General features: G+C 48.9%; 6 protein-coding genes and 1 long non-coding RNA gene across 16 annotated transcripts; 3 read left to right on the plus strand and 4 right to left on the minus strand.

The window, feature by feature from the left end:
• Window positions 1-2,214: 2,214 nt before the first annotated feature.
• On the minus strand, window positions 2,215-28,063 carry LOC142067477 (beta-galactosidase-1-like protein 2). Its single transcript, XM_075116109.1, has 19 exons — window positions 27,891-28,063; window positions 23,560-23,757; window positions 23,014-23,082; window positions 22,600-22,695; window positions 20,928-21,036; window positions 20,521-20,613; window positions 17,614-17,695; window positions 14,396-14,460; window positions 12,012-12,096; window positions 10,855-10,992; window positions 10,103-10,183; window positions 9,753-9,859; window positions 9,199-9,345; window positions 8,706-8,777; window positions 7,691-7,769; window positions 6,340-6,427; window positions 4,400-4,514; window positions 3,348-3,464; window positions 2,215-2,880 (listed from the first exon to the last, which is right to left on the minus strand). The coding sequence occupies exons 1-19, from the start codon at window positions 27,986-27,988 to the stop codon at window positions 2,794-2,796; spliced, it is 1,926 nt and encodes a 641-aa protein (XP_074972210.1). The 5' UTR covers window positions 27,989-28,063; the 3' UTR covers window positions 2,215-2,793.
• Window positions 28,064-28,621: 558 nt separating this feature from the next.
• ACAD8 (acyl-CoA dehydrogenase family member 8) lies at window positions 28,622-35,733 on the minus strand. The gene is made up of 11 exons (XM_075116110.1): window positions 35,569-35,733; window positions 34,552-34,652; window positions 33,990-34,159; window positions 33,236-33,345; window positions 32,898-32,974; window positions 32,511-32,648; window positions 31,937-32,072; window positions 31,737-31,834; window positions 31,355-31,507; window positions 30,316-30,418; window positions 28,622-29,503 (listed from the first exon to the last, which is right to left on the minus strand). The coding sequence occupies exons 1-11, from the start codon at window positions 35,654-35,656 to the stop codon at window positions 29,451-29,453; spliced, it is 1,227 nt and encodes a 408-aa protein (XP_074972211.1). The 5' UTR covers window positions 35,657-35,733; the 3' UTR covers window positions 28,622-29,450.
• THYN1 (thymocyte nuclear protein 1) lies at window positions 30,398-41,044 on the plus strand. Of its 7 annotated transcripts, none has more exons than XM_075116118.1 (8): window positions 30,398-30,488; window positions 36,562-36,648; window positions 37,644-37,873; window positions 38,347-38,415; window positions 39,092-39,184; window positions 39,856-39,951; window positions 40,571-40,721; window positions 40,812-41,044. In XM_075116118.1, the coding sequence occupies exons 2-8, from the start codon at window positions 36,606-36,608 to the stop codon at window positions 40,856-40,858; spliced, it is 729 nt and encodes a 242-aa protein (XP_074972219.1). In that variant the 5' UTR covers window positions 30,398-30,488; window positions 36,562-36,605; the 3' UTR covers window positions 40,859-41,044. The 7 variants fall into 7 exon arrangements, with proteins under 7 accessions (XP_074972219.1, XP_074972225.1, XP_074972222.1 ...); XM_075116124.1 differs by having other exon boundaries at window positions 30,400-30,488; window positions 36,565-36,648; XM_075116121.1 differs by lacking the exon at window positions 30,398-30,488 and adding an exon at window positions 34,934-35,252.
• Window positions 41,045-41,546: 502 nt separating this feature from the next.
• On the minus strand, window positions 41,547-52,156 carry VPS26B (VPS26 retromer complex component B). Its single transcript, XM_075116116.1, has 6 exons — window positions 51,614-52,156; window positions 48,080-48,236; window positions 47,068-47,232; window positions 46,093-46,268; window positions 45,275-45,417; window positions 41,547-44,679 (listed from the first exon to the last, which is right to left on the minus strand). The coding sequence occupies exons 1-6, from the start codon at window positions 51,834-51,836 to the stop codon at window positions 44,533-44,535; spliced, it is 1,011 nt and encodes a 336-aa protein (XP_074972217.1). The 5' UTR covers window positions 51,837-52,156; the 3' UTR covers window positions 41,547-44,532.
• A 42-nt stretch (window positions 52,157-52,198) lies between these two features.
• NCAPD3 (non-SMC condensin II complex subunit D3) lies at window positions 52,199-82,533 on the plus strand. 2 transcript variants are annotated; one of them, XM_075116125.1, is made up of 35 exons: window positions 52,199-52,394; window positions 52,653-52,807; window positions 53,983-54,145; window positions 54,960-55,138; window positions 56,585-56,755; window positions 56,997-57,058; window positions 57,326-57,413; window positions 58,774-58,907; window positions 59,627-59,699; window positions 60,307-60,432; window positions 60,619-60,871; window positions 61,393-61,455; window positions 61,630-61,713; window positions 64,478-64,551; window positions 65,492-65,626; window positions 66,405-66,625; window positions 68,102-68,293; window positions 68,627-68,724; window positions 68,854-68,969; window positions 70,465-70,572; window positions 71,112-71,223; window positions 71,319-71,426; window positions 72,458-72,696; window positions 73,441-73,520; window positions 74,819-74,956; window positions 75,267-75,400; window positions 75,538-75,737; window positions 76,346-76,456; window positions 76,872-77,030; window positions 77,821-77,981; window positions 78,220-78,359; window positions 78,486-78,563; window positions 81,476-81,550; window positions 81,653-81,713; window positions 81,806-82,533. In XM_075116125.1, the coding sequence occupies exons 1-35, from the start codon at window positions 52,337-52,339 to the stop codon at window positions 81,915-81,917; spliced, it is 4,461 nt and encodes a 1,486-aa protein (XP_074972226.1). In that variant the 5' UTR covers window positions 52,199-52,336; the 3' UTR covers window positions 81,918-82,533. The 2 variants fall into 2 exon arrangements, with proteins under 2 accessions (XP_074972226.1, XP_074972227.1); XM_075116126.1 differs by having other exon boundaries at window positions 76,872-77,027.
• A 1,022-nt stretch (window positions 82,534-83,555) lies between these two features.
• JAM3 (junctional adhesion molecule 3) lies at window positions 83,556-116,430 on the minus strand. The gene is made up of 9 exons (XM_075116127.1): window positions 116,314-116,430; window positions 91,433-91,498; window positions 90,433-90,546; window positions 89,403-89,555; window positions 88,965-89,167; window positions 88,524-88,623; window positions 88,050-88,179; window positions 86,786-86,840; window positions 83,556-86,138 (listed from the first exon to the last, which is right to left on the minus strand). The coding sequence occupies exons 1-9, from the start codon at window positions 116,372-116,374 to the stop codon at window positions 86,103-86,105; spliced, it is 918 nt and encodes a 305-aa protein (XP_074972228.1). The 5' UTR covers window positions 116,375-116,430; the 3' UTR covers window positions 83,556-86,102.
• Window positions 98,183-114,968, plus strand: LOC142067484 (uncharacterized). 3 transcript variants are annotated; one of them, XR_012664066.1, is made up of 9 exons: window positions 98,184-98,314; window positions 101,239-101,530; window positions 102,495-102,620; window positions 109,028-109,174; window positions 109,400-109,457; window positions 109,585-109,740; window positions 112,705-112,827; window positions 113,523-113,637; window positions 114,633-114,968. It is a non-coding gene; the product is annotated as an uncharacterized LOC142067484 (long non-coding RNA). The 3 variants fall into 3 exon arrangements; XR_012664068.1 differs by having other exon boundaries at window positions 109,028-109,077; XR_012664067.1 differs by lacking the exon at window positions 109,028-109,174 and having other exon boundaries at window positions 98,183-98,314.
• Window positions 116,431-138,624: the final 22,194 nt, after the last annotated feature.

The raw sequence follows: 138,624 nt of genomic DNA on the forward strand, positions 1-138,624 counted from the left end.
TGGAGTTACATTTACAGCGTGTGGTTCTCTATTCATCCATGCTAAAATAACTGGAAGTGGGTTTTAATGAGATTGCTGTGGCCATACACCATAATATTTCATCCAGGCTCAGATCTTGGTTCTGCTTATCTCTAATTTGGTTCACATGAGCATTAGGTATGGGATTCTCTGAAGGGTGCTCTTACACAAAGCCAAATTTCCACTCTTAAAAAATAAAGTTAGCCGCTTAAAACTAGGGACAAAAGCTGTTTTTAGTGCATTTACCGTTCTACTGGAATGAATCCATCAGCCCCAGCGCCTTCTTCAGGGCCACATGATACTGCTGCAGCGCTACCAGCGTGAAAAGCCACGCTGAAGCAGTTCAGGAGTTAACTTCTGATGGATAGAGCAGCACCCTTGTAAAGCGTATCCTGTGCTTAGTGCTCTGTTTCTTCAGCACCCAGCTTGAGGTAGGTTGAAAAACTATCTATGTAGAACATAAGTCACCTCTCCCCTGGTCTGTAACATCAAAGGACCTGAGCTAGCATTGATGAAAGGGTGTTCTCTGATGACACTGTATTTTGCTTCTCAGTGAGAGACACAGGACTGAGCAGTGCAGAAGAGGAACCTGGGTGCTACTACCTTGGTTGACTCTGTATTTGAGATTGACAAACTTGCTGAGGAAGAAATTGAGGTACAACATACCCCTGCTCCCCACCTCCAGCCCCTCTAAAGAAAACCAAAACTCACCTCCCCCTTCATAGTTGTTGTCAAACCTTTGATCAACCCCCACTGTTCCAATTCTTTCAAAAAGGTCTGAAGCACAATTTTACCTTTGAATTGAGGGAAAATGTAATCCTGGAAATAGACTTGGTTATTTTTAGCCCTAACACATAGAACTATTAAAAATGCTATAGATTTGATTGTTAGCTTCACAGTGCAGAAGTCTCCCCTTGGACGAATGATATTGTATATTTCCTAATATTTTAAAAAAAAATATTTTTTGTAAGTTATTTTCTGCCACTGTATACCAAAACCATTGGGGAAAAGTTGCATTCTTTCGCTCCCAGCCACAGAAGCCTTGCTACGTAGCCTTTACAAAAATGTTCCTTTAGATGCATTGGCTGAAGCGCTACTTGGATAGAAAGCATTTGACGCTACTGGCTGCTCTATGGGAACGGGTCTTGTTATCTTGAATTAAAACAGTAGCTCTCTGCACTCAAGCAGACTTATTCTGTTATTGTACTAGCCTTCCAAGTTCACTTCAGTCTGCAAACCCTAGAGTGGAAAGAGACATTTTTCAAGGACTACAAAGTTTTCATACCATTTAAATAGTTTCCAATTGATGTCCTCTCCTAGCTGCATGTTTTGTTTCACTAATCGTAATCCCAATCCCTGCTGGGTTGCAACCTTCCCTCCTTGGAAGGAAATAACTTTCAGAAAAATGGAAAGGCTCGAGTCCTGCACACAACCCTGCACATACACTCCACTCTCCTCAAGGTTGGTTGCGCGAGCCTGGGCCCTTCCAACTTGCACAGAGGCTACTGTGGTCCTCGGGAGCAGAGATACGTATGTTCAGTAAGACCAGCTCTGGCCAGGATGGAGTGTATTACAGCTGCACTGTCTGTTCTCAGTTTTAAACAAACTGTATTTAAATTTGTTAAATAAAATTATGGTTTCTAAGAGCCAGAATACCCCGCAACTCCATTATCAGAGACAGTGCACATGTTTGGTATTTCTTTCATAGCCTGAATCCTCTGGCTACTGGAACAGAAAGCAGGGGCTGAGCAACTTCTCGGAGATTCTGAACAGATTTGCAGCTTGAATTTGCCCTCTTCCTCTCCCTAAAGAGATGGCAGCTCCTCAGTGACTGCGGAGCTGGTGAGTTAAAAAAAAAATGTCATGTTTTCCTAAATCCTGTGTTTCTGTTTTGAGGGACAAAAAGACAAAAAGAAAACAGGACCCACGATTTCACAGCAGGTTTAACTAGAAAGGAAAAGCTCTCCCATTTGCTGCTGTGTATGCAACCCCTTTACCTCTGTCCCAATCAAACTCTGATCCCTGCTCATTTTACAAGGGGGATTTTCATCTTTAGATGCTTCACAGTGAGAGCGGGGGTGGAGGGATGACTGGAAGACTAACTTGCCCTTTTCTCCTCCTGCACCTCCTCCTTGGAAGTTCTCATTCCTGCCTGGCCTGAAACATAATGATATATTTGATAGAGGACAAAACACATTTCACTTTTTAAAGTTTTTTTTTTTCCTTTTTGAGAGAGAGACAACCTCCACAGTAAGACTTAGTGGGGAAAAAGCTCGAATTAAAGTCATTTGACAACCAAGTTGGCTTCCAACATCTGAACAAGTAATGGCCTCTTTGCAGACTGAGCTGCCAAATTCTGCCTGGAAGCACAACAAAATGGTTTTCCACTCCTGGTTACTCCCATGTCCACCAACTATTTTCTCCCTATCTAATTATAAAAACGAGGAGGCCAGTAGTAAAGTCGAGCTCAGCTTTCAGTTCTGATGGCTTCAATTCTTTCGTATTATCTCTCTCCCTCCTGCCTTCAGCACCTTTTTACTCCCCCACATTCACCAGACGGTCCATAACCTCATGCGTGGCCATCCAAGCTGTGGGTCCTCAGTAGTGCAGGGAGATGAGCTTCCTTCGGGGCCCATTCTTGTCTTCTGAACTTACTGCCAGAGAGCAAATCCTTTACCTGGGTCTAGTGGAAATTAACTGGGCCTGGGCCATCGTGTCCCCAGACATGCAACCAGAAATATTCAAGATGAACCACACATGGGAAAGGAGCTCTCATCAGTCCACGTACTGGGTCCTTCCTAAATAAGGTATGTCGACAGACTGTATTATCCGTCCGGCAGTGCGTTCTTCAAATATGACAATCTGCAGAGGAGAGGGATATATAAAGTTCCTTCAAACAAAGGCTGAGTTACTTTAAATATTTTTAGGAGGAAAAGGCATACGATCACAGCAGGGGAAGGAAGCATCATTTAAAGAGATCAATCAATATGAGCCTGAACAGTAACTGTGATTCTTCTTCAGCACCACACGATGCAGAAAATGAACGATCATCAAATCAGGTTTGTCTTGATTTTGAACTTGATGCAGTGCTTTGAAGTTTAGCTGCCATCCTCGTCATGTCTTAATGGTTGTCAGAGCTTTAGAGCAGCACCTTCCCTAATTTTCACAGATCTTAGGAGGCAACAGTCTCCTTCCTCTCTGCTGCACTGGTTTTCAGCTAGAGATAGGTAATTAATATACTGTGCATATCTAGGTCTTTGGGGTGTGACGCAGATCAGGATCTTTAAGAACACAAGCAAGCAAAGCGAAATCCCACTGAAGCCTCTCACCTCATTGCTCCCTTTCCATAACCAGGGGCCAGGAAGGTAGAGTGTTTCCTGAGGTCCAATTTTCCAGTAGCGGCCCAGGTTCTGACCATTGACAAACACAACTCCTTTTTCCCAGCCCTAGAATCAAGACAGTAGGCAGAATTACTGCTGCAGCTGTATTGCCTAGACAGTGTCCCCACAGAAAACTAAGTCTGCTCTCACACTTGCATTCTTTCAGGCCACTTTCTGCAGGTTTTCTGCTTGCTTTGTCTGTGCAACTCCCTGAAGCCATGAACATTTAAGTAAGCCCTCTTGAACAGGCGTTATACTTAATGTACTAATTAAAAGGATAAAGCTTTCAAAAATGTGCAATTCATGCTTGTACAGGAAACTTCATCCTTTTGAACAGGCATATCTTTATTTCTTCCCAAGCATAGACTATCTCCCCTCACCTATTTCCCAGGCGACAGAAATACTGTATTCCTACTGAACAGCATAATTTACAACAAAGCATAAATGGAAAAGTGAGCAGTACAATAATGATTGGCATGAACCTTGGCTCTAAGGGAGTGAAATCGCAGGAGGAAGTTTAATAACACTTAATGTCTCGCCTTAAGTTCTATGCAAGGGGAGCAATCTTCCACAGAAGGAAGATGCGAACGCTAACTCTCGTGCCATGTCTACAAAGAAGTGACTCTTTCCATGTCACATTGAGGAGGTAGGGGTAAAACTAGTGCCTCCTTTGTCTTTTGTGCCCGTTATTCCTCTGCAACTAGAAAAGAAATAGCATTTTTATGTCATCAGAAAAGACTTACTGTTCATTAGCAGCTCTGCAGGGTCAGTATTGCACGTTTCCTCATCAGGACCACTACAGACTGAACAGAATTACCTGCAGCTTGAGAAGACTTCTACACCCTCAAAATAATTCCCTTTCTCCAAGATTAGAGGAAGACTACACAACTACAGGCTACAAGACAGAGCTCAGTCAGAGCTGTTACATAAGTGTCTCTCTAACCAGCTTTTTAAAAATCTTGATCAAGAGAAAACAGGGGAGAAGGAAGGATAGGACTTGCCTGTAGCTTCAAGAAGGTATCCTGTGGCTGATGCTCTATCCACAGCCTTCCGCGAAAAAAAGCCGGACCGACAAAGTAATCCGGGACTGCACTCCATCCAGCAGTATGTTGCAAGCTGTAAGAGAACGACCAAACACAGCAGGGAAGCACGAGGCAGAACCGAGAGACACAACACTGGTCTCAAAACCATTTCACACCGCTGCTTCCATGCGTGCTTACAACGGCGGATGGGCGCTGTTACAACAAGGTTGCTGTTCCCTTGCGTGCCTGAAATGTCAAGCAGTCGCTTTCTAGTGGTAGGGCCTAAAGGTAGTATTCTTCACCTTGCATAGGGATGAAGTGTTTATCTCCTGTAAACATTCAAGGCAAGCACGTAGCTGATCTCTCCCCTCCACTTAAGATAAGTGTACTGGTGGTGCATGCCTCAGCACCTCGTTATCCTACGCTTGCCACATCACTGATAGGCCGATTTCTGGTCCAAGAAAAGGATATATGGAGCTATCGGCATCTCTGATACTTTACAGCAATGTAAAAATCTCTGCTTCATGTCGGCTGCTGAAGTGCCTATCCTCCTTCAGATATGACAGTGCCATGGTGCAAGCTTTAAGTGCACGTGGCTTGCACAGGCTAAAGGAAAACTTGCAAAATTGATAGGATTCAAAACAGACGTTCCTGCCCATGTTCCTGTTGAGGAACGTGAACGCATCCTTGCAGGTCTGCAGTAATTAGGGGCAATCTGGCATTACTTCCTACCTGTGGCAACAATGTGGGAGCAGGGGACAAACAGAAGAGAAAATAAGAAGTGTAGAAGTCCCACAGAAGCCTTGAGCTTCCATCAGAACATGTTCCTTCCGACCCTTACGAACTGCATCCCTTGGATTCAGGGAAGTTATTGATCCAGTGCAGCTTGACTGCTACTGAATTATTCAACTGAAAGCCTACGACAATTCCTTTCACAATACCATGCGCTCCATCCTCCTCCGCAGTGACTGTAAGCTGATTGTGTTTCATTGCTACTGGTCGATTGCCAGTAACTGACTGTAGTGTTGACTAATCTTGCTTTTGTTTGGGCATGGCAGTTCACTTGCTTTCATGTTCCTCACTGGAAATATTCTTCTAAAACCCTGCAGTCAAAGGTGATGCGAGTTACCCCATCAATAAGGATCCTTCAAGTAGCCCCCCAGCACCCATCAGGATTGTCCTTAGAAATTTCAAAATGTAGACTTTTATTCTTTTAAAAGCCGTTTCAGTTTAACATGGCCTCTCTCTCCTTCCTCCACAAAATGCCGGAGCTGTGATATCTTGGGAGTTGCACACACGTTACCTTCCAGTATTAACAACATAACTGAAAACAGTCGCTCTGGATTGCGGCCAGAGTCCTTAGGGCATCTGTTGCCTTAAATGTTTGCTAAGGTTTTCTATATCTACTAACACAGGCTCCTTGACTCACCCCTGCTAGATTTCTTTTTCAGTCTTTCTTGAATTAAAGCAAAATAACTTAAAAGGGAGAAAGCCATCTGGACTTGTTCATGTACTATTAGTAGCTTCCTAGAATTAATCCGTCCCTCGTGAGTTTGAATTACTAAATATATCAGCCATATTGCTAATTTCGAGAAAGAAATAAACTTCTCCAACATGTGGGTGTGTCGAGACCCACCCCTTGGCGTAAGCCACACTTTTACCTACCCGACCTAGCCCTGCTAGATCTTTAAATCCTCCACAGAGCGAATACATTTCACCCCTAAATAATGGTATGGATAAAGTGGCTGCACTATTCTGGGCAAAGGTATCAGCAAGAAGCTTAGTGCAAAAATTTACCTACCTACTTTGACCTTGTGTTCCCCTTCTGATACATTTAACTGCTACCTGTTAGATTTTGTACTGCTGGTAAACAGTTGGTTTCAAATGAGGAAGAAAAAACATTTTTAAATCCCACAAACCTTTTCATGAAGCTAGGTTTCATCTCCAAACTGTAAATCTTGAAGTTCCTCAAGGGGGTTTTATTCAAGTAGACGTCACCAATTAAGCCTGCAAGAGCAATGGGGGTAATGATGAGTTGAAAAACAGCTAAAGCTGATAGATTTTCCTACTTGCATGCGAGGAACAGCAGGAGATGGAAAGCAGCCACATTCTGCAATGGAATTAGAGTCCATATGGTCCCATTGCTCATCCAGATTGAGTGGGGAACATTACTATACTTTGGCCTCTCCACTTTCTTCTTCGCTTCAACTCACCAAGCCGTTAAACACCCTCCAAGCAGAAAACATTGCTGGCATGCACAGCAGATGGGATTTTGTTGTTACTGTTGTTTTTCAGTTAGCTGTCCATGTATAGGTTTCTTTTTAAAAGCGGTAGATCAGTTACTTCTCCACCAATGCCCAGTGCTGATCCAGTGCTTTTCATCCAAGGATCTTAAGACACCTTATTAAGTAATTTACCTTTAGCACTCTCTTGCTAGATGAAGTTATTCTCCATGTAGTGGGCAAAGTCTGGGTCCTAATCCAGCCTCCTAATTACAGGACTGCAGCTGAGACTGCCTACGCAGCCCAGAGGCTTTATACACATCTTCTGCAGTAAAATAAAATTAGTACAGCCGCGTGCCTAACTCCATTAGTTTATTTTGTATAGCCTTTGCATAGAGTTCCCCACTAAAATAGAATGCTGGGGTTACGACCTCTTCCAGCTCCACAATTGTGCGCGACAGTCTTGAACATTTTAGTAAATCCTGCTCAACAGGATGCAATTCATTTCTCCTGATATTGTGTGACTTTTTAAGTGTTGTGATCCTTCAATATCAAACCCCCAGGGGAAAACACAGATTAAAAAAAAAGTGTTTTCCTCCTCTCCCTATGAAGTAACATGCTCACAGAGCAAGAGAAAGGGTACCCTAGCATCATCTAGTAAATCTAGAGGAGAATAAGATTCACAGATGGCCTGGGGTTTAGTTGTACCCCTGTAAAATAAGAAGCCCTAATGCAAGCCAACAGGCAGCTGCTACTTTTCATCTATGATCACTCCAGACAGGGGCTGATGAACTGGGTTTTTTTAAACACGTTCCCTCCGTCATACTGTTTCCCACCGACTCCCAGATGGTAGTCCTGGCTAGCACTACGATAGCTGTACTGGGGTTCAGTTTGGTTCTGTGTAAAGCACACAAGAGAGGCAGTCTTCCTAGAAAGGTTGGACTAGATGATCCCTGAGGTCCCTTCCAGCCTGGGATTCTGGGATTCTACAGTGTTTAAACTCAGAGAACAGTTTGAGGAAATTTTGAGAACGAAGAACTTAACCTACCTTTCCTCTGTTCATTCAATGCCAGGCCATAATTGACACGACCGCGGTTCTCTACCAAGAGCCTTAGCTGCCTGAATCCCTGATTAAAAAAAAAAAACCAAAAGGAAGAGCATCAGCTGGACCGGTGTGCAGCATGTGCCGTGTCAGCCATAATGCTTGGTTAACAGAGGTCAGTAGAGGTGTTTAAGAGGGGAGGTGGCACCAATACCTTTGGCAGTCACAATTTATCTGTTTGAAGTTCTGGATTATGTTCTGTCACATGAGAGAACAGTGTCCCCGTATCTGTCAGCTACCACAGCTATGCCACTGAGGAACTCTCAGCCTTTTCATAAAAGTTTTCCGTTTCTTCTGTTGAATATTTAAGTACCATTTTGATATCACCCACAGAGCCAGAAATGGAGTTTGACATAGTGCAGGCTTATGTCATACAGCTCTCCCACAAGCCGTGAGAACAACCAGTATATACACCCCCTCACCTACTCCTAGGAGCCATGCACAGCTCCGCTGACATGTGTTCAATCCATATATTAGTTTTATCGCCAACTTCTGCCAGGGTAAGACTACTCTCAGAGCTAAAAAAAGATATTCCCCCTCATTTCATTTGCGACCCAATGGGTGCAGAAGTCCCCAAACTCCCTTAAAACCTGCTTTGTGCTAAGGAAGATGGAGCCTACAGAGAGTTAATCTGCACAAACAGGGTACCAGGGTACCGGTACTCGATGTCTATGGCTGTGGGTGCGGCAGGAAGGCTGGCAAATTTTGTGAAGCAAGGACTTGAATTTTCTCCACAGAAAAGTATTCAAAACCCACTTCTCAATCACAAATAATAACTTGGCAGTGAAATCACACTGTATTTCACTACTGAAACAGTGTCTCACGAGGGTATAACAACAGCTACCGTACCAGCTAGTTAAATGGATTAGGTGCGAGGTGCCATCTTGAGAGCTATGCCTCTTTAGCGGTCTTGGTTCTGTTATCCACACACTACTGCTGTAAGCAATCTCCAGTCAGTTACCTGTCCTTCAGGAAGGGAGAGCTCCACCGTTTTGTAGTCCAGCTCACCAACGTACATGGTGTTAACAAACACCTGCAGAACAGAGCACAAGAGACGAGAGCCACATCTCATCAATTATACTAGAATCACGTGTTGCCTAAGTTACTGAAGTTGTATTTGGGGAGGAAATTGTCTCTACTTGAAACTAGAACTCGACATCCGTAACCGTGTCACTGATCCAGTCTAGGTGAGGGAAATAAAACCCTCACAATATTTCTCAGGACATTCGATATTCTGATGTTTAAAGATACTCTAAGTTTTAGTAGATTGGAACGTCAAGCTGATCTACGAATGATAATGGTTAGGGCTTAGGTAGGAACTGAAAAGAGCAAATCATACTTCTGATCTCAAACTTCACATTTTCCTTCATGGTTGACCCATTTCCTGCCTAGAAGCCAAGACCAAAGCATTTACATCTGACTGAAATTAGTTGCAGTTGCCCTCTGCTCCTTACCTGTGCTCGGTCACGGACATGGTCCCTTGAATGCAGATGTCCACCACCAAATATGACAGTCTCGTAGAGCACATATCCATACGACTGCCCGCTGCTATCATTTCGGTGCAGATTCTCCATGTTAATAGGAAACTCTGACTTAACGGGCTGCAAAGGAGACACAAATTTAACAGCAGAAGTGGCCTCTCAGCACTGACAGGCCACATGGAGGCAATTTATTTAAGATAGGTGTTCCACTCTGCCACAGGCTACATTTACCCCGTAAGCCTCCAGAGGTCTGTTCCAACCTGAATTGCCTTATGACTCTACGAAAGCTACAGCAATGAAGACAAGGTACCAGAAAAGCGAGCCAAGGATTTGCAAAACTGGAATTCCAAGAGAACAGAAGCAGCGGTAAAAAAGGTGAGATAAAAGATTTGCCTCCTCTGCATATCCTTGACAAAACATTCCCCAACCTCATCCTCATGGGATAACACGCCAGTGCACTAATTGCCTTTTCCACCTAAGAGGTGATGCCTTTTAGTACTGCGATGCATTAAAATTGGTAGTACTACCTGTAAAAGAGAGGGTAACACATCCCAGAGGGAGATATATTGATGCAGCAGGATTGCACCATATGATGCCTTGCTTTCAATCATGGGAGGGAGAGGAAGAGGCTGGCCTGTGATGCAAAAAGAAAGAAGAAAGATGGAGCAACTATTTGAGACGCAAAAAGCCAACACAGATTTAAGGCCCCTCCAGCCCTCCTTTAGTCCTCCCTAGCATCTTTTGGGAAAAGCACCCAGCCAGGCAACCAGCCGGACCAACCAGTGTCACAGGGCTCCAGCAGAAGGGCCGGTTTGAACAAGTCTCTGATTTAACACTGTAGGTAGAGCAGTATTTTGGTTCTTGGATTTATAATTACCAATGATCATGCTGAAGAGTTGTCGGAGCTTGAAAAATTTGGATGTGTAGTCTCCAGCCTCTGTCAGCACAGCGTCGTAATCTGAAAAAGAAGCACATATGTTTTAAAAAACATACAGCAGCTCTGGGACAGCCTTCATGTACACTGCTATCAAAGACGTAAAAGCCCAAGACACAATTTTCTTGGCACTGTCTATGTTACGGAAACCTGTACACTTTTATCTGTGTGACTATAGCTAGACAAGCACAGAGTTGCTTAATTTGGAGAAGAGCCACTCACTGAGGAGCAATGTGCTTTTAGAGTTCTAATTTCCACATATCCAGTATTTCACACAGGATAAAGTCAACAATTAACAATTTTAACTGAGGGTTGTTGGGATGAAGAGAGCTCTACAGAACAATTTGGCTTGGTAAAATTAAAAGCCAGAACTGTATCCTGGGTCACCATCCTTCCCTAGAAAGAAGAGCCAGCATGGAGATAACGTGAAGCAACGTCATCATCTGCGGCTCCTATTCCCAGTTCAAAATGAGGAGATCCTCCACATCCTGGAATGGGTCTAGAAATACGAGACACTAGTGTAAGCCCCGGCTTAGACAGGCATTTGCTTCTGAGCTATGTTTCAACTCGTTTCTCTGTGCAACGTGGTTGTACTGATCATTTCTCAATGCTTCTGTCAACTGTAACTAGCCCAAAGGGGAGTCTGAGCTGCGCTCACAATAGGTGCAGGGGTTAGGCAGTGAAAGAAAACTCACCATAACTGGTGACATCTGACTTGTATCCATCAGCCTCCAAAGCACCGTTCATGAAGCCAAAGTTGGTGCCTCCGTGAAACATGTAGAGATTGATGGATGCTCCTGATTTGAGGATGCTTGCTACAGTATTCACCATTTCTGTAAAGAAAGGGCCAGGAAGGCCACAGATCAGGAAGCTAGGCTAACACTCTTCAAAGTAGTAATTCAAAGTAGACACAAGCATTCTGGTCCGTGTCAGCCAGTCATGCCTGTGTAATTACAGTGATTCGTGTTTGGCCCTCAGTAAGGGCAGCACGTCTACTGACGTATCGGGAGATAATACATTCAAATATACCTCTCCTATAGGAGAAAAGGGGTAAAGCTCATGTCCCTGAGCAGGAATTTTGCTTTTGAGCAGAAGAGCTGTAAGGACTACTCAGTCAGATGCCTAAACTCAACACACCAATGACCCAATTACAAAGACAATTGCAGGAGGATGAGAGAGTCATTAAAATACTCTGATATAGCTCTGTTTTCGCTGTACTTTAGATGCCCTGGAGCTTCTGGAGTTGTTGATTTATTTTTTTTTAGTACTTGCCTTCCTTCCTAATGAGCTTTTAAACTAGGAAAAAACCTGATACTTTTCAGAAGTATACTTGCAAGAGGCTTAAGATCACCATACTCCCACAAAAGGTAAAATAATCCTCTCCTGCTGGCGACTGTTTATTCACTAGACAAGCAATGTCACCACGATGGAGGTTTTGTAAAACTTGTGACATTCTCACAAAATACAAATAAAATCTTCACAGGATTTAGACCACCTCAGGAGGTGAAAGAGATGGTTTAAATCGCTGGGCTGCATTTTTAAAAATCAACACAGAGTAGCACAAGGCCTTAGGAGACATTGACACTAATATCTTCAGATGTTTGGCTCTCTGCGTGCCCCCTCCCAGCCCCTCTTTGAGGAACAAAAAAAAAAACAACATATTTTTTAAAAGAGCCGCTGTTAACTAACACCACTAAAGAAAACCGCAGGCACGGCAATGCGACCCGCTCACTCACAGAGACTTACACAAAGCAAAGGTTACAGCAGAAAAAGTATGGGAGTTGTATGTCTTTTCCCTGTGACTGCCGAGTAACAAACCCCCCTGTCTACAAGAAGAGTACATGGTGCTCACCATCTGCATCAAAGACATAGTGAGGGCCGCCCCAGTTATCAAACCACCCAGTCCAATACTCCATGACCATCTTTGGCTGATCTTTCTGTACCAAAACAAAAAAGAAAGAGTTAAAATGGAGGCAGAGCAGCCTTGCACTCATCCCTATTTTCTAGAGAAGCATTGTTCCAATACAGGTCGGCAACATGGTTTACAAGAGCGTTTTCTTCTCAAGATGGCATTAAAAAAACCCCACATAGCTAAGGAGCTCTGAACAAGGGAGGAACAAGATGCTGTGGGCCAGAAATGCCCGGAACAGGCAGGCACAGCAGGGAAGCACTCTGCTAGGCACAAAGCAACAACCACGGCACACAATCAGGTGATACCAAACACTTCTGGATATTGTTGTTGGGTAGAGCTGTAGCAAAAAGACAAACCAACCGTCACTGTTTAGCTTCTGCTAGAAATACGCATTTGTAAATGTCTGCTTATCAGCTACGCCACTGCCAGCTGAGAGTTTACAGGTGCGATGCAGCCAGTGCTTGCCAAGGTAGGAACAGCAGACCTTAGCGGCTTAATGCCTTTTTAATGCCGCATATGGTGTTGGCAGGAAAGAATTAGCCTTTGCAGGAATTAGGTCTTCATTAAAAAGGCTCTGCACACAGAGCAATTGCTTCCCATTCGTCACCGCGTGCCAGCTCCCTTAGCTCCTGCGGAACTCCACCCGGCCCCATCACACCGGCCGGACATGTGCTCAGCCTGGCTGGCACTCCCTGACTATGGTATTTATTTCTCGCCACGGCAATTTTGCCCTTTATTTGACAGGGCCTTTATCTGATACCATGTGAAATGGGTAAGCGGCATTAAAGAAACCCGTGTTTCATTAGGAGAAAACAACCGCAGGTGCCTGCAACAATCTAATGGTTCCAGGTTCAGTCCAGCTCTTGGAAATATGTTTAATCAGTCTGTCCCCAGTAAACTAGTCAAAGAAGGAGTTTTACCACCCTCTGGAATAAGAGACCACAACAAGGAAGACCATAACAGAGCTTTATAATCCTTAAAATATGGATGACTTGTAATTATTAAGTGTGGTAAAGAAGGAGCTGCTTTTATTGGGCCATGTTGCATTTGCGTATTCAGTTGGTGGGGAAGGTGCCGCCTTCTACTCATTTGCAGGGTTTGGGGAATTTTGTAAGACCTAAAGAAGGCAAAAGTACACGCAGCAGAGCCTCTTTTGCCTGTACAGGAAAAGAAAACAAATTAAAGTGGTAGGATTCAACATTCTGCACGCCAGCAGCAAGGTTTCCTTTCACAGCCCAGGCAGAAGCCAAGGGAAGAGATCAGAAGAGAATCGATCACGGCCAGGGGCAGATGTCAGTTGTTCACATCTTTCCAGGCTGACATTTGGAGCAAGCAGAGCAACAGAGAAAGAAGAGGATGGAGGATGCGAAGAGAGAGACAACCTGTCACTAAAAAGCAAAACTGGTTATTCCCTCACTACTCCCTCATCACACAATGAAGACACTCTTCGCATCAAGAGTTCGTTAGGCAATTCCCTACCCCAGATTCACATCTCCGACAGCAGAGGAGGCCACAGGCGCTGAAGCAACACACTAGATTTGAATGCTTTTCTGCAGTGAGCCCTGTAAATGCCAGGTAGGCTGGGCTGCTGAGAAGGCAGGAGGAGCTGGGGACTGCGCTGTGTGGAAGGTGTTTGGGGATGTTACTGTGGAAGTGTGTCTGAAATCAAAGTTCTGCTTCCTGAAAAGCTGAAATCTAGGTTCTGCTGCAGGTCCTAGCAGAAACAGGACCGAATGCCTCAATGGAGCCAATGCTCCCCTCTGCACAGCATGCCATTAATACAACTTTACATATCCACACTAGACATGAGATATTGGAGGTGACTGAAACACCCGTCACAGTGTGCCCTGAAAGAACTGCAGCAGATCAGCACCCAGCATTTGAAGACTACGCTTTTCAAACATGCTCTTGATGGCATCCACAGCATCAGGGCAAAAGAGTTTGGGAAAAAGATGACTGAACTTCAAGAGAGAGGTCTTACAAGTGCAAAGTAGAATGCATCTGGGTATCAGCACTTGAAAGCGTGAAGAAATCTAACCCCTAACAGCTGAACACAGGTCACAGCTGAATGGAAAGCCTTTAAGAAGGTGCTGGATAAGAGCTTACTTAAAACCTTCACTTTCCAGAGGAAGCATCATAAATATTTTCACTGATTCCAGAAGGATTTGGCCTAATGAGAAGGAAGCCCAAACATTTGTTCAAAAAAAAAAACCAAAACAAAACCAAAAACCAAAGCAACACACAAAGCCAGAACAGACGATCAGTGCTTCATTTCTAGCGCTGTCCTGGAAAATCTAGGTGAACAAAGTTTTTCTGCATCTTACCTGAACTGTGTCCAGATATTTCAGTAGCCCACTTTCCATTTTCTGGAAGTTAACAGTGGCCAGTGCTATTGGGGAAAGAAAAAGTGTTTATTAATTTAGACACGTACACTATGCCTAGGGGACCATTTCCTTAGGCATCAGCCCAGCACAAGCTCAGGGGGAACTGGAACATCATCTGAACCACCAATACAGCCTCCTCTGGAATTTCCCATCAAAGCCTTCACTTAGCATGCAGAATCCTACTGGACTGCAGCACACAGTGGAGTACTTGCTGGCCATCTTTTTAGCACTAACATTCAGAGATACTAGAAAGAGAGAGCATCAGAGCAGCTCACGGGGTGTCACAAGCTTTAATTAGAGGCTCTAAAGCACTTGGAGATCCTCAGATAAAAGGCACCACATAAAGGCAAACGTATTATTAGAAAGTCATATCTGGATGCCACGCTGATCTCCCAGGCTTTAGCTGCAGGAATCGCTACCCAGGCAATATCTTACAGCTTGTCATGTCTGTGGGGGCGGGTGAGAGAAGCCACAGCACAAGTGAACCACACAGAAATTGTAATTGGAAGATTTATCTGTGCTTCTGCCCCGTGCAGCATGGGGGAACCGGCAACTAGTTTGTGTGTGCTGCATGTACAGCGAAAGTCGCTGCATGATCTTCAAGCACTGGAGAGGGAAATCCTGTCTGCAGGAGCTGATGCATTAAAAGACAGTCATCTGGTATCAGTGTCCCAGCCCCTGGTACATGCTTGAAGCATCTTCATACTCTTCTAGCCCTCGATCACACTGATATTTCTCCCAAGGAACTTTGAAAATGCAGGAGCAGTGATACGATTCTATATTAAAAACTGACTTCATACAAGAGAGTGGGTATCAAATCCAGTCCCAGATGTGTCAGAGCACTTCAAACAGAATACTTACAGAAGCAGAAGCTCCCTTCTCACTATTTATACCTTGATTTTAATAGGCTGACCTATGTAGTGTGCTGAGCTGAAGAATTGGGCACGGGCAAACATGGTGGGAGAAGAAAATCAAACACGGATTTAGCGTTGATGTAATATATTAGCTGGCAATCCTGAAGGTGAACATGCCCAGTTCTGTTCTTCATGCACATAAACAGCACACCATTGCAAATGGCGTAAAGGTGTGGAGAACCAGTCCCCAAAGCCTTATTCGTCCTTTCCACAGCAGGTAGTTTTCACATACACACAGCTTTCCACCGTGGCGCTTTAGCCATGGCCTGGAGGGAAACCAAAGTTTTTAATTTGTCACCCATCAGCCCCCAGAAGGGCTGTACCAGGTCTGAATTGAGCCACCTGGTTTGGGATTCTCGCCACTGACTGTGCCCGTGAAGGGAGGAGGATTGCAGGAGCTGCACAGGTACTCGGAGTCTGACCGAGACCTTTTTCCCCAACAGCACGGGTCACCCCACTATACCCATGAGCACGAAGGGCACCCACAACAACAAAAGCTTTCCTCCTCATCCCCTGAAACAGTGATACAGCCTCTGAACAAGGGTTACAATGCTGTAGTCTCAGGTCATCTACAACAGTTTTCTCCGCAGAGCACCAGACTCGCTACTCCTGGCATTAAGAGGAACCTACAAATGCTTCTTGGAAAGAAATCAGTACACCACTGATGAGCAGAACAAACAAAATGACAGAATCACTACATTAGTTTTTGACTCCAGTATGGAGTCTTCGATTTTCTTAAAGCATTTCTGCAGTGGATTTTGTTCCCTCTCCTTTGGCACTCATAACCACCTTGCTGCTATACTGCTTTGAGCCCTAGTTATTCCATGCATCTGATTACTTGACATGCTGACTCTAATGAGCAGATTGTTATGACATCTAAGAGGCAAATTGGTATCAAAGAGCTCTCAGCATGCAACACACTGGAAAAGACAACCCCAAACAAGAACGAGCTCTGAGGCAGTAAACATTCCCTCAGAAGATGGCGAGGGCTAGACAGGGATTTCCACACCAGCCCTTCCGTATCTCAGCTCGCTGGCAGGGAGAGAGTGACTCTATGTGGTCAAGGCTGGAAACTGCTGCGCTCCAAAAAATACAACTGACAAGACCATCGTACTGGTGAAGGCCCACGGACTTCAGACTTATTGAATTTGTCCCTCTCGTACTTTCAAATAAAAATAAGAGGAAGGGAAAAAAAAAGAAGGGAAAAGTCTCGTCTTTTAATCTGCTTCATGCCTGAGATTAGAAAATTGGCAGTATTTATGTCTGAGTGATGGCAGGAGCAGTCAGAGACCACCCTGCAAACACTTCATTCATTCAGGGAAGCAATTACTACTCAGGCAGAAACGCAGGAGAGATCACAGGCCAATCTCAGCTGAACTGGGCCTGGAAATCTGAAAGTCAGTATCGCACTATGCCCCAAAGAGTCAGAATTAGGGCCCAGTGAAACTCAAACAGCTGTACCTCCATTTCTTCACAGTGAAAAGCAGGAGGGCTGCTAGGCAGCATTTTTAACCACTTAGTAGAATTACACTTTTTAAAAGGGAAAATGGACATCCTTTTGCATTATGCACATCTGATACCCTCCTTTACCCACCTACCAAAGGCTGCACACCCCAGGGCAAGCTCGCTGGGAAGACAGGGCTGCCCCGCAAACTAAACTTACAGCATGTTAGATTTCCGAATCTAGGTTTTGATGGACTTTTTTCTTCTCCTTTTAACTGCAAAGCAGGTATCTTAAGAGTAAGTTATTACTACTAGTAATTGCTGAGGTACTTGTTTAATATATATTCAAATGAAGCAATAAGAAGTACTATTTTCAACCTTGTAATCTGGTGGAAACAACATCAAGAAATGCTAGGTGCTGCCATCTCTTGACTAACCTCACTGGGAAGTACAGATGCCCAATGCTAGACAGAGGGCAGCAAGCTATTTAGTCTGCACACGCTTAATGTCCTTGAAAGCAGAGAGGCTGCCTCCCCACAGAGCAACCCTGCTATCGCTGTGTTACACTTCATGCTGAAGGAACCCACTCTGAACCTTTCTGGGAAGGGATTGGCTTTGCTCTGTGTGTATGCCATCCAGCTAAGGGGGTCCCTCTGTGGCTGAAGCTCCTACCACAAACAGAATACAGTTAATGGGTGCAGCTCAGTGAATGAAGCCTGCTGCTCTCATTCAAAGGCTACATTTCACCAGCTGTCCCAGAGAAAGTGCACAGACTTACCTTGCTCTCCATCAAGCACATACCTCCTTCCACTAAGCCAAATGAGAGCCCGTTCTTATTGTCTGAGGTCATTAACAGTTCCACGATCCCTCTGTTTAACAGGGCCTAAATTAAAAAGAGGAAAAGCCATTGTGTTAACAGCCTGAGTTCAGTATTTGTCAGGATATTAAAGCATTAAAGCACATTATCACTTTCTCTCGGAATAGCTTGAACTTGGTAGTGGCTTGGTAAGAAATACTATTGCTGTGACATCGCCCATTCCTCCTGAAGCTTCCCTGCCTACTTCTTGCAGCTTAAAGACAACTAAAAAATCTTGTTTTGTTTTAGAAAGCTGGATCGCTTTCTCACTGATGCATCCAACTTCAGGATCTTATCTTCTTCTTCTGAGATCAGTTTAATAAATAGCTTCACTGCTTTCCATCAAAAGAGGGCTTCAGGTGGAAGAAGGAAAAGAAAAGCAGCTCACCCTTCCTGACTAACAATGGAAGCTGAAAGGAGGAAATAGCTGGTTTGCCGGTGAATGCCATCACAGGACAGCTCAGGTACCTATGGTCTTGAATAGTCAAGTCTGAATGAATTTACTGGTTCTTCACTATCACAGCACTGTATGACAGAGCTTTTTAAAATGCATATGCACACACAGGTTCTTCCCATTAGTAGTTTTCTCTTACAGATTTTTTTTTACAGAACAGTGGCTGATGTTGGAAGGAGAGGTTAGGAAACCCTAGTGGCAAATTAACCCCTCTTTTTCACTATACCGATATTGGAAGTGATTCCTTGAGCTTCAAGGAGCTTTGAAAACAAGCCTTCAGTCTCTTAGTTCTAAATTACTAACTGTAAAATGGTGATAAAGACACATCAGCTCACACAGAAGTTACCCATGTCATGTGCATCAACTAGTTAATGTCTGCTGTGCGTTTAAAGAAACCCTTGTGTATTGCACATGCCTACACACCCTGTGCACACAGGGTCGACTTGAGCATCACACACGGTCTGCATTAGAGAAGCATTACAACACTGAGTTTAAAGACAAACCCAATTCAGAGTTAAGACAACTTGGTTAGTTTATCAAGCTATCATCACTAAATGATGCCTGAACAGACACTGGTATCTGACAAAATTCAGCTACTGAGGGAAACGGTGTTTCTAACAAATTTTATTAAGATAATTCTTTGAGCATTGCATGAATACTAAGTTTCTTCCCCTCCTTTTGAATATAAGTGCAAAATGGAGAAATGGCAGAGAGCTGCCACACATTGAAATGCATTACAGGATTTCAGGGCACAGCAGAGAAACCAGGAATAGAAACAGCGTCTGAGGCAGACACAGGTGTGCGTTCAGCTAATCCCAGCTCATGTACTGTGTGGGGAGGGAGGTGTCAACACACGCTTTCATGGCCTAGACGTTTTGGAAGGGAAAGGCACCCAAAAGAGTGAGGTAAGGACAAGATTTCAGGTTTTGTGTGAGTTGTGGGGTTTTTCAAGGGGTATATTAATTCCAGGAAGATGGCAACGCTGTCTTATATGCTAGATGTGGATGTGAATTAATCAACTTGCCACACTGAATGCTCAAGGCCCAAACCAGACTGAGACTAGGAGCTCCACCTCACATTACATCCCACTCCAAACAAAAAAGAAGCCCTGCAAAACCTGCTTTCCCACATTTTCACCTTTAACCACTATAACATACTTCCTCAGATGTAGATTGCACAAAATAACAGAATATGAGGAAACAGCACCCACAGGCCTGGCAAGGAAACATTATCTGTTCCAACATGTCTGTGAAACATCACAAATTCCTTAATCTGTGAGATATGGAAAAGCAAGCACTGAGTCGGCACGCTGCTCAGACACAACAGAGTCTCTATGCCCCATTGGTTTAGGGCTCTGAAAGCTTACATGCTTGCCACTGGTAGGACACAGGGAGGGAAACTGTGGGTATAACAGGCAATTTTGACACTGTCAGTTCAGATTGGCAATTGACTCTTTAACTTGTTTGTATGTACGCTTCATATTTAACCTTCTAAGCAATGTTAAATCACTCCACGAGAGGGAGTTAGTGCAGGAGCAGGCACCACTCTAAGTAGATTAGGACTCCTGCCACACCATTTATTTGGTTGAAGAGCCTCTGCATACCTTGAGCAACAGGACAGCTCAAGCCAGAGCTAACCTCAGAGCGCTCAGGGCAAAGCTGGGGTACCCAAAGCGTTTCAGAAAGATCTGATAATGCTGTAGCAGAAGAGCAAGGAACATACAATTTACAGCATATACACACCACTGGGTGGGTAACCTTTCTCACGTGCAGCAATGCTTTTAAGCACTCAGTGAGAAGAAATTAAACAACGAACCTTGTAAGACATACTGCAGATCTCGTTAACTGTCTGCCTTGCAATTGTGCTGGGGACAAATGAACAGGTCACACTCATGTTAGATCCAGCAGGATAACCTGGCCTCCTTGGGCACTGGCCAACTCTCTATCATTCAGTTCAGAAGCAGGAGCCAGGGCACAGCCTAGTCTCTGTTTGGCAAGGGCATTACGCAAATTAACCTGCCTGATGTTGAACACCGGATTACACAAGTTTAGCAGTGTGCTGGTGCCTTGTTCACATAAAACTTCCTCCCAGGAAAGTCAACAAAGAGAAACCTTTGTCTAATGTCATCTAAGAGAAGCAAAACAAGACCAGCAGAAAACAGCTTCTTCATGGCCAGCTATGTGTTACAGATATTCCCCCATTTCCCTACCACCCTCTTCTCTGGAAGACATAAGAACACAGGCTTAGCGGTACTGAATGTGTCATATGCCATCTCTTCCACTCCAGGAAGAACCATGAAGGAAAATGCAGCTGGATTATGCACTGAGACTTTCAAGGGTCTCTAAAGCCATGCTCAAAAGTTATTCACCGCAGAAGTAAGTAAATGTGCCAACATTACCATTTTAACATAGGTCATGTAGTCTGGGTCTTTGGCGTAGGAGCCATATTCATTCTCCACTTGCACTGCAATGATGGGGCCTCCTTTCTTGTACTGTTGGGAAGACAAGGGAGAAGTTGTTCACCGTGATTTCTAATCAGAGGGGCTGAAATCACAGTGGCACTGGCTTGCAGGAAAGATGCACGAGTCTCAGACAGACTCAGCTCCACCCTCTCGTCCTCCCAAAGCCTATGCATAACCAAACGGCTAGATCTGGAGAGCTGACACAGACAACTACAGTCCACACTGGTTCCTAAAGCGAAGCTGGTAGATTTGTGATTGCTTCAGCTTGCTGCCATTACACGCTCACGCTCATCCGTGCAGACAGTCCCCGCTTGTGGACAGAGAGGGTAATGGATTGTACTTGCCTGAAGAGGGACTACAATAGGCATTAGATGATCAAAATAAGCATCCACAGCTTCTGTGAAGCCCTTGTACGTTGTCCTTAGTTGCATCCCTGGGTCTTGCAGTAGCCAACTATGAGAAGAGCAGCAAACAGAATCCATTAAGAGTCTCCTGTCCAGAGGTGGCCAGAGGTAACATCACCCGCTGACATCAAGTTGCATTTGGGCGGGCATCACTGACCTTCCTGTGCAACTTGGCTAAGCCCACAGCGCGGGTACGGACAACCCTGAGAGTCAGTGAATGACACCGTGTGAGGCTATCTACTGCTCACACTTATAAATGAGTGCAGGCTGCAATTGCCAAGCTGCTCCCCTTCTTTTTGTTCCATATTTTGGGCCTCAGCTCATTTTATCACCTTGCTTGGTAAGATTTCAAGGGCTACACTTACCACTGCAAAGGTTACTCTGGGGCTCCCTGCATCCCCAAGGGCGCTCTACAACCAGGAGCTCCCTCATATACTACCCCAATCATCACTCAAAACAAGGCCTCTGGTAATTGTTCCCATGGTTTCTACTGCTGATTTACAAGACTTCAGTTTGCTGGTTTGGGGTTAACACAGAAAAGGGCAATTCATTTAAGAGCAGAGCGGTGTAGTGTTGTAACAGCTTAAGCAGAGTAGCTTGTCTCTGCAAAAGGAGGCATTAACTAATAGTGCTTCCAGAGGTCTGAAAGACTCAACTCCTGTATGCTATACGCAGCTCGGTGGGCTTACAAAATCATCGCCTCTTTATCTGTAAAGTGAGAATTTTGCAGATTCTGTTGCTCTTTATCAGAATCTTTCCTGTACGATTAAAAAAAAAAAAAATACATGGGTGATGTGGCAACAACTGACAATATATGCACTCCTCAATACCTAATGTAGAGCTGGCTACTGCCTCTGCTCACAGGCAGCCATGCTCCCGTGAATAAGTCCCTGACGCACCTTCGCAGTTCTGCACCTGAATTCTCTGATGCCAAAGGCAGGGCACGCTGAAAAATGAAAAGGTTAAAAGAAATAATCCCCAAATTTTGTCAGGTGTCTCCCCTGAGGTTTCTGCTCTGTGAAGGTAAAGAAAACAAGTGGTATGTTCCACTGGGATCTAGTAACCAGGCAAGTCTCGATGCTGACGTATTCAACTTGGCTCTCAAAGCCTCTTACCAACAAGCCATGTGCTTTAGGAGAAAATGCAGTAGGGGGTTGGAAAAGTTATGGGTCTTTATTATTGGCAGCCATACAGTACATACGTTCTAGTAGGACTTTTAAAATGGACCTGAGATGAAGCAAATTCTTACATCAAGCTGCAAATACAACTATTCATATTATACAGAGTCAAGTTGCAACAGCAATAGTAGATGGGCTTCCTCAATTTTGTTTTCTTCCTGTAATTATTATGTCATAAAAAAGTATTATTTTAAAGAATAACTTCTCAAAAAAGGTTCTGGTTCCAGGCTTACTATCTGTACAGCTTAGGAGAGCTCAATAACATAATGGGTCTTCATTCTGTGTCCTGGGGACACAGGAAATAAATACTCCCATCCAACAGCCAGACATTCTAAATCCCCTAAGGCTCAACTGTATGATCAGGGTTTGGGTTGGGTGAGTTTTTTCCCCACAGTCCCAAACGCTTGCCTCAACTGAACTATTTACATACTTACCTAGGCAGACCACCAAGGTCCCATTCAGAGCAGATATAAGGTCCAGGACGCAGAATCACCCACAGTCCATTTTTAGCTGCCAGTAAAAGGAAGGCCCTAGAGATCCAGACAGCATAATTATTGTCTGACTGCAGAACCCCTACTCCCCGCAATCCTAACACACCAACCACCATGAAATTTAGGTACCAGAACCAGAAGAGAATTGCTGGATGAAGCAACTATACTGGATTGGTACTAAACCTCTAAGTTGCCAGGACTCAAAAAACAGGGGAAGGAATGAGAGTCTCCACTGCCTGATCAAGATATGGGCTTCGCTTCAGAAGCTGGAAATGACATCTTCATCCAGAACCGACAGGCACACCCTCCCCTCAAAACAGGAGTATTTAGTAATAGATAATTCTCTGTACCACATACTCTAGATCCAGATTTCGACTGAAGTCAAACTTCCCTCTTTCTTGTTCATGAAGGTTCCATGGCACGTACCTGAAATGCAGAGTTAGGGCAGTGGAGGTGAAGGGCTCAAAAGGGCACTGCATGTGTGAAGCATAAAATAAAACATAGAATAAAACCTACACGCTCCCTTTGTTAGGAACAGCTCTAGAGATTACTGCATGTACACATTACAAGTGTCTACCCTAGAGCAATTTCTAAATCACAGCTGTGCTGAACGGCCCTTTCAGAGCCTGACCCTGCCTTGTCAGGTCAGTGTTAAGAAGGCACTTTCCCAGTAGGTCAGACAGACATCTGTTCCAGTCAGTATTGGAGGATACTGGAGTGTGCAATGCTTAAAGAAAACCTGAGTCCCCACCACTCTCTTCTGTGTCTTCTCTTGTAATAACAGCTACAGGAAGGCATCGTTATGGCCCACTGGAATTAATTACAAAGTCCAACCAATTACTCTGGAAGAGGGGAGAGGCTGCAAGGTACATGTGACAGAGCCTAGGGAGTGAGGACACTTACGTCGTGAGGGTGTTTAAGCCACACGCTTTCATCTTAAGCATGCGGTCTTCCCAGTATTCCCTGGGGACTCGGAAATAGTGCATGGAACCTCCAAAGATACGGAAGGGCATTCCTTCTAGGAGGAACTGTGAGTTTTCTGTCTGCAAGCCTAGGGTCCTCCCCCATAATCGCAGAGGGATCAGCTCACTCCAGTTAAACCTAGGAGAAAAAGAGACGTATGAGCATCCAGCCTCTAGTAAAGAAATCTGTCCCCTTAAGGGAGCCTGCTCATTTCACCCTACCCGGCAGGACCTTCCTACTTAAGTAAACTATGCCCTTTGTCATTTAGAGCATACAGATTTTTCAGAAGACTATAAAACACATGGAAGATCTGCCCAAGGCCGGTATTCAATATTCATTTCACCAGTAGCCTCCATCCTGAATGCCCCAAGCCACTCTGCCGTACTCTACAACTGAAGTGTAGAACTTCTCAGACAGAGATCATGAAAATAACTTGCTGAAAATAGAAGATGGGAAAATTTTCACTCACTAGCAACCGCTTTCATAACTCATGAAATGTAAGATCCCCCTGTTTTGCCGTTCACCGCTTCAGAGGTGTTTCACAGCTTACCTGTTCACTGTGAATGGAGAAGTTTTCCCTGTAAATTAAGGAAAACTCCTGGACTACATTCATCACTTGGGAAAGATGAGGTCCGCTGTCATCACAGACTTACCTCTGCCTGCATTACTGCTTAGATTAATTCTTTCGTACGTTATTTGCCAAAAGAACTGGAGCAAAGGAGATACCAGGCTCCAAAGCACTTACCAGTTTTGGTACTTATACCATCGTGGCTCCATCCAGGTCGGTTCCTGCATGCAAGAAACTACTTCCTACTGCCTTACGTGGGTCCTCAGTTTATGTTGGCTGAACCAAGGAAACATTTTATCAGCTAGTCCAGATCCGAAGCAGTTACACTGCCTCCATCAGACCACCCCAGTTCCACAACTCTGACTACACAGAGCCAGACAACGGCAGCTTGTTCCTCCGAGACATTATCACAGCCAGATGCGAGGGATGAATTCCCGTCTCAAGAAAGCAAGAATGACCCACACATTTGAGAGAAATGTCACATTCGGAGAGGAGGGAAATACCTAAGCTTCCGGCTGTTTTCTAGACTACGTGTAGAGCGGGTATTAGCAGGGGGTGAGGACTTCTCAGAACTTACAGGGATTGCTAACCAGGAGCCTGCAGCAGTTACCTGTCCTCGGACAAAGACAAGGACACTACAAAGGAACTAAATCTAAGACTCTCAGGGTACTGCATGGGCTGGCTGACAATCATGGAGGGTACCTGTGTAGCACAGCATTCTCACAGGGCTCTGAAACAACTGGCAGCAGGCATGGGTAATACCTGGAAAAGGAAGTCTAGGTCAGATACTCACTGCCTTCAGTCAACAAGGACTTGCACGCATTTATTGTCAAGCCATGTACAAAAAATAGTGCTGAGCAAGGAGATCGTAACATATCCCATCAGAAGGTGGTGCAGTAATAGCAGAGCTTTTATGAAGATAGTGCAGTTCACAGTAGGAGAGATAAGCACGCAATACCTAACTGCCATATCGAAAAGGTGACTGCCTGAATAGGAAGAGGATCAAAAACGCCCATCTACGTAAGCAACTAGGTACAGCCACAGAACGGTGATGCAAGGCTGGGGAACGGCAACATTGCTCCCAGGGAATTACTACGAATTTTACCAGCAGGGGAGGTGGTTCTCAATCCACACACAGGATATCCCGTGGCTACCTGCCCCTCTGTCCTGCTAGAACCACCTCTCACACAGATTGCAACTTCTGCAAATCACACCCTGACGCTGCAGCTATACCTACTTCTACTGCTTGGTGGCAATCCTGAGGCGGAAAGCTCAAAGGGGTCTGGAGACGCAATACTTTTAAAGATTAGGCTGGAAAATACGTTAAGTTTCCAATCTGTTTCTGAGCTAGATAAAGCCCTAAGTTACCCCCCTGCACACGACAGTACTGCTAACTGCCACTGGTGCCAGAACGAAGGCCGTACTCGGGAAGCATACATAGCCAGATAAAAATAACAAATCGCTTAAGCTCATCTTCTTAATCCTGGGCACAACTTCACTGGCAAGTTTCCATCAAGTTTCCTACCTTAAAACTCCCCGCCTTAAAACTCCCCGCCTCTAGTGTTTTTTCTCACCAAGAAGGACTGGTAGAAAGCTCCCAGGCTCCTGATATTTTCAACATATTACCCTGGATATTCTGAAACGCACATCTCTCACTACGACCTGTTCAAGTGACTTCTGAAAATAAAACTTCTGTGACTCAGCAGAGCTTCATCCTGTTACCCTGAGCTGGATTTCCACAGCTCAAAACCTGGGCTCCATGCTTCCTCTTGAGAGCGATGCATAGCTCCCAGTAAATTTTTTTTTCTTGCTTCTATAATGACAGCACAGGTTGCAAAGATTTTTTTGGCTTTGCTAAAGGTTACTGGCCTACTTTGTCCCCCTGTAGCCATCTCCTCCCTGCTTCAGAGAAGTCTGTTTTTTAGAAAAAAAAAAGCAATAGATTACCAAGTACCCAGAGAACAGAAGCTTTAAAATTGGGTGGGACAAGTTAGTCCTTACGAAACAATCTGTCTTTATAAGACGTAAATTGTAGTGCAAAACGCTCCAAGCGGAATAGGAGCGCCGCAGTTAACTGCTAAACCAGGCAGCTACACTAAGGCACTCACGCCTGTAAAACAAAAACCTAGCTGAAATCCTCTCTGCGTGAGAGAAGAGATTTAGCTTTGGTATCGCTCTACCACATACCCAGAGCAGCCGGGAGAAAAAGCTAACAGGAAAGAAAAAGAAAGTCAAAACAGGGAAAAAAGTGTGGAGACCATTAGCTTGGTTTGCCAGTACTAAAGGACACGCTTCGGAGGACGAGGGACTTTCCAGTTAATCCCTAAGCTCTACTTAGACCTGCCTCAGAGGGCTTTGCTGCTTATTCTGGGCTTCCTCTGGCCAGAGAAAAGTGAAAGCTTTGAGTTGCCTTCACTCACGACCCACTGTCTTGCATCAACCGATGTCCTGTGTTGGTCAGACGAGCCCCAGGCGCACGCTCAATGCGGCTGGGACTACGATCACGGCGTTTCGTAGTAGTTTATTCTCGGGTGACCTGGGCCATGGAGAAACACCGGGTACCGATGGATACGGTGTTCTACAGATACACTCTTACAGGAGAGAGACTTCTGTGCTTTTACCAGATACCGGTTTGCAATAATCCTCTGCTAAGCACGTACGTGGCACAAACCCAACACCAGCTACAAAAAAAGTTTTGTTTCTAATTAAGCAAAGATTTATCAAGGCTTTTCTATAGCTTTGAGGATCACGTAACTTCCTACTATGAATTTAGGAATCCATTATAAAATACCCAATTTATAAAAAGCGGTAATAAATAACTGCATCTTCCCTTGCCTGAATATTATCTCCAGCACTTTGCTGTCAGGGACTGAAGAGCTTCTTTCACTTGGCACGAAGAAGCTACTCTGCAGATGTGCACCTCTGGCTATGACACAAGACGCGCTTCTCCGGGAAAGAGCATCGCCCCAAAACACACACGATGTAAATCGCACAGGGTTTACACCCGGACCTCGAGTGACTTCTTGTTACTGCAGGTGGGCTAGAGAGGAACAGGTACCAGAAACCGTACCAGAAGAAGGATGTTAACCCTGTTCTTGGGTTTGGAAGGGTTAGATCTTGGAGCTCTCTCTTGGGAGAGATTGATTTACAAAGGTGCATAATCCATCAGGCTGTAAAGCCGCAGGGGAGCAAAGGTTGGCAGGGATGGCATCTGCCTACCAGAGAACGTGACTTACAGCACTGGCAATTGGTCTTCCCTTATCCATTCTTTTTTATGATGGTCAAGAAGTTGCGTATATTTGCATACGTTACGTGTAATAATTATTTAAAGCTTTTTAAATCATTTCTGCCCAGGGGTTGCATTGCTCTCTGCGGTCCTTCCCACGCTCCCGTCCTGCCGGAGGAAGGCTCTCCATCAGGGACCTGACGGGGAGCAGCGCGCTCGCTTTGCCCGTGCATTCTGGTATTTCCGTATATTGACTGACTGCACCGACCCCGGGTGCCCCTAAATTAATTTTCCAGGTAGCGAGAAGGAAGCACGAAGCTAATTATCCTTTTCCCCGCAAAAAGGGCCGCTCCCTTCCATGCAAGAGGAGACGGCAGGCGCGCGAGCCCGCTGCCCGCCCTACCCCCGCCGCCCCGGTGCGCGGGTCCCGCGCGTCGTCCCCCCCCCGCCCCGCCGCCGGGGCGTGCCGGCCCTCACCTGTGCAGCAGCAGCAACAGCAGCAGCACGGCGATGAGGAGGAAGGCGAAGCCCCCGAGGCGGCGGTGCCGCCGCCCGCCGCACAGCCACAGCCACATGGCGGCGGCGGCCCCGCTCCCGGTACCGCCGGTACCGCCGCGCGCCCCCCCGCCCCGACCGCCGCCTTGGACCGCTCCGCCCGCGCCCCGCCCTCTCCCCCCCAGCGACTCCTCCGATTGGTCGCCGCCCGCCCGCCTATAGGGCGGGACGAGGGCGTGCGGCGCTGCTGATTGGCGACGCTCCCGCCAGTCACGAGGCGGCGGGGGCCGGCCGCCGGTAGAGGGGGAGAGGCGGCGAGATCCCGCCCACCGCCTCGCTGAGGTAACGGCCGAGCCCCCCGCCCCGCCGGCGGCCGGGACCCCTCTGCCTGAGGCGGCGGTGCTTTGGGCCGCCCTGCGAAATGCCCTCTGAGGAGAGCCCCGGGCTGCCACCAACGGCCTCTCGCTCAGCAGCGAAGTCCAAGGTCGGAGAACGCCGCCGCCGCTGCTAACGCCCCGTTATCCTCCCTTCGCTGCCGCCCGCGAGGGTGTGCTGGGAGGAAGGAGGGGCTGCTTCCCCCGGAGGGCCCGACGGAGGCGCCGTAACTAATTAAAAAACCCTCAGAAACGGAACTTTCTCTGCAACCCCCTGCTTCAAAAAGCTCCCGTTACCTGTCAAACACCTGAAACACCACGGAAGGAAACGATCACAACTTCTGACGCTCTTGCCATCGTTGCTTTATTGATTCCAAATCTGAGGGGGGGGAGAGTTTAATTTACCGGCGTTTTTGCTCCCCCTACGTTGTACGCAGGAGGGAGTACTGATTTGATGCAACAGAGCTAAATGTTTCTCTGCGGGACCTTAATTCTTGATTAGTACCCCTGTACTGCACGGGCTTCTGTGAGGTGAAGCACCAGTACGCGGTGGGAGCGGGGAGGAGAGCGAGCCGTTAGAAAAGGCGTGCTGGGAAACGAGAGCGAGGAGTGCTTCTAGATAAACACGAGGCATCCTGCTCCTCGGTTAGGCGGCCATCGCACTCTGCAAGCAGTTGGAGCTCAGGACTTGCGGCTGAATCGCTCCCAGCGGTGCAGTTGGCGCCCAGGAGGGCAGGTTTTGAAGCAGATCAACGAGTTCCTTCAAACCAAAGATTTCACCGATAGAGTCCTGTGGGACTGCACCTCTGCCTGGCGTTCCCGTTTCAGTCCTGACTCAGCAGAGATGACCAACAGGTCTAGTGTTTCTCCCAGAAGGATGGGTGCCAAGCAGCCCGCAATCAAGATTTGAAGACAGAGGCTCGTATTCACGACTGTGATTTATATCTTCAGGCTGCGCAACACTAGCCTAGTAAGAGCAGCTCTGCCAGGCACGGAGTGCAGCTGTGGCGGTGTCCAGCTGTGCTCCCGGTCGATATAAGGCAGAAAGACTGTTTCCACTGGGGTATCCCCCTCTCCACTCCCAGGGAGAGTTGGTGAACAGGGGAGGGAAACAGACCGAGCTGTGTAACAGACAAAGTGATTTAACACTGGAGATTAGCTCTTGGCATCAGCCCTGTAGCAGATTCCTGGCCACAATCATCCGCATCACCTCATTCGTACCTGCAGCAGGATGAGGGTGCAAAAGACAGACAGTTAGGAGATGGTCCAGTTCTGCCCCTGATGAAGGCAAAGAGAATTCTTCCCCAAACTGCAGTTTACAGCAGGGAAAAGCTCTTCCCACCGAGGTGGAAAGTTGAGCCAAAATACAACGGCCAAGTGCCAGCACATTGCTCAGGAAAGGTTTCAGAGCGGTAGATGCTGGTGCTTCTTTTTATTTGGGTGTTGAGAGGACGCAGGCACCTGGCATCAAGCAGAAGTGGATATATACCAACATCTGCATTCTTGATTTAACACACATACAACACAGGGAAAGAACTACTGTAGATCCACTCGGTATTGGAAATAGTGTGTCACTTATCAGGTACCCTGGTTGTAGGTGTAGGGGTTTCGAAGGAGGGGAAACAAAATGGTTCAGAGGCCAAATTGAGATTAGAAAAGACCAGAGACTGTTAGAGACACACAGTGTTAAAGAGTGAAGAGAGACTGGAATCACAGGAAAGGAGTTGTTGGGGAGCATCAGCATGTGTCTGTAGGAGGAATGGGATGAAGCTGAACAGAGGCACCGCTGACATGACAACTAGATGTGCCCCCCTGCTGTAAGATTCTTAAAATACACAGCAACTGCTCCAATACACCAAGAGCTCTTGGCCAGGGGATCCACACACGTGACATCCAGGGATACCTCACACTCAGAGCAAAATGGGATTCTGAAACCAGGAGCCAGAGAGTGATGTGGGAAGCGGGGAGCCTCCGGAGTGTCTGTTCTCTCCTGGCTTCACCACCAAGTTACTGGTAGTAAGTGTGTCTTTTACCTTCCAGGATCTGGTGGACTCTGATGTCTCGCACAAACTGCTGCACAGCATAATCCTTCAGGTAGCCGTAGCCGCCGTGCATCTGTAGAGCCTGGTTACAGATCTAAGAAGAGAACATCGCTGGTGAAGGGACTTGCATGCGGTGTTGAGGACACGTCAGGGACAGAAGCTTGGTAAGAACCCATGAACTCATTTCTTTTTTTCCTGGTCACCTAATCTCTTCTCTTAACAAAGCCTGGTGTGATGGCAAGGCACCCTCAGTCCCCACCAGTGCTGCTCTCAGTGCTCTCATGATACCTAAGCGCCGTTTCACCTTAATGGTGCCTTTATGTGAACATGACAGCTTAGAAATACCCAGGAAACGCTTTACTTAAGGCAATTTTTGCTGCATTTCCATGGTGCTACTGATGCAAAAAGCAAAACGCCAGATCACCATCTAGCGGTCAGTCAGGCAAGGAATCTGTTTGGGGCTCTGCTTTCTAGTGAAACAGGCCTGCATGCGTCATTATCTGCCAACTTGGGACATAAAGCATAATAAATAGCAAAAATCCAGAGTGCTGAGAAAATACCATCGCTTCTAAATGTCACTGATCTAGGAAGTGTCAAGGTGCAGGTTTCCTTTTCCTTTCTCTCCCTTCTTGCTTTCTCTTTTCAAGGACAGTTTGTGATAATGCATTTTTCAGTGGTCTAGGAAAGACCACTTGCTACCTAGGAGTGACCACCCTGCAACATGCATATTATCTTTGAGAATAAACATGCTCTACTCCCTGTCCCGTCTCCCTGCCTGGTCCCCTAGGAGGTAGTACAGAAAGCACTAGAGGCCAGGAGGATTGGGCTGTGGAGGGACTAATGCTGCAGCCTCCACGGGGTGCAGAATTCTGTCTCATTAAACATCCTGGCCCTGAAATGAGGCTTCTGGCGCAATGAACGTGCTTGGGTCTTGGTCCTGACAGTGTCAAACTTCTTTCTGGCATCCCGGGCACCGAGAGGGGTCTCCAAGCTTGCAGTTAGGACACCAACAGAGGTTTGAGTAACCTACCGCAAAGCATTCATCGGTAGCAAAGAGCTTGGCCATGGAGCACAGCACAGCCGCGTCCTCCTGTCCCGCCTGCAGTGCCCGCGCTGCATTGCGAACCATGAGCCGTGACGCCACCAGGCGCGTCGCCATCTCCGCCAGCCGGAACTGCAGGTACTGCCAGCACGAGACAGAAAATTAGGTCTTTGGAGGTGCCTGGGTCCTGAACCACAGCCCCTGAGACCTTCAGGCAGGTCTCAGGCCTGACACGCTTTCTCAGGAAAAGCATGTTCCTGACTTCTCCAGGGAAGACCCTGTGAAGTGAGCGATGGGACCTCTGGCTGCTTGCTCAGCCAAGATCAGAAAAAGCACCGCGCTGGGCCTGCAGATCCAGTGAAGAGGTTACCTGGTTGTTTGCCAGGGGTTCTCCGAACTGCTTGCGAACAGTGAGATGTTGCTGAGCCAGAACAACAGAGGCATGAGCAGCTCCTAACGAACAAGAAGCTGGTGGGAGAAGCCAAGGTGACAGCATGAATATGAAGCTAACGCAGATGGGCAGCAAGGTGATTCTGCCCTCCTCCCTTGGCTCTCCACTGCCTTTCTTACCAATATTTATCCTGCCTCCATTCAGTCCATTCATGGCAATGCTGAAGCCCTGCCCTTCTGCTCCCAGCCGGTTGCCCACAGGAACAACGCAGTCCTCAAAGATCACAGCCCGAGTTGGCTGGGAATTCCAGCCCACCTGAGAGAAAACAGACCAGAAACAAAAACCAGTCTGCACCTTCCAGACTGCCTGCTCCAGAGGAGCCGTGCTCCCCCAGCTCCCAGCAGAGAACCTTCCAGCCTGCTCTCAACCCCTGGGTCTCATCGCCAAGCTGCCGCAGAGTGCCCGTGGCCTGCGTGGCTTGGCCTCCGCATGCCAAGTTCGAAACTGGAATGCATGTATTTGAGAAGTGTCACAGATCCAACGAACCTTGATGTTCCCCGAGATGAAAATCCTTTGCTTGCCAAACAGATGGGTGTTGGGCAAACTTCACCAAAGCTGGACGTAGCTTGGGAAAATTGTGCCGGGCTGAGACTCCGGTTCACATCCCAGATCCCTGATGCTTTGCACAGACGAGCTCATCTCTGCCCTGCACTTCCCTCAAGCACATAAGAAGTGAAAAAACAAGCCTCTTACCTTCTTCTCTTTCTTGCCAAAGCTGAGCCCCGGCGTCCCCTTCTCCAGCACCAGGCAGGAGATGCCCTTGGGGCCGGGGCCTCCTGTGCGACACATGACCACGTACACATCGGTGTCACCGCCCCCACTGATGAAGGCCTGCAGAAGGGTGCAAAAAGAAGGGGGTGAGTTTCGTGTGCTAACCCTGAGCCTGCAGCAGCAGCAGCTGGGGCACAAAGAGCCCCACAGCCAGGACCCAACTGTACTAAGCTCTGGCACACACTCTGCAGAGCACGTCCTACCTTAGGAGAATACAGAGAGGTGAGGAGGCGGTAGGAAATGGAAAGGACCCGGGCCCCCTTGTGCATGCAGTGCCATCCAGCAGCTTTAGGAGGAGCAAAGAGGTACCTTGGAGCCGTTCAGGACGTAGGTGTCTCCTTTCCTCTGTGCTGAGGTCAGCAGGGAGGCTGCATCACTTCCACTTCCTGTTCGGGAGGTAAGGAAGCAGCCGGTGAAGCAGCTGGTCCAGAGCCTGCAAGCTCTCCTGGGAGTCGTACCGAGCGACACTCGGGTTTGTACCACGAGCATCATAGCGATCATCACCTGCCCCTTCCCACCTGCCCGGCAGCGGCCCACAGGAACACAAAAACCAGCTTTTCACCTCCTGCTCCGTGCAATGTTCACGTCCAGTTAAGCCATGTTAGAAGTGAGGGAAGGAAAATGATTTCTTGGTTGAGGTTGCTCACCTGGCTCAGTCAGGCAGTAAGAAGCAAATTTTTCCATGCTACAGAGCGACGGGCAGAACCTGCGCCTCTGTTCCTCATTGCCAAAGGTGTCAATCATCCAAACACACATGCTGGAGCAGGAGAGAGGGAGCAGCATTACAGTGGGTGAACGCAGCCCTGGGAGGAAGGCGGGTCATACAAGAACATCCCTGGCTGAACAGAACAAAGCTCCAGGGGGTTCAGTCAAAAGCACCGAGGCTTGAAAGTGCATCGCTCCATCTCTGCTGCAGGCAATCTGAAGTAGTCCCAGAGGCACCCCTCCTCCCACCTGCCCCCACGCACACTGAAAGGGAACAAAACTAGTGCCACGGAGGCCGGGAGGGATTTCTGAGCATGTCTGTACAAGCAGGATAGGGCCTGGGTATCAGCTGGTGCCTCTGGGCTCTGCTACAGCACGGCCAGAGCACAAAGCTTTTTCCAGGCAGGTTACTATCTATAGACAGCTTAAGTGGAAGAGCAGGGAACAAAACCCAGAACTTAATCCCATCTTGCATGCCACAAGGCTAAAATTACTTCTTGGTGGCACCTCCATTTCTGCAGCCAATTTGTTTACTGCTGTCAAGAGATCCTCACAGGGACGCACGTCTACCCAGGGCCCCAGCTCTAACTACTAAGCAGCACCAAGAGAGCTGCCTCCAGCTGGATTTAGAGCCCGCAGAACACCTCTGGTTTGCAGCCAGGCTGACACCGTCCACCGCTCGGCAGACACACTCACTTGTGGATGCTCAGGTAAGCAGTGGTGCTGGTACAACCCGTTGATAAAGCTTCAAAGATGACGGAGGTATCAAGTCGTGACAACCCTGAGCCACCGACGTCTGGCTTTACATAGATCCCACCGAATCCCAGCTGGGCTGCCTTCCGCATCGTTTCCACAGGGAATATCTCCTATTGGGACAGGCAGAGACATCAGAGGTGAATATTTATGATCAGTTCAAGCTCAGTATTCTATCTCTTATTTCTGGTACACCAAGTCCGGTCCCAAACTCCTGCAGAGTTAATGGGTGGGTTGAAGAAGAGGCAGCTATCTAGACAGATACACACCATCTTCAGGAGTAAATTCAGGTTTTCAGGTGTTTTAATGCCTGGCTAGGAAAGCTTTGAGGAATTTCTGATGGCTTCCCACCCCACCTACAGCAGCAGCTTCAAAGAACATCTCTACAAAGGGCATTACAGCACCGAGGAGCTACTGCGGGAACCCCTCCAATGAGACCCACGGACCTAAGGCCATCCTAAGGGCTGGACAACTGAGCGGTACAACCCCTCTGAGGCCGTCGTACCTTTTCATCCCACTCAGCCATGTGAGGAGCCATCTCCTTGGCAGCAAAATCAAGGGCGACTTTTTGGAATTCCTTCTGCTCCTCAGTCAGGCCGGCGGACACTAGAAAAGCAGGGAGACATGAGAATTCATATCTGCCACGGGAGGGCAAGCACCACCACCTCTTCTGCACCCCAAACAATTTCAGAGTGTGCCTTAACTCACACAAACAGCTCAGGGTCTCTGGTGCAGAGACCATTTCTCCGTTCCTCAGGGCCGTCATGAGCTGTGCTGATAGAGGGCAGCAGGCTTTGGGAGGGGGCTTTGTTAGGGCAAAACAAACCCAAGGTCCCAGCCATCTCTCTCTAATCAGCCCTAACTATGTTGCAAGGCCGGGCCGGGGCGGTGCAGTCCGCGGCAGCCGTCACGCCACTTTGCTAGGTCTGTGCTGCAGAAATACAAGGACACAGTCCTGGGACTTCAGAGAACTGGCACTAGAAAGCAAGGAACGAACAAAGCAGCCCTTTGGAAAGAGGATCTGAAGTTTTAGTTACGTCCTGCTTCATCTGCGCGTAGATCCAACGTTATTTTGTTAGTCCCTCTCCTAAAATTCATCGGGATACTGCTGCTTCAATCTGAAACGTGGTTACATTCAGACACAGCCACAATTCGGCTTTGGGAATCCTGCGGGAGGAGTCCGGCTCCGACACAGCTGTTATCCCGGTGAGCCAAGGCCACGCTCAGCACCCAGAAAACGCCTTCGCAGATGGGCACAGACCACCCAGCCTGCCTCCCCAGACAGCCTTTGAGTCTTTTTAAGATATTTCTTGATTTACGGTCAAGCTTAAAAACCGGTGAGGACCTAGCAAAGGTAGAGGGAAGGAGCTTTCCGTTGCGGGTGGGCACCGTCCCACTCGGCCGGTGGCTGCAGGGCGTCGGGACGGCCGGGACATCTCCCTCCCGGCGGGGGCAGGAGGCCCCGGGACCCCCTTCCTTCCTCCCTCCCTCGGGCAGCGCTTGCGGGAGCCGGGATCCTTACGGTCAATGCAGGAGGCGATCCCCCGCCGCCCCGGCCGCCGCAGCAGCAGCCGCCGGGCCGCCAGGCCGGGGGCTGCTCGCCAAGCCATGGCGGGGGCCCGGCGGGAGCCTTCCTCCCGTCCTCCCGTCCTCCCTCGGCGGGCAGCGGCCCGGCTGCCGGGGCAGGCTGGGAGCTGTAGTCCTGCCCTCGGCGCCTCCCGCCCGCGCGGTGGCTGCGGGGAAGGAGGCAAGCCCAGCAAGCCCGCAGGCCATGCCTTATTTTTTTGCATAACGGTCACCCGCTTCCGACTCCGTTCGGGGGGGGGGGGGGCCGGCTTGTTTCCTCCTGCGCCGAGGTTTGGGCGAGGCGAGAGCATCCTTCTCCCCATCCCGGGCCGCGGCCGGAACCGGTGAGGGGGAGCGTGGGGTGGGGGGAGGCGGGAGGGAGGGGAGAAGCTTGGCACAGAAGGTGGAAAAGTTGATGCCACCCGCTCTGGAGGCAGCTGAGAGCCAAATAACTTGTAACAGGCTGCTGGGGTTGGACCAGCCAGCTTGCTCCCCTTCCCGAAGGAGCTCTGCGTGCGTAATCTCTGCGAGCAACAAGCAGAGCCGGACGCCCCTGGTGCGAGGGCGGACTGAGCTCTGCAGGCAGGCAAGCCCTTCACCCGTTTGCTACGGCACGGCTCCTCTTGCATGGCAGAGAGGGGCCGCATCGGGCCAAGCACCTTCGGGACTTTTCTCCAGCAGCTGCGCCGCCGCGGGGACGAGCAGCCCTTCTGCTGATGTCCATCAGAGCCCTGCTCTGGCGGGGCGGCCGGCCTCCAGCACGCCGCGGGCGCGGTCCTCAACCAGTGCCAGCGTTTGCACTGATAGAGGAAGTGCCTGAGCTCAAGAAAGGAAATTTATTTACTCTCCACTTACCGTACAGCTTTTACTGCTCTCTGTCTCAGATATCGCTACTTTTTTCAGCTTGCCTGAATAAGCAGTAATTCTTCCTCCTCCTTCTCTCATTCAGCAGGTGCTTCTCAGTGAAGAGAAGATAATTCGAAGAGACCGGAGATGCCTTGGCCGAGCAGAAAGCGAGACAAAGGAGCAGTAGCAGGTCTGTGCTGACACCCCAACTAATTTAGCATCTCTTACTTGAGGTGCCAAGCTATAGTGAAACTACAGACAGTCATCTTAACAGTCTGTCTTTCAAAGCCACGCGTCTTACAGACAGCATTTCCTCTGCAAAAATGGGCTGAGCGTCCATGCGTGACTGAGTCAAGTCTGCCAGATATACAATAGGGACAAGGATGTATTCTCAGTGCAAAGTGATTAAGAAATGTAACTCATGCCCATTTATGAAGAGTCTTCAGATCCTGCATTAGAGACGGTCAGTCAAAGTGTACCCAGTGCAGTGGCAGGAAGCTGATGTGGTACCATCTGCAAAAAAAGAAAAAACCTTGCACTCAAGGCAACATTATGTGGTGGTTTGGGTGTAAGATGAAAAAAATTACACAGTTGGCTCACCTGTGCCATTCATCTGCTTAATCAGCTCCAGCAAATAACCACCTCCTTACCCTTTAATTACTACTTATGGTTTTTTGCTGTCTGCGTCCTGCACAAACAGGGATATAGACCCTCTCCAAACAGGTAGCACAGTGGAGGCTTAAGCTAAGGTTTCCAGCTACTGCAGTAATTGAAATAGCTTGCTTTGCTGCTGAGTTTTCCTGTTATTCACCAGACTCGCCTAAATGAACTTTGTTGCCTGCAGTTGATTTCTGAGTGATTAATTAGAAAAAAAAAATTCAACTACACTTCATGTGAGCATCTGTCCCGGTTTGTTTTTTTTTGGCGATTAACTACGACTATTAAACTATGTGCACACCACACACAAAATAATATCCTTATTTCCTTATTTTAGATGCAAACTAGAAACACTGGTGCGTAACGCTGCTACCTTACACACAGCATCTGGGACACGCTAAACTTCTGCTGCAGTCAAATACCAGAGTGCAAAATTAGCTGGGATGGCTAAAAATGTTTCAGTACCAGCCGTTACCAAAACAAAATGTGTTTTATCTGAATGGTCTTTTTTCTGTTGTTTCTTTTAAGATAAAAAGGAGCCTGATGCTAAAGTTGCCAAAACCGAGGAGGAGGCTCCAGATAAGGAAGAAGAGGAGAAGTCTGCAAAACCTCCAGCTGGGAGTTCTAAGTCAGGATGGAAGAACTGGAAGAAGACAAAAGAATCTGACTCCGGTGGGGAGGAAAGCAAGATAACATACTGTCACTGGCTTCTGAAATCAGAACCAGAGAGCAGGCTCGAGAAGGGAGTGGATGTGAAAGTAAGCACCGACACCCGGCCTTACTCAAAGTGTAGAAGCTGTTTCACTACTGTCCAGGGCGTTAGTGCCTGAACGCTGGGTGACAGATTGTTTGCAATATTAACGCTATCGTGTCTTTACTTCTCAAAAGCCATTTGTCTTCCTGGAAACAGAAAGACATAACATTGTTCTCTTCCAGGGCGACAGCCTTGGGGTTTGACACTTGTAATGCAAGAGGAAGTCAGGTCTGCAGGATGCTTAGCTGCTGCGAGCAGGGGCAGCGCCTGCTCCGGACTCTGCCTTCACACTGCTGCAGTGTTCCTCCTCTGAGCAGGCCTTTCTTCAGCCCCTGTGGGAACCAAAAGAATTGTGTCAAGTTTGTACTGTATTTGAGGGAGCTACTAGGAAGAAACATTTAGGCACAGCGTAGACAATGACGCAGTAAAGATCAGACTACGTCCTGAACTAACCTGTATTTCCATTCCATTTGGCAGTTCAGCATCGATGACCTGAAAGCTCAGCCCAATCAGACAACCTTTTGGGATGGAGTAAGAAACTACCAGGTACGGGGCACGTGTCGAAGATGGAGTCACTGAAATAGCACCAGCTCTCCCCGCAGATAACTTGTTCCCTTTGCGTGAAGGATTTCCCCTTGAGGCACTCTGCCTGTTTTTACATTTTGTCAGGAGTCAAAACTCCTGCTTGTCTCTAGGTCAAAGGTGGGTTCAGGCTGGGTAATATTCTGTCAAATCATCCGGGTTTTTCTTTAGCTCGGTCTTTTGCTTAGTCAGCGTTTATTTCCCTCGGCACCTTTTAGCAAGTCTGTACTTAACCAGATACAACGCCTTGTTGGTGCCCAGCGCTCTGTGCCAGACCTCTCTGTGAAGGAAATCCACATGGACTTCTCCTAGTGTATATGATCCCCCTACTACGTATGCTTCCCCCCCCCGTATACAATCTGCTCTGCTGCTCGTTTGCTGACAGGTAACTAAAGTCTTCTGCTATCTCTGAACAAGGGTGGCTGAGCTGCTGAATTCCCACATACTTTCTAACCACCAGGAGCTTGCTCTTTGGCCTTGTTTTTACTTCCTTTCATTCACAAAACAGCTGTACAACTGTAGGAAACCATATCTGAGTAGCTCTGAAGCACATATGCCTCTCTCATTAGTTCCTAACTGCTTATGATGAGCCCTGAGAGCTTGATACAAAGGCTCAAAGTCTCTCATTTACACCCGACAGGCAAGGAATTTCCTGAGAGCCATGAAGCTTGGCCAGCAGGCCTTCTTCTACCACAGTAACTGCAAAGAGCCTGGCATCGTTGCCATTGTCAAGGTGAGTACCTCTCCCTCATTCTGTGTTTTGGGGTGGGGAGTGAAAATAATAATCAGTGAGTTACAAACAGCTCGTTAGCCCTACTTCTGTCCCAGCACCAAAGGAGTGCAAAAGTTGGCCAGTCTGAGCGAGCCTAGGGCATCTAGGCTCGACAGCACATACCACAGGGGGGCTGACTCTTTCCCCCAAAAAAGGAACCAACAAAACTGCTGTTATCCTGCTCACATTTCACAGTGCTTCCAGGCAAGTCAAGTGTTGCTGATTAAAATCTGATTCACTAAACTCTAGTCAGCTGAGCCTGCAAGGCAGTAGTATAAAACCCAGGGCACAGAAAAGCTTTTTCTTTAAGAGGAGAATTCATCACAAAGATAAGTAGACATCATCTACCCAGTTTTCCTCTGTTGCATGTGCTCCTTCTGCATTGCTCTCTGAAGAGGGGATGAAGCTTCCTTGACAGCCGTACTGTTCTGCAGTGCTTCGACCCAAGCAATGTACAGGAAGGAAACATATCACCATTAGAACAGAGTTCAGGGAAAGCAAGGCTGATTTTTGCAGCAGGATTATTGCTTATGTATAGTCACAGCTTTCTCAAGGGCGTTTCCTACCCTTTACTGGCAATAGTCTTTACCTGATGGGAACTTGTCTCACATCCTTCTCCCCTTCTGCTTCAGATCGTAAAGGAGGCATACCCTGATCACACACAGTTTGATCAGAAGGATCCTCATTATGATTCCTCCAGCAGAAAAGAGAACCCCAAATGGTCCATGGTAATGTAGTGAACTAAATACAGCCATTTCAACCTCTGCGTGCAAACTGAGTGAAGTTGGAAGCCTCTTATCATCATCTTGCATATCTTAAGCTTCTGTCCTGGCCTAGCTACCTTTTTCTCTCTCAAGAGAAACTCCAATCCCAATTGTTTTCTCTACCTTTTCCCCTCCCTCTCCCAGAAGCCTGCCAAAACTCCCTAAACTCTCAAATCCTACTTGGATGCAGAGCTGACCTCTGTGTGTGGCAGAATTCTGGGTTAGGCAAGAGAAGGAACATCTTTAAGTACCGCTCTCAATCTACAGCAAAGCAAGCTGTAGTCTGAGGCGTGCTAAATTATAGGGGACTGACTGCTCGCAGGCTGGCTACATCCCGCATCTTAATTTTGTATTGTCTGTGATAAGTCGAATGTGCATTGCTGAGATTCACGTAAACAGATCACCTGCCAGAAGTACCTGAAAGTTAATTTAGCCTTGAGGTAGGAAAAGCTTCCATCCCATTATAAGATAGGCATCAGTCATTTGCTTCAGCTTAAAATCTTTATCCCCGCAAAGATCTCTTGTGACACCTGGAGGCTATATCCTTCTCCAACCCTGCTCCTTTGCTGCCCGTCGTTCCCAGGTGGATGTCCAGTTTGTGCGGATGACAAAACGTTTCATCCCGCTTTCTGAAATCAAGGCTCACCACCTGGCACATAAAGCAGATGGAGGCCCCCTAAAGAACATGATGCTCTTCACAAGACAACGCCTCTCCATCCAACCACTGACACAAGGTAAGAGCCACTCTCCCTGCGAGGCAGCCCTCGCTCGGAGACCTTGGAAGCTCCAGTGATGGCTTTTTCTTCCTTACTTTTTCAACGCAGAGGAATTTGATTTTGTCTTGAGCCTGGAAGAGGAAAAGCCGCATTAAGAAACTGACAGCAGCACAGCTTCTACCCGGCCTGCCGATGCCTCCTCCTAAAGCAGTGTAATTCTCGAGTTCACTCGCTCAACTGCAGCAACAAGAACATGCCCGCACATGGTTTGCAGCTACGTGTCCCTTATTCTGTCACACTGTTACTTTTGCTTATTTTTAAATAAAGCCTTTGAGAATCAATTGCAGCTACTCAATTTTTAATAGTGGAAAAATCTGCAATTTATCTCTTGAAGGACGAACCAGGTACATCCTCCTCGAGGACGTTTACCTCAGGATCCAGTGCAGTTCCATGTACTGCAGGGCAACATTTTTCTGCAGAAAGGTATCGCTAAGCTGTCTAGAACAGGAAAATTTACATGTAAATACACATCTAAAACTTCCCATGTTATTTGAGAACTGACATCAGGGAAATAGAAAATAAAGCTAGCTTACTTATTTTTAAGCTGCATGGGTCCTCCACTAGCGCAGCGTCTAAGCAGTGACATAGCTTAAAGAAAGACCAAGAATTGGTAAAGATAAGGAAGGACAAACCCCCCAAGCATGTTTGGAGGGCTGCACAGGATGGCACTAAAGAAAAATGCCTTAATACCATAAAAAACAAAACAAAACAAAAACCACAAACAAACAAAAACCAAACTCAGACCTGGGCCAGGCAATATAAACCATTTCAGGCAAACTCATGCACAGCATTTAACAGCCAGGGCTGGCTCTTTTTAATTGGAGAGACAAAAAACCCCAAGTTTTAAAATACAGCCATTGAAAGACAATGAATTAAGAAACACGTAAACACAGCAGAGGCTTAATTACAGGTTGTACCGCTTGGTTTAGTACTTGTGCACTCCCCCTGCCCGACCCCGCCTGGGAGAGGGGGAACAACCCAAGTACCGACCAGAACCAGCCAGCACAGGGGGACACGACTGCTCAAGTAGTGCCTGCCCCGCACCATGCTAATGAAACGCTTTTCTGGAGTACCTTGTCCTGGAGTGACCTTATGCTTCAACTTGTCTCTAAAGGTGCTCAGCACATCTGCTCCGCCCCAGACAAAGAGAGGGCCTAGAGGGTAACGCGTTGAACGGTCCATTGAGACTAAGTAAAAATGGGAATCATTTCTAAATTCTGCTTCCACAAGTAGGGACACAAGGTAGGAAAAAAAACCCCAACCCAATGTATAGACTCATGCACCTTTTCCAAGTAATCCCTCCAGAAGCGATGAACAGATGTTTAATAGAAATCTCCTTACGTGCATTGTCAGACAATTATATCTTACATCCAATAACTGATGCTGTTTGGCCGGTAAACAAAACACTCCTGGAATGCAGAGACATCCTCAGCCATGGGGTTTCTTTAGCACACGGCCTACAATCAAAAGGAATAGGAGAGGAAAAAAATTCTAGGCGAGATGGGAGTTGAGGGAAATCTAAGAGGGGGGGTTTGGGCACTGCTGTGCTCAGCTTAGCCGTGGAGAGAGAGAGTCTGCTCCCCCACGGGAGCTTCGCTTGTCTCTAAATGATCGTGTATTGCCACAGCACGGGAGTTCCCCCTGCACAGCGCAGGGAGCAGTGAGTGTCAAAAGTAACATCCAGATCCCTTTGCCACGTGAGACCCGTGGCAGGTCACCACCCCTTGCCCTGGCACAGCAAGGGAGTTGTCTAAAGTAAGCTTTTGCTTCAGTCTTAGGAAGACACGGCTCCAGCCCACGGCACAGACTTCTCACGTGAAGAAAAGCAAGCCACGTCTTCACTGTTACAGAGCAGAAACATGGTGTGACACGAGCATTCAGCAGAGATGGGATCATTAGTGTCCTCAACAACAGAGCGAGACTGTCCAGCTCTACTAAAAACCACAACCTTACACGTGGTGAGTAAAAGATAACTTACTTTGGCAAGCAGAAACACACATTTATCACTGAAATACAGTAGCTGTCTTAGTACATAAAAAGCTCCCCTTCCCACCCAGGCCCCGTTCCCCCACCAGTGCTGTTCCACTAAACAGAGCAGAAGAGACTTCCATTTCCCAGCTGCGAGACAACTGTTCTACATTCAGCTGTAGGACAGAGGCAGAGGAGATTCATTCCAGAGTCAAAAGGAAGCTGGACAAGACCCTAGCGAGCCACAAAACTCACAGGGAGATCCAAACATATCCCACTTGCTAGTGCTCATATCCCAGCACTTAGCACAGGCTTGTCTCTCCACCTGGTGGGAGGTCTAACCACCTGCTTCCTTGAAGGGCATCTAAACAGGATGGATATTCTCCAGACTCGGTTAATCACATCTACAAAGCCACATCTAAGTTTTAATGGAGGAGTGATTCCCTTCTGGGAATGTTCTCGTGATTCTACTTAGCTGAAGACTAAAAGAAGCTCATTGTAGAAAAGAAAAAAACCCCGTTCAGGTTCTCAGTTCATGGCATACCCTCAGACCTCACTGGTGATTTCAGCTCAGGCCTCAGAAACGCGTCTCTGGAATCAGAGCGCTCTACCATCCTTCCAGTTGCTGCTTGGCTTCATCTAGCAGCACGCACAGGCCATAAGCTTCTTAAAACAACTGCATCCACTTTCCGTCCTCGCTAATCCTCACCCCGCAGGCACAAGGGAGTAAACCAAACAATACACACGTGTTTCTAAACTGCTGTCTGTCCCTCCTGCAAAGCCCACTCTGTCACAAGGATGCAGGCACGAGCGGGGCAGCATGTGCAGCGCAAGCCTGCTCCCAAGAGAGCTCCCATTTATTTCTCACATTCCAAAACTATTCTCTAGGCCTCTCAATGCTGGTCCGCCCCTGCTCTGCAGCAGCAACTGGGACTGTATGAGTGCAGCAACCAGAAAGACAATTTCAGAGGCGCTCGGGCAGCTGGCGTGACAAGACCAGAAAGGCACTCCTCTCAGCCAGGAGCCTCCCTGCCCCCGATTCTTGCCCACCCAGCAGCACTGGAACCTTCACCGCTCTGCCCAACCTGTGCCACCTCCTGCTGCGTTCGCCTCACTCCCTACCAGCCACAGGTCCCCCTTGACACAACACGGCAGTCAGGAGCCCCGCAGCGAGGACACAGCAGCACGCCTGCCGTGTCCCAGGGCTGTCCCAGGGCTGACTCAGCTACCTTTTATAACTGTGACAAGGAATCCAACACCAGCATGGAGAGGAAGGGGAGGCAGCGCGGGGATAACGCCAAGCAATTTCAAGTAGGCCGCACCTCAGTCTCTGACTCCCTCCTCTACCTCCCAGCTAATCACTGTATCACTTTCCCTCGTGAAGATTTCAGAAAGGCAAGAAAAATATCCATCCTACACAGCCCCAAAGCAACCTCCACACCGCTGGGAAGAAGCAGCAGATCTGGCCTTCGCTTGCTCTCTCCCTCCCCGCTGCCATGCTGAAAGGGTCTCGGGGCAAAGAGGGGATCGAGCAGCTCCGCAGCCTCTGGACGCGCGCCTCAAAGCAGCCGACCCCAGAGGAATGTAGTTGACTGGGAAGCACTGAGGTACCTTCGATTTCGCACCACCAGTGCTCCAGCTTGCCTTGCCCTCCCGTCCCCTTCCCATCCTACGTGTCCTTTGAAGAAAGGAATTAAGTCAAAAACGGATATTTATTTTCATGAAGTCTCTGAAGTGTTTTTTTCTTCCTCCTCGCTGCTGTCCCCACCGGCTCCACAGCAGCCTTCCTCTGCGCGGCCCCTCACTGCCGGCCGTTGTTCTCTGCGGGCTGGCTGGGGGTCTTGGCCTCCGTGTGCGAGGATGTCCCCTCAAACCGCTGGGAGGCGATGGCTGCTTGGTGGGACATGCTCTTCCTCACTATGTCTCCTTTCCGCCAAAGCACCACCTCCTGCAGTAACACAGCCAGCATGGCTTGTCAGAGCTTGTGAGACCTTCTCCTGGCCCCACCCAGACCCAAGGGCTGAACCAAGCTGCCAGGCGAGCGGCTTGCACCCAGCAAGAGCTCAGCCCCTGCCGGCACGTTCCACCCACAGCCGTGCGCACGAGGCCACTTGCAGCAGCAAGCAGAGGCCTCGCAATGCAGCCTTCCTAAAAATTTGGGTAGAGCGCTCCTCCCCAGGACCTGAGCACACAGGGGCAACCCACTGGACATCTCAGGCAGCTCTGCCCTATTGCCATTGGCTGCCACAGTGGAATTGAGACAGTGAAGCACGGAAGCCCCACCACAGGGCAAGAGAGAGGAAAAGAAGTCCCAGGTGGGCACCTTCTACATACATCGCTACCACCACACACATCTGACCTGCATGGACCATTCCTTCTAGACCCTCCTTCCATGCTCTGATTTGCCTGGTCCTTACAGATATCCAGTCAAGAACATGATTCTCCCCCATGGGAATCCCAGATTCCCAGAAGGTCCCCTTAAAGCATGGTATCCCAAGCAACAGTCTACAGGTCCAAGAAGAACTAACAGCTCTGCTTCTCACCTGTTGTTTAAAGTAGCGTCTCTCCTCCTCATCGATCAGCACCAGATTGAGGTAATAACGCACCGAGAACTTCTTGTTGATATCCCTCATTGTTGGAGTCAGCTCGTAGCCAGCCAGGAAGAGCCTGATGGGAATGGACTCCCCTGCAGAGTGCACAGAGCCATCAGCACAGGCAGAACACACAGAAACCAGGAAAGCACCAGCCAAACAAAACCTCACTAGGCCATAAACTCCATGGCCATTTCCACAGGTGGAGTAAGATGAGCTAAAAGACCTCAACTCCCTTCAAAAATCAGCATGCACAGTCCATAGTCAGATCCTGCCCTTTGCTGACAGCTATTCCATCTCCACTTATCGGCACAGGACTCATTTGTGACCTGCATCAAGACAGCACTGCAGGAAAAAAATGAGTAAGGTGACATTTTCTCTGGCAGGTGACTGCTGGGCAGTGGAACTGAGAACCAAGCGGCACAGGAGATTGGCACAGAGCTAGACCACCATCTTTCTGCTCCAAGTTGCAGCAATGCCAGCTGGTGGCTCATGCCAACAGTGAATTTGCATCTATTCCTGATTCTGCCACTGTTTCATCAAAAGAATTAAGTCGTTGCCACTCATTATGCCCCAATTCTTCCTCATCGTACCAGAATAGGAAGGGGACCATATTTAATCACCAATGTGAACTGCTGTGAGTCCACCGGTGAAACAGGACGCACGGTACTACTGAGCACACAGATCCAGCTGAAGATACCACAGGACCCTTACTCCCACCCCAAAGGACTTCAGAAGAGGAACTCTGAAGGGTTCATCTGCCTTCTCACCTCTCACAGGTGCCCCATCCATGATCTCGTATTTAGCTATTGTGTCATTCTCATGATATACATTGGGTCCGGTCCCTGTTGTTTCTCTCTTGATGATATCTATCTCCATGTGTTTGATCTTGATTCGCACCAGCAGGAAGTAGATCTTTCCGACAATCACATCTTTTAAATGGTACCTAGTACACGAAGGAAGAAAGCACCACAATTGAACACCGCACAGCAGACCAGGGCTCAGCCTGAAGAGCGAGAACTGGCTTGTCAGGCACTCTGCTCTTATCCGTGGCCCCAGCTGCAAATTTCAGATGGCACATCAACCACCTCCACTAGGCTGCTGTAAACAGCACTTCACCTTTCATCCTCTGGTCTTTTGGAAACCAACAAGAACATTTAGCATGATCAGAGAAATTAAAAACAGAATTTCAGGCTGAATATCTGCAAGAAAGTCCTGCAACAGCAAAGCCTCCAAAACCATTTTTTTAGGTCGATTAAAACTAGCCCAAATGTTACACTGCAGGGAGATTTGCTAGCATCAGCTGGGAAAGACGCATTAAAAGTAGTTTAAAGTTGTTTCTTTTTTGTAAGAAGTTGTTTCCAACTTCTGTGCCTGAATTGAAGTCCCACTTCAGCTGCACTGTCTGGTAAACAGCAGACGTTATGCTTTGAAGACACCTGGAAGTACTGATCTTGCTGAGGATACGGGGAGTGCAAAGTGACTGCCAAGAGCCTCATGCCGGGCTCCAAGCTCAGAAAGCTACAGCCTTTGCTTCCCACTTGTGGTCCAGAGAGCACATCTGTGGGCAAGGAGAGGAACCCAAAGACCCTCAGCCAGGATCTGAACTGTCTGCCAGACTCGCTGGAGCGTGTGAAGAACCCCTTTGAGGATCTAACACAAGACACGTGCCTTGGGCTTCCAAACCATGCCGTACCCTGCAGCAGACGGTTCCCACAGCCACTGGATGCTCCTGAGACACTTACTTGGACTTATTATACTCGAACTCAATGTGCAGGCAATCTTCAATCCCCACCTCCATCTTAATGGAGGAGTTGAGCTCTGGGTAGGTGCTCAGGGTGTGCACAACTATGTCCATCTCCTTCACCACATCGTTCAGTCTGCGGCTGACAGTCGCTCGGAGGAAATACCTGCAAGGAGAGTCCCCCTCCTGTTAGGGCTGTACAGGTAGCAACAGAGAGGAAACAGGGAGGGGCGTGGGGCTGAATGGATTGCACTGGGCTATCCAAGCAGTCTCACTGGTACCCTGGCTTCTGAAGCCGTCAACGCCCCGTGTTGGAAAAGACAGAAGGGAGTTTTCAAATAGAAAAGCAGATTCTTCTAAGACTTCTCTAAGCTTTCAAGTGTTTGTGAGCCCGAGTTACCCAAGCACCACTTTGAGGATCTGAGTAACAGCTCGCACATGTTAAAACCACTGCCCTTTTGCAAGAGATTAGATCACAGCGGTCTCCACAGACACACCTCCTTCTGCAGCGCTCAGAATTTTCCAACCCCCCCTTCGAAGCCAATGCCTGGATTTCAAGTCAACTGGAGTGCCTAGATGTGAAATACAGTTTGAAACATACGAACAAGATACAAGCCAGGCATTTGTTTGCATACAGAGCACAATTAAAGTCCACAAGACTGATTACAAGGCAGCAAAAATGTCCCCATTGGAGACTAAAGCAAACAATTTATTTTGGTTTTTGAATTAGTGAATAAATTAGATAGTATTTGTTTGATTCAGAAGGGGTGATCTCTCTTGTCACTTAAATGGAGTGAAATATGTTCCATAAAGCCTGATGCATTCTCATAGAAGTAAAGCCCTCAAAGCCAGCCTTTTACAACTCAGCCCACCAAAATTCATTGGGAATTATGTTATAAGCTCGCAAGGATGCCTGGGAAGAGATGCTGCACTCCCGTATCATCACAGCAAATGTCAGTACTTGCATGCTGCACAGAGCCAAGAACTGGGGTCAGCAAGGGGAGGAGACTCACCGTAACTTCACATTCTGCCCCGTGTAGGACTCGTAAGGTTTTTCCACGTGTGTGAATTCAAAGTCAAATGTCTGCGATTGAGTGAATTCACCGGGACGGGCCAGGTCTTTCACCAGAGACACAAACTCATGGTGGTTTCCTCGGTCATAGTAGAGTTCTAGGAAGACAGAAGTCCAGGTTAAGCAGTGATGTTTAATCCCCCGTGACACAGGGAGGAAAGGCAGGAGATTTCACAGCTACACGCAGCACTCTCATCCAGATCACTGCTTCCTTCACCACTATTAGAGAAACTAAAAGGGGCGCCTGCGACTGCAAGGTACTGTACTTGTTCACTGCTCTCCATCGGAGCCAGGTGCAGGCCAGAAGTTTCCTCCTGGAAACAGGAAGAAAGAGGTCCACACAGCCTCACCTACTACAGCAAATCAGGAACTCGGCTTGCCTTAGAGTGACGTGGGTCACCTATTATCAATATTAATTATGCTCAGACTGTTTGAGGGGACAGCAGCTCACGCAATCCCTTCCAATAATTTACCACACGATATTCCAGGCTAAAGGCATTGCCACTGTAAGGAGAGGGAAAACCACCAGTGCTTCTCTGAAATAGCAAACAGTGACAGAGCAAAAACGAAGGGCTAGCGGACTTCCAGCTGTTCCTGCTTGCCCTTTGACAACAAAGGCTTTGAGTGGTCTTGATTCACACTGGGGAATCAGTAACGGCAGAGATCCTCACCGGTGCTGCACAAAGCCAGCGTTCGGTGCCTGACTGCCAAGCATGGGGGGAGGGGGTCGAGCCAGCTGTTCCACCTGGATAACATGTTAATGGCCATGCAAATGCCAGTGAGGGAAGAGCATTCACCTCTGGAAGCACTGTTCAAACCAGGTCAGGTAACCAACATTGCTTCAGTTTTCCCCACAACCTCCTTGCATCAGCAGGAAACGACTACAGCTTTCCTCACTTAACGAAAGCAATCCTCTCTACACTTTCACAAAGTTTTCTCCTGTAAGTCAAAGCAACAGAAACTTAAAACTCAGCAATTTGCATTAACAGCTCTGTATTACACATAACCATCAATGAAACCTGCCCTGCCCAACCCTGCGCGTGATCTGTGTGAGTACAAGACGCCCACACGGTCCTTCTAGAAGGTAAAGCCTTCGCCAATCTGATACGTTTAGATGAGGAAACAAAACCCTAAGTCATCAGACAATCCTATACACACAAGTTCACTGTCAGCACTAAACTGTGCAGAGGAGGCTCCCGAGAGGTATTGGCAGAGTTTAGCAACCGCAGCGAGCCTCGGTTTTCTGCTCCTTGAGATGCCCGGCGAGATTTCAGCTTTTAAGTAATGTCTGCTTCTTACACCTCTTTGCTCACCTTATCTCTCTAATGGAAATACTGGCACCAGAACAGCCCTCACTTACGCAGAGCAGCGAGCGCCATCAAGCCCTTTAGGCTGGGCAGGCAGGTGGCATAAATAAACCAACTTCCTCTGCCTTGAATACATGTCCATTGAGAGGAAAGTGCTTGTTGATGCGACAGGGAGAAGCCACGTGCCACATAAAAAGAGGAATATATCATCTTCCCACACGACACAGAAGGCAACGATCGAATTTAAAGCAAGGGGAGGCAAATGTCAACATACTGAATTCTCTGCTACCTCAGAAGGGCACAGATTGGCACTTGGCAGCCTTAAGAAGAGGAAGGATCAATGTTTTCCCACACTTTAGAAGATGTTTGCGTGTCAAACAGGTCCAAGCTGTAATTTCAGGTTTTCAGAGCTATAAGTTTTCCAGATGAAAAAATAAAAATAACCTGCTGGCTTTCAGGTGGAATGCTCGGGACGCAGTAACCGCAGGCGAAACGAAATCTGATGTGGGTTCTGTGCTGAGAGGGGACCGCGCAGGACACGGCATTCACAGCCTGGACTCTGGTACCCGGCCTGGAACAGCTGTCTTCCCTGTGACACATCGCTCCTTTAAGTCTTGGCCTCCCTACCTGTTAAATTGCCTCATAGAGCTACTGATCTCACGGCAGTGGGAAGGCAGAAAGTAAGGCAAGCTGTTTGGAGATTGAAAGCATGAAGGAAGTGCGATCAGTAGTATAAACTTAAGCGCTTTCTTAAAGTGGCGTGGTGGGCAAAGAGAAATGTGCAGCCACAGCAGCTCCTAACGCACCCCAGTAGGGCAATAATGTGAATTCAGAGTGTTATTCTAAATACATACGGCTCAGAAGTCTTCCAAAATGGGGAATCAGAAGCAGGCGGGGCAGCACAGAGGAAACAGAGTGGAGGAGGAAGAGAAGTTCATGCTTAATTTCCACTGATGATCATAATCAAATAGAAGGAGGTCACAAGCTAGCTCCTGATGAACGGCCTCCATCACTTACAAGCTCTCTGCCTGTCCTCCCCTTTCTTTCCAAAGGCAGTGTTATGCGTAAGCAAGGCCAGCAAAAATATTAAACAGCCGCATCGGGGCTGGGTGGGAAAACCTCTAGTTCACTTTCATACGCCGCATGATTTGCAATGCAAAAGTCGTGCGGCTCGTGTGGTGATTTTGAGGGTTAAACCCGAGCATGGGGGCCACAGATGTGTAGGCATCGCACACGCCGAGCACAGCCCCATCACTGGGAACATCAAGAACTGACTTCAGCTTGTGGGGCTCAGGCATGTCCGTGAAACAGGGACATCTCCACGCCGATCGAAGAGTGGGCGTGGCAGTTACCCCTCCTCTAAGAAATGAGGAAATAATTAAATCTAAATTGGTTACATGCACAGATAAGCACAAGCTTTGAACAGCTTGAAGTCACTCAGCTAACCGTGCAGGGATGTGTGGTCACCCGCTCAAAGAATGAGAGAGTAAAGGATAGAATTGGCCGAGCTGAGCCCCTAGGCCTCAAGAAAGCTGATGTACCCAGGTAAAACACATTGTGGGGTCGGGGCTGGGATGGTGCCATCGGTGGTTTGAGATGTACGGGAAAAACCCACCTGATTTCGCTGTCCTTGGCAGAGCCATTGCTCCCCTAACTGAATCAATAGGCACAACAAGAAGAAATGCAAACAGACAGCTTGTAGAGCTGCGAATAAAGGCAACCCGGAGAATGCTGCCCGGCAGCTGGTGTTGCTAGGATGTCCAAGCTCAGACCTGCATGTGCAGGACGGAAACCGCGTTTTACCCTGCTTCTGAGCGCATGGGCTCTAAATTGGTGACCGAGCAGGAGCGAGGAAAATAGGACGTGAGAACAATGGCCTGGAAAGGGACTGGAGTTCCCTCCCTACCACCCGGGCTTGAGCCCAGAGAACAGACCGGCTCGAACGGAAAGCGGAATAATTTCAGGCAGCCGCTGGAATTCTCCGTGCGGCGAGAGAGCGAGCGTAACCTACTTCCCACCGCCGGCGAGGGCTTCCGTGCAGTACGGCACGGCGGCATTCCCAACACCAACGCTCGCCCGCCGGCGTGCGAACCACCGCCGTGAGGAAGGCCGGAGGGAGCCGCCGGCCTCCTCACAACGCGACCGAGGTGTCGGCGCCCCGCTCTCACCGATCTGCCCGATGAACTCCACTTTGATCCCTTGGTGCTCCAGCCGCTTGTTGGGGTGCTTGAGGGTGAGGACAACCCTCCCGGAGACGGTCTCCCCGTCGTAGAAAAGGAAGTATTTCTCCTTTTTGCCTTCCTCCGTTTTGTGCTCCACCCGCCGCCGGCTCTCGGCGTCGCTCAGCACCAGCTCCAGCTCCGCGCTCTGCCCGAACCCGAAGAAGCTCATGGCACCGGATGGTGTGAGGTGATCGCGGGGGGGCGCGGCGTGCGGGGGGCCCCGTGGGCCGCCGTAGGCACCACGGACAGAGCCCCTGAGGGGCCGGCCGGGCGGCCCGGCGGTGACAGCGGGGCAGGGGCGGGGGCCGGTGCCCGCAATGCGGCGGGGCGCACCGGGGGAGAGGGAAGGGGGACACCAGGGAGGGGGACACGGGACCCTGCGGCCCCTGTGAGGGAGCCCCGGGCCGCGCGCGCTGCCCCCCGCCTCACCGCGCGCTGCCGCCCTCCCGGCTCCGGGCCGCCCCACCGCGCATGCGCCGACCGGCCGCCGGGGTGGGCGGGGGCTCCTCCGAGCCCACCCTCCTTCCGCGCAGGCGCGTCGAGAGAAGCGGGAGGTACTCCCGCCACGACCGCTTCCGGGATATCCGGCGGGGGGCCGCGCGCTGATTGGTCTCCGCCCGCCGGGGAGGGGCGCGATTGGTCGGTTCGAAGGGGTTGGATGGCGGCACGATGGCGGATGGGCTGTCGCGCGCCCTGGCGGGGTGGCCGGTGCGTGATGTCGCGACAGGTGCGTGTGTCTGCTCATTCGTCCGTCTGTTCGTCCGTGAGCACCCATGGGTGCCCCCACCCCCCCCATCCCGCAGAGCGCGGGGCTCCCCTGACCCCGGACACACCGGGGTGAGGGCGCCTCCCGACCATCCATCTCTCTCCCTTCAACCTCTTCGTCCCGTCTTGACATCAAAACGTGCCTCGGAGAGACGTTTGCGCGCGGGAGGAACGTCAGCCGGTGCTTATAAACTCTTCTTCTTGTTTTCCCTCCTCTCAGTCTGGGTGGACGCGGTGTGGGAGCTGGATTTCACAGAGGCCGATCCGCTGGACCCCAGGGCAGTGGAGGAGGTGACGGCAGGTGGGCTGGAGGCCTTCACCCAGCTCCACCAGTCCCTTTTGCCGTTTGCTGCAGAGGACCATGAGAACAGAGAGGTGAGGCTGGGCCTGGGCCACCGTCTGCTTAGCCACGATACAGGCCCTCTGCTCGGCAGGGTCAGGCTCTGCAGGGGGACCTGGACAGGCTGGATCGATGGGCCAAGGTCAGTTGTGTGAGGTTTAACAAGGCCAAGTGCCAGGTCCTGCCCTTGGGTCACACCAACCCCAGGCAACGCCCCAGGCCTGGGGCAGAGGGGCTGGGAAGTGCCCGGCGGAGAAGGCCCTGGGGGTGCTGGCTGACAGCCGGGCTGGGCATGAGCCAGCAGTGCCCGGGTGGCCAAGGAGGCCACCAGCCCCCGGGCTTGTGTCAGCACTGGTGTGGCCAACAGGAGCCGGGCAGGGATGGGGCCCCTGTGCTCAGCCCTGGGGAGGCCCCACCTCGAATGCTGGGCTCAGGTTTGGGCCCCTCAGGACAAGAAGGCCCTGGAGGGGCTGGAGCGTGTCCAGAGAAGGGCAGCGGGGCTGGGGCAGGGTCTGGAGCACAAGTGTGCTGGGGGGCGGCTGAGGGGGCTGGGGGGGTTTAGCCTGGAGAAGAGGGGGCTGAGGGGAGCCCTTCTCGCTCTCTGCAACTGCCTGAGAGGGGCTGGAGTGAGGGGGGGGCTGGTCTCTGCTCCCAGGGCACCAGTGACAGGATGAGAGGAAACAGCCTCAAGCTGCGTCAGGGGAGGTTTAGGTTGGAGATTAGGGAAAATGTCTTCACTGACAGAGTGGTCAGGCACTGGCACAGGCTGCCCAGAGACGTGGGGGAGTGTGACCGTCCCTGGGGGTGTTCAAAAAACTGTGTAGATGTGGCACTTGGGGACATGGTTTAGGAGGCCTGGGGGTGTTGGGTTGACGGTTGGACTTGATCCTACAGGCCTTTTCCAACCTTAATGATTCTATGATCTCTTCTTTGAGTCCACCCTGCCTCAAAGTTTACAAAATAGCCTAAGACTGCACAAAACAATTGTTGTCACATGTGCCAGAATGCTTCGGGGGGAAGCTACTCCCAGCTTCAAAAAATACCTTTTCAATTAGTATAATGCAGTATATAATATTATACATGCCAACATACATTTATATATGTATTATATATATGGGGGTTTGGTTGCAGTGGCAGCAGTTAAAATGTGAATAGTAGAGAGCTATGTTATTACGGGATTTCTCACTGTTACTCATGTATTTTGCCTCAGAATGTTTGGACCTTGTTTTCTGAAAACAACTTCTCTCCTAATGCTCTTGTGGCTGTGTTACATCACTTTGTCCAAGCGAGCCAGCATAAAAGAGCTGATGCGCAGCAGAGAGTTTATGCTCTTCATGCGGCTGGGTTGTACTTCTTACTGCTGGAAATCCCAGGTGAGTGAAGGGATGTGCCTCTTTATTGTTGGATAAAACATCGTTCGGGCAAAATCAGCTTTCTCTCATTTGTAAGAATAGCAGGTGGAACAAGTGATGGCTTTTAAAATCTTCACTTGCCCTCCCTGAAATCCTTGGGGATCAATCTCAGGCATGGTGCTGAGCGCCGAACAGCCGTTACGGTCTGATAGCAGCTCAGTCTCCTGTCATAGTGTGGCTTGATGATCTCAGTCCGGGTCTGCATGGCCATGTGCCTTCTTCGTAGGTCTGTGACAAGGTTGGTGGAGGAGTCTGCACGGTACAGAGAGCTGGAACCATGCGCATCCCTCTGGTTTGACAGTAATACGTGGTGAAGCCAGAAGCTAATTCCTGTTCCTGCTCTGTAACTAGAGAGGGTTTCACTGTGCAGTGCTTTTGGGCAGGCTCATTTGTGAAAACAAAAGTATTTGTTTAAATTAACCTGTAGCTGGAGTTTTTTAGCAGGTTGATTTGCAGCAGTATCCTTTGGTATTCAAGGCTAACATGTACTCTGCTTAAGTTTTGCTGCTCTTTGTTGTGCAGCATGTTACCAGCTAGAAGGGGTTGATCAGCTGGTGGTCCTACTGGAAAACATCATCACTGATGGCATGTCACCCCGATGCAGTTTGGCTTTATTCAAACAGTTCTCCTTCTCCTGAGCTTTCTTAGGCTTCCAGGACAATGTCTTTGTCCTTGCCATCTATTTGGCTGTCAAAGTAAATGGAGGGATGGCCAGATGATTTGATGCTTTCTGTATCGTGTCCGGAAGATGGCTGATGTTGTCTTTTCTGGGCAGGCAGCATAGCTAACCAGCTGTTCCATCAAGTGATGTTTGATAAATGTCTTCACACCCTGACAAAATGTTGGCCTCAAGAGCCAGGTCAGATCAGGAAGAGAAAGAAGATGCAGTCTCAAAAATCTTCAACCAAAGCAAGAAGAAATCGAAAGAAAGGAAAACCATGCAGTAACCGCAATGTAAGATGTTTGTGTAATCGGTTCAGATGTAAATCTCTGTTAATAAGCAAATTGCTGACAAGCTATTTCACTCCTAGGTCAGTGTGATCTTCTTCCTCTTTTTCACCCCTTTTCAGTTCTTAATCTTTTATACAGTAGTTCAGCTCTACTCTTGATCCTCTATCTGTTATTAGGAATTTCAGAGGTCTGATGATTCAACATTAGCTGCAGTGTCCTGGCCGCTGACTAATACAAAAAAATACAGCATATTTGTCTGTGGCACATTATTAGAAAGCTCAGTCGCAGAGGGAGAAACTAATTTATATCAGCTTCTTCAAGAGACCTTCAAGTTCGTACGTGACCAGCTGGCAGATGACATTTGAGTTTCCGTGCCAAGTTACTGATGGGAAGTTAAGGGCTAAATCATAGAATCATGGAATGGTTTGGGTTGGAAGGGACCTTTAAAGGTCACCTAGTCCAACCCTCCTGTGACATCTTCCACTTGATCAGGTTGCTCAAGGCCCCATCCAACCTGGCCCTGCTACTTTTCCAGCAGGTGTTGGGGTGGTTGAAGTCCCCCGGCAGGACGAGAGCCTGCGAGCACGATGCCTCCTGTAACTGGAGTACGAAGGCTTCATCAGTAGGCTCCCCTGGGTCAGGCAGCCTGTAGTAGACACCAACTGCAAGGTTCCCTTTGCTGCCTGGGTCTCTGATTCTTACCCATAAGCTTTCACCCTGCTCGTGGCTGTTCTTCAGGGACAGCTCTTCGCCCTCTATCACATTTCTTGATGTAGAGGGCAATGCCTCCGCCCCTCCTTCCTTGCCTGTCCCTTCTGAACAGCCTGTAGCCATTGATAACCCCGTTCCAAAGGCTTTGGTTAGCTGTACTCAGCTGCTCGTTCTAACATTTATATGATGGTTTTGTTTGGTGTTTTTTTGTTTGTTTTTTTTTTTAATGTAACCAAGGATTACGCATCAGAAATTCTGCGAGAACACTAGTGGGACAGGGTCGTGACAAGCCAGGGAAGAAGGGCGTAGGCACAATGGGAGTTACTTGAGATGAATGTCCAAGTGTCAGAATTCAGATAATTGTCTTTGCTTCTGATGGACTTTCTCCTTCGGAACGAGAATAGGCTGTGTTGGAGATTTCTTTTTTTTTTTGTGCCCAACTTCCCTCTTTCTGTCTTCTGTTGTTTGGGTTTTTTTGCCACTGTTAAGTGCGTTGATTAATCTGAAAGAAAAGATTCGGAATTTTGATGTGAAATCATGTAGGACCTGGCCTGGGAACTCTGTGAAGCACTGAAATACGCAAGAGAGATCAGCCAGTGCTGTGGGTCGGCATGGTGCTCTTTCTCTTTTCTAGAATTGAGGAATTCTAGAATGAATTATATGTTCATCATATATCTATTCTATATTCATATATATCTATGACATGTGTCATATATCTATTCTATATTCATCATATAGACTGAAGAGATGTTGGAAGAGGAGGAAGAGGATTCTGAAGGGGTTTACTTTTCAAAGGACGATCTTCTTCAAGTTCGCAACTCAACCTTCCTTCTTTTGAAAAACTTCTTAAGACTTCTACCAAAGTTCTCCCTAAAAGAAAAACCTCACTGTGTGCAGAACTGCCTGCAGGTAATGAGATTCAACTCAAGGAATCTTATTCGTGTTTTGTTCTGAGGTGGTTAACCCTCACCGGACCCGTGGGGAAGACACGTGGTGTTGAGCCTCTGGGCTGTGGGGTCTGCTTATGTTCTGCTTCAGGGGAGGTACTGTGGTTCCAAAGTTAGCCTCAAGTTCTCTGCGGTACATCCCAGCAGACCCGCGCGTCTTCCCCTCATGTGAATTAGCTAAGCTTGGCTGTGTTTCCTTGCAGATCTTTGTGGAAGTGATAAACTTTGAGCCAGCGGTACATGAGTTTGAGTTTTCAGCAACAATGTGAGCAAATAATTCTTAATGTTTATACGGTGCTTTGAACAAGTGAAGTGCTCAATGCTTGTGTTCTTATTATCCTGTTTATATGAAAATGAAAGCAGTGATTTCTTTCGCTGAAGATAATTAGAATGTGTTCCACCTAGCTAACAGTAAACAACATTTAGTGATTATTGAATATTTTCCAGCCAGTGAGCACGTTTAGTTGTAATAATTGTCGTAAACGTTCCTCTGATGAGAGTTGAAGACATCTCTTTGCCTTCTTTTGCTTAGGAATGTTAACAAAGCCAAGTACATTCCTGAGCTGGCCTATCATGGACTGCGATTGCTGTGTTCCCCTCTACACGGCACAGAAGATAAGGTAAAAGTTGGACAAAACCTTTAAAATTCTCACTGCTGCACTGGAAAGGAGTAGCTGTTCCTTTCCTTCTCTGCACGTCATTTTTGCTTGCGTGTGTTTTACTTATTGCACTGTTTTTTGTGTACGTGCATGTCTTTGCCTGGGTAAGATGCTTTCTTCCACTCCAGTCCTTATTTACTTTGGCTTGTATGATATTATATGTGTTGTATCGTGATCATTGAATTCTGTGCTCTAGTGACTCTTGTGGCAAAAGAATTGAAAACAGAGGGTAGCTACAGTGGCATTAGATCTGTGTATCTGACAAAAAGAGAATTCCAGGTTACTGCCTTTGCCTGGAATTTTCTTGTTTCCTGCTAGGTGGAGCTCCAGCTCCGCTCAGTAGTGTGCTGTGGCGCTGGGTTGTGCAGCAGTGAAGCATGATGGGAAAGTGTTATGTGCAGATGATGGTAAGCAGGGCTGATTCTCATTCAGAGAATATTCTGTCATCACGGAACATCCGGTTCTACCAGAAATGTGTCTGCAGCTTTACATTTTTATTTTGTTAAATTGTCAAGCAGACTGTGTCATCTCCCACTTATCTGTGTGCTGCTCCTATAGAGGGGGCTTTTGAACTCTGGGCGTGACCGTGCTGCCGTGTTTGCGAGTCTCTGTAAACCCACCTGAACTAGTTCTGAGCTAGCAAGCCCAGGTCATTAGAGGCTGTCTAGTTAGGAAAGCCTGGAGCTTAGTATGCGCTAACCTGACACGTACCTGAGTGTCTGCCCAGCTTTGGCAGCCTTAGACCTCTGTGTTTCAACCTCCTTTGTCGCTCAGCGCAGCACAGGCGTTTTAGAATTGTTGATGTTTGTGGTATCCAGAAGATGCAGTAGCTCCCCTTCTCAGACCCGCCTCATCTTCCCTGCCTCCGCTGTTTGGTTGCTCAGTGAATGTCAGGATAACGAGGCGGCTATGGTCCCAAAAGTGTGGCGAGGAGGAAGCTCCGAAAGTTGAAGCACACGTGGCAACTAAAACATGCATTTAGTTTAAGATGTCTTCTGTGCAAAAAACCCAATGAATTTCCTCAAATCCCAAATGTCTGGTGAATTGATGTCCACTGCTTTGGAGGGGACCTGTCGATGTTGTCAGGAAACCCTTCTTAGGCCTCACTGGACTTGTATGAGAACATCACAGCTAGGACAGATGATGTGTGTGTTAATGGGTCATCTCCGAATTATTCTGCTAGGAGTCACATTTTGACAGGTGCTTTTATCTGGATCTAACTTTGTTTGGCTCAGAATTGTTTCATAAACCTGGTCAGAATGCTTCTCCATGGGCTTCAGCTGCTACTGAAATGAACCTGAAAACAACCTTTTCTTTCCAGATTCTACGTTGTGTCTTCCAGCGAATCCTCAACGTCATTCTCATGCTGGAAGGTGGTACGGGTTCCAGATGCTCAGTCCTTGCAATCACATCAGCTGTGATGAATGCCAGGAATCAGGCTATAAAATTCATCGGGTAAAGTACAGAGCTCTGGCACTACCCTTCCTGGGTATGTCTGCACTTTCTTCTGGCATGCCTTCGCTTTACTGTTTAGTTGATAAAGGGATGAGGCAAACTGGCACTGACTTTGAAGTTGTTTGTGCAAATGAGGTTTAATTAAAATGTCTGGAGTGGGAATTTACTGAACTTGCTGGCGAGGGGAAAGAAGGTTCTCTTCGACAGGAAAGCGGCAGTGAGCAGAAGGGACCTACCTTCTGTATTTTGCTTTAGGTCAGTTTTTCGGGTTTTGTAGTCTACTACAAAGCATGGTAAAGCAGATAAAAGATTAATATGGAGCTCACTTCTCCACAGTTCTTTACTTTCTCCTGCTCAGAGATATGTTTTGCCTGTGTTTATCGTTCCCTGACTGTGGGGATCCATGTTGTTGGAACATGTGGTCTGTGCAGAGAGCCCCAGGCAACATATACTAAGTAGAATGAGGATGAGGAGGCTCTTCATACTGTCCTACTTGTAGAATGGTATTGGAAGAAAGGTTTCCTGCCTGCGAAGCCAGGTTAATGCAGAAAGTAAGTAGGTCTGCTCTCTGACCGTATCCAGTTGCGCTAAAACTCGCAATTGCAGAAGGTGCACTTTTCTTGATTTTCAAAATGCATTCCTAAAGGAGTGACTTTGACTTGGTTTTTGCTGTTATAAAACCAGCCTTATTAAAATCTGCTTCTTTTCCTTCCATGCAGTTCTGTAGTAGATGAGCTGAAAGAAGTTGCTTTTCCTATTCTTCGGATACTACTGCAACATATCTGTACCAAGGTATGCTAAGCTTTCTTGCATCTTAAGCTGTGAAGAACCCGTGTGGATACATTGCAGTGTCTGTAATAGTTAGGAAATTCCACAATGATGTTTTTTACGGAATGAAGAGATTTTAATAATTTTCAAATTTCTTGACAGCCTGATTGCATTTTGTGTTGATTTTTATTGGGAGTTTTCAGGCATCTTAAAAATAGTGTCACGCTCTAGGAGAATGCTGAGGGTGAACGCTTCCCCCCTCGTTCACAACTGGTTGTATCCTACTTTTGACTTTTCCAAAATGTGCAGTTCCTTTTACCACTGTTTTGGTAGAGGAAAAGGGGATTATGAGAGCTCTTTGCCTAACTAACTATCTGAAGGCTGCCATGTAGAAATACTGCCTCTGGATTTAATCTAAGCTCCCCCTTTGCCTTGGGGAATTTGCTGTGTGACTGCGGGTGAGCGCTGAAGTAGAGACCAAGGAAGCTGTGATTGTCCTCCCAGTCATTGCTGAATGTCACTGTATTGCCTTGTTAAATAAAGAATATTTATCCTAAGCCCTAAAATGCCATTCTGGCTTCTAGAGCAGAGCATTGGAACATCATACCATGCGATTGCCCTTGTTTTTCAGGTCCCAGATAAGGCTGACTATCGCACATATGCTGCACAGGCCTTGGTGAATTTGCTGAATAAACTCCCTTGTATAGAGTTTGCTGACTTTATCGCTTGGCTTTATAAATACTCATGCAATGCTAAAGTAAGTACATCTCCTTGATGTCCCTGGGCTCAGATACACCAGTATTTTGGAGATGAAGGGACTGGTATCAGTACTGAATAGCATTGCTGTTATTGCTGGTACCTGGAAGCGAGTAAACTGAGCAGGCAATGCTTGTGCCTTTGCTGACATTAACACAGCACCTGGTGTGCTTTTTCTTCCAAACAGGTTGCCTACAGAGTGTTTGCTCTTGACGTAGCGTTAGCTTTGTTGGATGTGCCGGAGAGGAACTTGGACAGCTCCTTGTCCCTGGATCGTCAGAGGTTTCTAAAGCATAAGTTTTTAGTACAGGTCATGGTGTTTGGCCGGTGTTCGGACAAAGCACCCGTGGTCCGTAGCAAAGCTTTAAGCAGCTTTGCCCACTGTCTTGAAATGAAAGCTGGGGCTACCTTGGAGAGTATACAGGAGTTACTACAAAGCTGTAAGTATTATGGATAAATTAGAGAGTTAAAATATTTCTTGAATGTTCTGGGGAAGAATTACTGGGACATAGGAGAGCTAGTTGTCAGGAACTTGAAAATCTGCACATAGTGTCATTTTGTATTGTGTCATGATGAGAAGCGATGGATGAGTCTTGCTACTCACGAAGCCTTATACTTGGAACGGATTTATTTTCGTATATCGGTCCTAAATAGATTCCTGCATCAGATACCTTTGAAGGATATTTACAGGCAACTGAAATTGCTCATTAAAAAAAAAAAGTTCATTCTTGCCTGACAGTTGATTAAATCTTGAGCTGCCTTTTGCTTCTGCTAAGTTGTTTTGTTCGTGATTGGCATTCTGAACTCCCTCAGGTGCAGGAAAGGCCAGATGGCACAATTCAGAAGTGTGCACATAGCATCCTACAGTTGCAAGATTACTTGCCTGAAAAAAATGTGGAATGACAGAATATCTGGAATTAAAACACTTCATTTAATTTCTTTTTTTATTTCTTTTTGGCAGCCTTTGGCCATACAGTCTTGGAAGCAAACACCAACACTGCGAGTCTGACAGTCAGCGCAGAAGGTATAGAGTCATTCTCTTGTAGTAAGTCTTGGGCTTTTCTTGGCATACCATTTTCTAAAAATATGCGTATCTGTAAAGCGTAGGGCATGCATGAGGCTCTCTGTTTCACCATGAACCATCTTGCTGGTTGAACGTATGCCTTTTTTATTCTTAAACTTTTAACTTTTCTTTCAGCTGTGTCCAACCACCCACTGAAGACCCTATCGACATTCAGAACTATTGAGTTGACGGACAGCAGCGATACTGCTGTGCATGATGGTACGTTGAAATTATACTAGCCTTTTCAGATAACTTTTCCAAACCTTAATTGAAATTAGACTTTTGGAAGTGTATTCCTTGTCCATTTTTCAAAGGAAGTGGAGAGAGCTTTCTGTCGAGCTGTTAAAAAAACACTTAAAGTTGAGGAAGGGGGCGGAAGTGCCAGCCATAAAGAAATACTATTTCCACTCAAGTCTGAAAAATGCATTTAATCTTGAAATACTGATGTTCATTTGTAGTAACGTGGTGGCGACACTTGTTGAAAAGCAGGGAATTTATTCTTTCCGAAAAGGATGGTAATTGATGTGGCGTATAATACTTGTAACTCCATAAATTTAAGGGTAATTAAATCCCTTGCTCCAGTGCACAAAGAACTAATATATTTTTCCTACATAAAACACAGCACCGTTGGCTAGCGCTGTTATGTAGGGACAAATTCACTTCTCTGCAGCATCAAGTATTGGCTGGAGTTGAAAGCAAAGTGTGAGGTTAAATAGACCGATACGCAGAATGGCAAGCAGCTAGGTCCAATTTGTTGATAGCATGAAATCAGCATCTAAGCTGGCTTTTGTGGCCACAATGTTCCTCCTTTGAATCTCTTCCTTTCTTTTCCTCTTCCAGGTAAAAGCGTTTCTTCTTAACCTTTAGGCCTCTGCCAGTATCTTTGCTCTCAGTTCTTGCTGCTCACGCCTCTTGAACTGCTGACAATTCAAGTCGCCGCTTAGTTCACCTCCTGCGTTTGTGTCTTTGTTACACGTCTCATGCTGCTCTTCACATGGGATCTCTCTCCCTATCTTCATGAGCCAGGCTTCAGTCTTCTCCATTGAAAGCTTCCTTTTTAAAACGTTTCGCTGATAAATTTTGTTAATCTTCTTTCTCAGATAGAAACGTCCTCCAGGCCACTCAAGGTATTGTGTATTCCCTGTTTAGTTGCAGACTCCTGGTGGCGGAGGATGTCTGGTTTTGTATCTGATACCCAGCTGAGCATACACTTGGCACTTGGCAAAACAAATTAAGAAAAGGATTGGATGAAAAAGGACTGTCTGGAGCTCAAGAGGATAGCTGAAATGCAGGGCTCTCCAAGTCAGTCAAGGTGCATTAGTAAAGCTGCCTGGCACACGCTTCTGTTTGGCTTATGCCTGTGCTAATTTTGCACTTCTATGAAGACCAAACAGCTCATGTTTTAGAAGCAAGATAAATCTTAGCCAAGGATAGTCAGAACGTGCTAAATGCACAAGGGCAAAGATAAGAAGGGTAGGGATAATCTGCAGGGTGAAGTGTGCACTGCAGTTACCAACAGTATACAAACGTTATGTTCCCTTGATATTTCTCAGCCCTTTAGAACTCGATTTTTTGTTTGATTGGTGGTTTTGGTTGCTTTGGCGTTGGTTTTTTTTCCCCCCTCCTTTTCTATGTCACTGTGAGTAAAATCTATGTCAATCGGCAAAGTGATTATTTTAGCGGATTTGGTCACCTTCACAAGAGCTGGACTATTTTAATGGCAAAATCTTGCACTAAGAAGGTTCTGTGCTTCTGTCGAGCTGTTCTCAGGAGGAAGATGCGATAGCAGTTCGCTGCCCATTAAGAAAGCACAGATCAAAGTCCCTTTGCTTCCTTCGGTAAAAATTTATTTTCAAACGCCTTTTGATTAGTTCCCTGTGACTAATCCTGTTTCTTAATGGCAACAGAGTGGATCTCCACATGAATCGCTCTAAGTAACAGGTCTCTGAATTTGGCATATGTTTGGGAAATCTTACTTAATGCTGTAAGAAATCTAACAAACGGCAATAATTAGAAATCTTAAAAGCAACAGTGAAATGCTCGAAATCAGTATTGCCAGCTTGTCCATAGTCCATTTGAATGATTCAAAAGGTGAGAAATAATTGATTGTGGCTCTGTGTGTTCAGCTTGTGTCATTTAACGAACTATCATCCCGATTAAGTATTTTTCCTGAGACATGCAGCAGTGAGTATGAACATGACTATGAGAAGTAAAACATAAGGCCTAACATGACAGTCAGGGAGGGGAGACGTGTTCTGGTTTCCTTGTAGACTCTTGGGTTCTTCTTTGCAGCTGCCATTCTGCATCCTCAAGGAATTCAGGCAGCTCATATATGGAGTAATTCCTCCTCTATAAAACACAGCAGTTCATATATTAATACGTAGGACTGAGCAGAGCTCTGAGGCATAACTCGCAGAAAGGTCGTAGGCATTTTAAGCTCTCGGTATACAAGTCTGTTAATGGATTTGGGTCTGCGTTGGATCCATTTGTCTGCGCGCTGCCCTCGACGTGCTTTTCCCACAGACGGCAGGGTTACCTGCGCTACAGACTTTTGTTAGAACTGGGCGTGATTCACCTGATGAGCTTTCAAACTGTGAAGGTAGCCTAAAGCCTAACACCTTTTATGTAGAAAAATAAATAGGTCAGAAATCACAGATTCTTGTTTTGTTTTGTTTTGCCGCATGTATCAAATGATGTGGTACCTCTCTTTTGCGGTATGTCCTAAGATATATTTTCAAATGAAAGAACTTGGAAAAATGGTTGGATTGGTGTTTTTTTTTTTCCCCTCTGATGGTATACCTTGTGAATTATTTTGTTGGTTTTTTATATTGTGCTTTGTTCTTGCCCTCTGAAAGTCTCGGACAACATATTGTTGCTCGGTTGAGTTCAGAGCTGGATTCTACCTTGCTGCTGCAGAGTGTTCAGTGTGTTGGTGCTGCTAAACAGTGGTATGCGTAATTCTTTTTATCGTGGCTTTGGGCAGGAAAAAAAGTCATGGCCATGCTGAGACTGAGAGCTGAGGATGAGAAGACCAACGTGAGGAAATCTGCTCTCCAGGTACGGTGTTTTCTGCATGCTTCCCTGTGCTCAGCCGTTACCCAGGATGCCGTTAAAATTAATAATTAGGCCATAGTACTGTAGTGAGCTGTATGTAACTTTGCCCACCTGTAGCTTCTTGCTATTCCTGAAGAGTGCCTCTGGGCCATAAAAACGTCTTGTTCCTGATAAGTAAATAATGCAAGCGTGATGATGGAAAATTTTTCTAGTACTCTTGCTGGCATTCTCTTATTCCGTCATTTAGAAAGAGAGGCTCTTTTCAAATGTCAATAGGCATTTCAATTAAGCGACTTCCGTATAAACTGAAGCATATTAGCTGCTTAGTTTGCTTTGACCTTGTTAACAAAGAGATTAGGATACATCCAGCTCCTTTTTGAGGTATGCATTGCTTTGCTCGTTGCTCATTTTTTTTAAAGAAGGCATTAGCTTTTAAAGAGGTAGGCCTCGATGAAAATTTCGTTGTTCTAAAAAATACACATCTGCTGTTGGCTGCCTTCCTCTCTTAGTCCTCTTCACCCCCGACTCTTCCCCCTCAGTTCACACACTGATTTGAGCTTCTTGAGTTAAGACTTTACAATTGTTTCGTTTTGAAGCTTTTTGATTTGAAACAAACAAAGAAACCCCAAAAATCCCCTCTTTCTTATTACCAGCTAAGAGACATGCTTCATACAAGAGGCACCTTATTTTCAAGGGGAAATTGTGACATTCGCTCTATCCAAATGCTGTTATATAATCAGAATGACTGTAAAGATGCTTTCTGTTTCATTCTACATCTCTGGTTGTGCCCAGTACTCATAAATTGTTAATGTGATGTTTCACTCTCGGTGAGATGAATTAATTTCTAGTTGGAGTTGGTAGGGGGTAGATTGTGTTTTTGATTTGCTACCCAATGTGCGTGGCCTGTATTCCCAACAAAGTTATGCTGGTATTTGACTTCCAGGTTTTAATGAACATCCTGAAGCATAAAATGATCCCTTGTACTGCAGAGGATTTGTCCACTCTTCAGGATCGTTGCCGGGACCCTGCTGTTTCCGTGCGGAAGCAGGCCTTGCAGTCTATAACAGAGCTCCTTCTGGTGAGAAAAAAAAGTATCATGAATCCTTATGCAGACCCGAGGTGAGCAAATGGTGGGTTAAAAGAAGGAGGAAACAGACAAATCTGGTACACGTCAGTTGTTCATTCAGTGAATTTCATTTTATGACTATGTTTTAATATTTTTTTTATTACCTTTTGACTTGAATGTCATGACTCATTCTTACACGTACTTGTGATTTCTGTAGGATGCTTCCAACTGTTGGAAACATTTATTTTCCTGGCTGTTGATTTGTGTGTCATGGAGAAAATGTTTATGTTGCTGGCCTTCTCAAGTTAAAAAAAAAATCTGAATCACTTTACTAAGATGTAATGTATAGATGATAACACTGCAATATTTTTCTTTCTTTTCTATTTATTCACAAAGGGTTAGTAACTTAGGCTTGGAGCATAGGGTTTATATTAAGCCAAGCTTTTTTTTTTTAGTGTTAAATCATCTGCTGTACAGCTTTACTGCGATACTGTTACTTTGTTTTGAAACCCTATAAATAATTGTATTACAGTACTTTAGCAGAAGCACCAGGTAGCTTGATCATAGATCTGATCAAATACCTGTGGCATCAAGGAGATATGAGTTCTCTTGTCCCATATGCTGCCCCACTGCAGTGTTTGCTGAGCAGTATGCTGGGGTTTATTAAAATTTATTTTCAAAGTTAGTATCTGAATCAGGAGGTTACTAGGCCCTTTACTGATCTTTTCCATGCATATAGGATCCTATAATGATTTAAAAACATTTCTAATACAACGTGTGTTTCTCCCAGTCTCAGCACAACAGTGTTCTAGTGCAGAAGGCCTGGTTGAATGGAGTGGTGCCTGTTGTGATGGACGCCGAAAGTTCTGTCCAAGAAAAGGCCTTGGATTGCCTTGATCAGCTCTTGTTGCAACATATAAAATATTGTAATAAATTCAGGAGCGGTGACGGAAAGGAGGCTCTAGCGTGGGATCTCCTTACCCTCTTGACTTCAGAAAGCCAGGAGCTGAAGTAAGTGCATTTTTCCCTTCATTGCGGGCTCTGATGGCTTTTCCGTAGCCCTTTGTCCAACACGTCGGATGTTTTTATTGCCTTTACTATGGTACCATTCAGGGACAAAATCTAGAATTTTTTTTTTTTTTACTTTTAATCCTGTTAGAATAGGCAACTCTTCCTTTACAGAAGGAAACTGCCTATTGACCAAGAGGGCTGAGACAGGGGTATGAGTTTATACTCCCAGCGCTGTCATTCACTGTGTGGCCACAGACCATTAGGTATCATAGTTTACATACCGTTTAAATGCACATGCTGTCTATTGAGCAAGGACAAGAAATAAAATTTTGGGGTGGGTTTTTTTTTTTTAAGCTATTTGAATTCCCTGCTTGAAACAGTCAGTATAAGTGCATATTACTGCTAGAGATGGAAACTAGTGTGTTGTGAGGAGCTTGTGTTGCTCTCCCAGTTCCTGGGGCAGAGGAGCTGTAGAGCTTGGACAAGCTGGCAGTAGGTGAGAAGAGCGCAGCTTTTCCTTTGTGCTGACTATTTTCACTTGCTGCTCTTGTTACCTGTGCTCTCTCCCTGAACTTGAGCGTTCGTATGCAGGAGTGTTGCATGCTGTTCTTGATGTGTTGATAGCAGCGTGAATATTTAAGTCAAATGGAGGTGTTCTGATGACAGAAATAAGAGAGGATATATAAAGAAAGGAGAACATAGCCTTTTATTAATTCTGATGCACAATATGTTACTTGTCTTATGACAAATAGAATTATTCTGCCTTTTGCAGAATGCTGTGGGAAGAAGCAGAAGAAATGGGATGACACACAGTATGACAAGGACACAACATTGATTAAAGACAGCTGTATGTTTATTAGTCAACAGGGCATAATAGCTCAGAAATAGAAAATGAGATGCTGGTTGGGCTGCCTTGCCAATTTGTGACAGTGTCAATGTTCTAACTTGGGCTATTTTATAACATAGTTTGCAGAGTCATGGTACCTTCTTCTTCATGACCTTAGAGTACCTTGCAGCTTGATAAATCTCAGAACTTTTTCAAGGTGAAGTAGGTAATGGGTTAAATAGAAAAATGAGCAGGTTTTTTTATGGTGCCTTAGCAGTACTGTAGCCTGTCCTGTTATGGGTATTAAACAACTACTAGAAAGCCTTTGTTACAGATCGCTGAAGTTATATTTTCTTGATTTGTCATGGGATCAGTTGGACCTTCTATCTTACTGACACAGAGCACTACGTCCATGCTTGATGCCAGGTCTGTAGTGCGTCAGGATTATGAACTGAAAGACTGAAAATATTACTAGAAAAATATGTAGTAGAAGTCCCTACGTATTCTGAGTAGTGGGAATGCCAAGCGACAGCAGCTCTGTTGTGTTGCCCTGTGTGTCCTGGACAGGGCTGTGGATTTTACTGCCAGTGTCTAAAGTGTTTTGTTTACTCCTCCTTTAACTTACTTTTCTTTTCTTTTCTTTCTCATAGCCGTTACTTGAGCAAAGCTTTTCATTTGTGGTCCAGACAGAATAAGTTCACCTCCACTTTCGTTAAAAATGTCATGTCTCATGTGGAAACGGAGCGTGCTGTACCAGCTTGGATGGTGCTTGCGAAGGTGGCAGGTTCTTCACCCAAGCTGGATTTTTCCAAGGTCATTGAATCCTGGGACAAAGTGAGCAGGTATACGTGTCCATCCTCCATTCTGCAGGGAAGAGATGGGGGGTGAAGAGGAGGAACAAAGCAAGTGAGCACTTTCTGTCCTTCCACAGGCAGATTGCTGTTCCGCTGCTCAAATCAAAGTTCTTAATTCAGGCATTAGGTCCTACAGCTAAGAGGCAAGCAATGGCCCGTAGATTTGTGCCATAACCACTCTTAGCTTAAGCTTTTTGAGTTTTCATTTGGTTTGACAGGTCTGCCTTAATAATGCATATACCAGATGAAAGGATTTTTCTACTGTGATTTGGTGGTGTTCTTTAGCGTTTATGTTAATTTGTCTGCTCTACTATTTTTCAGGCAGCAGAACGTGAGCGCTGATACTAAAGGACATATACTGTGTGTCGTGGGTCACGCTGCGAAGCACATCCCTAAAAGCACCTGTGAGAGGCTGATCGGTGAGTGCCCTGAGAAACTGCAGAGGGGAAGGCAGTGTTCATGCCTCCCACCTTAACCGTTATTTCTTCTCCATAAGCAGTTGATAAGCTTCGAAAATGCTAATTTTGTGTGTGTGATCTCATTTTCAGATAATATCAAGTGCTGGCTGAGGGAGTCTTGGTGTCCCTTGGAGGTGATTAGCCCAGCTGTAGATACTCTGCAGAAGCTCTGCCGTGCATATGCAGATGTGCCGGAGGAGGCACAGGTGTGACTTAAAATACATATTTTAAAATAGCTTGTTTCACACTTAGGAGGACTGTCTCTTGAAGGCAGCTTCTGTCTCCAGTCTGTTGGTTTATTATCTCTCTAAACAAAGAGGATCTGACTCCAGCAACCTGAGTCTGTTCTGCTTAGCTCTTACCTTCTTTACTGCAGTTGTGCTGGAGAGCTTCTTATAGCTAAGAACGGACTTGTAAGAAATCTTCTTTTTTCAGAAGGATTTCCCCCTGCCCTGCTGCCTGAAATACCTTGCATTTACCTTCTGTCAAAGTTTGCAGAATTGCTAAAGGAGACCTATTGCTGTGCCTTTATGATATCAGCTATTTCTCAGGCTTGGTCTGGTTTGAAGCTATAGGCTTATACTATAAGGTCTGATTATTCTGTATGAGAGCTGCTGTAGAGACACATATTTTCTAGACCTCTTTCATGGGACCAAAGGGGGAGTTAATAACACATCATTTGCACATTTCTCTTTTCTGTCCCCATTTGTTTTATGCCATTGCTTTGTTCCGCTCCTGCAGCAAGAAGGTAGGCTATCTTTTGCTGGTAAAATAGAGATCTCGGCCTGAGCACAGTCATAAAGAAGCTAAAACCGATGCAGGGGTCTCTTGCTAATGATTTCACTTTGTGTATGTGTTATATTTCTCTTTCAATATTGATGACAGCTATTTTATAATAGCCATCCCAGTAAAGTTTAGTAAATGGTATGGAAATCTGCACTCTCTGTGCTTCAGAAGCCAGGGTGGTTTGATGGTTTCTTTTTTTTTTTAAATTGACAGTCAGAAAATCCTCCCTTGCAGGCTTCCCTGTAGCCATCAGGTATCCCTCCCTTGCAGGCCCCCTGTAGCCATCAGGTATCCCTCCCTTGCAGGCCCCCTGTAGCCATCACAGTGTGTTGGCTTACAACCCAGTGCAGATGTTCCCGTACATTGGTCACTTCAGCAGTTCTAACAGCCTAGCTGCCATACATATGTGTATTTGATTTCTTATGTTACCAGTTTTAGATGGTAGAAAAAGGGAAACGATGCTTTATTTTCATTACCCTCCGGTAGACTATTAGCTTGCTTTGTTTCCCCTCCACCCCTTGGAGTTTGCATCGTGTTTTCATTTGAATGGAACTGCATTTTCCAAACAACAATTAAAAATTCACACAGACAACCTCAAATGTGTTGGATATACATGAAACAGTCGCCTAAATCCCTTTTATTTAAATCTGTGTGATTTCTATAATGAAGTAAACTCAGGCCTGTGGATCGTTAGAAGCCAGATTCTCCAAGGTGTTTTGACACTTGCACACATCCTTTGATGTGGAGGAAGAACTGTAAAGTTCTGAGGCACTGTGTGATTGATTTCAATGGGACCTACATTATTATAAGCATGTAAGGACTTTCAGATCAGGGATTCATGTGTGGACAGGTATTACAGCCACATTTTCTCTAATTAATAAAGTGCCAAATTAATTTTCTTTAATTATGGAACAGGAGCTGCTCAACCAGGTGTGTGGAGATTTAGTATCCACCTGTGAAAGCTATATTTCGAATATAGTCCTCAAAGAGGGTGGAGCAGAGCAGCTGCAAGAAGATCTCTTGGTAAGTTTGGTTCCCCTTCACAGGTTGGTCAAAGGATGTAGGCGTAGTTGGAATTGGCGTTCCTTAAAGTTCACGCCAATAACTGTGTTACCTAGGAAAATGCTGATGTGTGTGCTTTGTGTGTAAGCTCGTAATGAAATCTGGTATTTGTGGGCCTGGGAGCATACAGCAGTTTTATACATCAGCAGTTGCATTAAGGATATGATACTCCATGCGTTTTTAATAAAATTACTTGGTTTTTTCTTTGCTTTTCTACTCATACTTCTTAGGTGAGCTGTTTGGGAAGTAAGTCTGCAAAACGCATAGAATGCTCTGAGGAGCGTTTCAGTATTATTAGCAGATGTGTGGGGGTTATAGCGTATTAAACACACACCCCATTTCTGTTTCAAAGCTTCATCTTCTGCACTCTAGCCACTGTCTTCTTGAAAGGACTGAAGGAATGCTCAGTTGTTTTTGGAGAAGGATGATACCGACTCCTGCTGAGTTAATTTGCAGCTCAGCCATTGCCTTTTGACTGCAGTGTTGCTTTATCTCTGTAGGTGAGGCACCTCTTCATCTTGGGTGAGGCTGCACAGCTGTGTCCAGCCAAAGTGGAGAAACGCATCTTTCTTTTGATTCAGTCCATTCTGGCTTCTGTCAACGAGGACCAATGTGAGGCGCTCTCCTTACTGCCTTTAGTTTTGCATTTACAGACAACACTGTTCACCAGAAAAGCATGTTTTCATTCCTGACCTGTTCTTTTCTAGTGTCTAATTCTCCAGATGGAGAGGAAATTCCAGCTTCTCAGCCACTGTCCCAGTTCAGAGGGTCAGCCATGACTCCAGTTATCAGAGCTCATGCGTTCATTACTCTAGGTGAGTGCCATCCCGCAGTAGAAGCGTGCCCTCATCTATCTGGTTCTCAGCCTTTCTGGTTAAAGTCCTGCTCAAAAACTGTGTCGGTTGTAACAGATAGCCACAGTGCTCAACATTTGAATTGCCTCAGCTCATAGCTTTTAGCAATGCAATTATCCATGGTAACAAGTTGCACAAACCATAAAAATACTGCCATCTATGTGACTGCTCCTCAAGGTGGTTAATGCATTCATTAATAGTGATTAGTAATTCGCAATGACCTCCAGAATTGTACTGTACTTGCATTTGAAGTTGTTTGCTGTCTGGCTGAAGGATCGTCTTACATGTAGTGAGGTGCTCAGCAGAGGAGGAAGAAAACCCGGTGCTTTTGGTGCAGTTTAGAGCAGAATGACTGCACGCAGTTACTTGTTTTCCTCAGCACAAACAAAGAGGGTTTTTGTGATAGAAGCCTGGTCAAACTATGTCTCCGGTATTATGGAGAGCGCTAAGTGAAAGTTCTGGCTTTGCAGTACCTCTGTGGTTAGGAACAAGTGTCTTCTCTTGCAGACAGTCAGTCTTATTCTTTCCTTAACTGCTTTGGGAAGCTTAATACTTTTGTACAGAGCTGAAAAACAGTTAGGGAGAAGTACTGTTAGAATGCAGGCTATTTTATATTAAGTCGGTTTAGTGATACTTTTAGAGGTGGGTGTCTCCCTGCTATGCCTATGACAGCTGGGGCTGTTCTTTTTAGCTGCTTTGAATAATACCCTGTACACAGAAATAGTTCTCTGTGAGGGAGGGAATTTGGCAGAGAGACCCACACTATAGGTCTAAGAGGAGTTTGGAAGAACTCCTTGAAGTATCATTTCTTTGAGAGATCGTGCGGATTGCTCATCGAGTTTCAGCATGTGTTTCTTGTTTATTCCCCTGTTTACTTCCTGATTCCTTTCTTGGCTCATCATATTGGACTCAAAGGAGGCAGTAAGCTGGGCTGTGGTGCTTAGGAAGAAGAATATAGTCACAGCACTGGCAGCCTCGTCTCTGTTTCACAGGTAAATTGTGTTTACAGCATGAGGATCTGGCAAAGAAATGCATTGCAGCTCTAGCTCGAGAACTGGAGGTGTCACGTGATGTGGCTGTTCGCAATAACGTTATCATCGTTATGTGTGATCTCTGTATCCGTTACACGTCCATGGTGGACAGATACATTCCCAACATCTCGTTGTGTCTGAAGGACCCAAATCCCTTCATCCGTAAGCAGACCCTAATCCTGCTTACCAACCTTCTGCAGGTAAATAGAGTCCTACGCACGTACCTGAGAACCCACTTCAGCTGGCAACGTGACCAGTGGGTATATTGCTTGTACCTTGATTAATCTGCACTTAATCAAGAAGACTTTAAACTATGTATTTTGTTACTGCTTTTGGTTTTTTTGCTGGCTAGGCAGAGATCATATATAGGACACTTAACACAGATGGATAATGAGATCATTTTTAGTCAATAGTTACCTCTTCTCCTGTCTTCTCTTTGTTCCTTTGAATTCCCTTCAATGTCACTCCTATATGAATGAATATAACAAGCATAACATCACCTTTTTTCCTACCGGCTCTGCTTACTGTTCTAAAGATGTAAATGTTGAGAGGCTCAAAATGTTTACCCTCCCAATGTTCATATGAAGCCAACCAAGGCAGATTTGGAGTGCATTTGGCTCTGAGAACAGTGTTGAAGAGCATGTGTGCCTTGGGATGGGAGAACAGATTTTTCATGTTTCTACTTTTTATTGATACCTGTGGTAAACCTAGATGCTTGCTGCTGTGGAATTTATGCTCTTTAAAGCATTCTCCAAAACATTGTCATCGTGGGGTTTATTTTGTGTACCTCCAGGTGAAACTGTATAGCTTGCTCCTTTGCCTGACGTACATATGTACATCCTGCTAGGCTCCATTAGATATTATCCTGACTAGAGTCTGAAAGTTCACGCTAGGCTCTTTCCTGAACCAGGTTGCTAATTTATTGTCTTGCCAATTTCTTACAGGAGGAGTTTGTGAAATGGAAAGACTGTCTCTTCTTCCATTTTATCAGTGTCTTGGTGGATCCAAATACAGATATCGCCAGGTAAAATACTCATCTGTAAAACAGATGTAAAACCAGAGATGTACTTAAAACCAGTCTCAGTCTTGCACCTTCCACATGCGAAGACAAATTTCAGTGAGAGAGCAATGACCATCCCATTAACCTCTTCATTTCTACAGTTGTTCACGCTTTAGGGTCTGCAGTGGTAGCAAAGGAGTGGTGAACCCCTTTCCAAGCCATTGGAAGGTCCCAAAGCAGCAAGCTGTGTGTTCTTGGCTGTTGTCAAAACACGCAGCTCTGCTCTAATTTTGACTCTCACTTATCCAGAAAAAAAGGAATTTTTTGAAACAAGCCTGTATGAAATCTTCCTCGTGATTCTCTAATAGGCTCTGTCTTAAGTGCTGGTTTCATTTTAGGATTAGGATTAAATATTCTTTTTTTTTTCCTGCCATGGCATGCCTTGTCTTTTTAAGCCTTTTACCACATTTTGTAATACTTTGACATGTAAGAGAAGTTACGCACACTGGCTTTAAGTGCATGTTTATGTGGTTTTTGTAGGTTTCAAAGTCTCAGGGTGCTCTGTTACGTGAGAAATGAGAGCGGGCAGGTTTCTCTAAGGATGGTAGATCATGCAGGGATGCTGGATGCAGAGGAGGCTTGGACACCTTGCTACTTGTTTCTACCTGGAACAATCAATCTGAAGATTGGTGTTTCCGAGGCCATCAACCTATCGTTGCTTACTAGTGCATATTCACGCTGTCTTTTCTCTTCAGTGAGTTTTTAATATAAAAATGTCTTTCCAGTAGATGGTGGCATTGCAACACTGACATTCCTAAAGCTTTAGCTAAGGAACAAGGTGCTATTTCTTTGGGACACTTCTTCTTTGCATCTGCATTCAGTGACTGCATCCTGACCGAAACACGTTCATCATATCTGGGATTGACTTGCAGCTCTTGCAGGACTTTTGGTGATAACTTTTTGCAGAGTACTCCAAGTGTCTCAGCCGCAGTGGGGCTTCAGTTATTCAAATAACGGAAGTGGTGTGCCTGGATTCAAGTTCAAATTTATTTCTGTCTCTGTTTACAATGGCAAAAAAATGTAGTAGTATTGTGGATGCTGAAAATGTCTGTCTCTTTCTGGATGAAAAAAAGGCTTAAAGTCAATGAGCTGATAACCTTGTTCAAGCCCAGATGGAGCTGGGCAAGGATTAAATGGGGTATTGAGGGAGACTTGGCAGAGGAAAACCGTCCTCCTGCTTTACAACTTGTGAACCCTATGCTGTATTTCAGTACTGGCTTTTAGAAGCTACCTGATAAGTTCTTCCTCTTCCTCCTTTCCAGGTTTGCAGAGTTCTGCCTGGTGCACCTCTTACTGAAGAGGAATCCACTAGTGTTCTCCCAATACTTCATTGAGTGCATCTTCCATTTCAATAGCTATGAGAAACACGAGAAGTACAACAGGTTCCCCCAGAGTGTGCGGTCAGTTAAACGTACTCCTATCTCCTTTTTGCTAAATGATGGGCTGCCTGGTGCTCGTGGCAGTTCATAATTATGTGTGCAATAGGGTGAAAACAGCTTAGGGAAACTGTTACACGAAGAGTGTCCTGCCTTCCTTGTGACACTTCTGGGAGGACTTCTGCATGTAATTTGTGGGACTGTGTGGTATCCTGACAGGTTTATGGGTCTTGAAAGTGACATTTAAATATTCCTTGCTGATTTAAAGCCTTATTACTTCTGTCGGTTCACATAATGTGACTCGGCCCTTGTAAAATGTCTTGCTCTACCACAGGGCGAAGAATCTCTTTTCTCTGAAGGGAAAAGAAAACAAAGAAAAAAGGATGCATATCTACAAGTTCCTGCTAGACCACTTTACAGACGAGCAGAGGTTCAACATTACAACAAGGATCAGCTACAGCATCCTAGGTAAGGGTCTGTCTTTAGAAAAGATCTGGTGCTTGTATAAAACCATTAGGCTCTTGATCCAGCCATGTTATCTTCCTGTCTTTACTGGCACTGCTGTTTCCAGTAAAACACTTCTTATTTCTCCCTGTGTGTTCCAGCATGCTTTGTGGATAAGGTCCTTCCATTGGACCTGGAAGCCAGTGATCTGCTCTCGGATACGTTTGCAGTCCTTAGCTGCAAAGAAATCAAGCTATCAACTATGAGGTCAAAACCCAATGAAGACATTCAGCCTGATGACGACGAAATGGCGATGGCCAGTGCTGTCATGCAGGTGGCCCAAAAAAAGCTCATCTCGCAGGTGAATGGCACTTGATCTGGTGTGGGAAGGGGGCTGGCCACCATGCTGGGAGGATCTGACCTTTCTGCGACGGAGAAACTTGTGCACAAATGATCCAAGTAACACAGCAATGCCACTGACATGCTGTGCTAGGAGGCTGTGGCTCAGGCTCTGTCTGTAGGCCCACTCTGATCTGAAGGCACCTGTGGAAGCACTGCGCGCTGCAAAAACAAAACATAAAGGCTAAATTTGTGAAGGGTGCTTGTACTTGAGGGGTCAGTTGGAGTGGTCAGAAATGCATTTCCTGTAAAGTCAGTGAAACTATGCTAGGCTTGATTTTGTTCCACAGGTCTCTTACTGGTAAACCGTTTGATCATAACAATGGTTTTCGGTGCACCTTCTGGCACTTTGCCTTCAGTGTGAGAACTGATTGAATTAGTGATGTATCTTAAAAGACTCCACTTAGGCTAAAAGCTTGTGTACACGCATGCGGCGTTAAGAGCAGGCTTAATTGCGGTAATTCCCTTGCCGTGGAGTGATAACTCCTCTCACTGAGGCCATTCATCTAACCGCAGAATGGCTTCTCCTTTATTGCATCATGTAACTGTTCATGCCTTGTTCAAATAAAGGTTCAGAAGAAGAACTTCATAGAAAATATCATCCCAGTAATCACGTCACTGAAGTCTTTGATGGAGCAGAAGAGAATCCCAGCTCTTAGGGACCTTATGAACTACCTACGGGTAAGTGTTTTCTTGTTGGGTTTTTATTTTTTTCCTCTCTTGAGTTAATGTGTTAGATGTGCAACCAGTAATGGAACGAACAGCCTTCTTAGAAGGAAATTTAGAAGGCATATGATGTTGTGACACTGCCACTGTGTTAAATAATGTGGGAGGTGGAGGGATTTTAGATAAGGATCTCACAGTGTGTTACGTGTGAGCCTCCTCAGTGGAACGTGGGCAGAAAGCTTGAATGCTGGAAAGCTTTTTCATGTTCTGAAGTACAAATTGGAATCGAAACTCTTAGTCTGTTAAAAACACCTCTGCTCTACCAACTGGTATTTCCTTTTGCACTTAAGCAGCTGTGATCTGAATGGAGACATGAATCAGTAGTCAGGAGAGATTTCTGAAAGAGTTTAAATATTCCTTATTGCTCCAGGAAATGATGCAAGATTACCGAAATGAAATCAAAGACTTCTTTGCTGTGGACAAGCAGCTGGCAGCCGAGCTGGAGTACGATATGAAGAAATATGAAGAGCAGCTGGCCAGGGAGAAGGAGTCAGACCAAGAGCAGGTCTCGGCAGCGCAGGCAGAGGTGGTTGGTGCCATTAACTCTGTACACGTTCTGTCCTCTGCTAAAATGTGTGCAGGCATAACACCCAGGCTCTGTATGTCTGTGGACCTTGTTACAGCACTTCTAACAGAATGGTTATGTAATGTTCTCATACTTCTTCGCATGTGCTGACAGAAGCTGTGGTTTCAGAGCCATTTGATACACTTAGAATGACAGCAAACAACACGCGTTAGGCAAAGAGGAGCAGCAAACAATTAATGTAAAAAGAATTCAATTTCAAGGGAAAACCAAGTCTCCAAGTCTGATTTGCCACTGGCTGCTGTGCTTACGTGTTGTATTGCTCTCTGTTCCCAGGGTGCTAAAGACGAAAACAGGTCAAAGAGAAGGGTTCATTTTGTCTGACTGTAGGTGCGCATAGAGTGGAAACTTAAATATCTCCTGATGATACAGATCCTCTTTTAAAGTCAATGTAAAGAAATAGATATGTGCCTGGGTCGATTGTCCTGAACTATTCTAGATACCTACCTTAAGATGAGATGATTTTTACCCTGGAAGTGCCTTTCTCTCTCTGCTGGCTTTAAAAGAGCACCTATATATAGACCTCTAAACTGGGACATATGTATCCCATCAAAACTTCCTATTCACTTGTTAAAATTTTGGCCGATAAATTCTTTCTCCCTAGCACCCCTTTACGTCCATCACACAAAGGGCAGTTCTTAATCACACAGCATGTAGGTCTAACCAGCTTGTATCTAGGATTTTCTATACTTGTATCTGTTGTTAGACATATGATCTTTTCTCCTGTTTTCTGTAGCGACCTCCATCTTCGGAGACAGCTGTACCTTCTGGTGGCTGGAATAATAATGCTCAGTCTCCTGTACGTGGAAGACAGTCCTTGCCGTTTAGATCAAGTCCTTCCTCTGTGCCTTCTACACCTAGTGCTGATGTTCTGAAAGAGCCGATACTCAGTCGCAGGTATGGGTTTCTGTTTATATCACCGGTTATGGTATTCTGCAGGGCTATTGCTCTGCTTATCCACTCCTTCCTTAGTGGTATGTAACTCACCAGTGTTGCAGCATAATGTGCTCCATTACATTTGGTGTTTAACATCATAAGGAATTGGGAGGGGATGCGACTCTCCTCATTACATGTACCTCATCTGGGCTTGCAGAAGGAAATCACCACTGTTTCTGTCGCCTTTTTTGCCCTATAGGCCAGCATCCTTGAGCACACTTGCCATCCTGAACTCTGCCAGGAAAGCAATGGAAGCCAGAAGCAAGCAACGCAGCAGGAGTGTTGGAGGGAGTTTATCGGCTGCGTCGCTTCCATCAAGCGCAACTGGCAGCAAGCAAGGTAGGAAGCTTGCTGCAAACTGATCTGGCATTGGACAACGTTTAGCTGACGCAGCCTGATTGTTAGACCCTTGAGGTCTCTAAGTGAATACATTACTATTCTTAATTATTTCTTTGTTATTTCTAGTATCCTTTCAGAGCCTGAATCAACAGTCTGCCGGAGGAAATGTTCCTGTGGTGGGCCGTGCAATCAGCACACCGGAAAGTAAGTGTGACCCAAAGAAACCCGTTCCAAATTGGGCTGAGCACTCATTCTCTGAGAGAGGTAGCAATGCATGGCTCCCGTAAAGAGCAGAGAAAACTGGTCATTGATAGGTATAGATTATATATTTATCTAATTGGCTGTAGTAAATAAGAACTGTTCTGAAATTGAAGGTCTCAGATGAATGATGTACATAGGAAAGCACAGTCTGGTATGGTCTCCATTTACATCCACAGGGTATTATAATAACGAGTCAGCGCAGGAGAGCTTTTATTTCAGGCTGCTGAAGTAACAGAGCTACTGCCCTTTTTTCCTTCATCAGCTCTGGGGTGCCGAGGAGGCATGTTGTCAGGGTTTCTTAATAGTATGCATTGCCCAAAGCACGCAAGATTCTGTTGCATTGAGACATTTGCTCTCCTTAACTCTGGAAGCATAGCTTAGCGTTTCTAGGCTGAATTACAGAGCCCTACTGTGGGGGGAAATACTCAAGGTCCAGTCCCCCTTTGGCCCTAAGACAGGGGGTTCCTGTTGTCCAAACAAAGGATCTCAGGTGAGCTACGACCTGCTTCTAGAGCAGATAGTGACCTGTGACAACTGCAAGAGAACAGAGGTCTGCTCAAGTGGGATTAATAACCTGCACGGTCATTTGTGAGTGTGTGTGTGCACGTTCTACCCTAAGAAAGAACTGAACTGAGCATTGGAGAAGGAATGATTTGGGTTTTTTCTCTGCTGTGGAAATTAAACTAAAAATACAGAGAGGAATCTCTAATACACAAATTGTGAAAGCCTGCTGCGCTCATGTCCACTGCAGCTGAATTGCCCTCTCGCAAAACCTGACCTTCAGAAGTTAGGTTTTATTGGAATGCTTTCTGACAGCCCCACAGCACTCTGCAGTGTCGCTTTCTGCAAGCACGAGAGGCAGTTAGAGTGAAGCACAAACGGAGCTGAGCTCCAGCAGTAGGTCCCCTTCGTTTCTGTTAATTCGCTGCTGAACTCCTTTAGGGCATCTCCGTTGTAGTGTGAATTGTGAGTGTGATGAACACCCTCATGAGAGAGCTCCAGTTAAGCTGGGAGTACAGGCGAGGGTCTGACAGGTCATCTCTCATTAGGCAGTTGTGAATTGCTGCGGGGAGGGGTGGATGTTCCAGAAGCACAGGTGTCTGGCTGCACTATCTGCCTATGTGTGTGCAAACACCTGACCTGCACGCACACAGGAGAGCAAACGACACGTAGCCAATAAGGCAGGCGGCTCTGCGGCAGTCTGCAAGTACCTGACATCGCGAGCAGGCAGGAGCAAACCAGCAGCAGTGATGTGCATCCACTGGAAAATCTGACCCTTCTTTTCCCTGTATGCTCTGCTGTTTGGCTAGATTTGTCTGCCTCCATGTTTCTCTTTGCTGCCTGAGCAACAAGCAATGATCTTTGTGCAAAAAAATTTGGGGGCATGTTTTTAGAGAGCAGAAATCTTTAAGCGCCATATCTCTGTCTGGAAGCTTGCACGGCTGTTTCTCTTAAGCACCATATGGTAAAAAAGGAGGAAGAATGTTAATCTGCAGTGGTACTAGGGCTGAATTCCTACTTTGCTTCAAGGCAGCATGTGTCCTTCAGCAGGGAGACAAACTGTACAGAGCAGTATCATCGCTTCAGTTAGCGTGTGTTGAGCCATCTGCATGGTGGCGCTGGGTCTTGAAGGCTGATAGACAATCAAAACACTCTTATTTTACTGGTATATCATCGTAAAACTATTGGAGATGCAGTTCTGTGTAAACCATTTTGTACTTGAGACGTTAAGAACAGCTGTCTCTCTTTTAATTTGCCTTATTCGACTGTTCTGTCACTCTCTCCCCTGCTGTCTTTGGGTCTCCTCTTCAACTCCTGCTCGTTACTCTGAGACTGGCTCGGGGGTCTGGGCGAGCATAGATTGCTTCACTCGGGTACATAAATACGTATTGTGGAGATACCACCTTCGATTCCATGGGAAGCCCTACTTGATGACAGTCCTCTACCATTTCCTTCCTCCCTTCCTTCCTTTCACATAAACTTCTTGTTAACCAAGATATCTTGTTACAGCACACGCTGCACAAAGTCAGGATGCTTGCAGGTCAGTCTTGAGAGATGCAGAGGCCAACTAAGGCAGATAGATAGGTAGATCAAGTTGGATTTCCACTATACAAGCTTCAGTGATTCCCTTTCAGGACAGGAAAGTAGTTAAAGAGCAAACCCGGTTAGTCTGTAGGGAGAAGTCCTTTTAGCAGAGTTTCCAACTCCTGCCCTATAAAGTGCTTTCTACCTTAATTCCTTGTGAAAGATTCTGGGAAACATCAGCATAAAACAGAGCATTGAATAAAGTAAAATCTGAATATTGTGACATCTCTCCTGAGATAAATGACAGGAAGAGAGACAGCTGACAACTACGGCCTATTCAGGCAAGCTAAATTCTACCTAGCCTGCTTGTCAAGTGGCTCCTCTTTTCTGGCTGCAGGCAGTTCCTTACGGAAGGGCTGTTCGGGTTCTTTGTCAGTCTTCAGGGGTCCCACGTTCCGCCTTGTCTAGGCAAAGCAATGGTCTGAATCTAACATGTCGCTGTGAATGATGGCAAAGCTTCGGTGGAAGGTGTGGCCCTCCCTAGGTAGGGACAAGGAGGTCCCATATTTAGATTAATTTCTGGCACATATGAGGAAGGCTGTAAGTCTGGAGCATGAAGCTGATGTGCACAGACGGGCCATCAGATTCAGCACGTAATTTTGAGGCTGGACAGGAGACACTGAGATGTACTGGCCTGGAAAAGAGAGATGTGTATGTGCTTGTAATTAACTGGATTTACTTACTGTGTGACACTTAAGTGTTCTACTACAGCATGCCTTGCCCTCTGGCTATGTCACAAGCTGACTGCTAATATGTGCTTTTTCTTTCAGAGAGCATTAATGACTTGACTTTTGGTGCTGGGGTCAGTTACATCAGCTTGACGCAGACACCCGGTTCAGCTCCAGGCAAGTTATTTTTGTAATTCTAACTTGAGGGGGGAAAAACCCCCAGATGATCAAATCTGTGGCATTTTTTTTAAAATATGAAAATATATGCGTTATTTGCAGAGAATAAAGAGGATGAGGACAAGGCAAGAGATGTTATCTGTTTGACATCACCAGAGAAACTGTAAGTTCAGCGCAGGTCTGAAAGAGTAATCACAGTGAGGAAGACTGGTGAAGTGCTTTCAAATAAATGGTCATTCTGCTTCATTCTTCTAGCCCATCCCTGCCACGGGAGTGGAAAATAGAATCCCCAGCAAGGAAAAAAAGCAGCCAACGTGTCCCTCTGAGACGGTCCCAGAGGAGAACTCCATTGAAACCAGACAACTGATCCTTTCATTGAACTTTTTGTACAGAATCATCATGTTGCCTGAAATCTGTCCTTTTCCTCTGTAGTTACAAATCATTGTGGGCACATGTCCTTCCTTCCTTATCTATTCTTATTTGGTTTTTACGTGAAAGTATCTGGAATATGGGCATACAAATCCCGCGTTAATGCCTGTATGTATTATAAACTGCTGCTGTTGACAAAGCTCACTGGAGTGCTAGAAAGCTGCAGTATAAAGAGAGGCTTGCTCTTCACTCACAGGATGTATAATTTGTCCATTTGGAAAAGTAGGAGCATAATGTTGCCACAAGCTTAGCAATAAATGCATTTATCACAGCTTGCAGGGAAGTGAGTGGCTCAGCTTATTCACTCGATCCCTCATTGTCCCTCTTGGTTATATACTACAGCTGCTTTAATCTGAACAAAGGTAAAACAGCTTGTCACTGCCACACCCCTAAATCTGGTAATTGCACGCTACATCACCTCTTATTTGTTGTGCGAACTCCTGTGTGTATGAACAGCCTTAATGTTCTTTTATATGGAATATTTCCATTCTTGAACTATGTTATTTCCAACTATTAAAATTTTATGAAAATAAATGGTTACAGAATTAATTCCACCCACAGCTTCTCTCCTCTTCTTGATCTGACAGAGAAATTATTTTTTTCTATAGATTTCTACAGCCTCAAAGTCTCTTCTACTACATCGCTGGTATCTTAGGCACTCAGTTCAATTAATGTTGGACCCAGCAGCTTTTAAATATAGACTCTTACTTGACTGCACGCAGGATATGAGTAACTCACTAAAATCAAGGTTGGTAAGTCACGTGCATTTGTGCTCTGCCCAGATAACTTGTTTATCGTAAATGCGCCCTGTAAATGCTGGAATCTGACCGTTCCTGAGTCTCTCTGATGCCGTGTTAACCTAACTGAAGTTTTCCCGTTGTTAACTCCTATTACAGAGCTCTCGCCCTAGATTTCATTGACACTTGGAAAATGGAATCTGTTTTATTCATGCTGGTTTGTCTTATTCAGGCGTGAGCAACAAAAGCGGAGTAGGCTTTTCTGTACAAGTGGAGACAAAGAGGCTGAGCGTGCTTTTGCCACAGCCCTGCCAGGGGCACTTACCTCCTGCACTGGAATCCCATAATTTGCCCTCACTTTCCCTATTCTGTTTTGAAGAACCAGAGAAACATTCAAATGAGGTTAAACTTTATTCTCAGAGTCAAAACCTGGGAACAGGGGACGTATGGAATGGCTTTGGCTTAAGCAATGGTCAATTATGGCCACATCCATTTATTTTGTACCTTCCCTCCTGCCTTAAGCTATTATTTAACCACTGGGAATGGTAAATTGGAATAGTTTATTTCCTAATCTGTGCTCTTCTAGTTTGTGTTTTGTCTTCAAGAAGCATTGAGATGAGCCCTGTGAGCATTAACGTGCCTTCTCTAGAGAAGAACCAGGGATAGACAAATGTCCAAGACTAAACATAACCAGCAACCTGCCTTGGACTTTCTGTAACCTTCAACCCAATACAAGTAAATGAGTGCTCTGACGGAAGAGACTTCCCCTTATTTCACTGAACTGAAAACAGAAGCCTCCAATACTATGGCTGTTCAAAAACAAACCAAAACCAAACAAACAACCCTACAAGAATGCTTTATAGCTTGGTATTTATGTAAAACATTCTTGGCAAAGTTAAACGTAATACATTAGTACAAACCTGAATATTATTCACAATGATACAATGAATTTCATCAGTCAGATCTCACGAGCCGTGCCAGGGGATCACCTCCCCTCCTCTCGTTAGAGATGCCACTGTCACATTTTAGAACTGAAAAATAAGTCTTGATTCTTAGCTTGCTGGCTTTTCACATGAAGGCTGCCTTTGGCTCATGGTGAGACTGCAGATTGTGCTCCCATAGTGCCCAGAGCTACCCTGATTCAAACCTTTTCTTTCTCTCCCTTATTATAGGTATCCTAAAAGCAGCATAGAAGAGGAGTAGTGGATATACAGAAGGTGCAAAGGAATGTTACGCTCGCTACTGTCATAATGATTAGAGGCAGCCTGCAGCCAGTGAACAGTACTGTGTGTCTTGGTTGAAGAGCATGTCTTAAGAAGGTAACCACAATCTAGTGGCCAGATAGCCGTGGTAGTGTCCAAGTTACACAGAGAACGTATGGCTGTTGCTGCCCCGTCCTTATTTTGACTTTCGTTAGCGAAAGAAGCCGTAACATTTTGTTTAGGCAAAACAAATGCAGCAATGGCATGTCCAGCGAGGCCCCTAGGAAACAAAGCAGATTAATGCAGAACACTAAAAAATAACACTGACAGTCCAAATAGTCAAGTATCCAAAATACTGTATACAGGAAAAGTTAAGACAACTCAATTCATATTGGAAATACAAGAACACTAAATTATGCTACATCAAAAAAAAAAAATTCTTAAACCACAGCACAGTTCTAGTGTTGCATCCACATCTTGCAGTCTTATATTACCCAATGCTGTCAACATACATGTTTCTGGGAAACACGTGGTTCCAATTATTCTCTCTAAAGGTAAGAGAACTAGGTTTCTTTCTCTTTTTTTTTTTTTTTTTCCTTTTACCATCTAGAGAAAAGTTGCAACTGACACTACAAAAGTGCTTTTGTATCGAGCTTTTGCTTTCCCAACTCCAGAAACGGTCGCCTTGGCTATGCAGTTTGAACCTGTAAAGTTGCCATAGCTGTCACACTGCGTTAGTGCTTTAGGGAACTTGCAGAGGGGTAGCAGACATTGAAGTCACTCTGTCACCTTGTTGGAACTGAATCCAAAAGCCATCCCTGGATATTTCTTGCAACAACAAAAACGAAGTGTTGGTCACTGGCAAGAAAAGTAAGTTTTATATATAAAAATGTTGATAGCTCCTGCCATAAATTTACAAAAACTATCCCTGAGTGACTCTGTTCTGTGTCTGGTAAGACCTCTTGTGACAAGGAAATTGCTGAAGCTAGCTTAAGAGGAAAGAGATGCTGATCCACCTGCAGCTTTTTGTTATGCTTTGCAATAATACCGATATGCTCTGACAGTGCCGTACTATAGCAACGTTTGAGCTCCTCTCTGTAGCTTAAAAAGTAAAAAAATAGCCACGTTACTTAAATACTGCTGGCATCACGTATTTACACTTTAAATAGAAATGTTACCTTTTCTGAAGTAATCAAAATATATCTCTGCAAAAATTTTAGAATGTGGGATTTTTACAAAATAAATGGAGAAGGTAAAAAAAGCTTGAAGACATCTCGGTACCTTTTATGGGAATCTTAGCCCCTGAAAGTATTTGGCTTTAATTTTCCTGAAAGGGATGTCTTAGCACTAGGTTCTCTGCCTCCACTATAAACCTCTTTAAAACACCAAAAGATGCAAGAGGCAAGCCTGCTTTGTGCAGATTAGAATGAGGGGTTACCTGCATGCAGTGGGTTTTCTGTAAAGCAGTGAACAGAAGTAATCCTTCTGGCCTGATGCTGCCCACATTTCATGTTAAGTGGAGTAAGGAGAATTCAGTAAGTTTACAGAAGGGCTGAGAACATTAGTTGCATTTACTTTATCGGTATCTGTCGCTGTAGGCTATTCAGATACCCCGTTCTGCACCTGAGCGGTCAGAGTCAAAAGCGCAAGACAATCACAAATGTGTAAAAGTCACCAGCCAGGCCTGGACAACAAGCTGCTGAGAGGAAGACTCCCCCTTGCATGGATAAATCCTATTCTTTGAAGTCCGCCTATTGCCGTATCAGCACCTTTTTTGTCTCCTAGTAATTTCTACTAGTAATGTCTACTACACATTTACCTAACGCTGTTCCCCTGGTTGGACTGCACATTGTGGCTGTGTCCGTGCAGCACAAATAGAAGGCAATTCCACAAACTTCCCCAGCCCAGTCTCTCGGGAAGAATTAAAACACTTCCTTTGTCCAAGGACAGGTTTAGGTGATCCTGTTGGTATCTCCGGAGGCAGGGGAGACGCAAGTTGGGCAGTGAGGAGTTACTTTAAACTTTGGCAAAGAAAAAAAAGATACACAGATAGCTAGCTATCAAGTTCTTGTGTGTTCCAAACTCTTCCAAGCGCACTTAATTCATCTTTTGCTCTCGCTTTGAGTTCCTGGAGGAGGTATTTTCACACTTGGTTTCGCTGGTTTGCAATATTCTTTTGGTGTCTTATATGACAAATGAAGACTTGTGTCTGAAGTCACCCTGCAAGAAAACAGTTCTGGATGAAGGAAGACTCTAGAGGCTTTTCCAGGCACCCCTCTGTTCCTGCTGCCCCCGGCTGCGCACGCCTGTGCAAGGCACATCCAATCTGTACAGCTTCTAGCGTTTGGTCTAGGTGGCACCCCCTTCCAGCTGGTAAGGAGAAGGAGACGCCCGTCATCCTGGCCAGCTGCTCCTTCTCCTCCTGTGCTCCCCACGTACCAAGGCATGGCAGGGGACCTTCTCGTTCCCTCTTCAGTATCTCTGCTAATAGGGAGAGGCTTTTTCTGATCTTAAGCTTAGTGATCTATTCAAATCCCAAAATGCAAATTCTGTTGCAAAAGCATCGTGGCCTGCCCACTTAATCCACTGAAACTCATCCTAACGGGGTCAAGCCATGAGATAACTGAGACAGAGCAGAGCTGCGTTTGATAGCTCTTGGCACCAGTCATTTAAGGCAACTTAAACTGTTCATCGTTTCTAAGGAAATGACTCAGCCTTCACCCTTCTGTTTTCTTCCTGTTCTCCATCCTTGCTGCTGAGTGGTGCCCACTCTAAGAAAGTCTATAGGGCCTAAAAAAGCTAGTAGTCCTCTGCCCACCCTCTTCCTCTCCTGAACAGAGAGATGTTAAATGCAAATCATTTCTTACCTCATCATCTGTCCGGATATAGTTAACACCATCAGGTTTTGCTGGAGTCTTGTAGCTGAAATAAAGGAAAAGATCTCATTTCTGGGACAAGGAGACTGCAGGATTTTGGAGGGGAGGTGCTGAGAAAGATGAAAGCAAGGAAGAGCAGCCGAATGAAAAGCAAGCAGAGAGAAACCCAGCTCATTGCTCAAATGATAGATCTGTGCTTAGTCCGTCGTTCATCATGAATGGGATTTTTTCTAAACTCTCCTTCAGCACAGGGTACAAAGATCGCTGTATGCTTCCACAAGACTAACTCTGCAAAGAGGTGAACTGATTCTTTTCTGGGCTCTCCTGCTCTGGTCCCTGTGTGCCACCTTTCTGCGTGCCTCCTGCATTGTTTCCTGTGGCAATTATAAAGTTCATTTTAAACCTTCGCTGCCAGATGCCTTCAGCATTTTCCTTAGTTATAAGGAAGTGCCACTCGTTTACAATCCCACAGGAATTCAGAATTTATATACGACTGTCAAGTCCAGCGTACGCCAACCCTCAGCTGCATTTAAATAGGATATTTGGAGCTTTTTCTGAAAAACAAACCAAACCAAACAAAAAAAAAAAAGACAGGGCTTCTGCTGAAAAGCAACATTTAACATGGAAAAATTCAGTCTGGTGAGAATCTTGGTTTTACACATATTATCTCTTCTACAGAGTCTGTAAGGATATCGAGGCTTGCTTCTGATGCTAATGCTGTTGTTTTTAACATTTTAATGTGCACTCTGAAGTGGTTGGTTTTAATCCCAAATTTAGGTCCTCACAACTAGTAAGATTTCCTGCAGAGAGCCTACTCTTCTGCATATATTTTCTATGCTTTAAACTAATCGTGCAGTGAGCTCTGTTCATTAAATTGTAGACCTCATTATGCCAACAGCACATAACCTACAGGACAAACACCTGTAGGCACTTAACTGTGCTGGTCTCCCCTTCCCGTGCAAAGTATGAGGATATCGGAGCACAGCTCTCATTCCTCTGGGCTTGGTAGCAAGCACAAGAGGAGCCACACCAAAATTCTTCCTTAGGCAAATAAACCTTCGGCATGGTGCAGGGTTTACAGCAGGGAATTGGGTACTTCAAAGAACTGTACTCTTTGGTAGAGAACTAGGAAGAAATATGTCCAAGTCAGGCATTGAAATACGTTTTAGCCACCAATTTCTGGCGCCCTTCAGGCTACTTCATGCTGGCTGTGTGTGCAGGGGCTTGTATAAGAACACTTTGAATCCCAGCTTACCTTTCCCCGCTCTCTTTGCTGTTTGCAAAGTAACCCCTTCTGTAGGCGCAGCAGATACCAAGAGTGATGAGCACCAAAACTGCTAGGACCACCAGGACTCCGCCAATTATCCCACCAATATTGAGGTCATCTGGCAAAGAGAGAAGCCACCATCTGGTATTTGTTTAAGGCAGTAGCAGTGTTCTAGCTTTGCATACACTAAAATGACATCTCTTAAATATTTTAAGCAAACCCCAACAATTCACAGGGAGCTTGTGAGTCCCTGATTCCAAGGCTAAAACTGTTTATGAATCTGAACAGTGTTTTAATGCCTCCCTGAATTTTTAGATTATTTTATTTTCTTCCTGTGTTTGGGGCTATGAGAAAGCAGGAAAGACTTAACGCTCTAGGATGTCCCCCTTCTTTCCCTGCAGCGATGACAATTTATGGTCATCTATTAATCGGCATTGACGAAAAGTATGTAGAGGCACTCACAGACTTCCATCTCCTGCTCCTCACACTTGGCAAAGCCAGCATCGTTTGTCGCTATGCAGGAATAACGGCCTGTGTCGCCTTTGTGCACCGCATGGAAAACCTGGTGAGGAGGAAAGCAGGACGTGAGCGACAGAAGGCACTGTGAGGGTATAAGCATGTATAAGCAACGCTCCATTGCCCAGGCTTCACGGTGGGCTGTGAGACATCTTCCTTCCCTCTTTCTAAAAAGGCACGTGGTATTGGCAGTGATGAAACCCAAACAGCTAGGGTAATATCTTCTTCCATCATTAACCTTCCCTTTCCCAAGCCATCCAGACCACCTAAACTTCCTCCAATTATACCTTCCTTGAAAGCCATGCAATGACGTTTTTCTTTTACAAGTGACCTTGAAAACAACCTGTTGAGCGAAACAAGTCTTGATTAGGTCTGTAAGGGCATTACCAGAGTGCCTGTGGTGGGGTTCAAGGTGTAGGAGGAATTCTGGAATTTGGCATTTGATTTCGTGTCTGGTGATAGAGGTTCACTGTTGCGGTACCAGCTGTAAGTGGACTTTGGGTAGCCTTCGTTCTCGTGGCAGTGAAGAGAGGCTGTCTTGCCAACAGGTACGGCTTTAGGCACGGTGCATCTAGGAGTCATAGGTTTCACTGTGGGAAAGACACAAACCATGTGAATGGCACTGCTGAGTAGAACAAAAAAATTCTGACATACTTTCTAAGATGGCTGTGCTACAAAGGCATCAAAACTTTCCACTATTTCCAGCTGGTTTTCAATGACAAATTCCAGTGTCTGTCAAGTGCCACAGTTTCAACTCTGGAGAGACTCACAGCCTCTTCTGTTAGCTGGCAGTGCTTGCAGAGGTATCTGGGTTTAAAGTAATACCTTGGACTGTAAGCTGGATATTAATCTCATCTATGGTTTTAGTATCAGAAGGTGCTGCCACTTCGCAGCGGTATGTGGCAGTGTCCATCCGGGTGGTGTTTTTAATCACCAGCGACGTCCGGCTCAGAATTTCTGCACGAGTCGCAAAGTCTCCTGATAAAGAGGAAAAAAGAGAGAAGAATTTCAGGGTAGTCATACAGACTAACTTTAGGCATCTGAATTAAGTGGTTGATCTTGGACTCTTTCTGGAGTCAAGAGAACCACCTGAAAGGAACTCGATTCTCTAAAGCAAAGAGCCTTCCTCTCACCGGTGACCACAAAGGAGACCAATGCTGCCAACCATATAAGAGGATGAATTTGGAAAGCACCACCCCAAATCTCAAAAACTGTGGCAAAATTGGACTTCCAAGACAGCCTCAGGTCTTGTCTCCTTTGGAAGATTCATTTGGATGTGGCTGCTGGTCCCATCTAAAGTGTTGGAGCAATTCCAGATGGAGTCAAGCCCTACTGGCAGTCCTGTGTTTGAGTTTCACCATCAAGCCAAAGAGTCTGCTTCTAATCCCATGCTCCCAGGATGCTGCAATGCACTGTGCTACCTCCGCAGTAAGCACTGGCAGCTCAAGGCAGAGATCCCTTCTGAAGTGCAGGCTGGAGCCCTTAGATTTCATATGTAAAGACAGGAGGGGTCAGTGTCTGGTCCCAAGAGCTCAGACACCCAGTGACCTCCAAGCAAGGACCAACAGGTGTTGGAGAAGGGAAGCTGTAGCATTTGCTTTCTTACCCAAGAAGCATCTCCTACATAGGATCTCACTGCAGCTCTTTCTGGCTCCCTACTGTGAACTGTCAATAATGAGGGCAGAGAGCAAAGAACATCCTGCTCTCTCTCCATCTTGCACTTTGGCTGCTGAACTCTAGTTCCAGAAGAAAGCAGCAAGACAGCCAGAGCTCCTGCCTTTTGCAGACTTGTTTGTTCTCAGCTGTAGTGTTTCTGAGGCTGTTTTGGAAGTTTAAGAACAACGAATCCCCATACCCTGCATTTTATTGTCAAAAAATACGTAAGAGGTTTCGCCATCTCGGATTTTCTTCCACTCGATTCTGGGATCTGGTGTTACGGTGGATTTAATGATGCAGGACAGCTCAACACCTAGCAGGAGAAATAAAGGAAATATAGATTAATGGGAAGCAGCTGTATTTTTGCTCTGCTTTAAGCAGTCATGCACAGTGTTTTATTAGGAGATGCTGCCCACAAAGCAAAGCCTTCTCTTTCATCTGCCTCACAAACAGAAACACTGCTGGGTTCCAGGAGCTATTGGGGAAGATGGATTTTGGCCAGCAAAAATAATAGCCGAGCAGATATCAACTATGGACAGAAATGAACACACTGTTCTCTACAGGCTCTAACTTATGGCAAACAAGACCTTATGACAGAGTGAGTGCACAGCACTGTCTTGCTGCTAATCAGAGCCTACAGTGTGAGTCAGGGATGCAGAATCTCTCTGGGTGGTGTCTGGTAATGTACTGAGGACCACGATGCCTGGGGATAAATACAGCAAGCCCACTCCCCTTTGAAGTAGGCATTGTCATCCCCGTCTCCTCTACAGAAGAAGGCAGCGCAGCAGGGTCGAGAGGTGGCTTACCAGTATCGCACTGCATGTCTGTAGCAGGGCCAAGATAAAACATAAATTTCCCGACCCCCTTCTCAGTATATTAATTGCGAGGCGACTGCCTTTCCTCCTTTTGGGATCCAGTTCAAAAAAGCACTTAGGCAGACACTTTGCAATGCCAGTGGCTTGCAGGGGACTTCAATAAAGCATTTCAATCAAGTGCTTTGCTAACCAGGGAGAGATAGAGACATATTCTTGAGCGCTTTTCTGAATCTCAGGCTCTCAGTTGTCCTGCCTCCCCCAAGAAACCAGATATCATGAGCAACAAGCAAAATTCTTCTCAGTTGTTTGGACTGATGCAAATCCCCAGGCAGAGGGCAGTGCAGCCGTCGTGTCAGGCAGCCAGCGGGCCCCCGCAGCACTCACTCTGGAATTCCTGCACCACGGGCTTGGTGTTGCTGGAGGTCAGTTCCACAGCCAAGAGCCTGCAGCCTGGAAAAACAAACAGGAGGTAATAAGAAATAGTACAGCTCATAAGTCACCCAGCCAGAAACACGCTGCCTGCTGAGCAATCTTCTCAGCCGGCTAGAAGGACTAACTTCCCTAGATGAAACTTATTCTTGGCTACTAATGCCAGTCCGGCAGGCCTAAGTTTATTTAGGCATCATGGTGTAAATACAGGAAAATATAATTGTTAGAAGTAGCAATTAAAGAGGAGGATTAACAGAATGGCACAAAACCAGTGCCAGCACAAGCCGTTTCCTTGCGCCTTATGATTATTTAGATGGTAAAGGAACTCTTACTCTGACAATGGAAGACTGAATTTATTATTTTGCAAATTAATTTGATGATAAGGAAAAGACAGGAAGCAGACCAACCTCTAGAGGTCTGGTCAGTTCCTGGAAGATGAAGTGTGCCAGGCCTCTAACATATGCTGATTACATCTTCAAGTATTTTAAGACTCAGCATGGTATTGTAAAATGCAAGGTAGTAGATTTTGAAAGGACTGCGATTCAGGGGAAAACAGGAGTTCAGCTCTTTGAGTGGAGTCCCAGCCAGGCTGACGCTGGGACAAAAGCTCGATCATGCACCGCTGCAAGGCATCCCTACACCACAAGCTATTTCCCTTTACTGTACTTCTTGCTCTGAGCACCAAAATGTTTCCAGTTAATACAGTAATTTTCCATCTTTAATTTATTATTGTCTTTTGAAAAATCTGCCTTCCCTGTCTTTTCTGCTGTGCATTTCACCCGGGCAGGTACGAACAACATTCACGTGCTCCTGGGTAGCCACACTCAGAAACTGCTCTCCTGAGGGAGGAGGACACAAGCGGGCAGTTTCCAGCATGGCGCAGTAGGAAGAAAGCGAATCAGACAGCAGAGGCAAGCCATGCCTTCATCATAAAGGAGATTTTGGAACCGGGTGTTCTGGTTGTTTCAAAGCCCATCGCCTCTCGGTCAGAGTATGGTGTTCTGCAAAACACAGGCTGCTCCAAAGCCCTGCCTTACAGGAGGAGGATACATATTATAATCAGTGCTAGACAGTCAGCTACAGGGGGGCTGAAATCTAGTGGAGGATGCCCACTGACTTCACCGGGCATTCGATCAAACAGCAAGTTAAAGATGACGGAAACCAGTGCCTCAGTGACATAAGAAGGGATGTATCTAAAGGTTAAGACTGTTTTACTCAGTGTAAAAAAGTCGTAACAAACCTGAATTGAAAGCAGAAAAGGCAGCTGAAGGGGGATGCGGAGAAAGAAAGGATCTTCAGCATCACGACAGACAGTTGGAAATTCCTGTGTGCTGGCCTTCAGGGTGGAAAGCTTTTGGACAGAGAGAATCTGATGATGCAGGGGCAAAATTCCTCTGGCGGAGTGGATCAGACAGCGTAACAAGGCAGCAGTCCCAGAAATACCCAAGAGCTGCGAAGGCCTTCCCGCTGAAAGCTCAAGGGCCTTGAACACCTAAAATCCTTTCAGCATTTTTGAAATGTTTCCTGCTGATTCTTATCTCTCATTATTCATTAAATGCTGATGCCTTCCTCGGTGCCTTGGCTCTCGGTGCTTATACCCCAAAGACAACTGGGGAGAGCTGGAGTTTGGCACGGTTTAGAAGCTGCCTTTGTGTACAAAATAATTGTTACTCACATAAAAGCCACTGGCTGAATCAAGCTAAGAGTTGGCCCAGCCAAAACTGCTCTTAATAGGACCTTTCCACCCTACCCCCTTCTGCACTTGAGATGTTCATGCAGCATTTGGGAGAAATCCAATATTGAACTAAGATGACAGTGCTCTGGACTATAAGGTAGCTATCTGGGAGAAGTCTCATGTATCAGAGCTGCAGTGAGGAACGGAGTAGTGCAGTGAGCACTTCGCTTTCAGCCTATTTATGCTTTACTTTGGAGAGCCAGGAGAATGCCATTTTCAGGGCTGGTTCTCAGCAGGCCAAAGCAGGTGCTCCGGTCTTGGTTTCTTTCAGTCAGAGGGTGGTCTAAGTAACCACCAGTAATTTGTTTGAGTCTGCTGCGGAGTCCATTTTCATCAGGCCTGGTGCTTCCAGACCTACCCCTTGAAAAAAGGTAATTACGCCGCAAGACGCTGCCATGTTCCTTTCCCTCTGTTCATCCTTTGATCCTTTCAGGTGTTCTGGCTGGGGCTGTGATCCTTGCTTTGCTTCCTCATGAGCATAAACAGATTTCACTGATCCCAGCAAAACCCCAGCGCACTGGAAGTAGCTAATCACCTGAGGACAAGAAACAATCTTGGGAAAAACCTTTTGAAACCTTTGGACACATTTTTGACAGTACTGTGGGGCACTTCATACAAACAAGGATTTGATGGCTTCTGCTGTGAGAGTCTTGCTGCTGGAACCAAGAGAGCTTTTCTTGAGGGCCCAAGCCTAAGCCCCCAGCTTAACTGTGGGGATCTGATTGGCTTCCCGATTGGGGCAGGTGGCCCTGAAAATGTGTTCGCCTCAGTTTTCAAAAGGGGGCAAGTTATAGGCTCTGCTTTCTTCAGAGGCAGCACCCTCCTTCATCGGGGAACTGTGTTACAAGGACACTTCTACAAATGATAGCTTTCTTCCGAGACCTGAAGCAGCAGATGACTATAGAGAGTTGCACTGCACCTGCGGAGCTGAAGAAGACAGCTTGCACAGCATCCATCTGGTCTGTACTGTCCTATAAATCTTCCTTTTGTAAGCGCTAGGGAAAGATGGGGAGGGACAGGCACATGGACGCTTGACGCACTGATTTGTGTTTTGTTATACGTTCCTGTTTACATGAGATCTTTTTTCCAGAAAAATCGGGTCCCATCAAGCAGATAGCGTGGTAACAGTCCTAGTGAAGTACATCTACTGTAGCTACCCTATAAGTTCAGCTGAACGTGGAGATAGTAACGCCACAACGTTGCGTTACTCTGAGGGAGTTATGAGTTTAGAAGCATTTCCAAGACAGCGGGACTCCACCAAACTCCATCTCCTTTCTCCGGAATTGTTCGCAGCAGGCTTTTTCCCCCCCACTAAACACAAGAGATTCAGGTCTATCCCTCAGGCGCAAAGCAGGATGACAATAAATTTTAGACAGAAGCTGAGTCCTCGGAGACTGTGAGAGGTTCTGACATTATTACATGTATTGACTGCGGGCAGAGATGAATGAGGCTGCTTAAATCACAGCTAAGGCAAATTTATTCTGTGTGTGGCAGAAGAATACTGCAAGTAGCATGTTCTAAATAACGAGGCGGCTACGGCTATGCAGGGAGCAAAACAAAACAAAAACCTCAAGAGACCACGCAGATTGCAGAGGAGGAGCGGAACACCATTACAGCTCTTTTTAGTGTTACTTTGGGATCTCCCTTCTTCACCAGTCTCCACGGGGCTGGAGGAATCTGCACCAGGCCAGTGCTTCCCAGCTGTTAGCACTCTCCTGTTGAGGGAGCCTGGGCATCTGTGCTATGTCACATTTCCCCGCTGTTGGCAAGTGCTGCCTCTTTGGTGACCGTGCTTTACCGGTTGCTTTGTTTTGCCTGTTAAATCATCATTAGCGGCGACTGCCACCTTTTAAAAAGAGTATTCCAAAAATGTTCCTTTAGGCCTCTTTCAGCCCAGTGCAAATAAGCAGCAAAGGTTTTGTGTTATGTAAATCTCACTTCAAAGGCCTCAGCACCCAGGATTTGGAGAACAGCCGGGCACAGACATGCATTCCTTCCCAGAGCAGCGTGCATGCTACAACAGACGCACCTACCAGATCTGTATGTGCTACATCTCCGAATACCTACCAGATCTGTATGTGCTACAGACTCAGCCAGACATATGGTTGAATCCCAAATGCCATCAGTTCTCCAAAATAGAATCCAGGGCAAGGCAGTGAAGTCTATAGCATATTCTTATGGCACTTCTTTCAGCTAAAGAGATCCAGCCCATGCTTGTTACTGTGACTCATGTTATCTGAATCGTTTTAAAATGCTACACCAAAACTACAGTTACAGGAAAAAAACCTAGCAGCTTTATAGACAACTAGACTGTGTTAAATCTCCTATCTCTGTACCGCGTCTAATGTAAAGCCTGACCTTCCATCTCCTTCCATCCCAATCTCGACTCTGTTTAAAAACTCTAGGCAGAAATGTGAAAAGGAGGTGAAGTATTCTTGAAGTTCTATAGCCAAGGTAAAAAGGATCACCAGGAAACAGTTCAAATAAGTTGCTGCCAAAAGTCTATGCTGCAGTGTCGTTCAATGTTTCTTTGCCAATATTGCAGTTATCTGATACGGTAATTTTAGTTAATGCACTGCCAGGCGCAAGCAGTACAAAAACATGCAGCTGTATTTAAACACCTGCCTGCTAAAGCAACAAAAATATGCCTTGCTTGAGGTGTCCATCATCACTAAGCCATTGCTTGATTTGCAATTCAGAATGCATGTAAGCCATGTGGGAATGCTGCTATAAACCACATGCCTTGTTAAGCATCTTTGCTTTCTGGATGGTTAGTCTGTGGAGCAGGAGTGCGACTGAGTGAGAGTGAGTGATATATTGTAAGGCGTTAGGAACATGTTAGCTGAACCCTCTGCATGTCAGCGCATTTATGACTGCCAGTTTGGCGGTGCCCCCTGGGGCATCCGTCCTCGATACTGTGAGCTGCAGTGAAAGAAATGGTGATGAGGGTAGAGCAGAGGTGGTCAGAGCAGCAGGCAGGAGACAAGCATTGTTGTTCAGGGCAGCCCAGCTGACCCCAGGACTGTCCCTGCCTTAGAAGTGGTGTGTGTATGTGGAAGGGAGGAAGCTAACTGTTAAATGTGTGAGAAACCTCCAGAGGAAGAGCAGAGGAAGCCACACAGTGCTGGACTGGATAAGACAAGGAAGAGGGGGGGCCAGGTTTCTGTCCTCAGCTTATTTTGAGGAAATCACCATAAGCCCTAACTTTCAGAAACATCCGACCATCTGCACCTCGAAATATCCATCCTTTTGTATCTCAGTGCTTCAGGCTCTTTATCCTTCCTCCTCTCTATCCCCAGTGCATGTCACTGTGACTCTGTGATGCAACTTGTGCCCATGTAGACAAGGTGGTGAAGGATAGGCAACACGGCATGGCATAGGAATGGGATACCAAAAAACGCCGAACCTACTCTGGCTCTGGTATGGTCTGGGTTTGGTTTGGTTTTTTCTTTTGTCCAGCTGTCCCTTGGCTGGGTTTTGGGAATAGCTTAAGGGACTGAAATGCATTTGTGATATATAAAGACTGGATTTATAAAGGGTGCATAAATGTGTGAGCAGGGAATGAACAGCACACCTCATTCTTATTGAATTGCAGTGGGAATTAGGCATCCTATTAATCCTCACTTATATTTTTAGGTGTCTCACTACCTTTCTAAGTGTCAGTTCATATAGGTCTGTTTGACAAACCCAGCCTATGCCATTAGACGCAGTCAGTAGGATTTTGCTTTGTAGTACTCAGTCTTAACTTTCTCCCCTTGCCTCCCGTCCAAGGAGCTAGCTGTGTTTGCTCTGGCATCCAAGTTGCAAGTTAAAAGCCCCTTGAAGCTGGTACAAGGGAGCAGGCAGGTGGACCGTGCTGGCCAAGTGACCAGACATTGCTGCTGCCTTTCTTTTATTCCGGTTTTCCATGGCGCCTGCCCGAGATCAGCAAGCCAAGCTTGACTCACGGGTGGGCTGCCCTGCTAGAGAACAATGTAGATGTGCAGCAAGAGATTAACAAACAAAAGCTTAGGAGTGTCTCGGTTCAAATTAAGTAACAGATGGACCTGGTCTGTGTGGGAGCTGATAACGGTTATAAAAAGGCCATCACCAGACTGGGGCCAGCACACCCTGGAAAAAACCCACTCAGTCGTAAATTCTCTGTGCTGTTATAGCTGCTTGTGCTAGTAAGGCTTTATTTTTACCAGCTATCATAAAACAGCATGACTTATTTTAGATGCATGGCTTGTACCGCTCAGTTAAAAGGGTGCCAACTCTCTGATAGGCACCTACAAACAGAGGAGATGTGCCCGCCTGGGCAGGAAACATGAAGCATAACTAACCTAGAGAAGGCAAATGCAATGTTACAGAGCAGTGTTTGGTGTTCCACATGGTTCTGGCTTTTGCTTCTCTCCTCTTTTACATAGCTAGCTGATGGCACTCGTTTCTTCTGAAATGGTGATAATAAGGGGAGTCTCTGGTGGTCTCGGCAGGAGCAGGACCCCACAGGACAAAGTTGTGTGGAAGACCATTGAGTATTTGTGTCCATCTGAAGATGCAAGAATTTCAGATTTTGCTCTTAATTCACTCTTTTCCTGCTCACCACTAGAGAAGGCAAGGAGGTGCCTGGCTGCAAATTGAGTACGTACAGTTCTGGAACGAAATTTTAACCTGTTTAAACCTCCTGATTTCAGCTGGGACATTAAAGACCTGACTGTATTTGCTGCAGAGAAGGTGGCCCATTAGCATCCAGGCCAAGCACACAATCTTTGTTCCTCTTTTTTTTTTTTTCCCCTCCCATTTTGGACAGGAGGATTCACTGTTCTACTTCCTAATCAGACAGCAAAGCCATTGGTATACACACAGCTTATACACCCACAGTCAGTAGTGAAACAGGTTGCTATCAAGGAGATACAGAGCCCTCTTAAGACAAAAACCTCCCTGCAAAGCAGTCTCACCCTGCAACAAACATTCCTCCTCTCTCCCATGCAGGGACGGATGTGAGGTGTTGCCTTGTGAAGACCGCACAGCCCTTTCTGGTTTCCCAAAGTTTGGTTTCGTCACGTTGGGATGCAGCTGCAGACACGCTGCCTCAAATATCCATCTGACAAGGGCCTCTGGAGGTAAGAATTTCACAATCTTTGGTTGCCGTTTTGCTTATGGCATTGCAGTCTGTTCAGAGATGAGATATTAAGACATCTCTGCAACTTCACAAAGATGAGACAGCCTATGCTCAAGATCAGATTTGCACACCACCCACTTCGCAGATCCTTAGGCCTGTGCTAGGAGGAGGCATCATGAGCCACGCTGCAAAGCTGTCTGAACAGGAAGAGTTCAAGCTTACTCACAGTCTTAGCATAAGCCTGAGCTCTCGGCTGGACATGTTGAGCTTGGACCTAGTCCACCAATAGGTTCTCATGCTCCGCTCTCCCTAAGGGAGCACAGATGCTTTAGGAGAGAGCCAGAGCTGAGCCGATAGCTGGCAACCTGGGGAGAAAGCTCCCAGGTCGAAGGGCCTGGCACACTTATCCCATTTCATTGAAATAGATTTTCACCCATCAGAACAGATGTGTCTCGAGAGGCCAAGAGCCAGCTCCGTAAAGGTATTTACATGCTGTTGACATCAAGGGGAAGATGTGCATCTAATACTTTACAGATGCGGCTGTACATGCCTTGCCCAACATCTTAATCTGTGCATAATCTGGTCCTAGCTCTCCTGTTTTCCCAAGCCCATACCCCAGTCTCTGGCTTTTCTCCCAGAAAGGACTGAACGTACGTGCAAGACAGGAAGGAAGCAATACTTGGGTGGATGACTAATACCTAATACTTGAGAGAGATTAACATGGAAGCAGCAAGGGGTAGAGAGTTTCCAGCGTGTCAGATTGCATCTCTTTCTGTAATATAATTTCAGGCCATCTTCAACTCAAAGTAAGGGTGGAAGGAGTTAGAACTTGCCCCTCAGAATCTGGGATGAAGGGTAATGGAGAGGGAACAGAAAGGACATATGAATGGGAAAGCTGTGCCTAGAAGAGGCTGTTATTACCAGCCCTCGCACTCCTGAATTGCCTCTCCCTTCCCAAGACAGAAATGCGAGGCGGAACTGAAAGTCTCATTTTCCTTGGGTAAGCAACGGGGAATAGGGCACAAAGCTTCTGCGTTGCATTAGATACCGCTAACCAGGGGATTAAGTCCTGCCCAGATCATTTCTTTTGCCTTGCTACTGGCCTCTGAGGTCAAGTCCCTTACACAAATGCTTTGGGTTTGCAATGTTACGCTGACTCTCCAGGAGGGAAAACCAGGGGCAGGTGGCCTTACTGTGTGGCTCTGAGGGAAGGCCATTAGGCAGGAGAGATTCTCATTACGTCTGCATCAAGTCTTTGGCAAAACCCAGAAGAGAAATAAGGCAACAAGGAAACAATTACAGATCACTTGGCTAGGAATGTATCAAAACAGTCACATTGTACCGAGCGCTGTTCTTGCCATTTTCATTAACAAATGGACAGCATAATTACATCTTCAAACTGGTCAGGCTCACGGCCAATATGGACCATGAAAATTAGTGCATTCACAGAAGATGAAACATGAGGGGATCCCAGGAGGTCAGCTCAGCCCCACCTCTGCTTTAGGGCACGAAAGCCCAAGGAACACAGCTAGCTGTGCCCCTGGATGTCTGCTGAGATGCTCACAGGCAGTGTTCCCCCATGATCATTTTTATCTGTTAAAGTGCTGTACGTTTATCAGTTAAGCCTCAGCCCCTTCAAATTCAGTGTCCCCTGCAATTCAGTAAGGATGTACAGTTTCAGTTCACTGGAGGAAAAACCGAGGAATGGGAAATCACAGGAAGAGTAAGCCATCTTACATCTTGCTGTCTCAGCCAGCAGTGGATATACCATTCTGTGATCTGTTTACTGGATGAGAGTGCCTTACAACAGCAGAAGCAAAGGCCAGGAACAAAAATGGTGAGCGGTCAAGAGAAGTGGCAGTATTTGCACAGGGCAGATTTGAAACCAACCCTTCCTGCCTATTCCCACTTGCCTTCCATTGTTTCCCTAGCCAGCCCCAAGAATTGCCATACAGGCACATCCTACATTATTTCTCACTTCAGCAAGTCCCTTTCCTCCCAAAAGTGGCAGATGCTGATACCAAATTAGTGTAAAGTGGGAGGGAACCAGCAGATAACTGTGATAAGAGCCAGGGGCAATGGTCTTCCTCCCGTCCTCGCCCCTTCCTCCTGGCAGGGCTGTCATTGCAGCAGACAGATGCTAAGGGAAGTCTCCAGGGCAGAGTCAGGTCACTGAGACGTGGCAGGGATCTATGGCCAGGATCAGGGAGACAGAACAAACTGTAACGGGAAAAGGGGCAAGTTCCTTTATTTTTGTCTTGTGTGGGAATTTGACTCAAGGATTGCTGAGAATCTCATAAGCCAAAGTGACGTTTTCCAGGCTGAGCGCCAGCCAACGCACAGACTTGATCTCAGCAGGTATTTGACTTCCACAGGAGCTAGGATGCTCGGTACCTGCCTGACCCTGGCTTTTGATGAGGACACATATATCAAAAGCTGCCTGAAATGCAAAGACAGGAAATAAGCGGATATGCTATCAGCACCAGGCTTTGCAATAGTCTTTAGTGTCTGGCTGTGTCCCAACCATCAATACAGTGACTCGCAGGGTTTTAGCCTATAATCCTCTATTCCTCTGTCTGTGACTCTAATCTCTTGATCCTCTGTTCCCCTCCAGCCTATAGCTTGACCAACAAAATGCAGATCTGAAGTTCTGCTTATCAGAGACCAACCATGTCATCTTCCTGTGGAAAATGGGAGTTGGGAAGAAAGCAGTAGTCATCCGAGCCAAGAGCTGAGAGTAGGCTAGAGAAGGGAACAGGAGAGGGCGTGAGCAAGCACACAGAGAAATCATTTATGACAAGGCTGAAAACAGCTCTCTTTTTAAGAACATTTTTTCCAATTTTACAGTATCATTTTTGTCTTTTTAAGAACATTTTTTCCAATTTTACAGTATCATTTTTGTCTTTTGTGTGTGTATAATTCTAGCCTCGGGTATTAAATGGAATTGTCTAGCTAATGCGTTGCACAGACCATGTAGAAATGAACATTGCAAGAGACTGACTGCAGGCACTGAGGGATCGTTCACATCTGCCCATGAGCGTGCGACCAAGAGCCTGTGAAACTACTGCCGTCATTCCACGCTGGAGAGGTGGGGCCATCTTCTGTAGGGGAGCTTTGAAGCTTTGCAGTGAATCTGTCAGAACAAAGGATGCAGATCTACAAGGGAAAAAGGCATTCGGCAGAAAGCTGCACGAGCCACGTGCAGGCCCGAAGACATGTGAGTTGGGGGAATATTGTTCTAGGGGCAGCCCTGAATCACGCAAACAGATCTGAAAAGACTTACCTTGTTAACATCAGCCTGAGCATAGGCTGCAAGCCTGCAGAGGGAGTTGTGCTGCAGGGCTCAACAGAGTTTATTTTCTTAGGAAGTACATTGGGAATTAAAGGGAGCCCAAATGAAGTCACAGACAGATAAAAGGCTTGATATAGAGCACTGTTTGAAATATGCTGGCATAAATGCACAGGGGAAGAGGGAGGAAAGCAATGCTATGCCAGAGCAAAGAGTGAGGATGAAAGCCATTCTGGCTTGTCCTAACCTGGATTCCTGACCAAGGCAAGCTTGTTTAATAGAGCAGAAATGAGCCTTGGCACGAAGAGGTTAAAAGATCGCTTGTCCCAGGAGAGCTGAATTAGCCATATATCTGGGAACTAACTTCTCCCAGACCCTGACTTGTTTTTCTCCTTAAGCATCTCCTGCTGCTATTTTTAGCAGAGAATTTTCTCAGCCAAATGCTTCCAGTTGAGTCCTGGTCAGAGGCCCTTTTCCCAGAGAGACACAGGCCCAGCAGCAGGAGGGTTGCTGCTCTGCGTTGGAAGATCATTCCTGGCTATGTGCTGGTCCCCAGTTCAGCTTAGATCTGTCTCGTTGTCCTGCCAGGTTTAGGGGGTACACATCACGCCGCCAGGCCTCTCCTGAGGCATGGGGGACAGTCCCCCCACCAGTCCGATGCAGGCATATTAAATGCTCTCACAGACCCTGAAAGCCAGGGATGGCTGCAACCTGGTCTGCAATTTCAGGAGCACCTAAAGAAGAGGGTGGACTGGACTTGATAGCTGCCTGCAGGCTTTTAAGGAGTATGAATGGGAAAAAGAGGTGGGAAGGAGATATAAAGAAATGATTTGGCTGACATTAATAACAGGATCTGCTTCTCAGCACTAAAATCTATTTGGATTCATTCCAGTTCCTCCAAGGGAAACCATGGACGCCTTTATTGTTCATAAAAGTTGCAACTAAAATCGGACTGGATAAAGCTTAAGGAAATACCTCTCAGGGGACAACCCTGCTTTGGCTGCTGGCAACAAATGAGGTAACTCCCTTCCTCTTCTCTGGTTCTCTTGGGGCCCTTACTCCTCCTTAGCCAAAATGCTAACCTGTCCATCAGTCCATCACTCCCTTCCCCTGGCTCCTCGCTGCTCAGCCTCCACCCAGAGCAGGCTATCTGCCTGTGTGCAATTAGCAATGTGTCACTGAACGTCTGGGCTAGTTCACAGGGAAGCAACGCTTGTAACTTCTTTTATCTACAGCTTGACTTAATACCTGCCTGCCAGAGATGGGCATGTAAATCAAAAGGCCAGATCAGGGCACGCAGATGGACAAATTGAGTAAAACAGGAATGATCCCCTGGCGTGTCTGTGCTAACGCGCAGTTAAAGCTGGGGGACCCAGGAGGATCGAGCGCCCTGGACCCTGTGAATGAAGCATGGGGGAGGCTGCAGTCCAGCGCTGGAGAGCAGCGGCGGTCAGTTGGTTACAGCAGAGCCACAGTCAAGAAGGTCCCTCTAACAATGGCCCCTTCTTGGTCAGTGTATCTGTTGCCTGTGTGTCTTGGAGTCACGTCAGCGAAGCAAACAGATTGGGAACATATTTGTACTCCCCACAGCAGTACAGAAGCCAACCCAGACAGAGGAGAGCAAGCTGGGCTCTTTTCTGCTCCTTGCCTCAGTGCCAAGTTTCCAGCTCCGCTTGAAACCTGTGGCCGAGCCCTACTTTGGCAGGGGTGAAGGGAGAGGACAGGCAGGGGCAGGGAATACTCTGCTTTCAGCTCATGCTCGTGCAAGTCGGCAGCTGGCTACAGGAGAGGGGAGCCTGACTGAACTCAACCGCGCACCTCTGAAGGCCCCCACGAGAGATTAGATCTGGCACTGTGTGGCCTTGCCCTTCTCCCCAGCTACCGTTAAACCCACGGGGCCGAGAACAGCAGTCACCTGGACAACCCACAGATGCTGCATGAGGGTTCGTCCCAGTGGCGAGAGCTTCTTTCAGAAAGCGTCCCCGAGCCCAGCAGGAATCCCAGGAGCCCAGGATTTCACTCCTGACCTTCATGTACACATCCCAACGCATGGGCACTTAACCTTTGAGGCTCCTTTGAAAATCCCAGCGACAGCGTTTTGCGGATGAATATGTTTCCCCTAACATCTGCCCCCTGTATCAGATGCTGCCAGAGCCTCTCTCTCTTCTGGCTCTGCTCCCAGCTGAAGGACAGACAATAGGCATTTGAATGCAGTCTCCACTTCCCCTCCCAAACAGCCTGGGGGAGATGGCACATCAGAGCCAAGACAGCACTGAGAGCAGAGCTTGCCGGCCAGCGACAAGTCTCTCTAGATCACGGCCTGCCTTTTCTTTCCCTCCCAGTGTAGCTGAACCACTGGCTACAGTTGTTACTGGGCACGCAGGCCAGCTCTGCTGGGCAAATCCTTGCAGCATCCAGCTAGCCAAACTGAGAAAGTCTTTTCTCAGCATACTACTGCTGGAGCCATCCTGATCCCTCTCCAAATGCTGCCAAAATCGACTGACCTCCTGGATTCCCAGCCCTGCCGGCCAGCACACTGGTTCATGGACCTCTCCTGTACCTCTGTGCCATGCCAGCTCACCTGGAAACACACTGGCCACCTCTTGGACTTCCCCTCGCTCACTCTTAGTAGTATCTAGCTGCAAGTAACTGATCCAGGCAGTGCGTGGTGCACAGAGAGGAGCAGTTCCACCTGCAGGCGGTTCGACAAGAGTTCAGAGAGAGCTGGCTTGGATTCTCCTGAAGAACCATTGTTCCATCTTTCTAGAAATAGCTCTGCTTCTCGCATCCTGGAGCCGTTCAGCCTGTTTGGCACCGTTTCTGCTGCTTCAGAGACAACAACAGAGAGTGAGAAAAACCTGTCTAGACACCGTTTACCTTCCATCGACTCCCATTGCCACATCAAAGCACCACTTCAAACAAACCTGCAAACTGGCCAGGTAATAATCCCCAGCTCTCCTGTGCCTGCTCCAGGCAGAGGCAGTCAGACCCATCTCATCATGCTTCAGAGTTCATCTTTAATCCAGGCCCTTCTGACAAGAGGAAGAGAGATAGGATGAAAAATCTCATTACAGGAACATCAACAGAAGTTTTCTGGCCTCAGACTACTCAGGTGGGGGCTATGTCCTTTCTGCTTAGTGTCCAGGTACAAGCAGAAATCTCACCTATCACCTATTGGCAATCTGCAAATCTCCAGCTCCTTTGAAAAGCAGCCATACATGGCAGTCCCACTTGTCCCACCTGCTCAGATGCCATGTCCCTTACCTTTCCAAAGCCATGCCACAATCCAGAGCTCAAAAAATATCTTCCTGTGGCACCCAAGGAAATGGAGGTCCCTGAGAGCTACAAGCAGTTTGTCCACCGTGAGGTATCAAGTCGCTATCAGAGCAGGGCGAAGTCACAGGAGCTCAGGTAAATGCTCAAGATACCTTGAAACCAAAGGAGCTGGAGAGATTTTTAGGTCACTTGAGCACAAGTTACTTGAAGTCACTGCTTTGGGGAAGCACCTGGCAGTAGCATCAAGCGCTGACCCTATGCAGCCACCACAAGAGCAACATCTAGCTCATTATTTTAATGAGGGTCCTTTGAAATACCTTCCGTGTGAGAGACGGCTAAGAAAATCCAGTCTGGCTTTATTCTGTCTCAGGCAGAAACAGCCTTTATTTAGTAAAATGCTGCTAACAGCTCTGTCTCATTAGTCAGTGTTTAGGGAACCAGGCTGCAATTGTTCTGAAGTCTGGAACTGCAGAAAGGGCCTTGATAATGAGGTCTACAGGAGACGATTCCTCCTGACAGGCTCACAATGACCTAGAAATCCTACTTAATTCCCTGTCAGTGAAAAGTGCTGAGTAACAGCGAGGTGCAGATGCACTGGGGGCTGATTTGAGAGGGAGGCTGCAGCCTCTGTTCACACTTTGGGCTGTGATGCAAGAGCTCTGGGGTGGAAAAACCAGCATGGCTCAGCTATGCAGCAGCTCCCCAGATGAAGCGGAGGGGAGGCTTGCCAGGCAGGTAGGCAGGGGTTTGCTATGGGAAGGTTTGTAGCCTCATCTGCAAGACTTGCCACCACACAGAGTGCTGGGAGCGGAAGTCTCTGTTTAACACAACAGTAGAGACAGGAGTAGGCACTTGGGAACCGCCTGGTGTTAGCCAGGGCCCCTTTGAAGCCCCCTCAACAGCAGCACCTGGATTAGGTCTTCTCAGTGCAGTAGGCATTGTCTCCTCTGGATCATGCTTGCTTGCAAACGGCGCCAAAACCCTGCCAAAGGCTTTAACTCTGACTCAAACAGCTCAACGTTTACCTATGTTCCTAGGCCTGGCGTGCTCAGCAGCTCACCAACTTCGTCTGCGCAGCTACCATTGCTACCAAGAGACTGTGGTACCTGCTACTGTGGAGACAGCCTCTCCTGCCACGTAGCGGAGTCGTGCCGGTGCCGTCTCCCCTCATGCGGACGTGGGATGAGCAGCGGCTCTCTGCCGCACCAGGCAGCCTGCGCGCCCCGGAGGCCTTGTTGAGCTTTTGACGCGTTCTGCCCCGACGACTTTTCCCCATTTCCTTGGAGGAAAATGCAGCAGGCCGGCACAGGCTTGGGCCACAGACACACTACTTTCAAGTGGTTTGTTTTCGACAAGCAGCGTGTGTGCCATGGTTAGGAACCTCTGGGCTGGATGGCCCTGAGCCAGGCAGGCCAGAAGATGAGGTAGAGGGACTCAGCTGGAATGTGGGCTGGATACAGCTGACCTTGGAGACCACCCCCAATAAAGACCCTTACAGGCATGTGCTTGCCACCTGTTTCAGCCAGCAGACGAGGGACTAAACTAGGAATTCTGGAACTGAATGCACAGTCTGTTAAAGAGTGGTCTGAAGACTCCCACCCACGTGAAGCTGTCGCTGATGTGTGCTCTCTTACAGCGATCCTTGCAGAGGAATGCTTCTTTGCCCATCATGTGCAAGACTGCTACACCCATACTGCAAATGCAGCCCTGTTTAAAGTACAGCTCAAATCCGCAAAGAACTGCTGTAAAAAAAAAAATGTGGAAATGAAATCACCAGCCGAAACAGTGTCTAGAGACAACTCAAGCCAAGTCCCTCGAATGTCAGCACCAGAAGGAGGGCTCGGAAATGGAGAACCTAGCTCACTCTGCACCGGCTCTGCTGGCACAGACAGAGGATCTGCCTCAGAGACATGAGGAAAAGACATATGCTGAGAAAGGAAGGACCAGCTTTATTTTACCAACCTGTGTTCCCACCAGAGATATGCTTTAAAGACTGCCTTGCAAAGTAGAAATTAAATCCAAAGGTGCCCATGCATCTTCTGTGCTGTCATCCCCTTATCAGTTATCTCCAGCCTGCTCTGAGCCAGAAGATGAAAGGATCGCAACACCACTTATCTTCCCACTTAAGAGCATGCTTAACAGCTTGCTGTTAAAGAGGAGGACACTCAACTCTCAGGAAGCAGCTGTAAATTCTGCAAATGGGCTCTCTCGCATTTCTTTGAAGGAGCTACTGCTTCTCAATGAGGGGCACAGATACACAAAGGGAACCGGGGAGGGAGGAAAAGAAGGAAGCCTTTGCAGCAAAAAAAGGCTTTGCTTCACATCCAGAACGTGAAGCTGAGTGACAGATGTGAGACGTATGACGTGTGTGTCTCAGAAGTGACCGAGGATGAGCCAGGAATTGAAAAGCTCTTGGGAAGTATTTAAACAGCCAGAATTACAACACGTTTGTCACTAGAGCACAAGAAGCTCCAAAACCATGCTCTCCTCAAGACTGTGTGGCATTACAGCCAAGGTTAGGGATCCCCCTTATGTGCTGCAGACAGAACCGCTGTGTGCAACCCAGCTCTGGCTCTAACCGTTGAGGCCAGGTCTCTGCACCTCCTCTGTGCTTCTCCCACAGAGCGTGCTGCCTCCCCTCTGCATTTGACCCTCACCTCCCCTCTTTGCAGAGCTACTTGTTGTCAGGGTGAACCAGAGTCCAGCTTCCTTTGTCATCTAATAGCTGAGTCAAACGGTCAGAACGGCCAAACAGGATCTGTTCCAGATATTTGCAGAAAGAGGAGGATCAAGAAGCCTGCAGCAGAACACCAGGAGCCTCCCCGGGCGAGGAGAACAATCGCTATTGTTGTCCAACAGCGGGCTGCTGGCGGGCGACGAGCACGCCTCGGCGCAACGTTGGGAAAAAGCTCCGGAGTCCTCCCGTGCTCACAGAGCACCGCAAATGAACTGGAATCTGGAGTCCCCTCCATCCCCTGGCACAGCCCCAGCAATCCAGCACTGCGGACTTATCAGCCCTGATCGTAGCTCAGCTGTTGACTTGGAGAACTCAAGGCGCAGTTGGCAACTGGGAGAGGAGGGCACTGCATTGCCTTAGAAGCTGCTGCCAGCCCAAACGCAGACTTCAAAGGGCTTATCTTGCCCTGTTGTGTGGGAGAACATGCAGTGCCTGTGGGCGAGGACAGCTGTGTGTTGGCCAGGCCCAACAGAGCATTTTTGATGGAAGAAGAAAGAAGTTAGTACCTGGTTTAACCTCCCCTCCAGCACGCACAAGGCAGCTTTGGCAGGCAGAGCTCCACACTGCACTGTTATTTATGGGATGTTGAAAACTGGCCAAAATGAAGGGAAAACACCAGATACATAAGGATGCTCACCAACTCAAATAGCCGGTTCTGCCTGAGGGAGGACCCATGAGAGTAGGCGATTAGAAGGCACTCTGCCTTTCATCTCCAGATCGCCAGTGCAAGGGCAACTCCATCAGCACTGACCAAGCTGTATCCAACTAATAGCTATTTGCTCGTGCACAAGAAATGAGATAAGCCGTTGCCTCCTTGCTCCCTGAGAAATCAGACCGGCCCCACCGATGTACACCATGTGCAATCTCAGCAGAGTAGCTAAGACCACAGAGCGAAACAAACCGGCACCTCCTCTGCCGTAGGAGCTACGAGGTCGACAAGGAGATCCGTGCTGGTTGAAGCTAACCCGTTTCATAGCATGTGTATCCAGTCCTGTCAGCCAAGCATGGGTCATTTATGCTAATAGGGGGTTCTGTATTATTCCTTCCACCTTGGTTGTTGGTATCTAAACACCTCAACAAAAACAGTCCGCCCTTCCAAGAATGGGGGATTCCCACCAGCCGGGGAAGCCAGGGCTGGCCCAGAGGTACAGGTCGCTGCTGTGCACAGAGCCGGGACTTCCCCTTCGAAGGTGCGTTACTGATGCAGAGGACCTCACTACTACAGAGCGGATGTTTTCCAGGCTCTAAAAATAACTAACTCCAAACAATGTGGTGGGTATAAAGAAATATTTATCTTCGGGCTTTTGCAGAGATCAATGCAGGAGAAAAAGATTAAAGCAAAGATTTAAGTGTGTATTAAAAATAGCTGTTGATACGATCCTTTGAGGGGATAAAAGGTATTTTTTTTACAGGAGCGGCAAGAACTGCAGGACTTTGCAACACCTTCCCTGCCGTTAACTGTGTAAGCTCCCGGAAATCATTCGAGAGAGTGTTAGCAGCCAGAGCGCCTCAGGAGGAAGTCCATTAGCAGGCAGTAATCTCCTTAATGGATCCTCGGGGTATGTGGTAGAGGCTGTCTCGCCTATGGACACTTGGTTCTGTCCACTGCTGTGATTCAAGGGCTGCTCAGGCAGCCATTATCATCCAATACTCTAAGGAATGCTCCTCATCTTTATGGCAGCCCAATAGTGTGATGAATTAGTCTTTCGGGTAGCTTTCATTGAGTCAGGACACAAATGGGTATGGTGAGGTTTTTCTTACTTACTTTTATTTTTTTTTGACAGCATCTAGCAAAGAGACACGGATCCGTGAACAGAAGCCGTACATGCCTCTGTAATGCAGGTAAAAGCAGTAACATCTATCAAGGCCTTCGTTTTCCAAGGATAGCATCCTAGCAAAATCAAAATATTGCCTCCTTGGCTGATCTTGACCTAAAAGATCAAGCAGAGCCTTGTACATTTATGTGCAGACAAAATCATTAAGTCCTCAGCTGTGCAACCGACTCCACTCGAGCAGGCCTGAGAGAGCACGCAGCCACCCCGGAGAGATGTAAAGTGGCAAGAACCTTTCGACTGGGAATGAAAAGCAGGACTGCTGTGCAGAGCAGTGCTGGCCCTGTTAAAAGGTAAGCCCGGTTTCTCAAAAACAGCTCTCTTTCATGGCATTGTTTGCCAGGGTTCTTCCTTATTGCTAATGAAACAAAAATTCTGACTGACTTTGGATATGTAGAATATTATGGGCTCCTTCAGGAACCATTAAGGACTCCATGGTTATACATCTTGAGACATACTGGACAAGACTGTCAAAAACGACAAGTGAATCGGGTGTCTCAGGTGGTGGAGTGAGCAGGGAAGTCGGACACTTTCAACGGTCCTGAATTTTGAGAAATATTATACTTCCACCCTCCAAAACAGAGTCTAAACCAGTATGCGCCAATTTAAATCCCACCTGTAAAATGCTGGCCACTTTTATAAGGAGTTGCCCCAAAGTTTATTAAGGCAGGGATTTTCAGAAGAGGCCATGGGCGTTAGAAACACAGCCTAGTAATGGGAACAAATCCCCTTAGATTTCAGTGGATTTCTCCAGCTCAGCAGAAAATCCTACCTAGGCCACCGAAATATATTTTTCATAGTGCGATTAAAAATCTTGACATACGGCTGAACATTGTCAACTGCAACCTTTTAGCCACATGCCAAAGATATAGTAAGTCCCTGGTACGCTGCAGTTTTAAAGCTCAGTGTCTTCCTTTAAAGCTCTGGCTCATGCCAGCTCTGCCCAAACGAATTAAGAGGACTCTTAAAAACCCGCTGATCTTACATTTGTGTTGTAATAATCAGGTACATTGATGGGAGTCGGTTAGAGTGTGTTCTGGCTTTAACTCTGAAATCCCTGGGATTTATGACTTTAAAAAAAAAAAAAAAAGAAAGAAAACCTTGAGCATTATCTGAACACAATTTAATTTCATCTACTTCATCTATTGCTGCTCTGAGACCTTCATTTCCCCTTGTAACTGTCTCTGTGTTAAGCCCTGTGCAACATCCCATGAGGGGCACTACATAACCCAATACATTATATTATTTATACTGACAAGTAGTTCTTGCATGACAGAACAATTCCCATTAATTTTTTTTAGCTTATCTCAAGTACCTGTGGGCTGTCAGGTTACAGCACATGTATGTGGCTGGTTTTCTTTTTAATTAGTTAAAGCCCATGTTGACTGGACTCCCATTTGACGGCTCTCAGCAGTCCGCAGGTGAGCTCACGGGGATCCTACCCAGACGTGCTCTCAGGAGCAGGGGAAAATGCAGGGGTGATTTTTTATTTATTTATTTTGCCAACTCCCACTTAGAAATTTTGCTTCTGCATCTGCTGCTCTTTTCTCTTTTGTCTGGTTTGGAACCTGCACCAAAAGCAATTTCCTTCAATACCCGACCCAGCAGAGAAGGAGCTTTGACAAGATGCTTCAGAAGTGCAAAGCAGCACCGTCTCTAGGCCTCGCTTCTTGCATATTAGTGTTTTTCCTAGTTAACGTGAAGGCCTGGCTTAGGATGCTGCTCTAGTAGGAACAGGGCACCAGCTCAGCTATGCAGCTGTCTTGGTTTTGCACTCCCAAGCTGTGTTAGACAGCTGAACTTCTGCACAGGAGTCACACAAAGCTTTCTTACAGTATGAAATGCAGCAAGGCAATCAAAGTTAGCGACCGCTGAGGAAGAAGTGATAACAGAACCTCAGCTGGCCATTCTTGTACAGGAAACATCTTTAATATACACCTCCCCCGATGTTTATCCCCAGAGGAAGGCTGCTTGACCTCTGCTTATCTAAAATGAGAAGCAGAAGTTTGTGAGGGGTTGGTTATCCTTGGGGCCACTGTTGTGGCGAAGTCCATGGCGTGCCTTGCTGTCCTGTTCCCCGCGGAGGTACTCTTTTGCTGCTCGGTCTCTAGAAACTAAAGAATGAAACTCTCCAAACAAACAATACCTCTAATCTCAAGTTAATACTGAGGGTGTTAGCGCTCTGAAGGGTCATAAGCAAACAGAGACCTGAGCTTTCCAGCCAAAAAATAAAAAAAGGTCCAGTTTTTATGTCTTTCATTGTGTTTCTGAAACTGAAAACTCTCATTTCCAGCATGTGAGTTTGAGAACTGCGACCCAGCAGGTATTTCCTCTGCCCCAAGCGCAGCTATTGACAGAACTGTACCCAAACGGCAATCCAGCCCCTTTGGGTGAAAATTAAGACTGTGTCCAGAACCTTCATTAGTGAAATTAAAGCCATTAACTGGTTCTGAGGCCGTGTCCTGACTCAGCGAAGGAGTGGGGTTCGCTGGGCGGTGCGCACCCTTACTCCTCCACTACGTGGAACTGACGGTTAGTGGTTGAATTTGGTTTTGATCCTGTGTCTCATAAAAACATGATACTCCCTAGGGGTTCAGAGGGAAGGCAAACAGCCCTTATCAATTGCAAAAAGATGGTGCAGCTCATATGATGGAGAAGCCAGATTGAGAATGTAATTATCCTAATTAATTTTATATCTTGAATCAATCTCTTTTTATATAAACAGCAGTTTCAAAGCAGGCCACCAGCTTTTACACATAGAGCGGTTGTTTTATCTTGTTGAGGGGCACGTTAGCAATACACGCTCTTGTTTTGCAGAAAAAGGACTCTTGAGGACTCAGGGCTGTGGAAATCCTTCCCCTTGCTAACTCCCTCCCGCCACTCCAGGCCTGCTCTGTAAGGAGTTCACGAACCTTCTCCGGATCATCAGGGCTTGATGCAATTAACTGTGAAGCATTAGCTCTAAATATACAACCGGGAGGCCAGTTCTGCTTCAACAAACACTCATCGCAAAGGATGATAAAGCAGTGAACGCAATTTGCAAGAGAAACTTAAATAATAATCTAAGTAAGCTGCAAGGAAAGCAGGAGCAAGTCGGGGCAAACCAATGTTTTACCCTTTGGAGATGGCTAAAGTTAGAGGCAAACTGGCAGGAGGCTCAGAAACCAGGCCCTCCCTCAGCCGTTATGTAGAGCAGCTTTTGCCCTTATTTGTGAAGCTAAATGCAGAAGCTCATTCCGCTTTATTTACTTGTTTAGGTGATTTTTGGCAACTCAACGTGTGTCCCTGGTGCAAATCCTCAGTGTGTGGACGGATAATTGAAGAACAGTTGCAGCGGGCCAAGAGACCCAGAATTCAACTTGTACAAGGGAAATAAACAGGTCAGTAAAAGAACCAAAGTTCACGATCAGAGCAACATCTCAGTCCGCAGCTCCTTCTCCTCACTAAAAAACCCACATTTTACTCTTTGAATCTCCTCGTGCTTCAGTAACCACGTAATTCTCAGAAGTATTCAGAGCAAGAGGGAATGCGCTGGTGTCGCGTTCTTTGTCAACAGCTGTAAAGTAGATGTGCATCTAACTACTCTCTGGTGGTGATGCCAGATATTGCTTACCCAAATAGGAACACCAAGCCCTTCCTAAGAATTTTTTTGAAGATGTTATTAAGTGTCTGATTTTGGCATGGCCCTCCAAGCTGATTTTTTTTACTGCTTGTTGAAAAGAGAGCAATACGGCAAGTACTTCCCGTCAGAAAATACCAACAAGCGACTTATAACTGCAGTAGAGCTAACAACATTCCCACTGAGTGGTTTTTGGCACTGACAGCTGACTCGGAACAGTTGTTGGTGGCTGGGACAGATGGACTTCATACGTTTAAAAAAAAAAAAAAGGAAATGAGAACTTCTCCTCTGTAGATTTTGAAAAGCCCTTTGCAAAATCCAACATACTACCAAAACCTCGGAATTAAATCAAAGAGAGATTTGAATACGAAGAGCTTTAAAACTGAAATGTGCCAGGGACTTGCCGGATCTCCCCATCAAGGACTATAAGGTATCAACACGTTTTATTTTCAACAGGAAATACTTGGGAGTTTTGGGAAGGGCTCCACAGCTCTGCCCTCCGTCCAGCACGTGAAATCCTCAAAATCCAAATGTTCGTTTCCATGGGGAAACTTGCAACAGAGGCCCGAAGGTAGGACGTAACACTGATGTCACTTGTAAGCCCCACTTTCCATCACCGATGCCAATAACTTCCGCTAGTATAATTATGACCATGGCATTTCCCTGATGTGCAGAATCTTTAGATGCTTTTAGTGCCTAGAGCTGGGTACGCACTGAATACTCCGTGCTTCACTGGCTCCTGTTTCGTGGCAAAGTTTTAAGGCCATGCTCAGAGTAGGGCCCGTGCTGGCAGTCACACGGCAGGAGGAGGCAGTCCCTGCTCCGCCGCGCTTATAGTCTGAGCAGCACCTTACAGTCTAAAGCACGCTCATAGTCTGAAGCATGCACGCCAGAGCTCTGCAGCTTAGCACCTCAGCATCTCGTTAGCTTTGTCAGCTCCCTCTCTTGCCTTTTGGTTTTTTTCCCCCCAAGCAGTCAGCTGGCATCAAACGCATCCTTACGGTCTCATCCTACCCCACTACCCAGCACCAACCCTGCAGACTTCAGCACATGTTTGAGTTTACGTACTGCTGACAGCCTAACCTTAACTTAGCGGGATGCCCCAGTACGTAAAGTCAAGTGTAGCTGAACAAACTTTTTCATTCTCAGCCTTGCTCCTGCTCACTCTTCTGGGCTTATGACCCCACATTTGAAAACCGCTGGAAATCAGTACAGGATGAGGCGCTTTGATTTGGCCAGAACCCGATGTATTTAAACGGAGGACAAACCATGTTACCACTTGTTTTACTCGCCAGATAAATATTCTCAGGCAGAGGTGTGAAACTAGTGGTGTTTGGCTGGTTTTTAACAACTTTTGTCTCAAGAAATGTCTACGTCTAGATGTCAGTATCAATGTCTAAAGAAGCATCTGCAGTTCATTTCTAGTCTTGCTACCTTTTAGGCCAGATTCAACAGGATATTGGGGCATTGCTCACGTAACAGAGGAGGGAAGTGGGGTACCTTCCTACCCTGCAGCCCAACTGTAAGGAAAAGTTGTGTTAAGTCTGTCATTTTTCTCATTCAAAGGGAGCATCCAAATGCAGAGTTAGCACCGGGAAGGCCTTGCCGTGCTCCAGGATTAGGCACTCCCAGTTTCTTCTGCCGAAACTGTTCCTGCTACAAGCCACAGTAAAGCAAGTGAACAACAGACCCTGGAGCGCGTGACAACCACCTCCTCATCGCAGATGTGTGTCAGAGTCATCTTCTCACCCCTCCGCTCACTTTTCTGCTAAATAGTGCCCAAATCTCACTTTATTTGAGGCCCAAGAGGCTCCACACGTTACATGGAGTTATTGGAGAATTGTTTTGTCCTTAGATAAACAGTTTGAAGCATTTCAGTACACTTCAGCCTTGAGTTGACCCAAAACAGTTATGTGTGTGTCTACACATGCGTGCACACATGCACAGCCCCCGGTATTTCAGTAATCAGTTGCCAGTCGTCACCCTAACCCCACTCCATCCCATTTTCTTCTTCTGCCGTCTGGGCAGATTGGGGGAGGGCGATGCAAGCCCACCGGCTGCTGTCCCCCTCCTCATCCCCCCCCCGCTATTAATAGCCAGACAACAAATGAGCCCAAATTCATTCCTGAGCGGAATTAGCAAATGTTTTTGCAATTAAAACTGCAAACATTCATGCGGGGCCCCTGGAACAATAGGCGTCTGTGCCTGGTCTTGAATAGGCACTAGTGTCCGCCCTGCCTGCCTGCCGAGGCTGCACATTCCTGGCACCCTCATCCCTGGACCCGCTCCTTGCTGAGCCGGGGTTTTGGGCTGCTTTACCCCCTTCTCTTGTGAGTGTGTGCGTGTGTTCTGCTCCCTGCAGCGCCCTGCCTCTGGCGGGGGAGTCCTTACTGCGGCCGGCGGGGCTGGTGGGACATTCTCCCCAGGACCAAGGGTTGGGGCGGCGCATCCCTCCCTTTCCCGGGACACAAGGATGGGGAAGCACATCCCTCCCCTTCCCCGGACAAGTATCGGGGCAGCGCATCCCTCCCTTTCCCAGGACACAAGGATGGGGAAGCACATCCCTCCCCTTCCCCGGACAAGTATCGGGCCAGCGCATCCCTCCCTTTCCCGGGACGCAAGGATGGGGAAGCACATCCCTCCCCTTCCCCGGACAAGTATCGGGGCAGCGCATCCCTCCCTTTCCCAGGACACAAGGATGGGGAAGCACATCCCTCCCCTTCCCCGGACAAGTATCGGGCCAGCGCATCCCTCCCTTTCCCGGGACACAAGGATGGGGAAGCACATCCCTCCCCTTCCCCGGACAAGTATCGGGCCAGCGCATCCCTTCCCTTTCCCGGGACGCAAGGATGGGGAAGCACATCCCTCCCCTTCCCCGGACAAGTATCGGGCCAGCGCGTCCCTCCCTTTCCTGGGACCAAGGGTCGGGGCAGCGCATCCCTCTCCTCCCCGGGACACATGGATGGGGAAGCACATCCCTCCCCTCCCCGGGACACAAGTGTCGGGGCAGCGCATCCCTCCCTTCCCCGGGACCAAGGGTCGGGGAAGCGCATCCCTCCCCGGGACACAGGATGGGGAAGCACATCCCTCCCTTCCCCGGGACAAGGGTCGGGGCAGCGCATCCCTCCCCTCCGGGACCAGGACGGGGCTCACCCCGGCGGGGAGCCGGGGCAGCGCATCCCCGCCGGGGCAGGGGTACCGCATCCCCGCGCCGCTCCGGGCGGCCGTTCCGGTGGCCGGGACTCACCGAGCAGAGGCAGGAGCAGGGGCAGGAGGAGCCGGAGAAGCGCCGGTCTCCGCAGCGCCATGATGGGGTGTGCGGAGCCGAGCCGAGCCTGCGCACTGCCCGGGCGGCGGCGGGGGCGGCCGGGGGCGGGGGGAGCCGGGCGGGGAGGCGCGGAGCCCGGCGCCTGGCACGGCGGGGGGCGGCCGGGAGCGGGAGGGCTCGGTCCCCGGGCGGGGAGGGCCGGCGTGGGGAGAGGGGGTGCCCCCCACCCCCAAGCCGGGGGCGTCCCGCCGGCCCTCCGCTTGCTTCCCGTGGAGGTGTCACCCTGCGGGTGGGGAGAGGCGCTCGACCGAAAAGCTGCGTCCGTGGGAGCCTTCCGTAGGCGCCGCGGGGGGGGATGCACCGAGAGGAAGGAGCTGGGAACACTTTACGCGGTTTTCAGCCCGCAAAACGCTGGAAAGTAGCTCGAAGGCAACGTTTTGGTTATCAAAATCCGTCCGAGTTTTGCTCTAGAGTGGGTGTTTTCCCCTCTGTTTAATAAGAACCCCTAAAAAGAGGAGTTTCTTCGCAAAAATTTTCCCTGAGAAGCTGCCTCGCATCAAACTCTGCATTTCCCTGTAAACTTTTAACCAACTTAAATGAAGCAAGAAACACAAGCACCCAGCTGGGGAGGGAGCGCTTCTCTCGAGGAGCTCCCCGAGCCCTCACGCCGTGCCAAGCCGCTTCTGACAGCCACGGGCCTCACAGAGCGATTCCGCCCTGGAAAGTGCCTTTGCACAGAGAGCATCCCGAGCTGCTGCCTGGTCCTCACAAGTCTCCCAGAACCCTTTTTTTCTTTGATTTACACAAAGAAACTTATCAGCGCCGGACACTCGCCCCCAGTGCAGCGAGTCAGCCGGGGTTAGCGGCCGTCCATGCGTCACTGTCAGTAGCTTGCGATGGGGATGTAATTAAGATGCTGTTGAAGATCAAGCAGCTGGAATGAAAGCTGAGCTCTCCTCTGTTCCGTAAACCAGCTCAGCAGAGCTGCTGGAAAGGAAGGGATGTAAAAATGTATTTAACTTGGTAATGTAGCAGATCTAACTGAGGATGCTAATGAGTAGATTTAAAGGGTTGATCTGAGCCTGGTGAAATTAATACAGAGATTCTCATCAATTCTAATAGCCAGATGGGATGTTTCGCTGAGGATGAAGGGAAAGGAATCGCCTAATAAGACTACATGGCTTAAAACCTGGCTCTGGCAATCTTTGGGTTGGGTCCCTGTTGAGTAAGGAGTCGTTTTAACATAGTCCGTTTGGACTGAAGTGACTGGAGATGTAAAATATGATGCCTTCAAGTATAATCAGCAAAAAAGGGACATCACTGAGGCATCGGGTTCATCTTTAACTTCCTGCAGCAGCTTGATCAGGGAAGAGTGGAGCTGAGAAAGGGAAACAAGAAAGTATGGGAGGGTTTCTTATGCACGACTTCTGGCCTTTTAAGTCATGTTTATGCGGCCAGGTGAAATGTGGCCCTGCAAACAGTCTGCAGCACCCCCGCGCTGTGGGCTTTCCATCTACTGCCGGGCACAGACTCCGCTGGGAAGCAGGCTCAGCCTGTCCAGGCGGGACTAGGGAAGAGCCGTGCGGGGAGGGCAGCATGTGGCCGGTGCTGCGGTGCACTGGCTTGCTCAGCCATCTGGGCCACTCCAAGGGGAGCTGGATCAGTACTGAGGGGCTCCTGTAAGCCTTGACTTCCCTCTCCAGGCTGCTGGAGCTTAGCCTGGGCGGGCATTGAGAGTATGTTTGTGAATAATCAACGAAGACAGAGGCTGCATTGGGAGTCAGCTGGCAAAGCAGGTGTGACCTTAACGGATAACACCAGGGCATGAAACCTTGAGCATCATCTTGCATGTACGTCCTTGCGCAGGATGCACGTGCCGATTGCCTACCCCGGGCAGATAGCGCTAGTGCCAGCTCTGCTCTTTACGCCGCCTCCATGGTTTTATTATGCCAAGGTTCTGTCTGTTAATGTGCCGTCGCCACCGAGGAGCCATTCGAAATGTGAATCTCAACAAGCAAAAGGAGTCACAATAAATATTTTACAAGAACCGAAGTGCCCGTCAGAACGGGATGGCAAAGCGCTGCAGTGTAAAACATTGATTTTCACACACAAATGGAGCTCCCATTTCATTATTTCATGTTGAAACAAGTAACTAGAATAAAATATGTGCTAAAGGCAGCCCTGTGTAGCACAGGGATGTATTCAGGCATGATGAGGGGCAGCATAAACCTGCCTCTTCCTATGATTTCTTTGTTCTCTGACGAGCTTCCCAGCCGTGCTCAAAACAAGAGGAGGAATCTGCAGGATGAGAGGGAGGGAGCACGTGTCCTGCCAAGGAGCCCTCCCGAGCTCCAGCGAAGGCCTGTGGTGGGGAGCGATGGAGGAGAAAGTGCTGCATGATCCAGCCCAAGCGCAAGCAGTGGTGGTGGCAGCGGAGAGGCGCAGGATGAGGCAGCGGGGCCTCGCTCCTGGCACTTGTAAGAACAGGGGAAAGGTGACCGAGGACTAAACTGGAAAAAAAACCACCTTAGGGATTTCTAAAGGTTGTACGGAGCGTGTTGTACACAAAGTATTTGGGATCTGAAAGCAGCTGAAGGCAACTCAGAGAGAATGGATATCCTTTTGATGCTTGTAGTGCCTGGAGGCCCAAACTGAGGTTCAGGCCCTGCTGGGAAGAAGCTGCTCAAACCTGTAATAACAGGCTGTGCCTGTCACGATGAGTTTTCAATAGCAATACACATGGCAGGCAGGAATCTTATTATCCGAAGCACCGAGGCTCCAAGGACTCTGCCAATGAGCTGTGACATACCTTGTGTGCGGAGGAGCAGCCTGTCTGAGTCCCCAGGGCTGTCCATCTGGACCTGTCCCGGCCATTAGGTTCGCTCCAGACCTCTTTAGCTTTGACGCCGTGATTATGACAGGCTGGTCTGCCGTCCTGCGGAGGAGGAGGAGGTCCTGGCAGACACGGCAGCCAGTGCAAGGGTTTGGCTGCTCTCAGAGGTGGGATTGTGCTGCCCCGGCGGGAGGACGGCAGCCCTGGAGGAAACCCGCTTTGTTCAGCGTGAAGGAGAAACTTCTTTACGTGTTAGAGGAGGGCTGTGTGCCACTGTGTGTGCTCGGGGGGGCAAATGCCAGCAGGCAGCATTTTGTTAGGTGATCTGAAGTGTCTCTAGAGCCACCTCTGCGTGTGACAGGGAAGGTCATAGGTGACGTAGGTAATGGGCGACAGAATCAGCTGGCAGAAAGTCTCTCCAGAGCTGCACTCGGGTGAGCAGGAGGCCACGGCATTCACGTGGATGCTGAACAAGGCTGTTTCCCCTTTGCAGGGGCTGGACGCGACCTCTCGGTCTAACTGGGTAGGACGTTAGGAGTCCTACCTTGCTAGTCCTACCTAGACAAGTCCTGCCTTGTCTAGAAGAGTTTCTAGAGCGACTTTAGGCTCTGCAGATAAAAAGATACTCTCTTATTTATACATACCACTTTTGATCTGAGGATCTCAAAGCACTTGGCAGATATGCCGTTTACCCAAGATCATCCTCAGCAGCTCTGGGAATAGGCGCAGGTGTCTGGCCTGCATCCCTCCCTCTTCTGTGCTGTTTCTGCTGCTAGGGCAGCTTTCTATGGATGCACGCATGCTGCAGTGCCTCTCGCTCCTAGCTTAAGACAGCATCTCTTTTTTTGTCTGCTGTAGTCTAGACAAGTTGTTGATTCCCTGGTGTCACAGACCATGACCCCACTCCTACACCAGTCCCATCATTTTTCCCTAGTTCATTGCTCAGGCATATGCTCGTCTATTTTGAATCATTTGTGTGTGTGAGGCTGAGTCGCTCCTAATCTTGTCTCCCTCCCGGGGCGTCAGTCACACTGGCATTTGCCTTTTCCCTGTCTGCCTCCCTCTGTTTATGGACTATGGGTATTTTTAACTCCACCCTCTAATTAGAGGTAGTTTTCTCTGGATATTTTGCGCACAAGGGCTCTCACTCCTGTGGTCAGCAGGGCAGGCAGTAAGCACTGGCGACTGACTGTGCATAAAAACCTTCCTGCTAAATAAATACGCTGCCCTTCACCTCCCAGCAGCGCGTTTCCAGGGAGAGCGGGATGGGGGCGAAGGCTTGCATTCCTCGGGGGTCTGTCCGCAGCAGCGCGGTGGGATAGCAGCTATCTAGAGGAGCCAGCCGACCCCCCCGAGAGATGGGCACAGCTGCCTCCTCGTCCTGCAGCCCACTGCCGATGGCTGCTCACAGCCCCCTGCAGCTGTCCCCAGGCTGTACAGTTACACAGCCTGCAGCGGTCTGTGTCCCTGGGGATCCCCGAGTCGAGCTCACTTACCCTGTGCTGGTCCAGGGATGGAGAAGAGAGCGATAGCAATTAAAATGGCCTCGAACCAGGTTTCCCAACTAGGCACCTGGTCTCCCTGGCTTCCCAGCACTGCGCTGCCCAAGCGTCGCTGCCTACCGGGCTCTTGGCATCCTCCTAAGCCGCAGCCGGTCAGGATGCCGTGATCCCACCAGCAGCCCCAGCGCAGCACAGAGGCGCGAGGGAGCCGTCGCATGTTGTTGGGACATGCGGTCCTTTTCTCTCCTTGACAAACAGCATCTGGCTGACCCATTAGGCAGCGAACACCCCTCGGGCCGCCCGCACCGTGCTGCAGATTTCCTTTAGCTCTGTTCACAGCCAAGTCCTCTCTCTCCTGCCTCATCCCCCAGCAAACTGGAGCTGCAGATTACAAGGCCAGCTGGTGATTATCACGTTACACTGCGCTCTTCCCTTGCCAAGGCGAGCCGGGGAGATGGCACCAATTCGCAGAGCAGCAGGTTGGGCGCGCAGGCTGGTGACCCAGCTCAGGTCTTAACGCTACCGGACGCATCGCTGGCAATAGCAAGCGCCGCTTCCCCCAGGCCAGGGCTGTGCTGAGATCGATACTACTCCCTTTTCCTCTGCCTGGGGTGTGGAGGCAAGGTTTGGCTGTCGGGGAGAGGGGATGCTTCCCCTCTCTCCTGCTCCCACCTAGATGCTGGCTCACAGGCATGCTAATAACTGCTAGAGCTGATGATGTATTGAATTTATCCCTGTTCTTGAAAGAAGCCAAGGGACAAAGAGGGAAAGACATTTGCTTAAGGAGAGTGTGGATGTCCTGCAATGCTTGGGGCTCCCGCAGTCCTGATCTTACGCTCGGGCTGCCGATACCCTAGGGCTGAAAGAGCCGGTCTGGTTCCTCAGCACCATGGCAAGAGGGCAGTCAGGTCTTCAAATCCACACTGTGCAGGTAAGAACAGCCTGCTTTTGCAGTGCCTCTCACTGCCTCCCAGCAGACCTATCCCCCTGTAATCACCTTTGCTCATTCTCTTCCTGAGTCGCTGTTTATTCTGGCTCCGAGGGCTCGTGCTGCTCTGGTGGAGCAGTCTTGACTACAAGCTGATTTTTTGAAACTCTCCAAGATTGTTTTCACATGCTTGACTAGCAGTCGACGAGTCAGCCAAGGGTCTCCCACCACCCAAGCAGCACCTTGCTCACCGAAACAACGCATGCCCTGGGGCGAGCAGTTAGCCATGCAAACACCCCCCCCACGCACCCACACGCCTCTTGCACTGCTTTATTGTTTAATAAGTGCCTCGGGTTTCGCCATCCTGGCTCTCCTCTGCTTGTCTCCAGCAGACAGTGCTAGGCTCCCCAGCTAAAGCTGGCTTTAATAGCTCTTGATGACTCCCATGGAAATCATTGCTGCGTTGGGCTCTGGATTGGCAACTGTGCTCAAGTGCAGTAGCTTGCTTGGAGAGGAGTCAGGAATTCGATTCTTGATCCCTCCGGTACCTGTCAGTGCTATTTCTTTATCCCCATCTACCTGATGAGTTAACCAGGGGATGGGCATCTCCTGCCTGGAGAGCTGAAGCAGAGAGGAGGGCTTGTCTGATGCTGTGAGCTGCCCAGGCTCCCTCGGCGGCTAGTAGGCACAGGGGCTTCTCGGTCTGAGGCCTGGCTGCGTTAGGGCTTTGTGTTTCTGGAGGCCTGTGAGGACAGGGGGACTTGCTTCGTGTAGCTGAGTGCCATCCTTCGTACCCTCGTCCCTGCTGGCCATGAGCAGCTGGGTACAAAGCGCTCTCCTCCTGCTTTTCAGTGAAGTGCAGTGCTTGGTTCAGAGAAGCAGGGCCTTAATCTCCGCCAGTTGAGTTGTGCTTGCAAAGACGATTAGACATATGCCAGCTAATTCATAGTAAACAGGATGGAGGGAGAATTTGCCACTTATAAATGGCAGATAAGCAAGCCCATCATTCCTGTCACTCTCGGGTAATACATGCTGACATAAACCCAGTTTAGCTGCGAGTTTATAATTTCTAACCCAGGTCCATGCCTCTGTTCCCCATCCTCCTTGCATCTTTCTTCCCCTTTCCCTGCTCTGCCTTTCTCTCCCTTGCTCCCGGTACGGGCATCTCTGGCCTTTTGGGGCAGACAAATTCCCCAGCACCCCCTACCCCTCTCCCAATACATTAGTGTTAGTTTGCCTTCCAAGGAATGTTTTTGCTTCTCCTGAAGGTGTCCCAGATTAAAGTCACAGGGAAATCTTTTCATTCCAGGGTTTTGGATAGACAACTTCCCAACCCTGCTGTAGCTCTCATTACCTCTGTTGGCCTGTCTTCCCCCCTTGGTGCTGCTGCTCCCTGTGATGAAGCATGGTCCGGGTCCCTTCCAGGCGTGCTTGGCGCCCTGTCGCCGATGTGTCAGCGATGCGTCAGCTCCCAGCCGGGCCCCAGGAGTAGGGTTGGGGTGCTCAGAGAGCAGCCCACAAGTGGGGGCACCCCGCAGGTGCTGGGCTGCCGGCCCAGGCTCTGGCCGGCTGTGCTCAGCGCTGGAACCTGCCCAGCCTGGAGTTTGTGTGATATTTTTACCTAAACAGACACTCCCGTGGGTTTCTTGCTAACAGCACCACGGGGAGATTTAGCCTGGAACTGCCCCGTTGTTTGGAGAGCCACGAAGCCAACCTAAACACCGTGCTCTTCTGCAGGGCGGTCAGAGCCTTCAGGGAGGTGGAGGGGAAGATACACATCCATGCGTGAGAGCAATGGCCACGAAGCTTGGCCTGGCTTCCAAGAGCCTTTGGGGATATAAAGTTGAATGACAGGGCTGGAGACGGGTGCTCAGCTCCGGAGGCTCTTATCTTCCCCCACCAAAGGACCCCGGGGTCCCTCCCGAGTGCTGCGAGCCCTGCCGGGGTGCAAAGCCTGCTCCTGGTACGCCTGTGTGGGTGCTGCGGGATGGCAACCCAGGCCAGGCCAGCTACATTTTTCCTGGAAATCCTGTTGGCTTTCCTTCACCGTGATGATACGAGTGCCCAGCTGTCCTTGCTTGACTGATCCACCCACACAGAATATGTGGCTTTTTCTTGTTGTATGATGAGATGCCTAAGAAACCTTGCCCTGCTCCCTCGTCGGGTGTCCTGCCGGACCCTCGTCCCTCGGATCAGATCAGCTGGGCAGAGGAGGTCAGAGACAGCAATCCCACGAACCAAAAGCTGGGGCAGGGCATGTATCCATGGGGCCACACCACCCGTGGGGCAGGGTGAGTTGTGGGGTGACGGGAGGTGCTTGCAGGTAGTTTGGGGCGAGAGAAGAGGTCCAAGGCTCCTTGCTAGCGAGCTGAGCGAAAGGAGAGCATCCTTCCCCGGCCAAAAACCCCTCTCTGGAAACCGGAGCTGCGGGTGCGAAGCCGTGAAGCATCTCCAGGACGAATTTCTCCAGCCCAGGGGTTCCCCCTTGTGGCAAGACGCTCCTGGCTCGGCTGCCCTGCTCGCATCCGGGCGCAGAGCCGCTCCCCAAGCCCCACCGAGCAGGGTGGGGGTCCCGGGGGAGCCCGGCCGGGGGCTCGGGGTGGGCTGAGCCCCCCCCACGCCCCCTGGGCGCTGGGAGGGTCGGCAGCAGCTGCAGGTCGGTGCTTTGCAGCCTTCCTACGTGGCGCCGGCTACAGAGCATCACCCCTGGGTGCTGGGGCGGGGGTCCTGGGCGCCTGCAGCACAAATGCAGCAGGTATGGGTGCGCAGGCTGCAGAGCGGCAGCTGGCTCTGGGTTTGTTATCCAGGCGGCCGCAGGGGTGTCTGGCAGGGCTCAGCATCTCCCCCAGCTTGCCTCCTGCCTCGCAGCCGGTGATGAACCAGCTTCGGATGCCCGGCACGGGGTACCTCTGCGCCCCATCCCTGCGGGCAGGCTCCGTCTGAAGGCCCCGCACCCCTCCATCTTTGCGTCTGTGCAAGGATGCCGTGGCGCAGACCTGCCCTGCAGCACGGCTGGGCTGTGGAGAGCCAGTTTGTGGTAGGTAACCCCGACATTCGCAGCTGGGATGGGGGGGTTGTGTAGCACAGCCAGGGCCTGAGAGCAGGACAGCCCTGAAGACCCTGGCATCTCCGTACCCACCTCTGGGCGGATGAGTTGGGGGATGCACTGGGCTTCCCTATTACGTAGGAAACCAGATGATTTGCAGCTGCCTAATGATGTTTGTGGCTGCCGCAGCAGCCAGGCACGAAGAGGAGGCCTCTGCGCAGCCTCTCTGAGCCCCATTCCCGCTTGGCTGGCAGAGGGAGAGGCTGGAGCAGAGGGGAACTTGTTCCTTGCGAGCTGTGATGAGTCAGCACCTCGCTGCAATGCTGAGCAGGGCTCCGCATGGCGCGGAGGCGAGTGGCACCCGGGCGGCATCAATGTTTATTAATGACTGTATTGGGGGTGCTGTTTAGTCACTGCTCCCACGGAGCCTCAGAGGCAGCCTCCCCTCCTGCCGTGGGGTGGGAGGCTCCTCCGCTGTCCTCAGGAGACGGCTGAGGCACCCAGGCACCCGCACCGCTCAGCACGCTTACAACCAGGTCCCGCGAGAGGCCTCGGCGATGCCACCTCCGCGTCCCCCCCGATGCTGCCACCGCTTCGCTCGCCACCTCCCCTCCCAGCAGAGCAGCAGGGCGACTCCTGCTCGGGAGAGTGGGGGAAACTGAGGCACGGCGTGTGGTGAGGGGTGACAGCAGGACACGGCCCAGCTGATCTCCTAATGGCCTGCGATGCAGCGGGCTGCGCTTGCTGCCTGCATCTGGTGCATCCCCCCCGATGCACCAGATTTATGAGTACGAGAGTGCTGCAGATGTAACTAGGAAGAACGTGAGCAAAGTGATTAAGGGATGGGAGCGAGCGGGCCGTGGGGCCACCAGCCAGCGGGCACAGCCCTCCCCAGTGAGGAACTCGTTTAAGGGCCAGATGCTGTTGTTAAACTCTCCGACGGGCATTTTCCCGCTCCGCCATCTGCAGTGCCATGAAACTTGCATGAGATTTGAGATGAGAAGTCTATTTCTTTGAATGAAGTTTTAATAAGATCAAATCGGAAAAAGAAAATAGTAACTCATCTCCCTCCCCGCCTGCCCCCACCCTGATTCCTATCGGATTTTGTCTTTTGGAGGCAAAAATCTTTGCAAACTGGCCAGCCCACTGCCCCCCAGACACTTACACCCACAACCACCACCACCCAAGTGCCTGGGACCCCACGTCAGCCCAGAAACATGTCTGGTCCAGCAGCAGGGTCCTGGAGGGATGCAACAGGGAGCCCCATGTAGGTGGGAAGGGCTGAGCTTTGGCCAAGGAGGAGCCTGAAAGCCCGAGGGGAGATGCGTGGCCTGGTTTGTTCTCTGATAACTACAAAGCCCAGCTGGCATCTCCTAATTGCCTGGGTAATGGCTGTGCAGCACATGGCTGCGCCCCACGTGCTGGCAGCGAGCAGCAGCGTGGCGTCATTTCGCTCTCGATGCACAGCCTGGCTGAACGCCGGGCCGGGGCGCAACGCCCTCGCGGGGGGCTGCGAGCTGGAGCCAGGAGCCGCCGGAGCCAGCCCTTCGCCACCTCTGCAACGGTCAGGTCCCAGGGTCTGCAGGTGGGTCAGGCTCGGCAGGTCCTGGTGCCGCGCTGGGGCCGGGTCGCAGAGCAACGGTGATGTCTGACAGCAAGGGGAAACTGAGGCACGCCCTGGCGCATGTGCTGGGCATGCATAGGGAAGAAGAGCAGTTGCACCCCAGCATGGCTTGTCTGTAGGCGCCAGCCGGAGGAGTAGGACCCTCAGGCAACTGTGCCCAGGTCTGGTGTTAGCTATGAGTCAGTCTCAGTGTCAGGTCAGCCATGTAGGGTGAGCATCCACGGTGTTTCACAGCAGCCCCTGGCCACAAAGGCACCTTTTCCCGGCAGGTCCTCTTGCCCATATCTGCCAGGAGCCAGCTTCTCCCTCCGGCGTGCAGGCCCTGACGTGCCGCTGCCTGTCTGCTGCCTCAGCACATTAATAAACCATCTCTCACCAGCCTTCCTCACCGCTGCCAACTTCTGTTTCAATGCCAGAGCGCTAGCACTGCCCCAGCTGGGAAGGGAGCGGAGAGGTACCTCCAGCATCACCTCTTCCATGAGCTGATAGTGCCGAGGTGAGAAGCTGCCTGGAGCTCCAGGAGTCTGTCAGCAGGAGCAGCAGCCCCGAGAAAGCAGGCACAGATTCAATTCACTCGGCAGCGTGGGCTGGATCCTGCTGCTGGATCCTCCAGCGTGGATCCTGAGCACCTGCAGTGTCCGTGGAGGTGGTGTTGCAGGGGCTGCACTGCACCCAGCCCGGCTATTTTGGGCAGGCGCCAGCACCCCGCATCTCATCCCCCTTGGCTCCACGCACCCAGGCTGCTCGGTGGCACCTTCGCTAACCGGTGGGTGGCTGGGGACGGGCGCAGTCCCGAGGAGAGGGCTGGGGGTGCGATGCAGAGGGCTGAAACGCTGGGAGAGATTGGGGGTGTCCCCGAGACCCTGTTCTCGGGCTCGGCGGAGCAGCCCAGGGGCAGAGCAGGGCGAACGGCCGGCCGGGGGCGTGTACCCGTGTCAGAGCACTGTGGGCACAGCTGGCCTGCCTTTCCTTGCCCACCAGGGTGGCCCTGGTGGGTTCCCCTTCTCCATATGGCTGTGGATGTCTGTGGATGCGTTTTAAACCCTTGGATGGGTAATAAATAGAAGCAGGCCCGCTGCCTTTTGTTTTGATTGATTCCATTTGTTCTGCATAAGCAGCTTCTTCCCTTTGCCAAGGCTCGGCTCCCGGGGAAGGAAGATGCTGTGAGCCAGAGGGGCCCGGCTGTGCCGCGCTGGGGAGGGTCCCCGGTGCTCCCAGCACTGCCGGGGGTGAGGTGGCCCAAAGCTGAACTCTGGCATGGGGGAAGCTGAGGCACCCGACAGTGCCAGATCTGCCTCTGCAGCGGGTGGATGCTCTTGGACAAGAAGGGAAACTGAGGCTGGGAAGCGTGATGTGCCGTGCCTGGGGACACACGGCGAGGCAGAGGCGGCTCTCAGCTGCAGAAGCTGCTGCCTTCTGGTGCTGGGTGCGGGGTGAAGCCACCAACGGGCTGGGCCAGCAAGGGGTGATCCAGAAACATCAGCCACCCCGCGGGTGACTGGCGCTGCTCTGCTACGGGCACGCAGGGGAAAATGACTTTATAAATGAACTTGGCATGAAGGTGAACATGGGAGCCAGGACTCTTGGCGTCCCTCCCTGGCTCTGTCGCAAACAGCAGCTTCAGGCAAGTCTGGTGTCTCCCTGCCTCAGTTTCCCCAGGCAGGAGGGGCTGTTTACCTGTTGGGAGCTGGGGAACCGGCAGGTTTGGCAGCAGGAGGAGCCCTGTGGATGAAAGGCACCGCTCAAAGCCCGGGCGGCCGGTCTGTGGGCTCCCTGCGGGGTGGCACAGCAGTGAGAGCCCGAGCGGTGGGCAGTGGGTGGGGGGTGAAGGGACCTCAGAGGCACCATCCTGATGATGCCCCAAATGCAGCCCCACTTCCTGGGGCATCGTCTCCTGGCCAGACAGCCCCTGACATCCCCATCCCTGGCAGGAGGAGGGATGGATGTACCCGGGGGGGGTGAAGTTACCCCCCCACCCTGGTGCTGCCATACCCCCCGGGTGAGTCAGAGCGGCCGGGGGCGCATGTGCCTGCACCCCAGCTGCATTTCTGTGTTAGGGGGGAGTGAGTGTAGGCCCGAAGGACGCAGCTGCCTCCCCGCCACGTCCGCTCACCGCTCCTCTCCTCCTTCTGATCTGCCTCATTATCTCCTGAGTCATCGCTCCCACCTCCGCCGCAGCCACAGCCGCCCCTCCGCAGCCACACAGCGTAGGGGCTGGTACCCTGCCCAGCCGGGGCTGGGGGCTGCTGAAAAGGCGAGGGACGCCGGTGGGCTCCTCTGTGTGACCTCTTGGTCTCCAAAGGTGGCCTGGTGGTCGGGGGCAGGGGGCAGCACGGGCGGGCAGCGCTGCAGAGCATCTTCCTGACATGTGCCGCTGGACGCCCAGATGGACATACGGGATTGCGGCTGCCCCTGCCCGGCAGGGAGAGATCCCTGGGCATGGGAAGCTGCAGTGCTTGTCTTGCACTGGGCTGGGAATCAGGCTTCAGCATGCCAGGCAAGGCTGCAAGCTGCTTTCCAAGCACTGCACGGGGCAGGAGCCGGGAATAGAGCTGATCTACTTGCTGTGAATGAGCTTCTCCCCGAATAGGTCAGGATCTGGCTGCTGGCGTCGCTAAACACACGTTGGTGTGGTGCAGATCCTGGGTTTGGCATCTGCAGGCTGTGGCGGGTCCGGGGTACAGCTGTCCCTCCCTGGGGAGCCTGGGGGATGCTGCAGAGGCTTCCCCTCTGAACGTGCTGGGATAAAGCAGGGCCAGGGCTGGCTCCCATTTGGCTGCTGGGACAGGAGATGCAGCTCTGAGCTGAGCGGAAAAGCAAGGGAGGTGCCTCTCTCCCCGTGCCCCTTGGCAGCCTCTTCCCAGCACTAATCCCTCTTGCCTCTAACAATTTGTGCCTTATTAATTCTAATTTGAGCTTGCCTGGTTTTCTCTCCCAGCCGTTGCTCCTTGCGCTGCCTTTCCCTGGCGAACCGACGTGCCCGCAGCGGGCAGCGCTGCTCCCGGGGGTATTGCAGCCCCCACATCTCCGCTCGGCTGCGTGGGTGCAGCAGTTTAAGTCTCTTGTCAGAAGGTGTTTTCTCCCAGCTCTTGAAATGTCGCCATGGCTCTTCGCCAGCTCGGTGTGACCCGTGGCAGGACGAGCTGCGGCGGCTCAGAGCCAGGGTCCGTCTCGTGGATCGTTTCGGAAGCTCCCTGGCCCTGGGTTAACTTGTCCATCACCTGTTTATTCCTGCGTCTCTGGGCCTGGGCTCTTCCCCCATCCATCTCTGCTTTATGCTTTACCTCTCTGTCTAATAACTAGGTCAGGAGTCCTGGAGACCGCAAAGCAGCCGCCCGGCGGGTGGTCATCTCCCATCTGCTTTCACTCCCTTTTCTCCTTTTCCTCCTGCCTTTCTGGCTGGCGAGCAGGGAGACCCTCCGGCCCCCTCCTCTTCCTCTGGGACGCGGAGGGGCAGGAGCCGACGTGTCCACGGGATGGTCGGGATCTGCTTTCTGCACAGGGAGGTACTTTCACACAGTAAATGGATTATGACCCCACCAGCCGGTGTAGGGAGGCTGTGCCAGTGTGCGGTTGAGCCAGCGGCTGTGGGGAACCTGTCCTGGCATGAGCACCCCTGGGGTGCAGCCCTCCCTGGTGGAGGCTCCCCAACCCCAGCACCAGTGTGGTCTGGGGAGGACCTGGTGGGACACCACTGGGCGTGCAAAGGCGCTTGGTGGCGGTGACCTGCGAAGGTCATCGCGAACAGGAGGATGCGTGGGGGACACTGAATCGGCGTGAAGGTAGCGAGTGGCTGAGCGACAGCTACAAGAGCGCCCGAGGGCCAGCCACGCGCTGCTGGAGGGCCTGGAAACCAAAAGCCTGGAGAATGCTTATGTCGGCAGGCTTGGAGGAGGAAGGCTGCTCTTGGGAGGAAGGTCTCAGATGCAGACGCGAAGGCCACCTGCTTGCAATACCCCGTGCCAGCACATCGAAAAAGCTCTCACCGAAGCAGCCGTGTCCCTTGAAGCGCTTGGCCCCCGATGCCTCGGCTTCCCCCGCAAGGGGAGAGCGCGGCCCCTGGAAGGTGCAGCCCCCGGGCAGCGAGAGGCACGGAGCGGCGCTGGGCCCCGGGGGTCCCGCAGCAGCATCCGGTGGTGCTGGCAGCGGCTGGGGAGGCGTTAGCATCGCGCCGGCGCGCGCGGGTGCCTCCGAACAGGCTTCCCCTTGTGCGGCGAGCACGGCCGGCAGCGCTGACCCTCCGCCGGGGAGCGGGGGGAACAAGGGCGGCTGTGTGCGCCCATCGCGCTCGCTGGCCCGCCGCCCCGACACGCATTCCTGCAACGGGCAGGGCTTTCCGGGCTGCCGGCGCTGCGATGCAAGTGGGGACGTGCTGGCTATTGTGGGGGGCTGGTTGCGGGTTTGGTTTTTGTTTGTTTTGGTTATTTTTTCTTTTATTAACAGCCTTTGGGTGTCTTTTTGAACAATTACTCTGGGTCATGACATTCACCAAGCAGATCGGAGAGCCCGGGGCTCATTAGCACCCGGCCAAACGTCGCTGGAGGGATGCTCTCGGCAGCTCCGCACCTCTGCCTGATTGTTATTCTGGGCGAGTCGGGGGCTGCGGCAGCGGAGAGCCCCCTCAGCAGAGGCCCCCGCTGCACTGCCACGGGCAGTGGGGGCAACACGGGGTGACCGAGATCCCGCTCCTGCCGCAGCAGGGTGGTCGGAGCAGCCAGAGATGCTGTGCTGGCACTGGGGTACCCGGTAGTCATCAGGCAGCGCTGTGCTGCAGGGCTCAAGGACTTTTGAGGGTCTCAGCCTCCCTGCTTCGGCTTCCGTTTGACTTTATTCCCTTTCCCATCAGCTGCTCGAGTCCTCAGCAGTGACCTGCAGCTCCCGCTGTGCCGGCACCGTGAACGGTGTTTGGTCTGTGCGGCTGGGGCCCTGCCAGCTGTTTGCACAGACTGCTCCGCTCCCCTCTCCTGGCTGGGGAAACTGAGGCAGGAGAGCTTGCCTGGCCCCAGTCCAGCTGCCTGCCCTGCCCTGCCACTGCCAGCAAGGGGGAAGCCTCTCTGCCTGGCCAAAGCCACCCCAGCTGCTGTAGGGAATTGGTCTGTGATTCCCGAGACAGGAATCGTGTCCATCTCAGGGACATTTCGTCCGTGGGTTTGGCTGGCTTCTGCTTTTGGCTTCCACAATGCCCCGTGGCCGTGAGCTGCACCTGAGCTTCTTGTCCCAGCCGCTCTGGGCTGCGCTTCTGCTTCCCTGCCAGAAGCCCTGCCTTCTAAACCCCCTGGGTTTTTGCTCCAAGCCTTGAGGCTTCACCCCCCTCCTGCTGCCGACCTCCCTGCGTGGCTTGGGCCCCTCCACGGGGATGGGGACCTGGGACGGCGAGGAACCTCCCTGCTCCTGGCTGGCTGCGGCGCAGCATATGTGCTGGGATCTGCTCCCTGCCTGCTGTTTATCCGCTTCCTTCGAGTTAACTTATGTTTCTATCACTACCCATCTGTCTCCTTCTCTTCCTCTCTTCCCTCCTCTCCTTACATGCTGGCAGGCACCAGCGGAGGATGGGGTCCCCATCCCCGGTGGCTCCAGGTGACCCCTGGGCAGTGGCAAGCACTTTGCCTCCCTCCGCCGCTCCCGCATGGCTGCGTGCTTGCCCGGGCACTTTTTGTGGGGTTCCTGGCTCAGATGCACCCGAGGTTGCGATGCTTTGAGCTCCAGCGGTTCCCTCCATCCACCATTAAATCCAGTAGCAAATTTTAGCCAGAGGATCCCCCATCTCCCGTTAAACCTGAAGCCTCTGGGGCTGCGTTTGTGCGGGCAGTCCCCTCCCAGCCTAGAGTTCCCCTTCATTCCTTCCTCTTCCTCAGCTGCCTCCGCTCCCCAGGCCTGGTGATGCTCCCATCCATTCTGCACAGTATTTGCTCTTCAGATGTCTGTGCCTTCCCAGCAGCGCGGGAGGGAAGCCCAGCCCTGCTCCCCGTCGGCGCAGAGCTCCCACCCGGAGCCCGGCTATTAGGGATACCCGGGCTTCTTCGGGAAACACAAAGGCATCGAGTGCCGGAGCCAACGTGCACCTGCTTTTCTTGCTGCTTCAGAAAGCCCTTGTGGCTGCTGCCTCCCACTTCTCCAGCTTTTATTTATAGTCTGTCTTGCTCGCGCTGGGTGTTTTTTTTCCTTTCTCTTTCCCCGGCACAGCTGAGCTGCTGAACTCGTAACGCCGTGGAGAGGCTTCTCCCGGGCTTGGCTGCGCGCGGACGTGGCAAAGGGAGCGGAAGAGAAATCGGATTCCCGCAGGAGCGGCCCAGAGCCTCGTCACCACGCTCTTCGTTAGCGCTGGTCACCCCCGGCAGGTGGCTGCGGGGCTGCGCATCGGGTCGCCGCTCGCGGCCATGACCCACATTCGGGACCTGGCTGCCGGCGCCAGGGGCATCGTTCCTCGCCGCGGCGCTGGGGTCTTGGGGACCCTGCGAAGAACAGACTGGGCCCTGGGGAGGGTTGTCCCTCCGGCTGGCCGTGCTGCTTGTCACATTGGTCTGGTGGCACCAGTCACTTGCCTGCTGGGAACTGACTGAGACCCAGCAAACTCATGCCGCTGATGGCCCTTCACAAAAGTGCCGGGCGGGGATGGGGCAGGCTTCTGTCTCTTTGCCGCTGCTCCCAAGACCTGTCCCCTCACCGGGGCACTGCAGGATGTCCCCATGCCCAGGGCCACCATCTGATGTGCGGAGGAGGAGCACGTAGACCTCAGATGGGGCACACTGGCATCACTCGCACCGGCCAGCAGCGGTGTTGGTGCTGTGGGAAGCTCTGGGGCTGGCCAGACCCCGGTGCACCAGCCAGTGCTGCCCCATGTGGGACACTGCCAGCCTGCGATGTCCCACAGGGAAACCACCAACGGCTGCAGGGAGGCACCGAAAGCTCCGCTCTCCGTGCAAAAGCCTGGTGCTCACCACAGCCGCCCTCTCCCTCTCCTCTAGGAGGAGTTGGTGAAGGGACACGGCAAGGGGAAGGGAGGGAGAGGGGGCCGCGGACTGAAATAACAGCCAAAAATAATTTAAAAAATCAAATTTCAAGGCGAGAGGCTTGCCATCTGCCAGCCCCGCGCTGCCACTGCAGCCTGGGTACCTCCAGCGCCAAGTGACTCAGCACCGGGGAGGGAGGGATGCTCTGGGATCCCTCGGAGCTTGGCCCCATGTGCTGTGAGACGTGCCCTGGGAGGGACAACCTGGAGAGAAACTCCCCTCCGGGGACAGCTGCAGGCAGGAGCGGTGCGCAACCCATCATGGCTGGGGTCAAACCCTTCACACCCCCAGTGTTTTCTTGGGAAGGAGGAAAAGCCAGGTAGAAAAGGAGACTTTTTTTTTTCACAGGAGCTGTGTTTCCATGGCACCAAGCAGGGAGATGTTTCTCCACGGACCTACCGCTTCGTGGGGTCCAGCAGCGTGGCGAGGGGAGCCCGGGGTGCCCCTCCACCACGGGCATGCTGACCCAGGACACCTGTAGCCAGAGGGAGCCCGGATGGATGATGCCACCCAGATGTCACCCAGATGTCCCCAGATGGGCACAGCTTGCCCTGGTGCCGGGGGCAGAGGTGGCATCGCATGGCGTGAAACCGCCACGTGTCACCCAAGAGGTGTCACCTCCGGGACGTCGCCCCGGGTCCCGTGTGGGGCAGAGGTCTGAGGCGGCTGCGAGGCCGCACCGGGAGCACCGTGTCCCTGGCTAACACCGCGCCGGCGAAGGAGACAAAAGCGCGATTACTCACTGCCGGGGAGGAGCAGCTCAGCACATTACTCAGCCCCGCCAGCAAATGGGTCTATTCTTCGTGCATCAACCTGGAGGACCGGGGAGGAGGAGGAGGGCAGGGGGGTGGGGGGGCTCATTTTTTCCATTGAGTGGTGACAGCCCACCTCCCCTCTCCAGCCCCCTCCTCCCTACTGTGTCACTGCCATGCTGGGGGGATGCTGGGGCAGGGGGCTCTGCCAGTGCCAGGGGGGATGCTGGTGCCTCCAGTTCTCCCCAGGCTGCTTCGCCGGGGCTACTTGGAGAATTAATCCAAGGAGGAGACGCAGCAGGGCCAGGTTGTGGTGGTGGGGCTCATGTGGCCGCGGGTCATTGCCCTGCTTTCATCCCTGCCTGCTCCCAGGGCTGCTGGCGTGCATTTTCCCGGCAAGCCCGAGCCTGCAGGGAGGGATTTCAGCGAGGCTGACGAGCTTTGCCAAGTCCCTGGGAAGATGGTCTGCGGGTTGAGCGGCCACGGCCAGACACTGCGGCCCGGGGCTGGGTGTACAGCCTCCTGCACACCTCTCCCCTGCCCCAGGTATCTCCAGGTAGCTCTCCAAAGGACATCCCCAAGTCCCCCGTCCCCCTCCGCGATGTTCCCCAGGCTGCATGGAAGTAGTTAGAGCAGAACTGGGGCTGTGGGTGTTTTTGGAGTCCGTCGGACACGGGCCTGCGTCCGCGCAGGCGCCGGCATCACACCGGTGTGGGATTTTCCGGTGGGCATCCCCCCCGGAGGTTTGCTTCTGGCTTAAAGGTTTTTTAAGGAGCTCTTGGCGAGGCTGATGCTGCGATGGATGGAGGCACTAATGGAAGGGCACTGGAGAGGGGAGGCAGGGGCGAGGGATGAGCTGCTGGCGGATTTGCCACCACAGATGCTGCTTCTTAATGGAGCAAAATAATCAATATGGGTTGGAAGTGGGGGAGCATGTTGCTGCCCCGATTGAGGAGCACAGGGGCTCCCATGGATCATGGGGACAGCATTCCCGAGGGGATGCCTACCAGCAGGAGGGGGGTGCAGGGTGGGGAAGGATGCAGGAGCAACAACAGCCCTGACAGGGAGCACCTGGAGGCTCCCAAACCCCTGGGGGCTGCAGCTGCAGAGCATGAAGCTTTAAATAGGGGAGGGGAGCAGCTCCCAGCTTCCCTACTGCTCTGCCCTGGCTCCTGCCTGGCTTGGTGATCCCGTGGCTCTTCTGGTCAGGTACCGGTGGCATGGCAAGGCTGCGTGATGGGGGTGTGCTTGCTGCGTTTGCAGGGTGCTGGCTGCAATGGGGCTGTCCCCTCCCCTGGGAAACAGGCCTTGCTGTGTGCTTTGGGGTAGGGAGAGTTGCTGGAGCGGGTCCTTCCCCCAGCAGCACCCGGCTTTCCAAGGTGCCTGAGATGGTGTGAAGTGGTTCGGACAGGGGGTCTGACTTGAGCTCTGGGGGATGTGGCTCAGGGGGCTCTGGGCATGAGGTGGCTGCTCAGGTCTGTTTATGGGAGACCTGTTTGTTTGTGGCATGGGTTATGGGCAGAAAAACGTGCTTGCGTTGCTCGGTGTGCAACATGAAGGGTAATTTTGGGCTGGGCCAGACCTCCTCTGGAGGGTTTGACATTACAGCTCCCGCTAGCGCCTCTCCGCAGGGTGCATGCGGTGTCCTTGCAGCCGTGCCTCTCCACGTGGCTTTGCAGGCACTAACGAACATACGCGTGCTGCGCTCCCTCCTCCTGGGGAGGAAAACCTCATTATCCAGAGAGATGCGGTGGCATGTTCCCAGGTGCCCTGTGGCACAGCCAGGCACTAGGTCCTGCTGCCTGGCTGCGGTGCCCTGGGCTACAGCAGTGGCTGGGGAGATGATTTTGCTGAGAGTAAGCAGTGAATTTGGGTGACCCAGGTCCCAGCACCCTGCTGCAGCCCTGTGAGGGAGGTCCTTACTCGCAGCCCTTGGCACATCCCTGTAATATTGCTCCTGTTAATGCACCTGCAGCCCCTACAAAGCAATTAAAACTGCAGCTACCCATAAATATTCAGTTCAATGCTGCTCTCTTGCTGATGAGCTTGTCCCCTCCTGGCCTGGGCAGGGGGCAGCCCGTCCGAGGGGAGGGCTGGGTACCTCTGCAGCCGGTTGCCCCAGCAACTGTCACTCTCGCGCAGCATCCATCACACCAAACATTTCGGAGCCATTATCATGCCTTCAGTACGGCAAGGCTGCGGTGATGGAGCGCTGCTGGGGGATAAGCGTCACCCACGTCACCTTGCTATTTATCTCGCAGCAGTCATAAATATCCGCTGGCATCTGCGTGTCCCACTGCTCTAATCCCCTCACGGTGCTGCTTGTGCGAAGGGTTACCCGAGCACAGACCTGTGTCCGTAGGAGATTCGGCGGAAAACCAATTAGGATTTTTCGAAGCAAAGTGCTGTTAATTGGCTCTATCCTTGCAAATTAATAAAGCGTCGATGTTATTGTTTAACTCTGTGCGTGCGTGGCTTCAGGTAGAGTCTAAGGATATTTGAGGGGGCCTGAGCAATGAGCAGTGGTTTGAGAAGGGTTGTGGGGTGATGCGGAGGGGGCTGCGCTGCCCCAACATGAAATGGAGGCCATGGAGCAAAGAACATGCTCTGTCCCCAGAGCCGATCTGCATGCCTGGGGTGTCTGCAGGGTGCAGGGAAGCTTCCCCTTGGGGTTTCTGGTGGATCACAGCTGTGCCTCACAGCAGGCTACAGCCCCCCTGCTCCTTCTGTGCTTGGCTGCAGCGAGCTTTGGAGGGCTTGAATTATTTTCTTCTTTGAGCTCTGCCAAACGGCGCTGAAATTATGCATGCTCTGCCTCGGCTCCTTGCTCCCGCTCCCAGCCGGCAGCCTTGAGGTGCAATTGCCATCACCCAGGAAGGAGTCCTGGAGCGCTGCGTCGTGTCCCGTGCCGAGGCTCCGGCTGCTCTTTCCGAGGGTGGCTGTGCTGAGAGCACGGCCCTACGTGCTTACAAAGCAAGGTGCAGGCACACGTTAATAGCTAAGAACATCTATTAAATATAAAAGGGGCTCGGTGCCTCTGTCCCAGCCCTGAGAGGTTTCCTGGCAGGGTGTGGTGCCAGCTGAGGTCTCTGTCTCCCTGGCCCTGCCCGGAGGACAGGCAGCATGGGGAGGTGGCTTTCCCAGACCTGGCTGCAGTCAGAGGCAGGATGAGGTGCTGCTTGCCCTGGTTTGGTCTGTCCAGCCCTGCCGGTCCCTTGGGGCATCCCCTGCTGTCTGCATTCCCCTCTCTTTTTGGTGTCCTCCATGTGAATGCACCCCCCACCAAGGATGGCCCATGGGTGCCCAGCTGCTCTTCCCACTCCTTGCCCAGCGTCCCTGTTGAGGCAGAAAGCGGGCTGAAAAGTGTCCTGACTTTTTCCCATGTTCAGGATGCTTTTTTACTGCCTTTCCCTGTCCCCTAGCATCTAACCCAGCTTGTGTTGGGGGATTCCTGCTCCTTGTCTGAGTCTGCACCACTTCCTGATCCAGCGCTTTGCGTCTATTAAGGACTTAAAATTAAGAGCAAAAAGACACTGTTAAAATAGACTCGACTTTTTTGGTGCTGCCTAAAAATAAGCAGGCTCTGAGGGTCGGAGCAGCAGGTGTCTGGGGCTGGGCTGATTTATCACAGGGGACTCGCTCCTCCTTAATTAAGTAGTAGTAAGGCCTTCTCTTGTGTTTTTACAAAAAAAAAATACACAGTTTTGGCTCACAGCATCCCTCCCGAAGGGAAACCCAGCGTGGTACGCTGTGGAAGACACCCGCTCAGCTTTGAGTTTTGTCCTCGCCCAAGGTTTTGCAGGGGATGCCTGGAAAAAGCGTGAATCAGCCATTCTCTGAGCACAAAGCGGAGCGAGCTCCCGGAGTCCCCCCCACTGTGGGCTGGCTGGAATGGCTCCCTGCCTGCTGCAGGCAGCTTTCCGGCTGTCTGCAGGGTTATTATATATTAAATTAACCTAGGAGGTTAATTTCTTTGGAGCCCCTCAGGCAACCAGCCGGGAGCCTCTGGTCCTTCTGTTGTGATGCCTGTGCGGGTAATTTGGGAGCAGCATCTCAGGCCCTGCCTCGCTGCTCAGGTGATAAAATGCAGGTAACGAGTGGACCTTTTAGAGGAGGAAAGGTGTGTGGGGCAGTGCCGCTGCAGGGAGGGGATTGCTCTGCTTTCCCCGCTTCCCAAAGGATGCTCAGTTCTGGGGGTGTTTCCCAGCTGACCAAGGATACGGGGGTTATTTCACCGCCACGGCTTGCTCTCTGGTGGGGCTGGCCCTGGGGATCCCCACGGATGTTTTCCTGCAGCCCAGCCTGCCTTGGCTTTATGTTGCAGGGCTGCTCTGGCTGTGCCTCGTGCTGCATCGCCCCAGTGCACCAACGGGGAGACGTTTGTATATTCAAACACCTTTGCATCTCTGCAAGGGTTTAAAGAGCTGGGGCTGTACATTTGTTTCCATTACAAAAACAAAAAATTAATAATTTGGTGTATTTCTTTCCTCCCTTTTTGCTGATGAGGAGTCGGGCCCGGGTGGCAGGAGGAAAAAGCAAATGCTGGTGGACGAAGAGCACATGGGGATGGGGAGATCAGCCAAGGGTTTCTCTCC

Source organism: Phalacrocorax aristotelis, chromosome 22 (genome assembly GCF_949628215.1).
Source record: "Phalacrocorax aristotelis chromosome 22, bGulAri2.1, whole genome shotgun sequence".
Lineage (NCBI taxonomy): Eukaryota > Metazoa > Chordata > Aves > Suliformes > Phalacrocoracidae > Phalacrocorax > Phalacrocorax aristotelis.

Bases quoted from the DNA above. Each gene is read 5' to 3' on its own strand.
- ACAD8 (XM_075116110.1), bottom strand. From the start codon at position 35,656: ATGGCTTGGCGAGCAGCCCCCGGCCTGGCGGCCCGGCGGCTGCTGCTG. The intron at 34,160-34,551 runs GTACGACGGCCT...CTGTCCCAATAG, and splicing joins TGGCTGAGTGGGATGAAAAG to GAGATATTCCCTGTGGAAAC. The intron at 30,419-31,354 runs GTAGGTTACTCA...TTCTCTTCTTAG, and splicing joins CTACCGATGAATGCTTTGCG to ATCTGTAACCAGGCTCTACA.
- VPS26B (XM_075116116.1), bottom strand. From the start codon at position 51,836: ATGAGCTTCTTCGGGTTCGGGCAGAGCGCGGAGCTGGAGCTGGTGCTG. The intron at 48,237-51,613 runs GTGAGAGCGGGG...CTGTCTTCCTAG, and splicing joins GGAGTTCATCGGGCAGATCG to AACTCTACTATGACCGAGGA. The intron at 45,418-46,092 runs GTGAGAAGGCAG...TGCACTCTGCAG, and splicing joins GGATGGGGCACCTGTGAGAG to GGGAGTCCATTCCCATCAGG.
- LOC142067477 (XM_075116109.1), bottom strand. From the start codon at position 27,988: ATGTGGCTGTGGCTGTGCGGCGGGCGGCGGCACCGCCGCCTCGGGGGC. The intron at 6,428-7,690 runs GTAGGTTAAGTT...TTGCTCTTGCAG, and splicing joins ATTGAATGAACAGAGGAAAG to GCTTAATTGGTGACGTCTAC. The intron at 3,465-4,399 runs GCAAGTCCTATC...TCTTGATTCTAG, and splicing joins ATACCTTCTTGAAGCTACAG to GGCTGGGAAAAAGGAGTTGT.
- JAM3 (XM_075116127.1), bottom strand. From the start codon at position 116,374: ATGGCGCTGCGGAGACCGGCGCTTCTCCGGCTCCTCCTGCCCCTGCTC. The intron at 91,499-116,313 runs GTGAGTCCCGGC...TTGTTTTTCCAG, and splicing joins CCTGCTCCTGCCTCTGCTCG to GCTGCAGGCTCTTGGCTGTG. The intron at 88,180-88,523 runs GTGAGTGCCTCT...TCTCTTTGCCAG, and splicing joins GGAGCAGGAGATGGAAGTCT to ATGACCTCAATATTGGTGGG.
- THYN1 (XM_075116118.1), top strand. From the start codon at position 36,606: ATGCCTTGGCCGAGCAGAAAGCGAGACAAAGGAGCAGTAGCAG. The intron at 36,649-37,643 runs GTCTGTGCTGAC...GTTTCTTTTAAG, and splicing joins AGACAAAGGAGCAGTAGCAG to ATAAAAAGGAGCCTGATGCT. The intron at 40,722-40,811 runs GTAAGAGCCACT...TTTTCAACGCAG, and splicing joins CATCCAACCACTGACACAAG to AGGAATTTGATTTTGTCTTG.
- NCAPD3 (XM_075116125.1), top strand. From the start codon at position 52,337: ATGGCGGATGGGCTGTCGCGCGCCCTGGCGGGGTGGCCGGTGCGTGAT. The intron at 60,433-60,618 runs GTAAGTACATCT...TCTTCCAAACAG, and splicing joins AATACTCATGCAATGCTAAA to GTTGCCTACAGAGTGTTTGC. The intron at 76,457-76,871 runs GTAAGTGTTTTC...TTATTGCTCCAG, and splicing joins ACCTTATGAACTACCTACGG to GAAATGATGCAAGATTACCG.